Source organism: Labeo rohita, chromosome 5 (assembly GCF_022985175.1).
Source record: "Labeo rohita strain BAU-BD-2019 chromosome 5, IGBB_LRoh.1.0, whole genome shotgun sequence".
NCBI lineage: Eukaryota > Metazoa > Chordata > Actinopteri > Cypriniformes > Cyprinidae > Labeo > Labeo rohita.
Genome location: NC_066873.1, coordinates 19,100,312 through 19,225,086, shown reverse-complemented (window position 1 = coordinate 19,225,086; position 124,775 = coordinate 19,100,312). Strand labels below are relative to the sequence as shown.

General features: G+C 35.9%; 1 protein-coding gene and 1 long non-coding RNA gene across 2 annotated transcripts; one reads left to right on the top strand and one right to left on the bottom strand.

Moving 5' to 3' along the window:
* Positions 1-5,032: 5,032 nt before the first annotated feature.
* LOC127164694 (uncharacterized) lies at positions 5,033-41,689 on the bottom strand. Its single transcript, XR_007827691.1, has 4 exons — positions 41,188-41,689; positions 34,793-34,867; positions 29,342-29,451; positions 5,033-6,332 (listed from the first exon to the last, which is right to left on the bottom strand). It is a non-coding gene; the product is annotated as an uncharacterized LOC127164694 (long non-coding RNA).
* On the top strand, positions 40,271-107,404 carry smarca2 (SWI/SNF related, matrix associated, actin dependent regulator of chromatin, subfamily a, member 2). Its single transcript, XM_051108718.1, is given in 36 exon segments — positions 40,271-40,380; positions 43,161-43,400; positions 43,547-43,676; positions 46,074-46,406; positions 46,673-46,771; positions 49,151-49,418; positions 54,348-54,474; positions 55,479-55,652; positions 56,400-56,573; positions 59,301-59,471; positions 59,666-59,716; positions 59,861-59,991; positions 63,427-63,484; positions 63,720-63,820; positions 66,855-67,002; positions 67,495-67,658; positions 68,240-68,306; positions 68,419-68,529; positions 70,322-70,564; positions 70,668-70,781; positions 70,946-71,053; positions 71,136-71,222; positions 77,975-78,021; positions 78,200-78,366; positions 78,533-78,696; positions 79,763-79,990; positions 82,922-82,999; positions 83,194-83,412; positions 94,870-94,934; positions 94,936-95,085; positions 100,865-100,970; positions 101,326-101,427; positions 102,093-102,216; positions 105,363-105,499; positions 105,895-105,908; positions 106,223-107,404. Coding segments are annotated over 35 exon segments (4,737 nt in total). The 5' UTR covers positions 40,271-40,380; positions 43,161-43,175; the 3' UTR covers positions 106,275-107,404.
* Positions 107,405-124,775: the final 17,371 nt, after the last annotated feature.

Here is a 124,775-nt window from a genome sequence, read left to right as displayed (position 1 = left end):
TGAGCGTACAATACCAAAGGAATGCACAGAAAGCCATAAAAGACAAGCAGATCTGGATTCTAGATCGGAATATATAGAGGAGAGCATTAATCTCTGCTAGAGGTTTTCCTTTTGTTTCTGCAAGACTCTTTCCAGGCTGGACAATTCTGTCCTTCATCTGTCCACTGCCTCTTTTTTTCGTCAGGAGCTCTTTTCCACCTTTCAGCCTTTTGCAAAAAGATTTGGGAGGGAAGCAAATGTGTAACGGATGTGGGGCGATGTGATCTACCGAACTGATCTGTTCTTAGATACACTAACCTTTACGGATTAGAATAAATCAGAGGTGAAGCCTCAGTCTTCAACCCCCAGCCTTCTTCTTTTATTCTCTGTCTCTCTCTTTCTCTCTCTCTTTGTGCAATCCCACATGTGCTCAATATATCACTTAAAGTATATCACCTTATCCTTTTGTTTATCATCTCCTAGGATAACCGTGTGGAATCCTCATGCTCATGCGTTCCATGTCTATAGTATTTCCAAACGCATTTTACAAGAGATCAGTTACTGAGCTTAAAGCCTTGCAGAAGCAGTGCTGGTAGCGCACATGATATCTTAAATGTAACAATCAAAGAAGCATGCAAGATTTCGGTATTTCCGCTGGCCTACAGATGTGCCGATGATTCTCTCACCCCATCGTCAAAAAGCTGAAATGTCAGTTTTGGTATAGGAAAAAAAAACTTCAAACACACTAACATCTTATCTCCATGTGTCATGTGACGTTGCATACAGAGCTGATTTACTGTCGTCCTTTAAGGTATTTCTACTACTGTACCTCTGCTGGTGTGACATCATGGGCCAGATTTACTAACTGCGTACACCAATGCAAACCCTCTTTTGGTGATAAAAAAAAACTACAGTCAGGATTTACTGAAGACATGCAGTCTAATATTAGCAATATTTAGTCTTGGTGGAACATAGCAGTCAATATTTGAAGTGGATCAGAATCTTTTAAAGTTGTCCTAAAACCAAAACAATACCCGCTCTTGTCTTAGGACAACTTTGATAAACTTTGTCGATCCACTTCAAACGTTGACTACTGTAGATCTGCTACGCTGCTGAATTGGAACTTGCTAATGCCAGTACATACACCAATACACTGCTGTGAGTATTTAAGACATACTGCTGCCGCACAAGTAGTATATATAATAACCCATAGCAGATCTATACAGGTGGAGTTGGGGAGGTGGAGGGTTTCAGAGTAACTATGAAAGCGTGCTACAAAATGCTCTAGTGGATGCTAACCAGCCATTTAAATGTAAAGCAGTAAGCCCATTGGCTGTGTAACATGATCCAATCAGCTTGTGCCAAATAGTTTAACACTGTGAATATCATCAATTTGCATTAACGACCCATCCGCCTGTGCCATCTAGAGTTTCATGACAGAACGTTGCATTTGTTTGAGTTTTCCTTTTTAGAAGCAACATTTATGGGAGAAGAGTGTTTAAAAACATCATGCATGGTGATTTACTAAGGTTTATGCTGGTCAATTAACTGATATTTGTGCTGTTATTTAAAGCACAAAAGCATGTCTTAAAGGGACAGTTCATCCAAATATGAAAATTAGTCCATTATTTACTCACCATCCAGGCATATGTCTTCTTTCTTTCAGACATAACCAGTTGGAGTTATATTAAAAATTATCCTGTGGCTTCCAAGCTTTATAATGGAATGGGTTGGTGTTTCTCTTCATCAGTCCAAAACAAGTCCAATAAAGCACATCCATCCAATAAAAAGTGCCTTCCACAACTCCAGGGGGTGAATAAAGGCCTCCTGTAGCGAATCGATACATTTTTGTAAGAAAAATATCCACGTTTAAAACGTAATAATCACTTTAATCTAGCTTGCACCAACTAGTCGTACACGAAAGCCCTTTCAGGACGGATGATGTAGGACGTCGCCGTTGCTCATGTGCCTATGAGTCTCGCACAAACCAACGTTTGTTTACAGAAGCAAAGGAAGCATAGTTTCCGCACTTTAGCAAAAGAAAACCACTCTCCTCTTGGCTTATATAAAGAATCTCCGACATTTTTCTTTACAAATGCTCTAAAACATTCCGTACTATACATCATACTTTACATTCAATATAATATGAGATACTTTATTATGAGAAATTTATTTCCATACTGTTAGTCGTCCTGCTAATTTTCTTGCTGTTGTTTAAATAATGAAGCTACAATCAGTCAAGTTTAAATGTATGAGCTCACTCTAAAAAATGCTGGGTTAAAAACAACCAAAATGTTTAACCCAACTTCTGGTTAGTTTTATTTAACTCAGTTATTGCTTAAATATTACTATATGGCTGGCTTAACATAAACCCAAAATTAAAAATCAGACACATATTTACTAGACCCATCAGCAATGATGAAAAGGTGAACATTTAATAATAAGCAATTTAACAAGTGTTTATTACTAAATTATTATTTATTCAACTTAATAATAAATGTTAATATATTGAACATATTAAGAAATGTTACTTTCCAAATTTTATTTTGGGTTCATTTTGAGCAAGAAATATAGTCATTTTAAGCAATAGTTGAATAAAACTACCCAGAAGGCTGGGTTTGTCTATATTTCACCCAGCATTTTTTAGAGTGCTTGACCAAGGTATATTTTTTTTATTTACAGAATACATAACACATTACTAACACAAACATGTTCATTTTTCATTTCAATTTCTCACTCAGATTATATTATAATAATATCATGTATCATGACAAGTATTTCATTAAATTGAAAAGAATGAAATCTCAGGCTATTAGTCCTCACTGCACTTGTTGAAATGATCACCTTTTTAAGCTAAGTAGAAAATGAATGTGCATGTACATACTCATTACTCCTTATTCATTACTCATGCCATGTAAATCCGCAACGGAAATTATTAATCTCTAAGGATTATTAATGACCAGTGACCATTTGCTAAAATAGCATATTCTTGACATTTGAATGAATGAAGGCTTCCAGTGACTCACAAGCTGTATGTGCACGAACAGAGCCAAAGAAAATGAAAGAATAAAAAAAGGAGTGACACTGGAGATAAATGAGCTTGCTTTCTGCAGGCTGAGAAATGAATGTAGAGTCAGAGAGTAGTAGGACGTTCCATCCCACACGTCAGCCAATCAATGCCTTCACAGAGACACCGGCTCTGTCTGCTTCTGTACGGCTGGCTGATGGGACAAATGAGCTTTTGACTGATGACGAACAAGTGAAAGACACGTCCGCACTCAGTCGGCTCATAGCCAAACCGTACCAGTAGACGTCCGGTGACTGTCTAGTGACTTCATGAAATTGACCAAAGAGATTCACATTCACCTGGCCAGTGTTTAGATTTAGATTTTTATTCGGCTGAAAAACGTATTAGCAACTATAATATAGCTTAAAATATGCCAGTGCTCATATCATACAGTGTACTGCATAAAGGCACTTATGTACAAACAGAAGCTCAATCAGTATCAAATTTTAGTGTTTTAAGAACAGAATAAGGATTTTGTTTTACAACGCTTGTCCACATTTGTCCTATACTTGGTAACACACCTCTCGGAAAACATGTCTATCCATTTCCCTTAGAAAAAAAAAACATAAAAAGAGAACAAAAGTATTGTATCGAATAGACCAAAAGGTCAAGAGGAGGCAGTCAGATATGGTGTGTTAATGTGACCAGGAAAAGTGGAATTAGTTTTAATGTTTCACATGCTAATATTTTTATAGTCTCCCACAGTTTTGTATTACATGACACTATGGAGAAGGAGGGGGGCACCTTTCAGATATTGAAACCTTATGAACGCTGCTGTCAGTGTTCCAGCTCCATGTCTGCTTGAATGGAGATGCACAGGCAGCACTTTCTCTCTCTCTGTGTCTCTCTCTCTCTCCCTCTCTTTTTCTTGCTCTCCCAGAGTTTTTTTAATGTCCACATGCACCCGGGTGAAAATGTTAATATGTTTTTGAGAGCAGAAGGGATGAGGGTGCAAATATGTTTTAGGAAACAGAGTCTTGTTTGCAGAAAACAAAGAGGGTGTTTAAGTGCCGATAAGAACATGTGGCAGTATTAACAGAGAATAAGTTGTTCATATCGGAAATTTCCATGAACTGAAGAATGGGCTGGTCTGAGATGGAAAATGTTTGCTTTGTGTAGATGACAAACAGCAAGTGTGTGTATTGCACTAAAATATAATTTAATATATTATCACAAAAAACTCAGTGTCTACACCTGCCAATGAACTGAGATAATTTATGATCCAAAATATTTATATTACACTTTGCTATGAAAAAAAGATTGAATGACTCCAAAATGTAACACTTTACAATAAGTTGTCACTGGTTAACATTAATGTATTAACTAACATGAACAAACAATGAACAATACATTTATTACACTATTTGTGAACCTGGACCACAAAACCAGTCATAAGTAGCACGGGTATATTTGTATAGTATATTTGTATAGTGTGTTCTTGTAGTGGCTAAGAACTTCATTTGGACAACTTTAAAGGTGATTTTCTCAATATTTAGAATTTTTTGTACCCTCAGATATCAGATTTTCAAATAGTTGTATCTCAGCTAAATATTGTCCTATCCTAACAAACCATACATCAGTGGAAATATTATTTATTCTGCTTTCAGGTGAAAAGGTCTCAAAAAAATGGACCTTTATGACTGGTTTTGTGGTCCAGGGTCACATTTATTAATCTTTGTTAATGTTAATAAAAATACAGTTGTTCATTGTTAGTTCACATTTGTCCACAGTGCATTAGCTAATGTTAACAAATACAACTTGTGATTTTAATAACACATTAGTAAATTTTGAAATTAATGTTAACTAATATTACAAATTCTGTAGAAGCATTGCTCATTCTTAGTTCATGTTAACTAAAGTAGTTAACTAATAAACCTTATTGTAAAGTGCTACCAATTTACAAAGTAAATAAAAAATAAATAAAATAAAATAAAATAAAATAAAAAAATAAAATAAAATAAAATAAAATAAAATATGTTTCTCATATCTGGAAAAAAACATAAAGTCATTAGGTTATGTGATATAACCTTAAAGGTAGTTTACCCCAAAATAACAATTCTGTAAGCATTTTTGCACCCTCATGCTGTTCCAACCCTGTATTAATTTCTTTCTTCTGTTGGACACAAAAGAAAATTTTGACAAATGTTGGTAACTAAACCTGGTCCCCCTTGACTTCAATAGTATATATTTTTTCATATCATGAAAGTCAGTGTCTACTGTTTAATAACTATTTGGTTACCAACAAATCCTTAAAAAATGTCTTCTGCATTTAACAGAGAAGAAAGAAATTTTTTTCTGAAAAACGACAGTTTTCAATGGCAGAATTTTCATTTCTAAGCAGTTTTAATGCCTGGTCACATGATGACAAATTTTTATGGTATTGCTTTTTTTTCCTTTGCAGGATTTTTCATTTTTATTATTATTATTTTTTTAAATTTTAATATTTCTAAAACATAGCAGTGAAGCAGTTTTTGTTTTAAGACACAATATTGTTTTGCACTTCTGTTTTTCTCTGACCTTTATCTGGTGACCTATCAGGTGACCTTTGCTCTAAAGCATCTAATTGTATAAATATTCAAAGAGTTCAGGGACAGCTGATCTAACACAAGGCCTTCTGAACTGAGGGAAAGCTGCACAACAGCATGTGAAACAATGCAAAAAAAAAAAAAGAGAAAAAGAGCAAGTGGGAGAGAGCAGAAGATGGCCAGATAACTCATCTATCCTATTGTGGACCTCTTAATGCTCCTGCAGCTCAAGAAAGCAGTCGATCATATAAACAGATAGCTCTGCGTCAGTGAGAATTCATCTTCATGCATACCTTTCTCTGAGATAACACAGCAAAGCACAAGACAAGTCCTGTCTGTTAAGTATGATTTGTTTAGAGAAATACATGTAATATACTCTTAGTGAGGCTATTCATATTTAGGAATATTTTTCAGTGGAGGGCCAAAAAAACCAAACAGTCCTTCTCCAGAGCACAGAGCACATTAAACTCGCTTCATTATCGACCGTCACGATTTACACTGTGAATGAAAGCTTGTATCCACACTTAATTTTTGTTTTACAGCCCCGAGTCCTTAATTCAGAAAAGCTGATCCATGTTTGAAAGCTACAAAGCAGCTCCAGTTCACAAAACGCCGACCATCTGATTAGACACATGTTGAAGTCATTGCTGTTGACTTCCACTCCATCCAAGAGCTGCATCAAAGAGACGCTGACAGTCCTCATATAACATAATCCTTGGCAGGTGGAATAAAACAACAGATCTGGCTCAACTGCATGGATTCTGTGGTCAAAAAAGAAAGAAAGACAGGGAAAAAAAGAAAGAAACAGAGAGACAGTGAGAAAGAAATGACATATTAGCCCTTACAAACAGGCGTTAAATGAAAAAAATATCTGCACACACACACACACACACACACACACACACATATACAGAGGTTTCCATGTTTTATGGGGACATTATATCTATATCATCTATATCTATATCTATGAATCTAAAACGTCATTTAATTTTTGAAGAATGAGCTACGATTGAAGTCAAAAGTTTACATACACCTTGCAGAATCTGCAAAATGTTGATTATTTTACCAAAATAAGAGATATCATACAAAATGCATGTTCAAAAGTTTACACCCCTGGCTATTAATGCATAGTTTTTCCTTCTGGAGCATCAGTGAGCGTTTGAACCTTCTGTACTAGTTGCATATGAGTCACTCAGTTGTCCTCAGTGTAAAAAGATGGATCTCAAAATCATGCAATCATTGTTGGAAAGGGTATCATGGATGATCTTCACATTATAACAATTATGTTAAATTATTAAGATGATAAATGGGCTCTAATTTCTATATCAGAATATAAAGTAAATTATCAAAACAAAATATTTACTCAAAATGGTGACATTAATTAGCACACATTTATTGTGAATCTTTAACCATCGCATCACAAACAGAGATGAATTGCACAGTCGCAAATATGTCAGGCCCTCTTGTTTGTCAGCCACATGATAAAGAAGTAGGAAAACTAATCATGACTAAAGGAGTGAAAGGTTATGCTGAAGCAATTAGACCTTGGTGGTGGTCCATGAGTCAGGCCATAAAACAAAAGATCTAAACCAGACACACAAAGCAGGCAATGAGTTACAAAAGGAGGACGGACGAGTCAAATCATTTGTCACTGTTAAGAAGCATTAAGCTGAGGAGGTCTAAATCAGTTTTCACAATCTGCCAAAAAAAGTGTAGTACATTAGCTCTTTTTATAAAACTAAAAAAAAAAAAAATTCTGGTAATCGTTGAGCAATCCTGCCATGCTCCTTACTGAGTTTTTATTAGCTACAATGATAAAACAGAACATTATTGGCTTAAAACATGTCATGTGCACATGATTATGTGTTAGGGTTACAGTCTCTATGTTAGCGCCAGTTATCTAGCTTGTAATTTGAAAACCGTGTTCCTGAAGGAAGTGAATGATATCAAAGCAAACTGAACAAAACTACAAAATCAAGACCAAAATTACCTCATGGCACAGCCATATAAAATGTCACCATTTGGCAATATCAAAAATGTTTTATGACAAAATGGCGTACAGTATTTCAACAGGACTGAGGAGCCATAAAAGGTTTAATGTGTTCTTTCCTTTTTGCGGTTTCTCACAGACTTGATTTCGCATATGATGTACAGGAAAATTGCGACCCTGGGCTACAAAAATAGTCTTAAGTAGCACAGGTATATTTGTAGCAATAGCCAAAAAATGCATTGTATGGCTCAAAATTATCGATTTTTCTTTTATGCAAAAAATCATTAGGATGTTAAGTAAAGATCGTGTTCCATGGAGATATTTTGTACATTTTCTACCGTAAATATATCAAAACGTATTTTTTTATTAGTAATATGCATTGCTAAGAACTTTATTTGGACAATTTTAAAGGCGGTTTTCTCAATATTTCTTAATATTTTGTTTTTGCACCCTCAGATTCCAGATTTTCAAATAGTTGTATCTCCTTTCCTAACAAACTACAGTAAACCACATTTAAAGTGGATCAAAAAAGTTCATCAAAGTTGTCCTAAGACAAGAACAGGTATTGTTTTGGTTTAAGGACAACTTTGATAAAAGGTTTTGATCCACATCGACTAGTGTTTACTAGTGTTTCGGATTTCAGTTGTTCAGCTTTATTTATTCAGCTTTCAGCTTTCAAAAAATTGACCCTTATGACATTTATCAATTGGAAGTTATCTAGACAATAATATGATTGATTTTTAAAGATTTTTTTTTAATTTAAAAAAATAACCTTTCACATTCATGTGCTAACATGGGCAAAATTAAATAAAATAAAATAACAATAAAATAAATACATATAAACTACTGTTTAAAAGAAATTTATATTTTTATTCAGCAAGGATGCATTAAAATGACATTTTTAATGTTACAACATATTTATATTTTAAATAAATGTTGTTCTATGAACTTTATGTTAATCAAAGAATAATGAAAAAAATGTACAGTAAGTTTGCATAAAAAAAGCAGCAACTGTTTAACAATTGTTTCTGAGTAGCAAATCAGCATATTAGAATTATTTCTGAATAATCATGTGTCAGTGAATACTGGAGTAATGATTGTTGAAAAGTTAATGTTAAAATATGTTAAAATATATTAAAATATTAAAACAGGTTTTTAAAACAGTATTACTCTTTCACTGCATTTTTGATCAAATGTAGCTTTGGTGAGCAAAAAAAGACTTATTTCAAAAACATTCTTATCAACACCAAACTTTTAACAGTGTATAAAATGATTAAAAAATGGTCCCAGGAGAAAACAGTGCAGTTTTTTTATTTTGGGGTGAGTTTCCATACAATCCCTGTCAGTTTTACGGAATACAGTGAAAGAAAGAAATGCTAAGACTCGGATGCAGAAAGTCAGTGACTTGATCTCAATGGAAAACATTCCCCACCTCGATCCATTATATCCTTAATTTGGGTGTAAAACTGACAAAGGCACTTTGGAGATTTATGTGCTTCTTTGTACTGTTGACTCCCATGTGTGCAGCCTGTTAAGACGGTGACTGGACAGGCTAGCTAAGATTTTTTAACACAGACCACAGACACCTTTAATCTGCCTCACAAAAACCCCTCACACTTACTTGTTTGGATTAGATCTGGCCTCCACACATGGAGAAAGCATAGAGGGCAATTAAAAACACACTGTATCCCTGCCGGTGGCCTTTTGCACTGGCAATGGCTTCCACACTTTTGAGCGGGGCACGTCTGCTAAACAGATAAAGCGTCGTTTAGCTTCTGTTACACTTTGCCCGCCGTCAAGCAGAAGTTACACATCCGTCCACTTGAAGCCGCCCTCTGTTTATTTGCTTACACAGCTTGGTAGGAGGCCATTCGTTTGGTCGTTAAGACTTTGATTGCCACCTGCACCTGTCTCAGACAACACTGTTTGTTACAAAGTCTGCTACTTCATTCGGAGCTGCAGGGGAACATCTAATGGATGCGGAAGCCTGATGTGAGGGATGACTCTCTGCTTTTCACTCTCTCTTACCGGTCTGTTTGAATCCGCCTTTGTACAAAAGATGGAGTGAGTGGCCATAGGCTAATTCTATACCGCCTTTACCTCCAAATGAAGCAGCAGGATGAAGTGAGTCATTTGGTTCAGATAAACAAATTTGTGCAAACCTCAGCTCTGCCCGCCTCTGGCCTCAAATGTGTCTTACAATGCACCATAAGTACTTTAACACGAGATGACCGGAGGTAAACTACTGGTAGATAATACTGGTTCTAAGGGAGTGGTTTTACAGTGGAAGCAATTGAATCAAATTTTTAATGTGGGTGTCCACCAAAGTGCTTTTTCAATGGGAGCGTTGCGTTTTTAACAATGGAAAAAGCATTTTTCACGTCTCTTAACTACACGCGATGGGACAAGATTTCAGCGATAAGCAAGTATTTATGTCTTTACCAGATGGAATTACCTAAGGCTGTGTGTATACCAAAGCATTTTTAGCCAGCTAAAAACACCACGCGCTTCAGTTGAGACACTGTGTTCGCTATGGTACGTAATATCCACTGAAGTAATATGGTATAATACTCAACGTAATACTCTGTATTTATGTTATACTCAACATAAATACTCAGAGACAAGCAATATTAACTTCTCCATTGTTGTTCACAGTTGGTCGGTATTAGCCCCGCCCCTCCTCCACTGTGATTGGTTAGCTAACTAAAAAGTGACAGTGATAAAGGCTGCGTTTTATCCAAAGTTGAACATTCTTCAATTCTTGGTGCCGAGAACATCCGAACATTCAGTCCTCACCGTAAAAAAAAGACTAGCTACTAAAGTGCTAGCCACGCTCCTGGCATTTTTAAAAAATATGGCACTCCCATTGAAAACAATTTTAAAAATATGCTAGCCTCTGGAAAAAAACACTTTGGCGGACATGTGGCCTAAGCGCTGCGCGCTTGGTGCCGAGAGTTGAAGAATGTTCAGTTTTGGGTAAAACGCAGTGCTCATCACAGTCATTTTTTGTCAGCTAACCAATCACAGTGAAGGAGGGGCGGGACAAATTCGACCCCGACCAACCACCACATCCTCTTTGTACAACAGCAACAAATGACAGCAAGAAGCACAACAATGAGGCAGAATCATTTAAAACAATAACCAGAGCAAGTACTTTATATTGAAGTATGAATATAAACATTTTTATATTCATAAATAAACCATCTGCAAAATCAGATCACTAGTTACACTTCCGCAGTTATTCCATATCACAGCTGCCAAAGCGTCTCAACTGAAAAAAAAAAAAAAAAATCTCAAGCGCTCACAGCTAGGTATTTTCAGATGGGTTAAAAATGCTTTGGTGGACACATGGAATAGTTGTAAATCTTAATCATATTTTTAATCTTAGTCGTATTGACATATGGTTATATCACAACCATAATAACAAATGACAAGGATCTGGTCCATTTCATACAATTCTAAATTATTCCTCACCCCTTTTGTCTGTATAGCATTTAAATATATATATATATATATATATATATATATATAAAACGTAATAAACTACAATTGCAACTTTACATCTTGCATTGTTATTTTATATATCACAATTTTAACCTAATTTCTTGAAACTGCAACTTTATATGTCACAGTGTAACTTTTTTTATTCAATTACATGCTTCATTTTTTACTCTGAGAAAATGGGTTTCCATGTGACTGACAGCAAACATGCAAAGGGCCATTTTATATTAACCAAAATATTTATTGCAGCTGCAAAAAGTGGTTATTTTTCTGGCAACATCTTGTGATATGAAAGTGGAACGCACGTAAGAACAGGTCTGTTTTGTTTCGTTCATGGTAAGCCGCGCCATGCTATGCCTGAGTGCACAAATCATTTTAGTCTTCCATGAGAGCCCGGCTATCTAGTGTAGGAAGACGCTATAATGACATCTAAATCAGTGATTCTCAATGACTGCTGTTGTTTTAGCATTTGCCTTGCTTCTGTTTTACTGCCAGACCGCTTTTGGCTCTGGATTTTCCTCTTCAGAGGCCAACAACATGCACCAAATGTTTCACATTATCGGTGTGAAAATCCCCCAATTCTTTCGCTTTTTTTCCTTACAAGTCCATGCATCCGTGGAAACCTGATATTTCATATTTCATTCTGGTTTGCGGATGTCATCACGAGAGATGCTGGTTCACATGCAACCGGCCGCCCGAGTCCTTTGATCAGCCTGACCACGACTAATTACGAATGGAGAACAACTGAAAGAAATATCGAGAGATTTCATGGGAATTGGCACAATGGCCCGAGCTTCCTAATTCCAAACGGTCACTGAATGTTCATTGAAGAGTTAATGCGCCTTTTCAAACAATGTTACGGTGTAAAATATAAAAGAAACAACACCTCGGGTGATGTTCAAGTATTTGTCAATGGCTTGACACAACTATTAGATTCCGTTCTAAACAACGGGTTACAGAACAAAATCGAAAGTGATCGTACTACAAAGTTAATCTGTCGAATGTGACTATCTGAGCTTATAACTAAAACCATGTTGAAACTTTGAGCAGGAAAGGCGAACATATGTGATTCAGAGCATTCGAAATAAAGACCTGCAGCTCTGGAAAACAATATCCCTGAGCTGAGATATCAAGGGAAAGATGTAAAAGGAAATTTAAAGCAGCATAAATGTTCTGAGTGTTTAAGAGTGGTGCAAAGGTCCCAGGGGTCTCATCTGGCAAAGGCCTTTGTTCACAGGGCAGGATGTATCCAGCAAGATAGTTTCCTTTCCATAACATTCCTCGTCTCAGATGTGCTCCGTTATGTATGTTTGAGTTCCTTATCAGTTTACTGCAAAACTACAAACTACTTTACTTTAACACAGTTGGGATGCCAAGAATGTACCAAAAGTAAACTGGAAAACGAGCAGCTGAGATGGCATGTTAGTCCACATAGTTTCTGTGAGGCATTTCTAAATAGCTACAGATTTTTTTCCAGAAGAGATGCCAGGTCAAGCGTGGTCACAGCAGCAGGTGACTCAAGTGAGGTCATTATGTGGTCATTAGGGTGATTTGAAACCAGCGAGCAACTGCTGGGTTCGGAGGTGGGAGCTGTCACACATCCTGCAGGACTGTTTTTGTTTTCATTCAGCTTTCTTTTTTTTTCCAGGGATGCTGTCTCACACCAGGCTTTTGCTTTTTCCTAACTAGCGTGAAATGCGTGTGATCTTCAAAAATCAAAGAAATTAGTAAGACTCGGCTCTTCAGACGAGCGCTCGGTCTCTTATTGACAACAGTGATTTATGCCATTTCAAAAAAACCCTAAGGATTTTTCATAGACGTCTTAATCGACACAGCTACACTGCTGCTTTTGTCATCAGCGTTTCCGTAATAAATCTGAAAATTACAAATGCGTGTCGTACTTTTGTTTCAATTGTTCACACGGACAAATTCAAAGCTTTTATGGATCCGTGAAACCCATTCTCCCATGTTTTGGCTGACTTTCCCAGGCCATACTGTGATCTGCCTGGATTCATCTTACATCTCTTTCTCTCCTCTGTTTGCAACAGGTTCACTGCCATAGAAAGCAAACTGTTCCATATTAAATCCTCCCAACTACCTGTCTGATAGTATGCCAGCTATATCAAAGTCAGCCAGGCCTTCCCTGCAGCGCTGGAGAGCACAGAGAGCCTTGGCCTTCATTCAGCTCTATAATGACTCTGGAATACACTTGGGATGGTATTTAGGTATTTTACAAAACATAGGGAGTTATGTTATGTTAATGTTTGCTTTTATTGCTTCAATTGTCATACACAAATGATAATAAGTGTTAAAGTGATACCCAAAAATTCTATCATCATTTACTCACCCTCATGCCTTTCCAAAATCACATGATTTTCTTTTATGGATCACAAAATAATATATTTAAAGAATGTTTTATAAATAGCTTCAAGTCTTCTGAAGTGATATTATCACTTTGCATGATGAACAGATTTAAATTTAAGCGACTATTGACTAACTCATGTACATTATCTGTTCATTAAATGTTTGTGAAGAGTTTTTAAATGTTTTGAAATAAGTCTTTTATGCTCACCAAGGCTGCATTTATTTAATAAGAAATACGGTATAAACAGTAATATTGTGAAATATTATTACAATTTAAAATATCTTTTTTCTATGTTGATATACTTCAGTCTTCAGTGTCACATGATCCTTCAGAAATCATTCTAATATGATTCAGTATGACTTGGTGTTTAAAAAACATTTCTTCTTCTGCTTCCTCTTCTTATTATTATCAATATTTAACACAGCTGAGTACGTTTTTTCAGGATTCTTTGATGAATACAAAGATCCAAAGATCAGCTTTTATCTGAAATAAAAAGCTTTTGTAACATTATACACTATACAATTCAAAAGCTTAAATTCTGTATAATTTTTTATTTTTATTTCTTTGGGAAAGAAATTATATAAATTAATACTTTTATTAAGCAAGGGTGCTTTAAATTGATCAAAAGTGATGATAAAGGCATTTATATTGTTACAAAAGGTTTCTATTTCAGATAAATGCTGTTCCTCTGAACTTTTTATTCATCAAAGAATCCTGAAAAAAAAACTACTCAGTTGTTTTAAACATAATAATAATAATAATAATAATAAATGTTTTTTTGAGCAGCAAAACAGAATATTAGAATGATTTCTGAAGGATCATGTGACTGGAGTCATGATGCTATAAAATCAGCTTTGAAATCACAGGAATAAATTACACCTTAAAATATATTCAAATAGGAAAGAGTTATTTTAAATAGTAAAAATATTTCAAAATTTGACTGTTTTTGCTGTGCTTTGGATCAAATAAATGCAGGCTTGGTAATGGAAGGGGCTTCTTTTTAAAAAAATAAAAAAATTAAAAATTAAAATCTTGCTGTTCAAAAACTTTTGACTGCACTGCAAAAAAATGCTTTTCTTGTTTCCAGCCAAAATATCCAAAAATTCTTAAATCAAGAAGGATTTTCTAGACAAGCAAAAATTATTGTCTTGTTTTCAGAAAAAAAAAAAAAAACAAGTCAAAATTAAGCTAGTTTTTACTGGAAACAAGCAAAATAATCTGCCAATGGGGTAAGCAAAACTTCTTTTTGCTTGAAATAAGATTATTTTGCTTGTTCTAAGCAAAAACAAACTTTATTTTCACTTTTTCTGAAAACAAGACAATAATTTTTGCCTGTCTGGAAAATCCTTCTTGATTTAAGAAGTTTTAGATATTTTGGCTGGAAAGAAGACAAAATCTATATATTCCTTATATACCTATATATATACCTTTATTTAGTTGTATTTATGAAGAGTTCAGATGCAAATAGCCTCTAAATCCATCCGACGTATTTCTTTAAAATTAGCATTTCTTTCTGGCTACTTTGTATAGGTTTCTATGTAAGTACTGGTACTTTTGATTGGGCTGAGGCTGGAATTTAGCAAGTTTGAAGTAAAAGTATTTGATGGACGTATAATGTCGAGAGCATTCACTCAGTATCATTATCTCATTTTTGACCGAGATGGCTTTTAGCTGGTTTTGCATCTGAACTCTTCATATTCAAAGTATGTGGAAGTATAAGGAACCTTTCTGTGATGAACTACATCTGTGGTTACTCCGCTTGGACATGTGTGACCTTAAGGTAAACTGACTTCATTCTTTCACCAAAAATTGCCTGGACACCAGTGGGTTAAAAGTAACTACAAACATGTCTAAGAAAATCAAAGTTCATTTGCGAAATGCTCTATTTTGCTTGCAAAACTACTTAAAAATCCTCTTATCACATTACACAGTTCAAACAAAGTCTTATTTCGGGCGTGACCTGTATGTACATTCTTCGTTGTGTTATTTCCTGAGCATCAGCTACAGCTTCTTCTGTTTCCTGGACTTCTGAGAATGCCTCTTCAACAAGTGTAGCCGTCACATGCCACACAAGTATCTAACTACTGTAACCAAGTCAGAACACATGGGCCGATGAGAGCACACTGGATCTGACAATCGCAGAACGATGAAGTTTGTCATGCTGGAAGATTATCAGTTGGGGAGCAAAAACACATGTGAAGAAACAGAAGAAACAGAAATGTTGATCGATTTATAACACTGCACATGATTTATGAAATGGTAAATAACCCACAATGCCAAAACCATCTCTTTTATATCAATTCCTACACCAAGTAACGTATGTTACAGCACCCTTTCTTTCTCAAATACAGTTGTTGGGATAAAACGTGCTGTATAGGAGCAGAAATCATGCCAAGTTTTTCAGACAGAGGAGTGAAAAATGTGCATCTGTTGACAGTTCTGATTAAAAGTAGCCATGGTTTAAGGTAAAAAATGACTTGTGTTCAAATGGTCTCCAGAATTCCAGTCCAAAGACATGCAAACCGATTTAGTTCTTCACAGCGCGGCCATATAATGGTGAGCCACCTGGACTTGGCGCTTTTAATGTGGGAAATTTCAAACTAATTCCACTTCAGAACATCAGCTGGGGTTCCCAAGACAATGCACCTGATACTAAAAAGAAGTTCACAGGACTCTACAGAAAGACAAATCACTCCCTTGAGGATGATCCTCACTCTCCATCTCCAATCCACCGGCACCTCTTAGATTCTCACTTTGTCTCATCAAAGCTAGTGCAGCAGGTGAGTGTGAGTACAGACGGGTCTTCTCGGAGGTGTTGACCACCTGAGGATGAGGAAGACTAGTGTTTAGGGCACCTACGTGAGGTTGTTTATGTCCCAGCTCACACACGGCACTGTTTTGAATGTGGTTAGTAATGGAGAAATGGCTGTTGTATTCTCCACAGACCATGTAACTTGAGGAGGCCGCCGTTTCTGCCTGGAGACATGTTGGATCGAGGCCACAGGTTACTTGACTCTTTCAGAGTGAACCTGTAGGTTGCAGTCACCTCTTGGGTCCTTCAACCTCAAATGCGAACTCCATCAAAATATCATCTCTCTTGTGCCGGAGACACCGTGCTCATTTCGCCAACCCTTAACACCTATGAAACCAAACAGCCTGGATACCTCCACAGGCCTTTATTACTGCTCAGTTTTACAAAGATTTGACACAAAAGAGTCATAAAGATTACAAGATCCATACACTTTTCTATAAAAGGTGGCAACCAACCCAAATGTCAGTGCTATTATTTCAGCAGGTCTTTCTCATTCCTGGAGTAACATAACACTTCTTTTATTAACCTGGTTTTCAGAGCACCTGCTCTAAAGAATTTTTATTTTTACCATTCTGTATCAGTGCTGGGGAGTAACTAGAGAGACATTACTTACCCATCTAGCTGTTAAAATAAGCTAAGACACTGTTCAATGAGTAGTACTGCAAACAAAATGCTATATGCCTGTTTAAGTATCATATGTGACCACAAAAGCAGCCTCAGTGAAATCAGCTTTCCATTGATGTATGGTTTGTTATGATAGGACAATATTTGGCTGAGATACAACTATTTGAAAATCTGGAATCTGAGGGTGCAGAAAAACTAAATATTGAGAAAATCACCTTTAAAGTTGTCCAAATGAAGTTCTTAGCAATGCATATTACTAATCTAAAATTAAGCTTTGATATATTTATGGTAGGAAATTTACAAAATATCTTAATGGAACGTGATCTTTACCTAATATCCTAATTATTTTTTTGGATAAAAGAAAAATACAACATTTTGACCCATACAATGCATTTTTGGCTACTGCTACAAATGAAGAGTTCAGATGCAAAAGCCTCTAAATCCATCTGACGTATTTCTTTAAAATTAGCATTTCTTTCTGGCTACTTTGTATAGGTTCCTATGTAAGTACTCGCACTTCTGATTGGGCTGAGGCTGGAATTTAGCGAGTTTTAAGTAAAAGTATTTGATGGACGTATACTGTTTGTCAGGATTATCAGTATCATTGTCTCATTTTTGTCCGAGATGGCTTTTAGCTGGTTTTGCATGCTACTTAAGACTGGTTTTGTGGTCCAGGGTCACATATTGTATTGTGCATGTAGCTTTACAGCAGAGCAATCTAAAAGAATAATCCAACTTATTCTTCTAAATAGTTCTCAAATGTAACGTTGGAATGTCCGAATCATTATATGAATCAGTTCCTTCACATAGTTCTGTGAAAGGGCCTGTTCACACCTGTGGTCAATTCATGCGATTTCTCTGATCAGATATTTTTAAAAACTGTTCCATTTACACCTGACAAATGTGTGTCCGCAAAACGGATATATATCTGATCTTCAATTTCCGTGCTATATGCCAATTAACGAAGTTCACGTCAAGCAAAGCAGCAGATATGCGCTGCCTTTTAGTCATCATCTACTAATTTTAAGATCAAAGACCGCAACAGCCCTTGAAAGATAAGTCTTTCTACTTTTAATGAGGATGGTTGTGCGTTAAGAGTTTGCTACTTACTTTCAGTTTAATTTCGGCAGTTTGCGCGTCGGTTTGCTGAAGACTCAGCTTCTCATCCGCGACAATGTATGTTGCATTAGCGCTGTCATATCTGGCTAAAAAGTGACGTGTAACATATATCACGCTCTCACGTTTATTGTTTAACATTTTTGGAAATAAATTATGTAGTTTTATGTGTTTATACTTGTCCAGTTTCGTCTGGAATGCGGCCCAGACCACCTTGTTCAGGGGTTTGAGCGATCAGAGTTATCCGTCTCGAAAACGTTTTGGAGGACATTTACACCTGGTCTTTTCATAATCGGATAGCTATCCGATAAAAGAAAATGCATTAAGTGACCAGCTGTAAACAGGCCCATGAACTGGTGAAATGATTCATCGATTCGATAAGTGATCGATTCGACGATTCAATGGGAAAAAAATCACTAATTCGAATCACTGCACTGTAGCTTGTCTTATTATAGCAAAAAAGCAGTTCATAACTTTTTATGTATGTATTCTAGCTTTATTTAGTTGTATTTACAGTAAATTCCTCTATTTTCTGCTCAAATTTAAAGCTGTCATCCATAGTTCACCCAAATATCTCAAGTGTTTAGCTTTTTGTCAGTTGACATCACCTGATCTATTGGTAAGACCTGCCCCAATTAGTTACTGCTGCTCACTCGGACAAACAAATATATAAACGTTTTAAAAATAAATATGGTGTTTAACAAAATTAACTTGGAAGCAAGTGTTTACAGTTAACAATGCAAGCGGGAGAAACCTCATGTTACGCTCGTCATAATCACAGATGACAACAACCGATCAACACTGTTCAAGTACTTCAGTGTAAAATTAAATTATTTACATTTAACCAGTTTAATATGGAGAGGCACTGAAATGTAGACCTTTGTTAATATGTTTTTCACCTACACTGTACATGATGTGAGAACAGTTAACGGTTTAGGTTTGTATGTTAGCATGGACTCGCTAACTTTAGCCAGAGATACTTTGCTGAAGCACAAGATGACATTAACATTCTGCTTGAGCAGATGAAAACTGTAACTTGATGAAAGTATGACAAACAGAAAATGAATATGGAATAATAAAATAAATTCCGAATTCCATTGCCTATCCTCTTAGGATACATGGAATCAGTCTTACAAGTACCCCAGGCATCGTTTTACCATTTTTGTTGCATAAACACCATAAAACCGATGAAAGCTTCGGATCTTCCAGTGTTTCTCTATTGCGCTAAAACCTAAAGATGTCAGAGCTCCGGACTCCATGTAACTGATACTCAACTGCCACTGGCTCATCTGCGTTCAAGGGGAGGGCCTTACTGATATGTCAGTTGACTCTAATGTCTAACTCAGTTAATGATGACAGAATTTTCATTTTTGGGTGAACTATCCCTTCTAGGTAGCAACAGTGTAGTTAGCCTCTTCAAATTAAGCTAGCTTGTATGTGGTATAGCAAACTACACTCTTAAAAATAAAGGTGCTTCAAAAGGTTCTTCGCAGCGTTGCCGTAGAAGAACCATTTTTGGTTCCACAAAGTTCCATTCAGTCAAAGGTTCTTTAAAGAACCATCTCTTTCTTACCTTTTTATAATCTGAAGAACCTTCTTTCACCACGAAGAACCTTCTGTGAAACACAAAGGTTCTACAGATGTTAAAGGTTCTTTATGGAACCATTTAGACAAAAAGGTTCTTCTATGGCATCGTGAAGCACCTTTATTTTTAAGAGTGTACAGTTTGAAAGTAATGCACCCAACACTGATTTTCATGTCTCAGAACTTGGCAGAAAATCTATTAACAGTGACTGAAGAAAAAATTGAAAACTTCGAATTACTCAGTAATTCTGACAAGATGGGTGGGCTTAGGAGAAAGCTGCAAGTATGCATACTCATGACACATTGCTGAGGAAGGGGGAGAGGAGCCATCAAGCCATCAATAAAATGCAGATCCTTCACATGTAGAAAAACCAGACCATCCGTCACACAGCAGGTAGTCGAGACTCATGTGCACGTCCTCTAAACCAAATCACACAACCATACGGAACATGTGTTCTCAAAATGTGTGACATCTTACCCACACCGCACCTCAAAGTGCAGGATTTCAAAGGCCCACAGCGGCATTTATTGTGTCTACCTGGACAGTATATTTTTTCACTAAAGCAGTTTCGTTTTTTATCAGCTTGAGAAACAGTTTAGACTGGCCTAAACCACGTCACACATAAACTCTTTGTTTAAGCTGTAAACGGGTAGGCGTATGTGTCCCGTCACGTTACAGGTGCTCGTTGCAATGATGGTGTGATGATTTAAAGCAGTCAGACTGCCGAGATAACATCTTAAGTGAGTCAGTTGCAGTTGCCTCTGTATCTTTTGGAATCTCATCAACTACAGAATGTTATAAGCTACTAGATTGTTGGGAAAGATTGTGCAGAATTTCCCCAGATGACCACTACAAAGTCTAAATATACGGGCATTAACCCACATTGTATAACAGTGCAGATAAGAGTTGATAATATAGCAGAGAAACGATACAGAACAGAGATAATGTAATGCTAGATGGCCACTTTCATTGATCACACGCATCAAGGGTGACTGCAAAAATCATGTTTCCACTCACACTGCTAAAAACGCTCTTATAAGTGAAGTTTAAAATCAAAACGCCTCCATCTTGTTAACAGAGGCGTGAATTGTCATCCCTTACGGTCAGAATCATGCGTTCGATCAACAGTTTCTCAGGTAACTTCTCTGATGTGCCAAAATGCAGCAAACAACACCTGCATCCAAAAGTATTTTGCCATGCTTCATCGCTGTGACAGATACACCACCGCTGAAAGAATGCAGGGACTTTCTCAAGAAAGAAATGACCAATCAGACACAAGGAGGTGCACGGAGACCGACTCCATCTGTCAAGTCCATGGCCGAGTCATGAACCCTCCTCTTCCTTGTGCTTTGAGCGGTGAATGTGAGCTCTTGTAAAGGTACCTGCTGCACTGCAGCTCTGATTAATGCCTCCAGACGTCTGACAGGCTTTGAAGATCTCTACATCCATGCACACAGTGGGTCAGCGGTGCAGGCCGTGTGGTGCCGTGATGTAATTTTGTTTGTGGATGTTATAGCTGTCTACGTGTCCTGCGATTCTGTCTACTTTCGCGATTGCCCTCATAGTTGTTCTGGTACAGGTGCAAAATGTAATTCAAGACCAAAGCAGAATACACAACATAGAGATAAATACAGGTGGTGTTCTGTAGTGCTCAGTCAGCTGCTAGATAACACACATAAGAGGTTTAAAGGCAAAACACTGCATTTTGCGAAACCACAATCTCAGCGCTTTGTGGCAATTTCACTACTTAATTGAGTCGATAATGACTATGCTGTTTTTAAAGTAATAATAGCAGGCGGTTATGTATTATTAATAAAAAAAAAATAATAATCAATGCATGATTTGTGTAGCACGATAAGAAAATCTGGTCTTACTGATGGTATGAAAAATGTTAACAGAACATCAGCCATAAATGGGATACATATGCTAAAGTACTTTGGGAGTGATAGAACGTACTCTCTTTCCTCAATAGGAGCGCAGCCTCTGGGGAATTATTAAGACTTCATAGAGTTCATATTTGGGTTTGAAATGGTCTATAAAAGGCCAAATGATATCAAGCTGTGTTGAGGTATATTTTGTGGCGTTCATTTTTGGTTGAAATATACTTGTACATTACCGGTCAAAAGTTTTTGAACAGTAAGTTTTAATGTTTTTTTGAAGAATTTAGATTTTTTGTTTCTTTTTCTATTTGTATATATTTAAATATATTTTAAAATGTAATTTATTCCTGTGATCTCAAAGCTGAATTTTTAGCATCATTACTCCAGTCACATGATTCTTCAGAAATCATTCTAATATTCTGATTTGCTGCTCAAAAAACATTGAGAGTAGATTTTTTTCCGGTTTCTTTGATGAATAGAAAGTTCAGAAAAACACATTTATCTGACGTAGAAATCTTTTGTAACATTAAGGTCTTTATCATCATGTACAAATGTCAGCAAATCAGCATATTAGAATGATTTCTGAAAGACTGAAGACTGGAGTAATGATGCTAAAAATGTAGCTTTAATCACATGAATAAATTACATTTTAAAATATATTCAAATAGAAAACAGTTATTTTAAATAGTAAAAAATATTTCAAAATTTTACTGTTTTTGCTGCACTTTGGATCAAATTAATGCAGTCTTTGTGAGCAGAAAAGACTTTAAAAAACATTAAAAATCTTACTGTTCAACTTTTGACTGGTTAAAAACTATATTTTGGATATGTAACTATTTATATATTCAATATGTAAATACATTTAATATGGCATGGCTACAAGATATTATTTATATCATACTGCATTATGTGGTATACTACTGTATAGTACATTATTAAATAATTCTCACGTAGCTGATGACTATACAGTGGAAAAACTCCCACAAATGAGAGCAGTGCAGCACTGGAATCATCTTACCTGTTATGTGTTGTTTTGTCATCGGTTACAGTTTATCTTTGAAACAAGATTATAAAGTTTGTCTATACAAATACAGGCAGCCCTTGTTTATGTAACAGACCTTTTTAAGAGGTACATTTTCTTTATCAGAAATCACTGTTTACCAACAAACACTGCTTAGCTGTTCAGTTCATTGGTCGGCTATTAAGCTTTTTTTTCATAGCTGTGTAAAAACAAGGTCAAGGTGTCTAACACCTTTCTGAGAAATGTATTTTTACTCCACTGGTAGTTGCAGTAAACAAAAAATAAACAGTAAATATTAAGCATAAAATGAACCTGCTGTAACATAATCCTATTTTTTCTCTCTCTCTCTCTTTTTTAGCAACTGAGCAACTGTCAAGTAAAAAATTATACATATTTACCACATATTATACCAGTTACCAAAAAAAGCCTGCTTCTAATTTGAAAACTAATTCAAATTCAAACTATTCGAATTCGAGTTCTAATTAAGTTCTGCTGAAAAACATGGATTTGGTCAACAAATGAAGCCAGTTAACAATACTACAAATAATTAGATCAAAATAAATAAATTATGACATGATAAATTGCTAAATAAATTATACAAAAATTCTAAAAGCTGATTATGCATGCATTTTAAAAAAATTACATTTGTTTACTTCTAGAGACAGTTGTCAATAATGTGATAGTTTTCAAATATTTGAACATTTAATGGTTCAAAACAGCTCCAGTTCCATGTAATAGTAATTCGGTAACTGTCATCTTAGTGCCCTTGAGGGAAAGGCAAAGCGGGCCACGCAGTAAGTGTGCTTTAAGTCACTTTGGATGAAAAATGCCTGCTAAATGGCAACCAAAACAGTACACGTCATGTCAGTTATTTCAGGAAAAAGCATTTAGTGTGATGTTGTTGGTCTGCCTACGTATTTGCACTTTTCAAAAGGTCAACTTTCTACAGAATTACAGCATTGTCACTGTATCAGTTAAGAGACAGCTATAAAAATAGTAACAATAAAGAAACAGTACACATAAGGTGTAATCACATCAGGGTCAGAAATGAACTTTTCAATTAAGGGGTGATATTTACCCCTTGGAATTTATTTCCAGGGGCTTTTTTTTTTTACATTCTTGAGTGGATTTTATAAGCACCTTATTACTGTAATCATTATACTATATTGTCTTTAATGTCAAATACACTGTAAAAAAAAAAATAAAAATAAAAATAGTTGTTTAAACTTTAATATGTTACCCCGCTGCCTTAATTTTTTTTTTGTTTAGTCAACTAAAATATTCCAGTTGTCACTTAAATTAACATCAAGTAACTTAAATTTCAAATTGACTAAACTAAAAAAATTAAAAAAACAACAACAAAAAAAACTAAGGCCGTGGGGTAACAAATTATATTAAGTTGAAACAACTTTTTGTACTTGAATTTACCTAATTACTAACAATTATAAAATCAATATTTTAAATTGTTTTCAATAACTGTTTAAAATTGTAGCTTATCTAAATTATACATGTAAAAAAACAAACAAACAAACAAAAAAACAGGAGCTCTAGGACTGTAGAATTATGGCAAAAATCATTATTGTAGATTATTGATCTTTATATTGTCATAATGATTCAAAATGTCAATATAGAAAACAATATAAAAGGTTTTTGTTTGTGACAAACATATCGGCCCATGACGTTAGTCTAGTCTAGTGCACATTATGCAAAATGTTTTTACATTTTTTACATGTTTTATTTACCCCGAATCTGCACTGTGTTGTTTATGATGAGGGAATGTGTGCAATCAACAGCTCCAGCATTTTCAGCGCAGACTAATCTAAGTGCCTCTGATTGGTTGATGCATTCCTAAGTTAATCAGAAATTCGTTCGATTGGTTATAAGGCTCAACGCTGCACAAAACAGAGCATAAAAGCAATGTAATTCTGTTTTTTTTTATACATTTTCAAACTTACATTTACAATTTACATTTACCATTGTTAACCATTTACCACTCAATCGGAAATTCCATGTGAAGGACAAATTTCATCATACAGATTTCACAATGTGTTGAGAAAACAGAAAGCTGAGAATGTTTGCTGATCTTTTCTAATACTATTTGCAAGTTCAAAATAGCTCAAACACTAAATAAAATACACATTTTTTCTCAACATCCACCTCAGTTGTAGAAGTCTAGGTTCAAGGACGCTGAAGAGAAAAAAAAGCTCTTTATGCCTCTTCTGAAAGCAAACACATCCAACATATCTCAGATGTACGTTGTATAGAATTGCTGTTGACATGACAACTTATCTCTTTGGCAATGAGCTGAAGAGGCTTGTTACATGCTTCTGTGACACTTCCAATCAGCACTAGCACTAAAGTGATAGTGAAAGACAAGGAGGCAGAGGCCCAGCCCAGTCACTTTGCCTGGGCCCATTCATCACAGGAACCGCATCACGCTTTATTCCAATAAAGCCTTGTGAAACAAGAGCTGATTTCTTGCTAAATTCCAACATTAGTCACAGGTCCATATTTCAGGATTAGCAAAGTCTACGGGGAGTAATTGTTGCCCTAGGAATGAATGAGGCCTGCCTGGGTTACCGAACCACTCCATTTGAAGACATTTGTTTAGACATCGCTTTGTAAAAAAAAGTACTGTTATGCTACCGGATTAACTGCCACAAATTCCTGTCTTTGTAGCTGTCAGTGAAACCTTGTGAACGATGCCTGAGGGGCAAACAATAAAAGTAACTAAAAAAAAAAAAAAAAAAAAAAAAAATTAGGTAAAGAGGCTCCATCGTGTGTTGGAGTTGTCTAATGGTTACCTTGCAAGAGCTTAATTGTTACCCAAGTGCTTGAAAGATCCAATTTCACAAGTTTATATGAGGAGGATCAAGACGGGAGACCTTTCATCAGAAAAGCACTTAAGATCCATGCTGATATTTGATAGAACTTAATCACTGTTTAGAAAAAATGGCGCCTGTCTAAGTACTCTTGGATTGGGTTCCTTCATTTCCATGAGCGGATTGTGTTTTCTTGGGGGACTTGCATTGACTCGTATGTGTTCCCCAAACATTCCAGATCACTCGTTCATTCATTCGTTTTCAGCACTGTGCTAATGCTCAATGTGTCTCTTGAGACTGGCAATTCTTAGCAGTTCTACATTGGCATTTTAGGTCCATTCACACTGACATGCTAACATTCCCACAACATACTCTATATAGCTAACCATAATATTTAGTCAGCCCATCTTCTGTGGTTTAGCTGAAAGTCAACTCCTGTGACCCATGATTCCTTGGTTTTGCCAGAGCACTGTGAACTCTGTGTGAACTGAGAGTTAATGAATACAGCGCTAATACACTGTACGGGTATAATGTAAAGGTGACTGATTCTGGATCTTCTTATGTCACTCCATGCGCTACAAGAAAAATATAGGCTATATAAAAAAAGAAAAACAACACATAATGACTATTTTTCTCAAAAAACCAAGCACAGCTCATTTAACAAGATCTTGGCAGTCAGCATAAATTAGCCATAGTAGGATATATCATTAAACTTTGTATTTAACATCTGTTGGCTAAGCAAACATGTCATATTCTGCAGTTTTGGATGGGTATGTGAGCAAAATGTACAATCTGACCTCATGACGCAAACTTACCTGTGGGAACTTTTCGCAAGACGCAAAATACATACCGCCATGTACATTTCGTGACATACTCGATGCGAAAAGAGAGAGTTATTTTGCACAGAACAGATGAACGCACATATGCAGTGTTGGGAAGGTTACTTTGGAAATATAATAGGTTACAGATTACAAGTTACTTTATTTCAAATGTAATAAGTACTGTAACTTTTCAATTACTTAATTAAAGTAATGTAACTTATTACTTTTAATTACTTTTTGATTACTTTTCTAAATTTCTAATATTTTCAACTGTTAATGATTTTGAAACATTTAAACCAGGCAGAGTTAAACTTACAGTAGCGTTCAACACTGATTACTGTCAGACTTTTAAAATCCTTTATCACTTGAATTAAGATTATAATAAGTAAGGGATAATATACATTTTTATTCTGCGATATCAGCTGGACATTATGGACATTACCTCACTTATTACACAGCTGCTTGATAGATTATTAGATGTTTCGTGTCAAAATTATTAGACATGAAACACTTATCTAAGTTGAAATATTTCAACACAAAGCTTCCATGAAGAAATCAGTTTCTGGCAAATGGCAAGTTCAAACTAGACATTTTAGGAATACAGTGCAGTCATACCAGTTTTCTTACACAACATTTCACCATATAAATAAGTAGTAGTACTAGTTTGTTAGTTAACTTATAATTCATTACAGTGTACAAAGAAAAAAAAAATGGCAGCAGCTGCGTTTGTATGAAACAATAGAGCAAGTCCACGATACCAGGATGACAGAATTAAGAAATTGTCCACATAATATTGAATTAAGCTTTAATATTTTATTAGCTAACCAAACGCAAAGGTTCCGCCAAGAAAAATTATCAAGCATATAGCACTGACTTAAGTTGCTCCTAATGAGCCTGAGCTGTGTAATAATTTAATTTAAAGCACAGCCATCACAAATTCAGAATTTTTTTTTTTTGTACTTTTTTGGGGGGGCTTTTTATGCCTTTTATTGTGATAGGACAGTAAAGAGATGACAGGAAAAAGCTGGGAGGAGAGAGGGGCACGGGATCTGCGAAGGACCTCGAGACGGAATCGAACTCGGGTCACCGTGAGTGCAGTTGCGCTATATGTCATAACAAGATCATAACATAAATAACATCATAACAAGAAATAGTTTAATAGCTATGATACCGGGTTTGAAATCAAATGTTTGCATAGTTATGACAGAAAACACTAGCATCTAACAATGCCTTGGAAAAAACAATCTTAAAAAATGAAGTTTATGCATAAACCCAAATAGTAAATAAAACAGTTATCGAATAAGCATAAGCATAGGCATTTTGTGTCCTAAACTCCTGAAACATTGGTGTCTCATTTTAGAGCAGCCAATGCAATTTATGAAAGAGGTCAATTAAATCTGTAAGTGGGGGTGGGTGTGTGAAAAAATTCAGATGTAATCCCCTTTGTAATCACTGGCATTTTTCAAAAGTAACTGTAATTTAATTACAAATTTTTTCTCAGTAACTGTAACTAATTACAATTACATTTATTTGTAATTAAATTACGTAATTTCGTTACATGTAACTAGTTACTTCCCAACACTGCACGTTGGTTTTGTACGTGTCACCACAGTTCTGACTTGAAATGTCTGTTGAGTGGCGCTATAATTTTAAAGCTGCGTGACGTTTTAAAATAGCGTACCACCTGCACTACACCTAAACCTACCCGAAAGTATGAACAAAAGCTAATGTGATGTAAAAATGCAATTGGAAGAATGCCGTTTAGCTTGTTTTTCGATCTCTCATCTTTCAGATCTTTTTTTTGTGAGTCATGTTTTTGACGGGATTTGAACCCAAGGATTCCGCATCCAATTCCATGCCAGCTGAGCTACCGAGCAAGCTTGTTATGTCTGGAAAGAGAAACATATAGAGCTGCAATCATAACTGTGTACGAAAACGATTACAAGTGCTTGCCTCTAGTGTTCATTTCTGTTGGAAACTGCAGTGATATGTATTTATTGGTAAGTATTTTGCGTCTTGTGAAAAAGTTCCCACAGGTACGCATACGTCATGAGATCAGGTAGAAAATGAATGAATGAATGATTACAAATGAAAAAAAGAATAACATTGTCTTTAAACACAGCTTAAACATCCAAACAAATAACCCTAAACTAGACCTTAATGCTGTGTGCACCAAACGTGAAGTGAATATTCTCATTGCGTTATCGCTATAGATTACTCGTGGGATGTTTTCCGTGTCACTCGCGTGAATAAAACCAACGCATAATGCTTTTCTACATTTTCAGAATCAACCGGACATGTTAAACTGGATGTATCAATGGCTGCATCCGAAAACTGAAAAATGCTGCTTTCGTAAGACACATTTCAAGGTACGAATGCATCAAGACACGTTCGAATCCAGTGTTAGCTTCACTGCCTGCCTTCCTGTGATACCTTCATCATGTCGATTATTGAAGGCAGCATAGATGTATCCTTCGCTGCCTTTGATATTCCACAATCCCATGCATTCCATTCCATGATGGTTGAGCAAAAAAATAAAGAGGGCATCCGAAAGTTACATTTGGTGGTCAGTTTGTGTGTAAATGTATGTTTCCGATCAACTTTTTGCACTTTTGATGTTACTTCTAGCGAGAAATTCATATTATAGTAATAAAAAAAACATCCTGTGAGTAATCTAGAGCGAGTGTGTGCCTTTTTGCTTTGTGTTTGATGTGAACACACCATAACACCGTGGCTATGACGGACGCGAGCGCGCGAAACGATGCGGCAAAAGACAATTTTATAATCAGTGATGCTGTCTACACTGGATGCGGACAAATAAAATGATGATTAATTCTATTTATGATGTACTGACACGAAGTTCAAAAGATTTGCAACGGTTGCTTTGTCATTTCCAGTGTAAGCCTGTAGTAAGTACATGTTGTTAATTAATATTATTCAGTACTTCTTTGCATAATAAGACTTAACAGGAACACTTTAAAATAAAGTGTAACAAAACTTTATAAATGAGTTACTTGGATCAGTGACTGGGAAACAACAAGTCAGCGCAACCCTGCATTTGTAGCCTGTAATAACTTGTGATGGATGAGAAATAAAAGTAATGTGTGTGACAGGGTCGATATGATTAATGATAACATCTTGACAGCCTAAACTTTGAATCAGACATCTGTGGAGAGCAGATCTGTTGTTATCAGACAATCAGGGGAAGTTTCTCTCTGTTTGTGCACACTTACCAGGTAAAGTTGAGACTTGTAGAGCGCCACGGCCATTGAAAGGCAAAAGAAAAGCTCATGACGACTGTTTGGAGTTTGGACACATGAGATCTGGCTGCGAGGGGATGTTGCTGCTTGGTAAAAGGAGAGGAAAAGATAATCAGCTTGAGCAGAATGGGGGTGCACTGTGTTTGGTTTGTGACTTCATGGATTTGACCTTGACCAGCACATGGGTCAACCGTTTTAAAGAAGCTTATGCGAGGTAAAAAGCTGCATAGTTTACACTTACAACAGATCATTAAATACTACACAAAAATAAACTGATATTAAGACAGATGATATTTGATAATAATACATTTTATAACAGTACTGAAACAAGAACCCTTGTTAACACTTTAGTTTTGTGACCAATAGTTGCTTATTAGCATGCATATTACTAGCATGAATTAGTATTTAATTAGTACTTATAATAACCCAATACCTAAACTTAACAACTACCTTACTAAGTAGTAATTAGGAGTTGATTGAGGCAAAAGTCAGAGTTAATAGTTAATTAATAGCGAGAATTTGATCTTAAAATAAAGTGTGATCTAGTAAATCACTAGCCATTTACATTATTATGCCACAATGCAGTGCAAATATTTAGTAATATGTGCTGTAATAGAAAAAAACTAAACACACCAAAAAATTGGTGTAGAAACAACTTTACTCAGAAATTAAATTAAATTAAACATTAAATTAAACAGTGTATGTGCAAGTATCAATAAAATAGCAACTGAGCATAAAGAATTTTAAATCTCCAAACATTCAAAATAACCCATTATTGTGTTCAAGCAATCAACCGCAGAAAAGCATATTTTGGATTCGGCAGATAAAACACTAATGATAAACTACACAGGTGCACCCACAGCTTGCATTTAGGTCAACAAATGAAGCACAGAATGTGAACTCTATTCAAGTGTGTCAATCAGCAGAATGTGGTAGAAAGAGTATTAACTTTGCAACACCTTCCATTGAGAAACACAAATCAGTCATATCAGTCAAATGCCAAATTTGTTTCAAGTGGGTGTTGTTGTTTCAACAGCATGGAAACACTCCTCTCTTGTGAAGGGTGGGCAAGTTACCACTAGCTAGCACATAATTCTCTTTTTATGTTTTGTTAAAAAAAAAATCACAATGAACTGAATACCAGCACTTAACACTATATATAGCCTGCATAGAAACAACTCGCCAATCCAGTGCGGGTTGTTACAAATATTATGCTTGAGCCAATCCGACTTGAAAATGTGCTCAGATGTTATTCTGAAATATGTCTACAAATGAAAACTGTCTCAATTTCTTCAAATAATTGAATTGTATTTCATGTCACATGTGAGTAAATGTCAGCTGCATTTGTTTTCTACTTGCAATGCATTGGCCCATAGTAAACGCGAGTTTTTTTCCTAAAAGGGCTAGCCATATCTCACCATGCCTGAACTCTGTCAGAATCTCCCATGCATTTATGATGAAGAGTATATGATTACCTTTTGTGCCAGAACGGTTTTATTATTTTGCACAAGTTGGAGACCCGACCACTTGTTTCATTGAAAACAGGTGTCAACTTTTACCGTTAGTTTCCATCGAGGGGCAGCTGCCCTGGAAATACCGTTCATCTTACAGATTTAGAACATTCACGTGTTTGATTTATCGACAAAAATCCGACAGACAACGGGAAATAGCATTGTGAACCGATTACAGAAAAGGTCTGACTCCAGCGCATGATTACACTAACAGCTAAGCATTTTTATTTTTAAAGAAAAGACAAAACGAAGGTTGTAGAATATTAATTTTGATTATGAATAATATGTTAACGCATATTCATTAGCTGAGGAAGCTGAAAACACATTTCTGAGCTAACACAGAATGTTCTCAGAACTAACGTTCAAGGTTCTCTCAATTTTATAAACAAATGTTCTTCCAGTAACATTAATAGAATGCTTGTTTAACCCTTTAACTGTCTACCCCATTTTTGAACATTGACGTTAAAATGCACTATCCCTAATCAATTGTTATAATTCATGAACAAATACATTTTGTAATACAATTTTGAAGCACCATTTCCATGGTCCGATTTTAAAATGAGTTTCAGAGGATGAATTTTGAGGTTTTTACCTTTCAGTTAATATATTGATAGGGAAAAAGCCAACGAAAAAAGACTTTTGGTGACAAAGGTCAGAACTCCTGTTATGATATAGAATTTTGGGGTGCACTCTTGTCATAAATTAATCTATTACTGTTTCTACATAATTTTAACAAACATCAGTGGTAAAATATCTATTTGAGTCTTATATAGTTATATATATATAGTTTGTCATGATTAGATTAGGATTTAATTGTAATATAGTGAAGTAAACTTCTCTGTAAACCCTCTGAGGGGACGGGTGACAGTTATATGGTTACAGTCATGGTCTTTAACAATATTCTCAATATGTTAGCACAAAAAAAAATATTTATACATAGCTGGTGGAACTTTTTTTTTCTAAAACATTTTAAATGTTCGTCATTTTTCAGTTGGACGTTATAATTTTTTAAATGGAGGAAAAAAGTTTCCATTTGGAAAAATCACCAGTAAATTTCACAATTATTACAAAGAATCACCAAGTAACCCATTCAGTTAAACATGGAATTTTGAAGTAGAAAGACTGAAAAAGTATTTTGTTGTAATAAATACCCCATAAATCGACCCCGTGACTGGGTTGTTTTGACCCAGTTAAATGTTTAACCCAAACTTTTGGGTAGTTTTATTTAACTCAACAAACTATATGGCTTAAAATGGACCCAAACTAGCTTGTAAATTAAAAATCAGACACATGGCATACATTACCAGACACATCAGCAATAATTGAAAGTTTAACATGTAAAATGTTTATTAATTAACCATTTTAAATTATTTAAATTATTTATTTAACTTATTAATAAATGTTTATTTGTTGAACATATTAATAAATGTTAATTTTTACATTCATTTTAAACAGGAAATACAGTCATTGTTAAGCAGTAGTATAGGGGGGTAATTAAAACTACCCAGAAGATTGGGTAGTTTTAACTGCTGGGTCAAAATAACCCAGTCACTGGATTTTTCCATATATCACCCAGTGCTGGGTTGCTTTTAACCCAGCATTTTTAGAGTGTACATATGTTTTTATATTGGACTTATATATTTTTTTTAAAAACCTGCATGTAATTACATTTGTAATAATTCCTGATATTACATTTATAATTACAATGTTGACCCATCCCTTACACCTACCCATACTACCATACCTGTCTCTAACCTTACCCATATCCCACCTCAATAGCAGCAAATGTGTTTTGCAATAAAATATGGACACAATAAGTACACTGTACTTATTCTTTTGATGTAAGTACATGGTAGTTAAGGCCACCTAATATAAAGTGGGACCAGTTTTTTGTTTTTTAACAGTAAATTACTTTCAGAATATTCAGAGAACATTCAAAAGTAGCATTCCTGTAATGTTTGCAAAATGATAAAATGCAACATTCCTTATTGTGTTCTCTATTGTTTTCATAACTAAAAACAAAAAAATAAAAAATTGACATCTTGAGCGTTATTCATAAATAAATTTTTCATAATTTAATGTGAACTGTAGCAAAACGTTCTTAGAGCATGTTTGTTAGCAGGTTTTAGTTCATATCCGCAATATCATTTAGTTCATATCCGCAATATGTAGTTTGTAACTGAATGTAAAGCAGTATCAAGGGTCATAGTGAACTTTACCTGAATGAATCTGATGAGAAAAGAAGCTCTGTCATATACTAGTTGTTGCAGGTGAGTGTTTGCTAAGGCCTTATGTCAAATGCCATTCACCTGATGACTTCTCTTCCCGCAACAAGTCATCACGAGCATAAAACAAGGTGAAAAAGTTACATACACACCCGTCCTACACAGCAAAAACCCCTTCATTGTGTTTCCAATGCTGAAAAATGAAAACAAAGATTTGCCTTCTGAATGCTAACGTGAGAGGGCAAGGACGTACGCAATGATGTCTATGTACATAGGAATCAGAAATTAATTACAGATGGGGCAACTGTCATTCTGCCAGTGGCAGCTCAACAAAGCTGAGCAGAATACCTGAACCGTGAGTTTAGAGGGGTAAACACTTAACTTATTCACTACGCCTTCACATGGCATCCGAGCTTCTGTCAGAAAAAGACAAGCGCTGTTATGTCTACAGTCAATTGAGAGGCAATTACGTGGGACTAATCTGTCATTACTGCGAAAACGAACTAAGCCCAGAGACATTGTATCAAATCACACGCGTCTGACAAAGCATGCCTGTCAGATAAGCCCGTTGCATACCGATGAGCGCAGCGCTTGTGTACTCATGCATAGCATTAAGAGGGAAAAGGTCAATGTTTACTGTATGTGGCATGCAAAGGGGCGACCAGCTCAAGTTGTCGATGATACGACAGATCTGCCTTCTTCGGAGTGGTTTTGGTTTACTCAACGCCAGGGCGCGATCGTTTCTTAATTGTCTTTTACTGCCATCCATTTGGTGCCTTGATGATTCAGTAGGCTCCTTTATGGCCGTCAGCGTTTGGCCCCTGAGAATATGAGACTGACAAATTAAGATAGAAAGTCAGGCCAAAACAGTTTCTCACATACCACAAGCTTCATGTCATGCTAAAGTGTTTTGAAAACCTGAGATCTCCACTGATATGACTAGCTAATGCATGAAACGCCTCCTCTACGGCCTGTATTCATTACATGCTTCAGAACGGCCAAAGACACTGACCGGTCTTGCGCTGTCTTACTCTCTGAAAACAATATCTTAATCCGGCAGAAGTCCTCAGAGGGCCGGACAGGATGTGCAATTGCTTTTATTCATACGTGCATGGCGTGTGTATGTATGGACACTGCAGATGTTCAAGATATCAAGATATTGCACAGATTTACGTTTTAATTTCTATAGCGTGTGTGTTGACGCTTCAACATTACTGTCTCTCTCACACACATACACAAACACACACACACACTTGACACTAAGGGTAGCTCTAACTACTCCCAGATGCTAGTAGGTCGTTGGTGGTAGTCAGGTATTTTGCTGACATCATCCCTCAGGAGTTTAAAGTATTCAGTGTGACAACTTAAAAACACATTGCGAGCTTAAATTGCCAAGCTCATCGTGATTTGAAGCAAGACAGTAAAACCAACACACTCTTTTCAGGGCTCCAGACTAAGAAAGCCAGTGACTCATAAAATTCAATGGAATTAATGAACATTTTAGTTGACAAATTATAGAAAGTTGTTGAGAAGTGATTTAGTTCTTGAGGCTGCCATTGTAGTTTATCCTGACCGTATCTGTGCTGTATAAATATCCATTGTACAATAGATTAAGCATAACAACTGAACCTCACTATGTTAAAGGATTAGTTCACTCTAAAATTAAAAATTCCTGATAATTTACTCACCCCCATGTTATCAGAGATGTTCATGTCTTTCTTTCTTCAGTCGAAAAGAAATTAAGGTTTTTAACCTCCTGAGACCTTGGAAAAGAATTTAGTACAAAATTAGTGTTTTTCACATTACATTGTTTAGAGCATTAATAAAATGTAATAATAATAATAATAATTAAATGATATTTCATTCATAAGTTACGCTATATCCTCGGTAGAGGACATCAGGGCTCAATAAAAAAAATAAATAAATAAATAAAAAGACATAAATGGAAAGAACATGCATAGGCAAAAACAATTGATTTTTAAATCACCAATACATTTTAGTTTTCAGGATTTTTTTTTAAACCAGACCTTGTAAAAAATAAGTCTCAACTATGTTATAACAGAATTATTTTATATACCATTTTTTTTTTATGCAAAATGTGTGTAAAATGACCATAAATGGATTTACTCATTATATACATTATATATCTATAAACTAAATCAGTGTTTATAGATAGAAATTGGATCCGTGTTTAGTCTTCTTAACAACTATCTGCCAAACCTCTAATTCGGTCAATTCTCTGTATTTTTAGTGCAGAGTCTCTTCCTTGATAGTAATGTGTCTTAGTTTAGCAGATGTCACGCAGGTAAAGATGATGAATAGACAGCAGAGGATAATAGTGAGTGGCAGAACACCTGCAACAAAGGCAACTACAAAGAGGCCTCACTGACAGCGCTTCCTTCCCCCCAGCCTATATCTTGACCCCTCTGGAATCCCGCACCATCTTGGAAAAAGATTTCCAGCGCTGCTCTTTATCAGATGCCGGTCCCAGGAGGCAGTTAAAAATCCCGGGGTTTGCAAATCGAGTACCGGAGCGGCGAAATTAAAGAGTCAAGTGATGGAAGGTGTCCCACACCTGCGGACAAATCTGGCTGAGGTCCACTTTCAATGGGATGACAGAAGGGCAAATAAACACTGGCCAGAGTGTGTGAGATGAAAAGAAAAGGAAGTGGCCAATTGGCCAAGAGGGATCTTTAAGAAACCGTTTATTGCCATGGATGGACAAAATGGACAATGCTTAGATTGAAGAAGTCAGATTTAGAGGTGCTTGACAGGTTCATTTGTATCTCTGGATGTTTTATTTCCACAAGAACAGACATATATAGTGTCTGCAGGATGATAAAAATAACTCCAGTTCATTAGGCCACAACTTATCCCTGAAAAACAAAAAGGCCTGGAGCCAGCAAGTGTCGTGCATTGAAACATGACACGAGTATATTCAAACATTTAAGTATCCTCCACAAACTGATATTTGTTTTAGGCATATTGGGTGTCAATAATACAAAATTCAAAAGTGCGATGGCTCACGACAGACCCCTTTGCCGCGTGGCTTCATTTAAATACGAAAGGCTTAATAAGGAAAGTTATCCACCTGGGACGCTCAGAATACCAACAGCACCACGTACAAAACAAACAAGCCCCCGAAACAGATGTCACATGTAAAACTAAATATAACGTGCCTTTGGTCGGGTCACACCTGGAAAACACAGGCAATTAGCCAAATCAGCCCATGAAAGCCGCTCCAATCTACAATATATATATTTAGCTGTGGCCGCTGTGCAAACACAGAGCGTGGTGAATGCCGATACTGCCGTGGGCGACTAATAACCGATGTGTTCATATGACGCCCACAAGAAGCTAAAATTGTCTATTTGTAAAAACACTCAGCCCTGTTGTAATGCACATGGGATTGTTATTGTAAGGCCCATTTCCATAAAGCTAAAAGCCTATATGTGATTACACTGTTGTGCTCATTTGAGCTGGTAGTTAGAAGGTGTATTGTGATTTAATCACTTGGCATTAAGCTGCTAAGTGTCATTTAACATATTTGACTAATTCAAATATGTATAGTGACTGATCACCTGGCTATAGGATGAGTACAGGTTAGGCGACTACGCACACCCTAATTTGGACGGTGGGCAAATTTCATGGTGGGCAGCCTGAGGAGGTAATGGTTTTAAGGCAAATTGATTTTGAAACCACTGTCCACTGGTCATTTTCCATGTCAAATGAATGCTGGTTTGGCCTTTCCTGACCAGTGAATCTGAAGTGGAGGCACTAACCATTCAGGTTATTTGGTGGCTTTATTTGGATGAATTTACATTCAGGAACCTTGCACACATCCTTTTTTTGAAAATGGCAAGAAAATAAAGGATTACTGAGGAAAGGAAGCAGAGACAGAGCCAAAACCATATACTTTGTTTACCTGTCCAAAGGCTATTCAAATACAACCTTTAGTTCGTGCCTTGCAGTCCAACACGATTTAATTTGATTCATTTAACATATCTGCCTACTGTTGATAAAAAAAAACAGAATACACAACAATATTAGTGGACAGTGCATAGTAATTCTAATGCTTTGCCTAGTATGACTATTTTTACATTTTATATTAAACTTGAATATCAACCTGTATATAATTCACAGTATCGTTTGAAGTTTTAGTTCTCTTTCTCTCTCTCTTTGTTGTTTGTTAAAAACCCTGAACCATGTTCTGTGTGAACAGTGGACATAAAATCACCACCTGTGTGACAAAAAGTCATTTATTTTAACATGCGGCTGGAATTGACTTGATACGATAAACAACCACAAGAATACAATCTGTCATTCCAGCACTGAGGTCACATTCAACAACATGTCTATCTCACCTGATAGCATCAGCCAGGTGTCAGCGAAAGCTGATGGGCGATAAGGTTACACTGCAACCCAAATTACGTTTTGTTAGGGCTGCTGTTACAATTTGTAAATACATGATTACTATCCAAAAGGCAAATGTATCAATTCAATATGTTTTAGATATTTTAATTCATTGTAGAATTGAACTCAATTTCAGTTATTTTATATAAAAAAACATATTTTTTAAATAAATCAGGTTAATCTTGGCTTTGTATAAATGTTAAGGATTCCAGATTACAATGTTAATGGCATCATAACTAAAACCTGTTAGAAATGCTCCTCTGCAAACAAGATATGATCAGCATCAACGTTTTACTACTTTCTATACCTAATGCATTTAACTTACAGCAGAAACAACACAACAGAAATGCAATAAACCAGAGAGCTCACTCAGTATTCAAAGCCAGATTAACCATAGCAATAAAATCATATTCCTCCATTAAAGATTAAGAACTATTTCCATTCAGAACAATAGAATGCAAACTGATTTGCATAAGTTCCTGAGGTACAGCTGAAGGCCAATCGGACATTGGCAAATTGTCTTGTCTTACTTGTATTGTTTGGTTTGAATACAACAATAGAAGAATGCCTATTTGTTTTAGTTTTTTTTTAAATTACCCATTGTTAAACAACAACAAAATTATTATTTTTGCTATCATTTTTTCTCAAGCAGAACATTGGTTCTGAAAAATGAATGAATGAATAAACAAATAAATAAGTATACAATATGTAAGCAGCTCTCTCATTTTGCTAAACAGCAGTGTAGGACTATGACAGCACTATACTGTTGTTTTTAGAGCTTTGTGGTTTAACCTTCATCTCTCAAGCACTCAACACCACTATCTGCACCGGTACTTTTTTTTTAATGACATCTGAGGTTTATTCAGCTCTTGATTCCTCTCCTATACCCGTACAGTGTGCTTTATTTCAGAAAACATTTGCTAAGAACATGAATAAAAATGTATAGTAATATTTATAATCTCAGCTGAAATCAACTATTTGAAAGCACAATTGCTATGTCTAATGACATTACAGCAAATCTGAAAACTATTGCATTAAATGACAACTATATGAACTATTTTTATTTTATTATTATATTTATTTTTAATAGGTGATTTCGTTTGTATATTTGTGTGCACTATTGCATAGTAATAATCAATGATGGCTGGCAAATTAGATTATTAATTAACAATGTATTCGTGACAACACATGAATTACCCTCTAAACACCATGAACTGACTTTTGACCGACTCGTAGCTGTATTTGCATATAGGCCTAGATTGCGCTTGAATCTCATTGAATGCTTGAACACTGCCTCCCTCGTGTGGTTACATTATAAACTGCCGTTTTATAACTTTTATTTTACACCAAAAAGATCTGATATTTACCCGTTAAACCGTACACATTAAACAGTCTATTAAGTCGTAGGCTATTCATTAAACACCCTATGATAGGCATTTAAGATCATTTTACCATAAAAATGTAATATTTTTAATCATTCTAAAAAAAGTAACATCCAAAAGAAACCATTTTGGCCGACTAACAATAAACTGTAGCCTATAAATAGCTAAACATGACAACTTGCCTGATAAGCTGACATTTATGAACATTACCCAACCTTGTTAGAAAACCGTTTAACATTTTGTTAGACATTCTTGTTACTCTTTAGATGTCATATGTAAGAATTTTTTTTTTTTTTTAAATTAGGATTTATAGAATAAATATATATGAATAAATAAGCTTTCCACTAATGAATGCTTTGTTATAATAGGACAATATTTGGCCGAGATACAACTATTTGAAAATCTGAAATCTGAGGGTGCAAAAAATTTAAATATTGAGAAAATCGCCTTTAAAATTGGCCAAATGAAGTTTTTAGCAATGCATATTACTAATAAAAATAATAATAATAATAAGTTTTGATATATTATCGATAGAAATATTACAAAATATCTTCATGGAACATGATATTTACTTAATAATGCCTTAATGATTTTTGGCATAATAGTAAGATAGATCATTTTGACCCGAATGTATTTTTGACTATTTCTGCAAATATACCCGTGCTACTTATGACTGGTTTTGTGGTCCACATATGCAAAAATATGGTGATATTGGAATTGTAGTTCGGATTTACTGTATGTTCTAATTAAGAAGCCTTTGACGTTAAAATATTTATGATTAGGTGTGATGGTGGGCTGTAGAGATAGGAACCAATCAGGTACAGCCCCCCAAGTGTATAAACCAATCAGAAGCAGAGGAGTTATTATTATTATTTTTTTCATGCGGAGTAAATTTTCGGTCCAACAATTGGTTAATTATTGTTACCACTTGAAAAATAATTCTCAAGTATGAAATACATGTTCATATATCACATTTCTTTTACAGGGGAAATAAAATGCATTGTTCACCAAAACGACAACAACAACATGCTTATGCAACCTATGAATATGCAATGCACGGAACCTGTGTCATTTCTTCCGTAGTGCAGTGACAGGAAAAAACGCCTTAAATAGGTAGGAACCGATGCAGGCGTGAACACAACACATTCGGTCCTGTACGTGTGAAAACGTGAAGATTTTGAAGCGTGTGTCCCCAAACGCCCTGAGTTCCAGCACGTTCGGTGCTGTGAAGTGAAAGTGTACTTGAAAGGTCCCGCCCCTAAATAGACCACGAGGTGATCGATGTATTCCTCAGCCAATCACAGCAGAGAGACGACTGTATTTCCTGCGCTCTCAGCGAATCAGAAACGACAAAACACTAAAAAACGCGAACTTCAACTTGTCAGCAAAACAGAGGGGGAGGGGACCAACATATGGCAGTCATATTTTTGAAGCTGAAATAATGTGCTAGACCTTTTATTGTGTTGTTTACCTCGCAGAAGGTAATTGAGTTTAAATACTCTTTGCTTGGACATTTATACTAATGTATATATGTCAGCGGGCAGCATTGTTGGCATTTTTGTGCTGATAAAATGTAGCGGGCTAGCATGCTAACATAACTGTACAGACGGTTAGCGAGCTGCTGCTCAATTATATTAGACAGGGGGCTTTACTGCTTGCTTGCTTTTAACTTTGACAACATGAAAGCAGGTGAATAAACTGCTCCTAGAACAATGCAAATATGTTTGTAATGGCGGGAAAATGAAAAGCTGTTAATAAACCTGTATTGGTAGTGCGCTGTGGGGGGAAGGTCCCAGAAAGTTTGAGATTTCAGGAAACTGCAATGGCGTGAGGGGGAGACAGTCATGACAGCAGGTCGAGGAAGCCATGATCCGATCAGATCAACTCTCCAAATTAAAGCTCTGCGCCGCACTATATGTGCACTTATTAATGAATTGTTATGATTCTTCTATGTTAACATATATATATTTAAATTCGCTTTTTGTATTATAATATTACGGGTGACGTTTTCACTTCTAATTACTAGTTGTTTCTTTTAAAGTTTTCGTCATTCTGCTTTGGACAGTAAACATAGGCCTGCATGAGCGCATTTGTGCATTCAACAACGGATTGATTGTTTATTCCTAGTTTTGCGTCAATGAACTTAACTCGTTCATAGATACGCGAATAATTACTGTAATTTTCAATAGAGTGTGTAATTAAATGTTAACGTGTCGTTACGTGATAAAAGAGTACCGCTATCTCACCCTGTGCATGTTTTTTTTTGTTTGTTTTTTTTAAACTCTTACCGTCATTATTGGCGTCTTGTGATCCTGTACATTTTCAGAAGCGCTGCTCGGGTGGGCGTGTCAGAGTTCAACGCGTGTCATTGTTATGCAAATAACACTGGAAAAGTTTGCTTAAATTTCAAACAACTCTATTTCAATCCTCTCTGTTTGTATGTTTCCCTTTATATGAGCGGGAGACTGTTCTTATACTTTTCCCCTCTTCTTCTTCTTAATAACAACAGTAACAATAATAATAATAAAGTAATATAACAGTAATATTATTTAGTTTAATAATGTTATTAATATTAATTGTTTTCTTAAAATATTAATTATAAAAATAATACATTTTTTTAAAGTGTCCTAGTCACAGTGTAATTATCAATTAAGTACTGAGTAATATTAACTACATTACTATATGGTTAGGGTTTGGGTTAGGGTTTCTTGCATGTAATTATGCATAATTAATTGTTTTTATAATAGTAAGTATGTGTAACGTGTAACAAGGACACCTTAAAATAAAATGTTACCATGCAATGTATTTAATAAATATTGTTTGTATTTTTTCCTGTTGGTACTACTTCATATAATAAATATCAGAGTTCCCACAGTCATGTAAAATTCAGGAAACTATAAAATGTTGTTTTCCAGCCCTGGAAAAATTCATTACTCAAAATGTGGATCCTGAAATATCATCATACTGCTGCATATATTTCCTTATTATGTCAGAACTTGGTTTCAGGTTATTTATATATAATGATGCAAATAGCCACAAGAGACTGAAACGCATGACATCTCGTGGCTTATTTATTTTCATGATAAAACATCAGATGTTAGGGTTAGGTAGATAGTTTCATATAGTAATCAGAATTTGATGAACAATGTAGCAACTTGCCACATACTTATATAATTCATGGTAACACTTCAATAAGGTTTATTAGCTAACTACATTAGTTAACATAACCTAAGAAAGAACAAAACTTAAAATTTATTAATCTTAGTTAATGTTATTTTCAGCATTTACTAATGCATTATTAAAATCACGAGTTGTGTTTGTAGATTAATTAACATTAGTTAATGCACTGTGAACTAAAATGAACAAACAATGAATGACTGTATTTTTATTATCTAACATTAACAAAGATTAAGAAATGTTTTGTTCATTGGTCGTTCATGTTAGATAATAGATTAACTAATGTTAACAAACGACACCTTATTGTAAAGTGTTACCTAATTTGTTAATATTAAGTTTAATAGCAAATTTTATAGTTGATTTCGACCTTTTTTTTTTTTTTTTTAAATCTATCTGACTTATATATACAGTATATTTAACTTTTTACTGTTTTGCTTATTTTGAGAGTAGCAAATTAAAAACACTGATTTGGGAGTCAAACGATGTTTAGTATATGGACAGTAGTCATTTACAGTAGGTTCCCCAAATGAAAAATAAATGTACTAAAATGTATTTAAAATACATTTATTTCGTGCTAAGTATACTACAAATACATGTACATATTATGTACGTAATAAAAATACCATGCAGTTGTACTTTTAGTATACTAAACTGGTATGTTTAAAGTTTGCCAAATTGGAACAACTAATTTTGTACTTAATGCACTTTAATTTTGTGGAAGTAGTGCTGAAGTCCAACTAAAGATATGCTTAACTATATTTGATTGTGCTAAAGTGTAACTTCTGCAAGTATACTTTATGTACACTTTAAATATTTTGCATTTAAACACTGATATTATTCAAAGATCATTCAATCCTTAGCAATAGTGACATTAAAGCATATTTTAGGCTTAATATTAAGAAATGTGCATTGTGCACAAGTAGTACAAGTAGTAAGAAATTTTTATAATTTTTATATCCGTAAGTCTCAAGCGATATGTCAGTAAATGTGTTAATAGACTTGAACTACACTTAGTATAAAATAAAGGCATTTTAAATCTATTACTTTTTTACTAGGGTCAAGCTTTTGTTGCTCTCTCCCACAGATTCTCAGCCAATAGATGTCCACTCCCAACGAGCCGCCGGTTGGGATGTCCCATGCTGGTCCTTCACCAGGTGCTGGCCTCTCTCCGGGGCCCATCCTAGGGCCCAGCCCTGGACCCGGCCCCTCTCCTGGCTCTGTACACAGCATGATGGGCCCCAGCCCAGGGCCTCCAAGTGTCCCGCATGCTCTGCAAGGTCAAGGGGCTGGAGACTATTCACAAGACATGCACCCAATGCATAAGGTAGAGGATAGCTTTTAACACTGATTATACTGAAATAGATCAAAAGTTGTCTAGTAGATGCAAAAGTGGAAAATGCTTTAAATAAATGTGTTTGAAGTTGCCAGTATGCCTGCAGCATGTATGACTAATCTCCTGACTCTTTTCAGCCTATGGAGGGAATGCATGAGAAGGGGTTAGGAGACGATATGCACTATGGCCAGATGAAGGGGGTTGGCATGAGATCCCTGCATAGCGGCATGGGTCCTCCACAAAGCCCTATGGATCAACACAGTCAAGGTACAATTGCATATTGGCCACAATATAATAACAAAGCACTCAGTTGTTTATAATTTTAACCATAATTATAGTTTACCAAAAGAGGCTTTTGTTCTTCCTCCACTGAAGGAGGTAAGTCTACAAAGGCCTCTGAGGTAATGACGGCTATTATCTGACATTTATTTATTTATTTTTGGCACACTTATCTTTGGGGCTGCCTTTATGTTACACTAATTATCCTTATATGCTCATACATAAGATCTTTTGTACTTAGCTTTCTTCCATGCCAAACTTTTCTCTGATCTGTACCTTTTACAGTCCTAAATATAGCTTTAAATGCTCATAATTAAAAATTCTGCAATTAACAGTAATGGATTGTTTATACTAAAATATAGTGTAAAAGTTTACTAAATTGTTGATGGCAGTCTAAAGATGCAGACCAGTGTTAATTTTGACAGCAAATTTAGATTTAGTTTTAGTCATGGTCTTTGGATTGAAATGCAATTTAGTTTTAGTCATATTTTAGTCATCTAAAGTGTTTTAGTTTTAGTCTAGTTTTAGTCGACTACAATCTAATGGGTTTAGTTACAACCATTAATTAAGCATTTAATATTTCTCTAAAATGACCAAACTCACAGTATAGGTTTGATATTAAGGTTTTATTGTGATAGACACAGATTTAACTGTTGTGACACGCAGCATGCGTTTATATTAAAATTAAATAAAACCACTTCTCATAAAGAAACAAGAACATGTTTTTTTTTTTTTTCTATGAAATGCCAATGGTTATATAGGCTAATTATGCATTTTTTATGACAACTTGTATACCACATTCTTCATTCTTTCAAGTAGACATTTTTATTTATATAAATACATTTTGATTAATCTTTATTGGGGCTACTGAAGTAGTGAGTAATTTTCTGTCTGTCTTTTGTTGCTTGATTAACATCAGTGCCACAGGCAATAGCAACTAAGTTAGCTGCTGTTTGTTTAAAACTGAAAGCACTGATGCAATGTACGGAATCTGATACATGTCTGATATTCTCCCAACTGTTTACGTTCACTTGAAACATAACTGAGTGTGCTTACTTGAATACTCTTCAAAACGGACAATTCAGTATAAGTTTGTTTATTTCTTCGTTCTTGAGACACGAAAGAGTACTCGTGTCCTGTGTGAGAGGCGCTGCTTCAGTGTCCGCGCTCAGAAGACCGGACCGAATTGAGCTTTTGTGTCATCAAATTTATGCATATGCCTACTCTTCTCTTACTCCCAGATTACAAATCATCCCTCCCTACCATTTTCGTCTCATTTTTATTCGTAGATGAAAATGTCAATAGATTTTCGGCATAGTTTTTGTCATTCAAAACAAGTGTTTGTTTTGTTATCGTCTCGTTTTCGTCTGTGAAAAAATCATTAACAAAATTAACACTGATGCGGACAGTGAAATTTGTTTGACCCTTTTGCAACTCCCAAAAATGTGGATTCTCATAGAAACAGAGCAGAAGTAAATGTGGTGACACCGCAATTTTTGCTAAATAAAGGTATTGGATGCCCATTTTCCACAAGTTAGTATGATTCTTTAAGGTCTTCATGAGATAAGCAAAATACTTTGGTTGAAATTCCTCAATGGTCTTGTAAAACAACCCCCTTTTTACCCTGTCAGAAACAGCTCTGTTTGCAGCGACCCTTTTCATCGCATGTCTCTTTAAATGATAATGAGCTACTGCTGCCTCCAACCCTCACTTCCGTTTTGTGTGTATTCGGTGGCGTGTTAGCATCAAAAACAAAACTAATCCACTGCATCCTCAGTGGCTGCCATGTTGGGAGAAAATGAAGACACATCCAACTATAAAACATTGCTTATGAGCGATAGTTGTTGCTACAGCTGCTCAAGCGTGGAGAAAATAGACAGCGTACAGCTGGCTGAGGGTGGAAATATGCTAACACGGGACAGTCTGTCAGCAGCTGTGGCCGAAGCATGAGCAATATGAACTCAGAAATTCAAAACAGCTTGATAATTGAGACTATATAGGTTTTTGGGAATTTAAAAAAAGTGATTGGATTTTTATCATTGTAGTGTGGTTGTGTCACACACTGTTAAAACATTTATATGCAAACACCATATAAAAGTGAATTTTGCATTCAATATCCCCTTTTTAAAATTGTACACATAAAAGAAATAACCAGTACTTTTGGGAAATATTATTAGAATTTTAATTCACTTTGTATGAGAACTCCATTCATACCAGTTTTGTTTTTTGTTTTTTTTTTTTTGAAAAAGCTAGTTTATTCTACAAAAAGAAAAATACAAAATATCAAAGAAAAACTTTAGTATGGTGGCGATTACCAAGTGCACTTTTAAATGACATTTTTGACAAAAATAAATGTTAGAAATCTTGTCTTTTTTTGGTTCTTAGGCTACATGTCCCCTCATCCCTCGCCAATGGGCCAGGTGCCGGAGCATGTGCCCAGCCCTATGTCAGGAGGAGGGCCGACCCCACCGCAAATGTCTCAGGGTCAGTCACCCATGATGCCCATGGATCCGCAGGGGATGGGACAGCAGGCCAGGGGTCAGTCTGCCTTCAGCCCAGTCCAGCTACAGCAACTCAGGGCTCAGATCCTGGCGTACAAGATCCTGGGCCGTGGTCAGCCTCTGCCTGAGAATCTACAATTAGCTGTGCAGGGCAAGAGGAGCCTCCCCACCATGCAGCAGCAGCCCATCAACACTGGCCCCTACAACAGACCTCCAGGTGAATATGCTTTTGGTCATTTTGATGTTAGTCGGTAATGGAAGTGAGGAACATCCGAGTTGAAATGTCCCTCTTCAAATCTCAGTGAGTTCAGTCATCACCACATCACATTAACATATTGACCTCATGGTGTTGCCATGACACAATGAGAGCATTTCCATTTGTTTTACATTGTTTTAAAGCCTTAATGCAACTGATGATATTCTGTACATATTTGGTAATGTTAATTTTCCGAAATATTATTCAATCTTGCGCTGTTTTGCTAGGTATGCCAATGCCTCACGGAGGGCCTGCAACAGGCCCGTGTCCCTCTCCAGCCATGCAGACTCATACCCAGAGTGCTGGGCCAAAACCATGGCCCGAAGGTGAGTGTGGAATGTGTATATTCTTAAAGGGGTCATTGGATGCAAAGTTCACTTTTACATGTTGTTTGAACATTAATGTGTGTTGGCAGTGTGTGTACAGATCTACCCTATAGTGATAAAAATCCATGCAGTGGTTTTTAATTAATCTGTAAAAATAATATCCCCTTTTTCAAATCGAGCCATTCTCAGATGCCTGTCAGTGTGGCGTCACACCGATAGAAGCTGCTCCCATGATGGTTGATTACCTCAGACCTCAGAAAAGGGTGTTGTTTTACACTACCATTGAGAATTTTTAACCAAAGTATATTATAGACTTTTCATTAATATGCAATTAAATTTAAGCTTAAAAATCCAGCAGCAACCCTGATTCTTGTAGCTTAAGGTTGAACCACTGATGTCACATGGACTATTTTAATAATGTCCTTACTACCTTTCTAGACCTTAAACCTGGTAGTTGTGTTGCAGTCTGTGCAGAGTGAGAAAGCTCTCGGATTTCATCAAAAATATCTTAATTTTGTTCCGAAGATGAACAAAGTTCTTACATGAAAGTCAGTAAGTATTGAGTAATTCATGACAAAATTGCCATTTTTGGGTGAATTATCTCTTTAAGATGAAGTAACAATTTAAATATTTTAAGATTAAGAGTTATGTACTATCATAGTATTACTTAATATATTAAATGTATTTTATATTTTAATTTTAGTTTCATTTTTAGTAATTTTGCTGTGCTTTTATCATTTTTATTAGTTTTTTTAATATTTATTTTTATTTTTTATTTATTTTTGTTTAAATTTTAGTTTCAGTTATTTTTTTGCTTCAACTTTTTTTCAGTTAGTTACCAAGGCAGCATTAAAAATCTTGTTTTTTATGTTTTTCCATCCATTCTCCAAACCTGTGCTCTGTAGGGCTGTGGAGATGCTGGAGCTTATGCCAGCATCTTAAACCAGATGGCTTTACCTTTTTTTTATCTAATGTTTATATTTTATTTTAGACAGAAATGATAATTATAATAAATAAATAACAGAAAATATGGTTTTATACACAGCGTTCCAGTCCTAGAGGTTTTCATGCAGTCTGTCTTCCAATTCAAGGGTATTCTGGTCAAGTCTAAAAAAGATGTTTGCATGATATTAGAATGTTACTGTATACTGTACATGGTAATCAGCATATTTTGAGTAACATTCACGACAACTTTAAGACAGTCATGCACATGGTAGTACTGCTGCGTTAATCTGCTCAGTCTTGATTTATTATGCTGCATGTGGTAATTATGGTGAACACCTGTCCCGCTTTGCGTTGTACTGCACAGCATTTTCACTGCTTGTCCTGCACGTTGCATATTGAGAAAATGTCCCGCATTTTCATCAGTCTGTTGGTTTTGTTAGTTCATCAGTCCGTTTGATGTGGTTTCTATGCTGTTATTTTAATGACGAATGTCTAGAGCGCATTATTGTAATGCGTGAGCGCAAATATGTGCAAATTCAGACTGATATATAATATTCTTGAGCACGTAAACATGGTTAAAACGCTCCAAATAAATTAAACTTGGAAAATGATGAAAAACTTTTAAAGAAAATGCCAAGTGGCAGCCTTACTAAGGTTAAACCCCTTTGCTAACATGCTTTCAAATGACAGTGAATTAATTCATGGATTGCTAGGTCTTTTTTGAAAAGTTGCTGAAGTTCACACACATTAAAGATCATTGTTCATCTTTTCTATTCAAGTGAACTTGATTGGTGAGTCAGTGGTTTAATTGTAATACTCTGCTTATTGGCTGTACTTGTGGAAGATAATGTGCACCACGTCAGGTCAGTGGACGTTTTCACTGCGTTTTTGCTCGATATGAAATGACTGGGGACGTTGCATGCCCTCGTGGCAGGTTCAGCAACTGATTGATTGCGCCCAGCCAGAAATAAAGATCCAGAACCTTTTTCTTCTGAACATTTATTTTGTATCATCTCTTGTGTTTATGTTTTCATTTAGGGATTGCATGCCCTTTATAAAGTTTCTTTAAGGGGTTCACTTTAGAGTTTCTTTAAACTCGCCTTGAAACAAGTCAAATGAGTCCTTGTAAAGATTTTTCGTTTCAGAGGTGGACGTCAGTTCACACTGTGCTTTGAACTGTCTTAAAACCTTCAACAACAGCTTTGATGAACTCTTTGAGTATGATCAAACATTCTAACGACAATAGGCTTCTGAAATATAAATGGCATTACTTATGCCGTTTCATAATGGTGCGTTATATCGATCGTACTGACAACAGCATAATGGATCACTGGATACTTAATGCCCTTTGCATTCAGGAGCATTTCTTTGACAGACATGACATTTTGCTAAATCTCACAAGATGTTCACAAAGAGCATCACCTTTATTTTCAGGTCAGGGCTCAGAGACCCCCAGTGCTCCACAGAAGCTCACAGTCCCGGCTCCCAGCGGCAGACCCTCTCCTGCTCCCCCGCTGGCCCCCACCAGCACACAACCTGTGCCCAGCACCTCCCTCACCGCCCAACCCCAACCTCAGCCACTGCCAGGACCAGGCCAGCCCTCCCTGATTATCCAGCTTCAGCAGAAACAGAATCGCATCACACCGATTCAGAAGCCTCAGGGTCTAGACCCTGTTGAACTCTTGCAAGAGAGGGAATACCGGTATGTAATGAGTAATTAAATTCAGCTGAATCTACACTAAGCAATCTGCACTGCCCTAAGGGGCCTGTGAATTGCATTTTTTATTTTTTGATGTTTCCTCAAGTGCACTTATAATATCTTTGTCCTCTGATTTAAACACTGGAGTTAAAGAGGCATGTCTCTAAGACTTCAATGTTAACAACTTTATACATTACACAAGAGGTCTTCCAAATGTGGATGCATACCAAATTAAATTAACAGCTTTATATTTTTTTCACTGGCAAAATTACTGCCACATGAGCAATAGGGAAAATTGCGTACTGGCGTACACAGCCTGTTAGGAGTTATAAGTACTATTAAAGGAGAAGTCCACTTCCAGAACAACAATTTTCAAATAATTTACTCACCCCCTTGTCATTCACGATGTTCATGTCTTTCTTTCTTCAGTCGTAAAGAATTGTGTTTTTTGAGGAAAACATTTCAGGATTTTTCTCCATATAATGGACTGATATGGTGCCCCGATTTTGAACTTCCAAAATGCGGCTTCAAATGATCCCAAATGTGGTTGTAACCGATTCCAGCCGAGGAAGAAGGGTCTTATCTATTGTAACAATCGGTTATATTAATAAAAATAATACAATTTATGTACTTTTTAATGCCAAACGCTCGTCTCGTCTTACTCTGCCTGGACTGTTTTTGTTCCTGTTCATGACAGTTAGGGTATGTCGAAAAACTCCCATCCCATGTTCTCCCTCAACTTCAAAATCGCCCTATATCGCTATTGTACCTTTTTTGTTAAGGGTGTTTGATCTTTTTTGTATGTGCATTTTGCAAAAACTGGGTCGGAACTTCTGCAGCGGTGTAGGATGATTTTTAAATGATTTTTGAAGTTGAGGGAGAAAATACGGTCAGAGTTTTTCGACATACCCTAACTGTCTTGAACCAGAATAAACAGAGTTCAAGGACTGCAAGATGAGCGTTTGAGAATAAAAAGTATTTAAATTGTATTATTTTTATGTAAATAACCGATCGTTTCGCTAGATAAGACCCTTCCTCGCTTCCTCGGCTGGGATCGTTTACAACCACATTTGGGATCGTTTGAAGCTGCATTTAAACTGCATTTTGGAAGTTCAAAATCGGGGCACCATAACAGTCCATTATATGGAGAAAAATGCTGAAATGTTTTCCTTAAAAAACATAATTTCTTTACGACTGAAGAAAGAAAGACATGAACGTCATGGATGACAAGGGGGTGAGTAACTTATTTATAAATTGTTCTGGAAGTGGACTTCTCCTTTAAAGTGTGCTGGTCTACAGATGCACGTGGCACGAGACGCTTCAGATCGATGCTGCACTGTGCTTTCACCAGTGATAGAAGCTTCAAAACCTTTGCGAATCACCAGCGTTTGGTGTTTCAAACGCCTCAAAACAGTAAATCATGTTGGTTCAACTGAGGCTAGTTTCTGATTACTAACTTTCACATACAGTTGAGGTCAAAGGTTTACATACACCTTGCAGAATCTGCAAAATGTTAATTATTTTACCAAAATAAGAGGGATCATACAAAATGCACAATTTTTTTTTATTTAGTACTGACCTGAATATGAAATTTCAGGTCACAAGAGAAAATAATAGTTAACTTTTTAAAAATTACCCTGTTCAAAAGTTTACATACACTTCATCCTTAATACTATGTTGTTGCCTGAGTGATCCACAGCTGTGTTTTTGTTTTGTGATAGTTGTTCATGAGTCCCTTGTCTGTCCTGAACAGTTAAACTGCCTGTTGTTCTTCAGAAAAATCCTTCAGGTCCCACAAATTCTTTAGTTTGTCAGCATTTTTGTGTATTTGACCCCTTTTCAACAATGACTGTATGATTTTGAAATCCATATTTTTTTCACACTGAGGACAACTGAGGGAATCATACGCAACTATTACAGAAGGTTCAAATGCGTACTGATGCTCCAGAAGGCAAAATTATGCATTAAGTAAACTTTTGAATAGAATACATTTTTCTTATTTTGCCTAAATATGCCCTTTGAAGCTACAGCAGATATTTACGTTTCAAATTCAAAAAGTTTTGACCTCCCGGCTCTTAAAGGATAAGTTCACTTCCAGAACAAAAAAATTACATTTAATTTACTCAGCCTCTTGTCATCCAAGATGTTCATGTGTTTCTTTCTTTAGTCATAAAATATTTCAGGATTTCTTTCCATATAGTGGATTTCTATGGTGCCCATGAGTTTGAACTTCCAAAATGCAGTTTAAATGCAGCTTCAAAGAGCTCTAAATGATCCCAGCTAAGGAATAAGGGACTTATCTAGCAAAATGACCGGTTATTTTCTAAAAAAATTGACATTTTTTTTTAACCTTTTTAACATTGTCTAGCTCTTCGTGAACTCTCTGTATTCCGGTTCAAGAAAGTTCGAAAAACTCCCATCACATTTTCTCCTCCAACTTCAAAATCAAAGTGATTTACGAAGTGAATGTGCAAAGACACCCTATCAAACACCCCTTACTAAAAAAGGTACTAAATAAAAATAAAAATAAAAAATATAAAAAATAAAATACATTTAGTACGATCCCTCTTATTTTGGTAAAATCAATTAACAGGTATATATAAACTTTTGACCTCAACTGTAGGTTAAGTCCGTTTAGCTTCACTCACGCTACGCAATTGAGTGTAGTAGTAAATAAATTATAAATAAATGCTGGTTATTTTTAAGTCAAATCATGTTTTGTAGGGTGATACTGTAAATATGTTATTCAAAGTCTAATTTTCACATTAAAATAAACTTTTAGGATTTTGAAAAGTTTAGAAAACAATTTAGGAAAAAAACAAATACAGCCTTTTATATGAACATTCAAAAATATCGCTTACTGGCACAGTGGTTAATAAGAAAAAAATTTAAAATGGCACTTTATGCCCAGAAGGTTGCCATACACTGTAAAAAAAAAATCTTGCCACACTGAAACATCCTGTAAAATGCTTGTGTAACAGAGGTCAGCAAGTAAGAGCTGTGTGGTTAAACCTCACTCCCCTGATCTCAAGAGACGGACTATCAACTTATGCTACAGGCTGCAGTCGTTAGCGTCCTTGTTAGTGCGCCTTTCTCCTGTTTTCGAGATGCCGGTTCGAGTTCGCTCAGGGCAAGTGAAACTAGAGGGGATACACTTGCAAAGGTTCTGCACAAACCTGTTCGTTCATCATTAGTATGGCAAAATTGATGTCGTTATTAACAGGGTTGCCAACTTTTAAGTTCCGCTTGGAGTGAGAATTTTTTTTTGTTTGTTTTGGAGTGGGGGGGTTGGGTTGGGGGGAGGATGTGGCGATCTCGATTCCATATCTATTTATATGTATGTACTGTACATATAAGGGGATAAAAATGCAGCTGAATGCTTTTTTAACACCATTTTAAACTTGGTTTAAAGTCAGTATTTGCTTGCATTCATTGTGTGTACTTATACGAGTATCATTAAAAAGGATGTAAGTTATTCACTTTTTAAATTTCACATTTAAAAAATATAGTGTTTAATCATTCCTAAATATTTATTCAACTGAAAAACTTAAAAATAAGTAAGCAGGTATGACTAATATATATATATTTTTAAAGTCTATATTATATATTAATATATAATAGTATATATTAATGGACCATAATTATTGGACAAATAGTATTTAGTACTAAATGATCTGCTTAAAATATTAAATAAATATTATTGGACTAAAATATAGAACATTTATTTAACTGAAAAATAGTTAAGCTGTATGGTCACATTATAAGTAAGAAATGCCTGAGGGTTAAATACAAGAAAACCATGTTTAATTTTCGTAAGGGTTGCCTCTCCATCACTCTCCAGAATACAATTATACTGTAAATGTCATCGACGTAAAAATCAATGCGTAATATGCTGTAATGTTTACCAAAAATTGTTGCAAATACCTGTATAGTGAAGCTGTCGTCTCTATCCTACTTAAACACATTCAAATGTACTGTCAGTGTTGGTTTGTTTTGAGAGCTCTGTGAATCACGTGACACGCGATGAATATATATTTCTAAAAGCCTTAAGTGATAAATATTTTTGTCAGAACCACTAGTAAATTATGTTATTTTGTTTAGTTTTTTTAAAATCTTTTTTCTTAAAAAAAAAAAATTATCCCGAGTCATGAAGCTTTACAAGTTTACATGTTGTTTATTACTGCATATAATTCCTTAAAATGAAAGTTTAATTTCATAAAGTAGAAGTTCATTGCAAAATGCACCTACATTTTTTTGCATTTTGTGTTTTTCAGTTGAATAAAAGACTATTTTTCCCTGTATTTTTCATCGAGATTTCTTTTTAAAAAAGTCTGAAATTCTCGTCTCTTCTTGTCTCGTTCTCATGAACCCAGTCTCGTGTCTTGTGGGATAAGTGCCTCGTCACACCCCTACAATCACAACAAAATTTGTGTGTGGATTAAAGCAAAACAACCTGTCTTCCATTGCTCCTATGTCTCTAAAATATCACCAGAACTATGGCTGTTGTTTTGTGGGGCTTTCTGAGCTGTAATAAATGTTAGGAACCCTCTGAGGTTTCTGAAAGTTCCTCAGAACTTGGTGATTACACCGGCTCGCACTGTCGGAAACAGCAGAAATGTGTTGATTGTTTGATGTACCTTAAGGTCACCAGGACACAGTTTTTTTTTTGCCGTCTGTACTATCTATTTTTTACGGAGTGAACAGTTCAGATCATTGCAGGTGATGTTTTTACTTTTGGAGAATTCTAAGGTAACTAGAAATTATTAATACCTAGAATGTTCAACTTTCGAGACATCTCTGTTCAACAATAAATCTCATGATCTGTGCTTGAGTGACAGCTTTTGCTCTCACATTTAAACTTAATGACCAAATTAATGTAAATCTGATATTCTTCTGAAAAAGTACAACTGTCTTTTTCATTTCTGTTCAAAGTCTTCAGGCCAGGATTGCACACAGAATTCAGGAGCTGGAGAATCTGCCAGGATCGCTGCCACCTGATCTGCGAACTAAAGCTACTGTGGAGCTAAAGGCCTTAAGATTGCTTAACTTTCAGCGGCAGGTAGGTTATTGACATGGCACTCAGTTTTGTCATATTTATTCATTTATGTTTATTAAACAATGACTTGAGTGCACCTCTTCTATGATGAGGATGTTTTTAATTTATAAACATTTATAATTCATAATTCTATATAAAAAATGTTATTTAATAGAGTGTTACAAACATTTAATAATAAATATTTTTAATCTTATTTTTTGGTGGGTTCATAGCATTGTGATGCAACTGTCCTGATATCATAATGAAGACTAAATCAATTCTTAGAAAACTTTTTAAAGTAATTTAGCATAATTTGTAAACTCCTCCATTGCTCATTAATATTATTGTCAGTATGCGTCTTAATAATATTTATGAAATAATAATTTATGAAATCTTAATAAATATGTTTTACCTTAAAAAGCTTTTTTGAAAATAATTAAGATATTTAAGATTAAAAATGTTTTTTATTTATTGATGGTTACACTACGTGACATTTTTAAATTTTATTATTTAATAATAAAGTGCTCAGATAATACACATTTACACTGGTCCACATAACTGTGATACAATTTTCGCAAAGCCATATTTGCAATAATTTAATACTCATAAATCAAACATAAATCTGGAGACACTTCTAATGAAAATCACTTACGTTTGCCATTTCTTTACAATAAATTGAATAATTTACAATAAGCCAAGCTGCTCAAAATGCATATGCTCATGCATATTTTCGGGTTCCATTGAGCTTTGTCTTGTTCACATTGTGTGGATGGTGATGGTGTGTGAAGTTATGCTATCAATATTTAACTTATGCCGTTCAGTGGAACTCACCATTAGAGGGCGCCCTTGTTGTATTTGTAGCACACAGTGTCCTCACAATTCACGGCCTTGTTCTGGTGTAATTAGCAACAATTATGAACAAAATATGTGTGAAATGTATCAGAATATGATTATCATTTGATGAAGCTCATTAGCTTAATGCATTTTGCTGCAGATGACTATGACTGATTTTCTTTTTCCTTTCTCAGCTGAGGCTCGATGTTGTAGCCTGCATGCGCCGAGACACAACTCTGGAGACGGCCCTCAACTCCAAAGCCTACAAGCGCAGCAAGAGACAGACGCTGAGAGAAGCTCGCATGACAGAGAAACTAGAGAAGCAGCAGAAGATCGAGCAGGAGAGGAAGCGTCGCCAGAAACACCAGGTGATCAATGAATGATCATTGTACTAATTGTAATCAATTCAATTGATTAAGCAAACTCAGTATACTGATAAAAACAACAGACAAGCTCCCACAGCAAAATGCTCATATACACGATTTATGTGCTTACATATTGACTAAGTGATAAAGATGTTTTAGAGGGGTCATATCATTAGAAATCAAATTTCCTTGGCCTGCACAGTCACGGTGTGGTAATAACGAGGAAGTACGATAGTGTTGTTATTCCCGTAACACAAGAAAAACTGAAAAATGTTCCTCCTGGCAGTGTGTAATGCCTGACACTTTGCCTGACCTTCTGAGGCTTCCTCGAGTTTGAAACAAGTAACTAAAGTTTTTTTTGAAGATGTCTAAGTATTTAACCTTTTGTGCAGTTAAAACTCTGAGCACAGAATGTTTTTTTTTTTTAACTCACGAAGGCGGCATTCGCACATGCTGTTCTTTTAAACTTTCTATTCAGTAAAGAATTTGGAAAAACAAATGTAGCAGCTGTTGAAACAGTGATATAAGTGATATAAGAAATAATTCTTAAGCACCAACTTAACATATTAGAATGATTTCGTAATAATAAATTGAATTGTAAAAATATTTTACAGTAGTGTAGTTGATCAAATAAATACAGCTTTGGTAAGCTTAAACGACTGTGTTGAAAAACATTAAAACATTTAGCCAAACTCAAATTCCAGACTTTTTCTCTTTGATTCATGCTGTGTTGTTCTTTTCTTGTTGTAGGAGTATCTCAACAGCATTCTGCAACATGCAAAAGATTTCAAGGAATATCACAGATCCATCTCTGGAAAAATCCAGAAGCTGTCTAAAGCCATCGCGACATGGCACACCAACACAGAGAGAGAGCAGAAGAAGGAGACGGAAAGAATCGAGAAAGAGAGGATGAGGAGACTGATGGTATAAAATACACTGTTTCCAGCATCATATATTGTATAATCTGTATAATTCCGTTGTCCTTGCTGACTTCATTCCAAAATTAGCATAAAGCACATCATACAGTCTAATTCAAGGCTATTTAATTAGCTTAATTTGAGGGACGGATTATCAAATTAAAAATATGAAGGGGGCATAGGGGTTGGGGGACTGTCCCGATCTTTTTCCGGGGGGCCTATAAAATAGAAAATAGAAAGTTAAAATGCATATTCAGCAGTAAAATGAACTAATATTACCAGTACTAGTATCTATAAAAGATTAACACTAGTGCTGTCTCTCAATGGATTAAAAAAATTCAACTAATTAATCACATTTTTCTGTAATTAATCGTGATTAATTGCATATGAATGTATTTATATTGTCATAATTTCATATTGAGCCTCCAAATTAATGTAGAAACATTGTAAATATGGTATATTTTAAATGTTTTTTTCTAAGTAGTTTTAATCTTTTTTTTTTTTTAAGTTTTCATCTTTTTAGTAAGTAGCCTATTATTAATGAAGACCAGTATTATTGATACCAATAATTCTAATGCTCTCTTAATACATTCTCCCCTCAATTTTAGCCATTATAGCCATTCAACATTATAGTATAATTGAAAGGCATTATTTAATTGGCTCTGAAAAATATAACAGCTTTTAATGTAATTAAAACAATCTTCACATAAAGTTTAAATTGTATATGGATAAATGATATAGATTAATCTTTATTCAGGCTACAAAAATTAATCAGTGACTGGAGCAGTCTAGTGATTTCTCTGTTTTTTTGTTCTTTGATTTATGTCAAGGACAGACTTCATCAGATTTCAATTTAAAAGCAGTGCTGTTTCTTTAAACACTGATGCACATGACGCTGACACACATCTGCTTTTCTCCCAGCTCGTGGTCATTTAAAGTGCCTTACGAAAGTATTCATACCCCTTCATTTTTTTCACGTTTTGTTATGTTTGCTTTAAATAACTTTTTTCCCTACATCAATTTATTTAAAAATAAAATACTGAAATAAGTACATTGCATAAGTATTCATACCCTTAACTCAGTACTTAGTTGAAGCACCTTTTCAGCCTCAAGACTTATAATGCAACAAGCTTTGTACATCTTATTCTCACCTCTTCACCTCTCAAGCTCTGTCAGCTTGGATGGGGGCTGGCAGACATTTTTTAGGTTTCTCCAGAAATATCTGATTGGGTTCAAGCCCAGGTTGTGGCTGGGCCACTCAAGGACATTCACAGAGTTGTCTATAAGCCACTCTTGCTGTGTGCTTAGGGTCATTGTCCTGTTGGAAGGTGAATCTTCTGCCCAGTCTGAGGTTCTGAATGCTCTGGACTGGGTTTTCATTCAGGCTATCTCAATATTTTGGTGCATTAAGCTTTTCTTCTACTCTGACGAGTGTCTCAGTCCCTGCAGCTGCTACCAGCACACTTTACTGTTGGAATTATACTCTGCAGGTAATGAGCAGTGCTTGTTTTTTTCCATACATATTGCTTGGAACTAAGCTTAATCAGACCAGAGAATCTTGTTTCTCACAGTCTGGGAATTCTTTAGGTGTTTTTTTTTGCAAATTCCAAGTTGGTTTTTCATTTGTCTTCACTGAGCAGAGATTTGAATTTGGCCACACCGCCATAAAGAGCAGTGATGTTTATCCTTCTGTAAGTTTCTCCTATCTGCATATATGATCATGGAGCTCAACTAGAGTGACCATCAGCATCTTGGTCACCAGTATAACAAAGTCCCTTCTCCATCAATTGCTCAGTTTGACCAGGAGGCCAGCTCTAGGAAGAGTCCTAGTTGTTCCAAGCTTCTTCCATTATAGATAAGACATGCTTCTGTGAACCTTCAGCACAGCAGAATTTTTTCTGAATTCTTCCCCAGATCGGTGCCTTGACGCAAGCCTGTTTCTGAGGTCTACAGACAGTTATTTTGACCTCAGGGCTCAGGGTTTTTGCTCTGATATGCCTTTTCAGCTGTTAGACCTTTTCTGAAAGGTGTGTGGCTTTCCAAATCATACTCGTTCAAATGAATTTGCCACAGTTTAACTCTACTCGAAGTGTAGTAACATCTACAAACGATATGAGTGCTTCTAAACTAAATTTCAATTGTCCCAGAAAAGGGTATGAATACTTATGCAATGGAATCATTTCAGTGTTTTATTTCTAATAAATCTGCAAAGTTGTTTGTGCTTTGTCATAATGGTGTATGGAGTGTATATTGATGTGGAAAAAAATGTAAAGCCATTTATTATAAGGCTGCAACATAACAAAACATGAAAAAAGAAGGGATATGAATACTTTCTCAAGGCACTGTAGGACTTTCTAATTCATTTAAGACTATGTTTACGAGGTCTCTCGCCAAAACTGCACATTTTGACATAATTGTGTGTGTTTTTGTCTATTAAAGCGATACTGGCATTCCGTCTGACGTGGCTCAGCGTATGCGTAGAGCTAAATATGCAGACTTTTAAACTATATTTGATAGTAAGCTTTGTCCAGTGTTTGCACTATTTCTCTCCAGAAGTTATGACTTATAACACTGTCTTTATATTCGTTTAACCTAGAGTTACATTTTTTAGCGTTACATGATTTATAACTAGAGATCTAACAATTTGGAGGGGACAAAAACAAAATGTTTTAAAGCTCATAAGGAAGAGGCGTTCTTTAAAGGTTCTCACAGGTTCTCCATCTGTTTTCCCTAGGCTGAAGATGAAGAAGGTTACAGGAAGCTAATTGATCAGAAGAAGGACAAGCGTCTGGCCTACCTTCTTCAACAGACAGATGAATACGTGGCCAACCTGACTGAGCTTGTCTATGAGCACAAGGCTGCTCAAGCTGCCAAGGAGAAGAAGAGGAAGAGAAAGAAGAAAAAGGTGTGAAATGACAAGACTACAGAAAAGAAACTATAAAATCACTTATTACTTCAGATGTGTTTCATTTGATTCAGTCCCTTACAGTGTATCCCACTGTGGTTTTGTAAATCTCGACTCCAATCAGTAGCTTTAGGACATTTCTACCAACATCAAACACTCAATACTTGTTTATTTCTTTCATGTTTAACCTTCAGAAGGAAGCTGGTGATGCTGAAGGAATGGGAGCCATCGGCCCTGATGGAGAGGTAAGAAAATTGCTATGAAAACGAAAGCGGAGTAGACGTGAATAACCGTCTGATGTGTGTCCCTCTAGTAAATTCACTCTGTCAAACTTAATCTAACATAGCTTGTCACAGAAAACCTGCTTTTATGTTTACTTATTCATGCAGCTTATAGATGAGAACAGCCAGATGAGTGAGCTGCCAGTCAAAGTCATTCAGACAGAGACGGGGAAAGTGCTTCAGGGGACAGATGCCCCCAAGTCCAGTCAGTTAGAGGCCTGGCTCGAGATGAACCCTGGGTAAGCTGTCCTTACATTGCATCCTCTGTGTGTCTGGTAATTGAAAACATTTATACAAAAATATGATCAGTCGCTTGCATTGAGATGTGAAGATGCGGTGAGCCGTGTGTTTACAGCAGTGAGTGATAAAGGCAATGATGAAAGGGATGCACTGACATTTTGCTCACCGAAAGAAAAAAAGAAAATGTGCTACTCGGCTACTAATAAATGAATATATAATTAAAGGAGAACTCCACTTTCAGAACAACAATTTACAGATATATTACTCAACCCCTTGTCATCCAAGATGTTCATGTCTTTCTGTCTTCAGTCGTGAAGAAATTATGGTTTTTGAGGAAAGCATTTCAGGATTTCTTCAAAGGGCTCTAAACGATCCCAGCCGAAGAAGAAGAGTCTTATCTAGCAAAATGATCGATCATTTTTATCGAAAAATAAAAATTTATATACTTTTTAAGCTCGTGTAGCACAGGCTCTGGGATGCGCGTCCACAATGCTACGAATTAGTAATGAGTCGTTCTTGAACGATTCTTTCATTTTGAACGAATCTTTAATGTGATTCGGGAAGAACGAGTCGTCTCGGGGAGTGATTCGTTCAGTCGCGTATGCGCAACATCCTCTTAGGTTCTGTATTGGAATTAGTTCACCTGTTTAGAGTCTTCGGGTTTTTCGAGTTGTTCGTTCATCTTATGGGGCTGTCACGTGACGAACGAAGGACTCAAACCCGAAAACTTGTCAGATTAGAGGTGAGGTGAACTAATCATAGACTAAAGACCCAGGTAAACAATGAATTAATCTTTTCTGTTTTTTATAGCATTATAGTTTTGTCTTGTCTGTAGTGTGATCAACGTTTGTGTAAGCAGTAGATGTGTTAGGGAAGTGACACGTAACATTTTAATTATATTTTGCTAAAATGAACGAAATAACTTGAAAAAAGATTAGTTTAGACCTTTTTATGAGACTCAAAGGTCAGAGTCGGTAAAATGATCCGAACTTCCCACCACTACTATGAATTACATGTAAGTTCATTGTCTGTGTACTGAGTATGGCGAAAAACTCCATCTTATTTTCTCCTACAACTTGAGAGGAGGACATTGTTGTACCTTTTTGTACTTTCTCAGTACTTACTTGCACTTTCTTAGTCTTTGCGCGTTCGCTTTGTAAACACTGGGTCCCAGAGCCTGTGCTACATGAGCTTTTTGTGCTTAAAAAGTATAAAAAAAATTTTTTTCCAAAAAAGCCCATAAGACACGTCTTCCTCGGCTGGGATTGTTTAGAGACCTTTGAAGCTGCATTTAAACTACATTTTGGACGTTTGAAATCAGGGCACCAATGAAGTCCATTATATGGAGAAAAATCCTGAAATGCTTTCCTCAAAAACTATAATTTTTTTTCAACTGAAGAAAGAAAGACATGAACATCTTGAATGACATGGGGGTGTCAATTAGAAAACATTTATTCTAAAAAGTGAACTAATCTTTTAAGATCACAATGAAATGGAAGTAGTGACAGATCTTTTCTTCTGTATTGTGATGTACATCTGAGTGTAACAGATTATAGAAAAAGAAAATTGTAGGGGGAACTGGTTCTAGCCATCAACTTGTTTGGATTTTGAGACCAATATTTTTCTTAGCAGAAGCTTTAAAAGAGCAGTTCACTTCCAGAACAAAAATTTCCTGATAATTTACTCACCCCTATGTCATCCAAAGCTGTTCGTGTCTTTCTTTCATCAGTTGAAAAAAAGAAGATTCCAGGATTTTTACTCAATATAGTGGACTTCAATGGGGATTAACAGGTTGAAGGTCCAAATTGCAGTTTCAGTGCAGCTTCAAAGGGCTCTACACCATCCCAGCTGAGGATTAAGGGTCTTATCTAGCGAAACAATCTGCAATTTTCTAAAAAACAATAAGTAAGCAGTCACGTTGGAAGATTCACGTGATGCAGACGGAAGTACCTTTCAAGTGTTTACAAAGCAAACATGCAAAGAAAGTCAAACAGCCTTTACAAAAAAAGGTACAACAACGATGTCGGACGATTTTGAATTTGGAGGAGAAAATGAGATGGAGTTTTTCGTCATACCCTAACTTTTGGAACTGGAGTACACAGACAAAAAACTAACCACGCATGACCTATCCAATGTGATTACCGAAAAGCTAAAGTAAGACAGAAATTCGTGGTCAAAAAGTATATATATATATATATATATATATATATATATATTTTTTTTTTTTAAGAAAATGAGCGATCGTTTCACTAGATAAGACCCTTATTGTTTGGCTAGGATCATGTAGCGTCCTTTGAAGCTGCACTGAAACTGCAATTTGGACCTTTAACCCACTGATCACCAATGAAGTCCACTATAGAGAAAAGTCCTGTAATGTTTTCTTCAGAAACATTAATTTCTTTTTGACTGAAAAAAGAAAGACATGAACATCTTGAATGACATGGGTAAATTAACAGGACATTTTTATTCTGGAAGTGAACTAATCCTTTACGGTCACAATGAAATGGAAGTAGTGACAGATCTATTTTTTGTATTGTGATGTACATTTGAGTGTAACATATTATAGAAAAAAAAAACTGTAGGGGAAACTGGTTCTATCCATCAACTTGTTTGGAGACCAATATTTTCCTTAGCAGAAGCTTTAAGATGATATTCAGGTACAGTAATTTTTATTTAAATTACATTTAATGTCCCTGTATTTAAAGGAGAAGTCCACTTCCAGAACAACAATTTACAAATGATTTACTCACCCCCTTGTCATCAAGATGTTCATGTCTTTCTGTCTTCAGTCGTGAAGAAATTAATGTTTCTGTGGAAAACATTACAGGATTTTTCTCTATAGTGGACTTCAATGGGAATCAGTGGGTTAAAGGTCCAAATTGCAGTTTCAGTGCAGCTTCAAAGGACTAGCCAAAGAATATGGGTCTTATCTAGTAAAACGATCGCTCAATTTCCAAAAAAATAAAAAATAAATAAAAATATATAAACTTTTTGACCACAAATTCCTGTCTTGCACTAGCTCTTAGGTAATCACGGTGGAAAGGTCACCCGCAAAACTACAGATCGTTTCTCTAGGTAAGGCCCTTATTCCTCGGCTGGGATCGTGTAGAGCCCTTTGAAGCTGCACTGCAATTTGGACCTTCAACCTGTTGATCCCCACTGAAGTCCACTATATGGTGAAAAATCCTGGAATCTTTTCCTCAAGAACTAACCACAAGGCTATTGGCGCCGACATTTAAGTGCATTATTAGATGAAAGTGATAGAAAGAGACCTATCCAACAGAGACTGCAGCTTTGTGCATGCCTCTTTTGTAGCATATTTTTAATTATGTGGGGGGGGGCTTTGACAACAAGCACCTTTTTTGAGCTTGTGTTGTCTATAAACCATTCTTAGGCTTTGAGTGTTTACTAGTTCATTATGCCTTTTAAAACAGCTATGAAGTTGCCCCACGGTCAGACAGTGAAGAGAGTGGCTCGGAATTTGAAGAGGAGGTGAGTATCCTCTTTTTTTCTGCTCATTAAGCATTGAGAGCTCCTTGGTGTGGAGTGAGTCATACATAAGTACACAAACTCACACACACTATTATCCTTTTCACCCATAAAGCATCTCCCATACGCCTTGTAGCATCTGCCTTAGTAGCTTCTTTTCTATTTATGCCGCTATATTGTGTAAGTCAAGCAATCACTGTGCGTTAAATGAGTGTAATCCGCTAATACTCCCTTTTAGGATGATGAAGAGGTGGTCTCCAGAGCTGAATCGGAAGAAAAGAAAGTCATCGATCCCAACAGTGATGAAGTATCTGAAACGGCAGCCAAGCACATCATAGAGTACGTTGCTTGTTTTCACTTTAAAAGCAAAAAATGCCTTGTTGAGCTGGAGCGCAAGATTCAGGTGTTGATAGCTGTTATGTGTTTTTCTTTTTTTTTGACTTTTGTCAGCATCTGCCTCAGCTTGAGATCGCTTTTTGCTGGACAGTATATATACTATGCACAGTGGGGTTCAAAATCCAGTTTTGCACGTTTCCAATTTTATACTTTTTTTCTTTGAAAAATATTTTATCAACTTAAGAATTTGAGCAAAAGTCAGTTTTCACTTTGTGTTTTCACTTTAAAAACAGCAGCAGTTGAGCTGCAGGAACTCACTTACAGACTTGATAGTCATGATTTGAGACTATTCAAAACAGGGTTATTATAGTTGACTAAAACTAAAAGCATAAACATGTTTTGTTGCTTGAATAAAATAAATGTTAACTTAAAGATAAATGACTCAAGCTTATTTATATCATCTAGTTCCCAAGGCAGCGTTTTTCATTGTAGCTGAACTTCTTTGTCATAGTGTTTAGTTTCATTTATTTGTCATAAAGTTTATTGTTTATTTCCACATTTAAATTGGATTAAATTTCTCAGACTTTTGAACCTCACTGCAAATGCTATAATTATCAGAGCTGTCAAAGGGTAAAAAATAATTAATCTCAATTAACAGTAGACTTTTTGTAGTTAACACAATTGCAATTAGCTAAAGTTTTCCTCTAAATACACGCAGCAAGCACTTCATTAACTGCACATTCACACTGCTCTATAATCAAACTTCTAATTAGCCAGTTTTAATGCCGACTCACTGCATGAAAACATGCACACATGGTCAAGAGGTTCAAACATCAGAAATAGCCAAGAAATGTCACTTAGACCGTGAAGTGATTGTAGGTGCCAGATGGGGTTGCAGTGTCTGGGGAAGTGCTGATCTCCTGGGATTTTCACACACAACGGTCTCTAGAGTTTCCAGAAAGTGGTGTGAAATCTAAAAAGCACCAAGTGAGCGGCCAGTTCTCTGGGTGAAAAGTCCTTGTCAATGAGAGGTCGGAGGAGAATGGGCACACTGGTTCAAGCTGACAGGAAGATAAAGTAACTGAAATAACCACACGTTACAACAGTGCTGTGCAGACGAGAACGTTTGAATGCACAGCACGTTCACCCTTGAACTGGATGGGCTATAACAACAGAGGAGCACATCAGGTTTCACAACATAAATCCATAGATCCGTTTTGCCTAGTGTCAGTGGATCAGGCTGATGGAAAAGTTTTAATACAAACTGAGCATTGTTTGAACGGCACAGCCTACTTGCGTGTTGCTGCCAGTCAGCACCGCCTCTGATCGAATTGTGTTTTCTGTAGAAGCTATTTTTTAAATGCATGTGTGAGTTCAAAGCTCGTTCAATGAACGTGTCCACCAGTTTCTAACAGTAAGTAGATCTCCATAGGTGGAGATCTTGTCAGAAAATGACTATAATCTTAATAGATTGCATCCAGCACCTTGCTGAATCCTTGCTTTGAAGAATTCAGGTATTTAAGTTGGTGAATTCTGCAAATGCTGAATAGCCAATGTTATATTGCATGCTATGCATTATATCAGTACATGTGTTCCCTGGGAATTGGAACTGCTTATTTTGCATTGATAGCGCCATGCTGACCAGTGCATTTACAGGAATTAATGAGGTGGCCACAGACTAAATATAGAGTGTACTGTATATTTCTAAAGTGTTTTGCATCCAGTTTACTGCATGTATTTTATATATTAGGCATTACATTTACATTTAGTCATTTAACAGATGCTTTTATCCAAAGCGACGTAAAAATGAGGACAATGGAAGCAATCAAAATCAACAAAAGAGCAATGATATGCAAGTTCTATGACAAGTCTCAGTTAGCTTAACGCAGTACACGTAGCAAGGTTTTTTTTTTAAAGGGGTGGTTGACTGGGTTTTTTCTATGCTTGATTGTGTGCAGTCTAATAAATAAAAAGAAAGCAGATTAGAAAAAGATTAGAGAAGCTAGTGTTAGTTGTTTTTAAAGAAAACAACTAGTTAGTAATAGAGTGCAAGTCTAAAAGGGGTAATTTTTTTTTAAAGAATATAATTACAACAGGTCAAATAAAGATGGAAGAGATGTGTTTTTAGCAGATTTATTTTTTGGCATTTTGCCTTTATTACATACAGGACAGATCAGAAAGGCTATTGACGCCGACACAAAGCACATTTTAATGCCTTATTCTGCATGACCGTATTTCAGATCCCTTAAAGGATTAGTTCACTTCCAGAATAAACATTTCCTGATAATTTACTCACCCCCATGTCATCAAAGATGTTAATGTCTTTCTTTCTTCAATCAAAAAGAAATTAAGGTTTTTGAGGAAAACATTACAGGATTTTTCTCCTTATGGTGGACATCAGTGGTGGTCAACGGGTTGAAAGTCCAAATTGCGGAAAACTCTTTCTCATTTTCTCCTGCGTTTCACAATTGTGCGTTTGACTTTTTCCATGTTCACTTTGAAAACACTGGGTCAGTACTTCCACCTACATCACGTGTGACCTTTCCAACATGACTGCGTAATATGTGAAGTTGAGCCAGTGCAAGACAAGCATTTGTGCTTAAAGTATATACATTTTATTTTTTTAAGTAAATGACAGATAGTTGTTCCTCTGCTGGGATCGTGTGGATCCCTTTGAAGCTCCATTAAAACTGCAATTTGGACCTTCAACCCATTGATGTTCACTATATGGAGAAAAATCCTGGAATGTTTTCCTCAAAAATCTTTTTTTTCGACTGAAGAAAGAAAGACATGAACATTTTGGATGACATGGGGGTGAGTAAAGTCTTCCAAGTCTTCTGAAGACACATTATTGCTGTTTGTGGTGAATGCATGTGCTTGGACTTTTAATGGATAGACAAAAATAATGAAAGAATATCTTCATTCGTGTTTAGAAGAGGAACAAAAGTCTTCTGGGCTTGGAAAAACATGAGGATGAGTAAATGATGACCAATTTTTGGATAAACTATCCCTTTTAATGTTGGGCCCTGTGTTGCAGGTCTGCTAAGCAGGATGTGGATGATGAATACAGTGTTCAGGCGGGACAGACCAGCTCCCAGTCTTACTATGGAGTGGCCCATGCAGTCATAGAGAGGGTGGATAAACAGTCCACCCTGCTGATCAATGGGACCCTCAAACAGTACCAGGTAAAGCAAACTCTGACTTGACACCTCTACAGATACATTGTGCTCAGAATCCATCTTCTCTGAAGAAAGCTGGGTGGGTTTAAATGATATTTCAAGGGATTATACTCTAGAAGTGGAAGAGGCTGCTGGAAATCACACAGAGAGGAAATATCAAAAATTGAGTGGTTTGTATTGAATCTGTTATCCCCTTTGGGCAGTAATGGATTTCAAAAGGAGAAAACAGGCCTCTTATCTTCTAATTTTCTTTTCTTCCCCACCTGATTGCTGGAGTGTTTTAAAGAAAACTTCAGGGAGACTGTTTATACTTTGAAAGGACTAAGTGAGCGCTAGGATTCTTGCTTTGATTCCACTCGGCTGCTGTGAACCACCAATTGGGTCCATATTGTACGATGAACAATTGTGGAATCTGCGTGTCATGCGTCTGCTCGGTTGTCAGTTTGTGATGATTTTATATGATATTACCGCCATTATAAACACAAGTCTTTTGTTCAGATCCAGGGTCTGGAATGGATGGTGTCTCTGTACAACAACAACCTGAATGGTATTCTGGCTGATGAGATGGGTCTGGGGAAGACCATTCAGACTATCGCACTTATCACTTATCTGATGGAACACAAGAGGCTCAACGGGCCGTACCTCATCATTGTACCGCTCTCGTAAGTCCAGCAAACAAGCTGTGAATAACGTGATAAGGGGTGTAATGAGGTGATCTTCCTAAGAGGATTTACAGCATAATGGCTTCATTAAGTAGCTAAACACTGTTACACGTAGTTCAGTTGACCTCGAATGACTGAAACGGCATAGTGATTCATGATAGTGATTCATGATGTTGCGTTTAGGCAACATATGGCAGCACTACAGTTCACTGAACAGTCATCATATTGAGCATGGTTGATTGGTTTTTTGTAACATTATTCGTGTGGTCGGGGGTGTTTTATTTTCTCAATAGTAAACACCACTAATGCCACAGAGACTTCCTGTCTGTAAAAGCCTCTGTGGGACACAGTGAAAATGACCATCAGCACTGTTTTAGCTTAAGTTATTGTGATTGATTGTGTGCAAGGCCCAGAAATGTCCTGAAACCGCCTCACCTCACATCCATCATTTACTCTGTTCCAAGATCGCATCTTCACATATCATTTAGAGATGTGACTTCATTTAGAGGTAAAACGTTTATTCCATATCAGTGGCTTCTATAAAAAATGACAGTATTGATTTTTGTTCCTCTTTTTTACAGGACGTTGTCCAACTGGGTTTATGAGCTTGACAAGTGGGCTCCAAGTATTGTGAAAATTGCCTACAAGGTAGCCAGTGATTTTTATTAACACACTTTTGTTACTGTGGACGATATAATTTTATGATGTAATATCGCATAAAAGTAATAAAATGAGAGGTTTCTGTTTTAATTTGTCTAAGGGCACACCATCAATGCGGAGGTCTCTGGTGCCGCAGCTCCGCAGTGGGAAGTTTAATGTCCTTATAACCACCTACGAGTACATCATCAAAGACAAGCACATTCTCGCCAAGGTAAAGGCCACATATTTACATTTATGCATTTGCAGACACTTTTAGCCAAAGTGACTCATTCTAAACATAAACTTCTGTTCAAAAGTTTGGGGTTGGTAAGATTTTTTTTAACTCTTTCCCAGCCAAACACAGAATTTTCTGTTACTTATGAGACAACGCTTCCCCTTCTAACACAGAAATTATTATTGCTATTAATAACGCATCTCCTGAATGAGTCCAGAATCTCCCAATCAAAAGCACAGGCAGGGAAGACGCAGAAATGGTTGATCTCCTGTGCAAGCAGATGCATGTGAAAAATAATGCGATCATCAACAATAAACAGCATATAAATGAAAACTGCCTAATGTTACAGAGTAAAATGTTGAGGAAGTGGTAAAGGGCTGTGCAAGCTTTGGGGGTGCTGATGGAAGCGATCTACTAGATGTAGTCTTTGATAAAAATGTGATGTTGCTTTTTTGTTAAACTTACCTTATGTTGCTTTTTTTTTTATGAATCTTACCTTATTCAGCTTTTTTCAAAAACGCTGACAGGAAAAGTGTTAACGGAGAAGTTCACTTCCAGAACAAAAATTTACAGATAATGTACTCATCCCCTTGTCATCCAAGATTTTCATGTCTTTCTTTCTTCAGTCGTAAAGAAATTATGTTTTTTGAGGAAAACATATCAGGATTTCTTTCCATATAGTGGACTTCAGTGGTGGCGTGAGTTTGAACTTTAAAAATGCAGTTTGTGTATTCCAGTTCAAGACAGTTAGGGTCCAACTTCAAAAACGTCCTACATAACTGTTATGCCTTTTTTGTAAAGGGCATTTGATCTTCTTTGCATGTTCACTTTGTAAACACTGGGTCGGTACTTCTGCAGCGATGTAAGATGATTTTGAATTTGGAGGGGAAATTAGATTTTTTGATGTACCCTAACTGTATTGAACTGGAATACACAGAGTGCACGCAGAGCTAGACAAGACGAGCATTTGAGCTTAAAAACTGTATAAATTATCAATTTGTTTAGAAAATGCCACATCGTTTCACTAGATAAGACCCTTCTTTCTTGGCTGGGATCGTTTAGAGCCGAAATGTTAAAATCCTGAAATGTTTTCCTCAAAAAACATAATTTCTTATCGACTGAAATATTGTGAAATTTTCCATTTTGGTATATTTTAAAATGTAATCATTACTCCAGTCTTCAGTGTCACAGTATCCTTTAGAAATCATACTAATAAGGTGTTTTGGTGCTCCAGAAACATTTTTTATTATCAGTGTTAAAAGCAGTTTTCTGTTTAATATTTTTGTAGAAACCGTGTTACTTTTTAAGTGTTTTTTTAGCTTTTTTACGTTAAAAAGAGCAGCATTTATTTTTAAAATAAAACTATTTTGTAACAATCTAAAAGTCTTTACTGTCCCTTTTGATCGGTTGTGACTAGAAGTGGCCGGGAAGTAACAATAAATTAAATTTACTACCTGTTAGATTGTGTTTTATTAACGTCTACACCTACCACTTACAATAATGGAAATACAGTAATTATTTTTGTTCAGCGTGACAAAAATTACACAGTATTGATGTGCGCATACCCAGTATGTCCCATCTAGCCTTAATCCTTTTGACCAGTTAAATGCTGTATTAATTTGTTTAAAAAAAATATTGCTGACTCCAGACTTTGAAAACAGTAGTGTACTTTGTATATGTTCATGCATTCCCTGAGACTCAAGCCCATGACTTAGAAGTGACTTGAGCAAATGCAAACCACGTTTTTAGAAAAATGTGCTCTAATCATTGCATCTTTTCCAATTCCCAGATTCGCTGGAAGTATATGATAGTGGACGAGGGCCACCGCATGAAGAACCATCACTGCAAGCTCACACAGGTGTTGAACACTCACTACGTTGCTCCCAGAAGGCTGTTACTCACTGGAACACCTCTGCAGAACAAATTACCTGAGCTCTGGGCCCTGCTCAACTTCCTGTTGCCAACCATCTTCAAAAGCTGCAGCACCTTTGAGCAGTGGTTCAATGCTCCTTTTGCAATGACAGGAGAGAGGGTAAACTGTTATATTTCACCCTTGTAGAATTAAATGGCTGTTTTACACGTTACACTGTAGCTTAATGAGGTTTCTCTCTGTTATGGATTGCACTGTTTGTTAGGTGGATCTAAATGAAGAGGAGACCATCCTTATCATCCGTCGTTTGCATAAGGTGTTACGTCCCTTCCTTCTGCGCAGACTAAAGAAAGAGGTGGAGTCTCAGCTACCTGAGAAGGTAAGCAGCCACTCTGTCACTTTTTTAAAATATGAATGGAAGAAGGTGTTTTTAATTCTGTAAGTGTCAGTGGGAGGTTTTAAAACTTTGAATGACGTTTGAATGAAGTCTGTATGCCATGTGATTTAGGCTGTGTTGATGTATTGGCTTTTCATTTGTCACAGGTGGAATATGTCATCAAATGTGACATGTCAGCCATCCAGAAGGTTCTGTACAGGCACATGCAGGGCAAAGGCATCCTGCTCACTGATGGCTCAGAGAAAGACAAGAAGGTAAAAAGAGGCTGTATGCTACTCACTGTTACACTGCTGTGCAGACTGAGCAGGTTTTCACTTTGATGTGTTTCATCCACAGGGTAAAGGAGGAGCCAAGACCTTAATGAACACCATAATGCAGCTGAAGAAGATCTGTAACCATCCCTACATGTTTCAGCACATTGAGGTATCACAATATGTTGTAGTACACTGAAGTGTCCTTCAGGACAGGGCACTTTTTATTTCCAATGAGTTAAAATGTATGACACGTCCACATTAATCCGGACAAATTTGAAAATGCATCTTTTTCTTTTTTTTTTTACACTGAGACATACTTTTAGCCCAGCTTTGAATTTTTCACATTACAGTGTTCGAAAATGATGATGCATGTTTGGTCATGTTACACATAATTTACCCTTATTAAAGGTCACAAGTGTCCAGTCTTGCTCCTGGGAATCCAACATCCTGCAGAGCTTAGCTCCAACACACTTGCATGGACGTTTCTAGTTAGTATGAAGACCTTGATCAGCTGATTCAGGTGTTAAAAGATTAAAATTCTGTAATTAATTACCCACCCTCATGTTGTTTCAAAACCCATAAGACCTTCATTCATCTTTGGAACACTAATTACAATATTTTTGATAAAATCCGAGAGCTTTCTGACCCTGAATAGACAGCAACGCAACTGACACGTTCAAGACCCAGAACGAAAATCATTAAAATAGTCCATGTGACATCAGTGGTTCAACTGTAATTTTATGAAGCTACGAGAATATTTTTGTTTTCTTCACGCACAAAAAGTAAAGACTTTAACAATTTCTTCTCTCGAGAAGATGGGGAATACTTGCTGCCATAGTTCCTGGGGCAGCTGTGGGGAGTTCATGTGTTTTTGTTTGTTTTTTTTGTTTTTTTTTTCTTGTTTTATGCTGCACCAGATAAGGTTTATTTATGCTATGATAACTACTGACTTTATATTTTTGATGACACTGTATGAGTGGCATTACTACTAATAGTTATAACAATGGAGTGAATATTACATTTGTTAGTTGGAATGTGAGAGGAATGGGGCACCCAATTAAGAGGGGAAAAGTGTTTACACATTTAAAGTCGTTGTCGGCTGATATTATTTTCCTTCAGGAAACCCATATTAGACCCAATGAACAAATGCGGCTGAGGGCAAATTGGATTTCACAAGTTTATCAAGCCACTTTTTCCTCTAAAGCTAGAGGTGTGGCTATACTTTTAAAAAAATCTATTCCTTTCCGAATGCACTCTGTGGTACCTGACCCGGCGGGAAGATATATTATTGTGTCTGGATTTATTAATAATTTACGTGTGTTAACGTGTACGGACCAAATATAGCTGATCCGGGGTTTTTCGAATATTATCCAGGCTTATTCCAGACACGAACTCAACTAACTTAATAATTAGGGGAAACTTTAATTGCTATTCGTCAATCTTCACAAGCTCCTCCTTCTATTCAGTCTGTAGGTGTTTTAAATAATTGAATAAAATCCATGAATCTTGTGGATGTATGGAGATTACTCAACCCGACTGCTCGTGATTATTCTTTTTTTTCTTGTGTTCATAAATCGTATACACGTATTGACTACTTTATCATTGACTCGAAACTCATTCATGGGGTGACCTATTCTACATATCATAATATTCTCATTTCTGATCATTGCCCTATTTCTATGGCTTTGAAAATTTCGCTAACAAAGGCACAGTATTGCTGGCGTTTTAATCCTCAATTATTAATGGATAAACAATTTCAATCTTACATAACTGAGTGTTTAGGCCAGTTTGTGAAGACCAGTGACAAGGGGGACGTTTCAGACTCTTGTCTTTGGGAAACCTGTAAAGTAGTGCTAAGGGGTCACATTATTGCATATGAATCCTCGTTGAGGAGGGAGAAGCGCAGGCGTCTGTCTGAGATAGAATCTATATTGCCGTCCTTAGAACAAGCATTTCGTGCATCTAAATCTCAGACTGACCTTAACGCTATTCTTAAGTTGAAATATGAATATAACTCTATTTTAAATGATCAGGTTTCTAATTTGTTAATTAAACTTAAACAGAAACAGTTCGAACTGGGAGATGAGGCAGATAAACTTCTTGCCAGGCAGTTAAGAGGTGTGCAGGCTAGCAGGGCGATACATCAAACTAAATCTCAGAATGGAACTTTGTTAACACATCCTAAAGAAATTAATAATCGTTTTGCTGAATTTTATAAACATCTTTATTCTTCCAGCTGTTTAGAGCTGAATGATATAGGGTGCCAATTTCTTGATGTGGTAGACTTTCCTAAACTTAATGAAAGTGCCAGAGAGGAATTAGAGGAACCGTTCTCTCTCTGTGAAATTTTGGAGGCGATAAATTCCTTTTCAAATGGGAAAGCCACAGGCCCTGATGGGTTCAGTGTGGAATTTTATAAGGCTAATGCAAATGCAATCGCCCCCTTGATGCTTAGAATGATAAATCATTCGATTGAGAAGGAAAAATTTCCAGATTCTTTGTATGAGGCACATATATCATTCTGAAGAAAAAAGATAGAGATGTTACAGAGCCCTCTAGTTATAGGCCTATAAGTCTTCTTAACTTTGATCAAAAAGTGATTGCCAAGATTTTGGCTACTCGTTTGAATAAACATGTGGCTTCGTTAATTCACCCAGATCAAACTGGCTTTGTCCCAGGAAGATTTTCATTTTTTAATTCACATCGTCTGTTAAATATTTTGTACAATTATCAGAGTAAGAGTTCTAAGGCAGCTGTTCTTTCTATAGACGCTGAAAAGGCTTTTGACCGAATTGAATATAGCTATATGTTTTCTGTGTTAGATCGGTTTGGTTTTGGTGAGAATTTTAAACTATTGATAAAAATGCTCTATTCTTCCCCTAAATCTGCAATACTTACTAATTGGGATAAGTCTGCTTTTTTTCCTCTTCAGCGTGGCACACGTCAGGGATGCTGTTTAAGCCCACTGTTATTTGATTTAGCCCTAAAACCCCTGGCTATACATCTTCGTAATCATTCTGAGATAAGGGGTATTACATGTGGTCATTCTGAGGTTAAGGTGTCTTTATATGCGGATGATTTACTTTTATATTTAGATGATCCTTCTTCTTCCTTGCCATTTTTAATGGAATCACTTGAGGTTTTTGGCTCTTTCTCAGGTTATTCTGTCAATTGGGAGAAAAGTGTATTCATGCCTTTGGGTGAGGGGCTGGATGCTCAGTTCCTGAGGTCATTACCTTTTAGAATTTCAGAGGATCACTTTACTTATCTGGGGTTAGTCATTCCTAAACACTGTAAACATATTTTTAGTTTAAATTTCACAGAAGCCATTAATAAGTTAAAATTATCCATTGATAAATGGAGGGTTCTTCCGTTATCTTTAATCGGTCGGGTCAATGCCATTAAAATGGTCTCTCTGCCTCGCTTTGTTTATCTCTTTCAGAATTTGCCTGTGTATCTGCCACATTCTTTTTTAAAACAATTAGATTCTGTCATTTTCCCATTTATCTGGGGATACAAAGCACATAGAATTTCTAAGGTCCATTTGCAGAAGCCGAAAGAGTTAGGTGGTCTAGCGCTACCAGTGTTCCGCCATTATTACTGGGCCACTAATGCCAGGGCTATGATGTTTTGGCAGATGAGTGATCAAGCGGCTGACAGTTTGATAGACTCGCTACCCAAGTGGTTGTATATGGAGGCTCGGTCAGTTGTTGGTAGCTCTTTAGCCACTATTCTTTTCTCTAAAACTGCATTGTTAAATAAGTCACAATGTAAAAACTTTGTTGTGCTCAACTCCATTAGAATTCTGAATCAAATTAAGACTGCTTTGAATATTACATGTCCCTCAGTACACCTGCCTATTTGTGATAATAATAATTTTTTGCCTGGTAAGTCGGACAAGGTATTCTCACTGTGGAGAGGCAAAGGACTGGCCACAGTTAAGGACTTTTATATAGATGGAAAATTTGCCACTTTTGAACACTTATATAAACTCTTTGATCTTTCCCAGTCACAATTTTTTCGATATCTACAGGTGCGTCATTTTATAAAAAATTATTTTACTGAGTTTCAGGAGCTACCGCAAGATCATGATTTGTATAATTTTTTGGGGCAATCTCCCATGGCCAAACATTTGGTGACACAGTTTGTTTCTTTGTTTGTCTCCCATTTTGCAGTGTCTTCAGATCACCTTAAAGTAGCTTGGGAAAGTGACACTGGACTCAATATTTCAAAGGAGATTTGGGAGGAGGGACTGAAATGAATTCATTCCTGCTCTATTAATGCAAGATTACAACTTATACAGTTTAAAGTGCTGCATAGGTTACATTACACTAAATCTAAACTCAGTAAAATTTACCCTTCAGTTTCCCCACTATGTGATAGATGTAGGAGTTTGGATGGGACGCATGCTCATACTTTTTGGTTTTGTCCTGAGATTTCTGAGTTTTGGAAGAATATTTTTCAGTGGTTTTCAAATGTCTTTTGGAGAAGATATCAGTCCAGATCTTGAATTAGCTTTGTTTGGATGTTCTGACCACACACTAGGTTTGACACATTTTTAGCAATTGTCTCTTATGTTTGGTATGGTGGTTGCTAAAAGGGTGATTTTGATGCATTGGAAGTCTGCTTTACCACCCACTTTTCATAGATGGTTGCTGCTCTCAAGCTTGAAAAGATTCGATTCTCTAAGATTGACGCTTATAAAAAATTTGATAAAATTTGGGGCTCCTTCCTCACTTATCTTTTTAGGAGTTGAAATTTATGTTATTTGTTTATTTCACTCCATGTTTAATATTTTGTTTAAGTCTGTGACTTTGTTTTAGGTGTGTATCTTTCACTGTATCTGGTGCATGTTCCGGTATATGTTGTTGTTTTTTTTTTTGTTTGTTTTTTTTTGTTTTTTAATTTTTATATATACAGTTTGTGGGATTCTGGTTTGTTTTGTATTTTCAGAAAAACTGTTTGAAAATCTGTCATAAATAAAATATATATATAAAAAAAAAAAGGTTTAAATGAACAGGCAGCTCAGCAAGAAAAAAAAAAGAAGAAAAAAAATTCTTGCCTAAATATATGCTGTAAAAAGCAGAGATGAGGAAATCTATTGAAAATTGAAAATAAATAAACGAATAAATAAATTAATAAATAAACAAACAAATAAACCTTCAAAAAAAAAAAACAAAAAAACAATTTCTTCTCTTTTGTGTCAGCATTAGAACATTACAGTTGAACCGCTGATGAAGTGCTAGACTCACAGTGGACAGTGGCCTTCCAGGAACATGCTTGGCCACCCCCTATTTAAAAAGGAAAATATGTAATAAAGTATATTTAATTTCATTTAAGCTTGTACTGACATTGTACCTGCTATTCATTTTCATAGTGTTGCTAAAAGATAAATGTTAATCTGCACAATGTTCACATAAAAATCTCAGAGTATTTACTCACAGTGATGACATTTGTGTTTTAGACGATACATGGAATGGCAATTTTGAGTGCGACCTGGGATAGTAGCGGAAGAATAGATTGAGAAGTTTAGTATGTCTGTTTTCTGTGTATCAGTGAGCATTTATCATGTTTTACACATGTGATTTAAGCATTTTCAGACATGTCAGTGTGGATGAGAAATTTTTGGAAAACACTTAATGACACTAATGTGGACAGAGAGTGTTTTAAAACACTGTTTTTAAAAAATCAGGTTAATGTGGACATAGCCTTAAAGGTTCACCCAAAAAATGAAAGTTCTGCCTCTGTATTACTATCCTTCTACTGTAGAACACATGAAAAGATATTATGAAGAGCATTTAAACTGTCAAATAATATTAGACCCTACTGAATTTATTGTTATTAATCCCACCTAACATTAAAGTTTTAAATATACTTTTATATTGCAATAATTTCACATTCAATCTTCAAATTAATGTACAAATAACATAAAGACAGTAAACATTTTTTATGACTGAAGGTGAGTATCACTGATACCAATATTACTGATGCCTCTAGGAAATTGTTCTTTATTTCCTAGTATTTAACCATTCACTATAGCCATTCAACATTGCAGTATAATTGAGAGCTATCAATTTTAACATTTATTAGATTTTAAAAAATAACTTCTAATTTAAGTGAATTTAAAACAGTATTCAAATAAACACAATTATTTACCTGTGCCCTTTAGCAAGTAGGAAATATACAGAAAAGTTATCAAACACTAAATGCTAAATATAGATGAATCCTTAAAGCTACAAAAGTTGTTGATTTCCTCTTTTTTTTCTACAGCAGTTGGGTTAATAGGTTATTTGGTGGCTATTACTTTAAGAGCTGCCGCTGCTGAACGTGATGCGGATCTGACACGCATACTCGTGCTTTCATTTGTGATTTAATATGAAATGATACAGGCTATAGTGTGTGCTCCAGCAGTTGTGTTTGTGTAACTGAAGTGTGTGTGCAAGCACAGAATAACAGCTGACAGGACAGGAAAATGTTTACTGACATATGGCCTGACTCATTTGACTACAGTTTACTGTTGTTCTACTGAAGCCCCCTCATCACCTGTATGTTTCTCACTCTTGTCTCACGCCTGGTGCGAAGAGTCTGAAGAGTCCTCCGTTTGATGTGGGCGTAAAGACGTTCTGCGACTAAATAAATGCAAAAGAGAAACAAGCAGAAGTTGTGAGTGGGGTGGCCAACTCTAGCCTAGCCCCTGCATTAATTGTGTTAAATATTTTTACTGCCATTGAACTGGAAAAATTAATCCCCTGCATTAACATGTTCATTTTGACAACACTAATGAATATAAAATATCTTCTATAATGCCTATAACTACTTCATAGCTATGGTGTTAGACCTTAAAACATCTGTCAGCAATCAAAATTAAGCATTTGGCAATGCTGTGGTATGTCTGAAAGTGTCTATTTTGTACCTGTTTAGGAGTCCTTTGCTGAGCACTTGGGATATCCAAATGGCATTATCAATGGGTGAGTACGGCTCAATCGAGCGTTGCTTAACCTTAAGACTTACCATGATGCGTTCATTCATGTCAAATACGGATCATTAAACACACCGCAGGCCCCCTGCGCTCGTGACCTAGACAGCGGAGGTGCACCAAGATGAAGGCATTGACATTATAGACATGCTTTTTTCTTGTCCACCTAGCCCTGACCTGTACCGCGCCTCTGGCAAGTTTGAATTACTGGACCGGATCCTGCCCAAGCTGAAGGCCACCAATCACAGAGTGCTTCTCTTCTGTCAGATGACCTCCCTCATGACCATCATGGAGGATTATTTTGCCTACCGTAACTTCCTCTATCTGCGTCTGGATGGTCAGTAATCAGTGCATTCCTGCTTTAATGTTTTCCTGCCCTTTGGGAAGTCAATTCTGGGGATTTCCAATTTGTGTTCCACCACTTTTTTAATGAGTGTGATCACACAAATAGGCTGCCCTTTCTCTTTCATTAACATGTGTTTGCTGCTGGTTGTGTCCTCCAGGAACTACGAAGTCTGAGGATCGTGCCTTGCTTTTAAAGAAATTCAATGAGGAAGGCTCACAGTATTTCATCTTCCTGCTGAGCACCAGGGCAGGAGGTCTGGGCCTCAACTTGCAAGCTGCAGACACCGTTGTGATCTTTGACAGCGACTGGAACCCCCACCAGGTTTGTGTGAATCACTGCTGTGATTAAAGAGAAACGAGACAGTAGCATCGCTAGCTTACAGCTCTGTAGTGATCTGTCATCTCTAGATCAGACGTAGAAAAATCTCATAGTAGATGTGATTCACCTTGGCTGACGTAGTTCTGAAAGTTGGATTTTCATCTAAACGAAATAAAAAGATAATTGTGTAATACTGAAGAATTATTGATACAAAATTGATCGAAATGAAGGTATTTGTAATGTTTCAAAATATTTCTTTTTTAAATAAATTCTGTTCTTCTGAGCTTAAATTTATCAAAGAATTCTGAAACAAAATGCTTTGCCTTTACAGCTTTGCCATGACAAAAAAAAAAATATTAAACAGAAAACAATTTTTAAATTGTAATAATATTTCACAATATTACAGTTTTTACTGTATTTTTGATCAAATAAATGGAGCCTTGGTGGCGAGCAAGACATTTATTTTCAAAATTAAAAAAAAATCTTACCAAACTAAGCATACTTCTGATTTTCTTTATTTTTTAAAATGGTACTGCGTGTAGAAAAAATAATTGTTAAGTTGTAATATTTCATGTAGTCTCTCAATTAATATGAAGCAAAAAGCTACATGCAAAATAATTAGAAAAAAGCTGCTGCAATACTTTTGAAGAATAGCATCTAACACCACAGCACTTTTTCATGTCAGCTAACCACAAACAAGTCTAACTTCTGAATTAGTGTTTGAAATCTATGTATCTTTTGCTCCATTTAGCTCATTTTTTCATTTATCTATTTTCATTTGTTCTGAGGTGGTATTGGTTGATTAGATGAATTGTATTTTATGCAGTAGCATGGAGTTGGAGTCTTTACCCCACGCATTTTCAGTAGAAAAAGCTAAAATTACCACGCGTCCGCCTCCACACATGGCACAACACAGGATTGATCTTCAGCCAATTTAAAATGTTTATTTTTCCTTCTCTAAAGAATGAGTCAGAAAGAGTATGCTATGCCTTCTCTTAATAGCATTCTCTCACTGTGATTGTAATTGATGTAACTATTAATGACACATGACTGTGATTTCAATCACCAGGACTTGCAGGCGCAGGACCGAGCCCATCGTATCGGCCAGCAGAACGAAGTACGCGTGCTGCGTCTGTGCACTGTTAATAGTGTGGAGGAGAAAATTCTAGCAGCGGCCAAGTATAAACTGAACGTTGATCAGAAAGTCATTCAGGCAGGCATGTTTGATCAGAAATCCTCCAGCCATGAGCGCAGAGCCTTCCTGCAGGCTATTCTGGAGCACGAGGAACAGAATGAGGTGAGTCACTTTATCAAGCACAGATGGCCATAAAGTTTCACTCTGACGGAATTAGACTGGCTAATTGTATCTAGTGATGCACTGAAGTGAAAATTATTGGAAAAAAGGGCCAATAACAAAGTGCCAGATTTTTTTTTTTATTTAGAAGCCAGTTTGAAAGAGTGTATTATGTGAATATATTTTTGGGCCAATTTATACTTAGTCACATGATCGATCAAATTGCTATCCAATTGTGCATTACGATTACTCTTTGCCACATAATTGTGTCTTCGTAAAATGGATGTAATGTAAATCCAATCTGCTGTTGCCGGAAATATATAAATATGCAAATATAGCGGAGTTCATTTCCGAGATGATGCCAATACTGATGCTCTCATCGACCCACATAGCAATTAGTGTTTGAGTTTCACGGTTTCTCCATCCATGTGTCTCATCCATGATTGCTCACTCATGCGTGAAATGTGGAGCTCTCAAACTTGTGTTTTGTAAGATTTGTAAAACAAAATAGTGTAAGACGGTTACTTGAAATAATGTGGAAATAGTAGCATTACCAAACATACAGATACTCTTGAAAATGGAAATATGAAAAATTTTCATCATTTACTCAGCCTCATATCTAGCAATTTCTTTTTCATGTGCAACAGGTTTGTAAAATTTTGTAAAAATTTTCTTTGTGTTCCACTGAGGAAAGTAAGTATATTCAGGTTTGAGTGACATGAGCGAGAGTAATGGTGAGAGAATTTTAATTTGTGGGTGAACTATCCCACTTTATATTTAATGTTTACAGATAAATAACAAGATATTTTAACCCATAAATCTCGAATACTATATAATTATATCCATTTCCATTTTATGCAAGGTGTCTGTTAATAATATTTTGTGGGCAGAATATTATAACATGTCACCTGAGTTATAATTAATGAGTAAAACACTAAACTAAACAACTAAACAGAGATCTTCCTGCAGTTGTCTGTCAAAATAAATCCCCAAGGTCTAACACATAATTATGGAATAATTCAGGCAGATATATGTTTCTAATACAAATAGTAGTATGTTATGTTATTATTTGTATTCCCAAATAAAAGTAATGTAATGTAAAATATAATTTTTCTTCTTTTAATTATATTTTCTATGGTGTGTATATATATATATATATATATATGTTCGAACTGAAAACATAAATCTAGGCTATCTGTTCTGTTTTCAAAGCACAATGCAAAACATTTAACCTGGCAGTGCATATACTTACTTGCCGTTAACCCGCCAATATAAAGCTGGCTGATTTTTAGTTTGGAAATTATGAAAATCCATATAAAAATGTAGATATTAGGATTTTATTTTTAAGTTTGCTAAAAAAAAAAAAAGAATTCATATTTTTCATATTTAATACTTTCTCATTTTTATTTAACAGTATTATCACACATTATTTTGTTTATTATTTAATAAAAAAAAAATGAAGTGCATTAATATTATTATCACTGTTATATATATATATATATATACATATATATATATACACTACCGTTCAAAAGTTTGGGGTCAGTACATTTTTATTGTTTCTTTTATTTATTTATTTTTTTTAAGAAATTAATACTTTTATTCACCAAGGATGTATTAAGTTAATAATTAAAAGTTTATTAAAAGTTAATAATACATAATTTACATTGTTATTAAATATTTATATTTTGAATAAACACTGTACTTTTTAAACTTGTTATTCATGAAAGAATCCTGAAAAAAAAAAATCACAGGTTCCAAAAAATATTTGGCAGCACAACTGTTGATATTATCCAACATTGATCATTCTAATAATAAATCCGCATATTAGAATGATTTCTGAAGGATCATGTGACACTTAAGACTGGAGTAACAGCTGATAAAAATTCAGGTTTTCATCACAGGAATAAATTCTATTTTAAAGTATGTTAAAATAAAAAACATTATTTTATATTGTAAAAACATTTTGCAATATTACTGTTTTTTTCTATATTTTTAATCAAATAAATGCAGCCTTGATGAGCATAAGAGACTTCTTTAAAGACTATTACAAGTCTTACTGACCCCAAACTTTTGAACGGTAGTGTATATATAAAGCACTGCTGTGAGAGTGTTTCTAATACAGCTGCTGAGGGAGTAATGGTAAATTTGACATCATTTTCTCTTCTGACTGCTGTAATTCATATATCTCTATATTTCTTTCACTGTTGGAAAGTCTTTGAAAGGCAATATTGGATTTTTTTCTTTCACCTTTTTGTGATTCTGGTTTTTATGAGCTAACTGCCTCTATTTCAACTTTTCAGTAGTTTAAAAAGAAAACTTTAAATGGCAAACTAAGTTATTGTGAGCATCACAATTACTACATACGTACCCATTACAAACACCAAAAGTCCTTTTACGGCTGCTTTAAAAAATGTCATAATTGTTATATGTCAGCATTAAGTATTTTTACACAATTGCAAAGAATAAAATGGCGAATTGTAGATAAATTGATTTTCTTTCCGTGGCTCAGTTTATCATACATGGCCTGTCTCGTTATAATGCCACTGCCATTTATTCAACAAGTGCAGTTTATCACCAACATAAATTATTATGCTTTGACCCATAAGAGAATGCAGTTCAGCTAAGACCAAAGTCTGTGTTTCTATTGATTTTCACTGTGACAAAGGCTGAAGGAAAGGCATGCAATTTTGGTAGACTAGCCGGAGTGCAGTTAAGTTGATCTGAATTGCTTACAGGAACAGTACAAAGCATTTCATAGGTGTCTGATAGTGCCAGTTCTGCTGCTATTACGATTGAAAAAGCAAAATTGTCTAAGGCACCCATGCGGGATGGTAAATTAAAAATCCACTTGGCCAGGTATGAAACTGCTAGTTACTCGCAAAATAAATGTGTCCTGATTAAATTTGTTGGCATATGTGTGTGTGATACCAGGAGGAAGATGAAGTTCCAGATGATGAAACTCTCAATCAAATGATTGCTCGTAATGAGGACGAATTTGAGCTTTTCATGGTAAGACTGAAATTGCACAAAATTTGCTACTTGCACAGATAGTCCCCTGCATGATGATTCACAGTAATTGTTGTTTCTTTGAAAAGAAAGCCACGTGTTTTTACGAATTTGTGCATTTTGAATCCATTTTGTAGTAGAACAGGAAACATACCGGTTACTTTCAAACTTACGTAATCAATTAATGGCTCTTTCAGCGCATGGATTTAGACCGCCGTCGGGAGGATGCACGCAACCCTAAACGCAAACCTCGGCTAATGGAAGAGGATGAGCTGCCATCGTGGATCCTGAAGGATGATGCTGAGGTGGAGCGGCTTACCTGCGAGGAGGAGGAGGAAAAGATTTTTGGCCGTGGATCCCGTCACCGCAGAGATGTCGACTACAGTGACACGTTGACAGAAAAGCAGTGGCTGAGGGTATGCTGCTTGTGTTATATTCAGTTCATTATAGTTCATGACAAACATATAGAATGACACATGGCATAAACATAGTCCCATCCACATGTTGAGAGCTCTTGTTACCATAGCAACAGGTAGTTTTCGGCTCTTTCTAATAGTCTCTTTTTATGCTGAATGAAGTTGCACAGTAATTACATTACAAATTTACTCCTCATTATGAACATTCCTAATTTGTTATCTTCAAGTTGTCAAGTTACTTCACTTAAGGTTTAGCGCTGATCTGTGATGTTTTAGTATTATTTATATACTAGAATAGTGTTCGTTAATATTTTGAATTAGCTTTATTTGTTATATTAAGCTTTTATTTCAGTTTTGGATTGTTATTTTAGTAAATTCAGCATATTTCTTTTAGTTAGTTGCTAAAGCAACATTTCTCATTTTTGTTTAAGCTTCTTCATCTACTATTTATATTGTGTTTATTTTTAGCTTTATTTCAAGTACAGAATTTTTTTTATTAGTTTTAGTTAACAGTAACCACACTGGTACAAATAGAACTTCAAAATCATTTAAAATGAAAGAACTAACTTGACCTCAAAAACTGAAATTAAGCCATCCTTCGTGAAGTGTAGACAGTGATCATACAATTCTAGAGCGAAATCTAGACGCTCAACAGCTTTCTGCAAAATTAGATCATTTTTAGATAATGTTGCTAATTTGATAACACTATCAGCTACCAGTAAGAGAGTAGTGATCTTCCGCATGAGCCTAAATATGTTCCAAAGGTTTGAGGAGCTAGAGAACCAGACGGAGTTATAGCAGCGATCACCCCCCCGATCTCATCCAAGATATTCATGTCTGTCTTTCTTCAGTTGCAAAGAATTTTTTCTCCATATAATGGACTTCAATGGTGCTCAGTGGATTGAAGGTTAAAAATGCAGTTTCGATGTAGCTTCAAAGGTCTCTAAACGATCCCAGCCAAGAAAGTTAAAGTAGATAAATTGTACTTTTTTAGACAATAATCAGTCATTTCGCTAGATAAGACCCTTCTTCCTGGGCTGGGATCATTTAGAGCCCTTTGAAGCTGCACTGAAACCACATTTTCAACCTTCAATTCGTTGAGCACCATTGAAGTCCACTATATGGAGAACAATCCTGGAACATTTTCCTCAAAAAACATCATTTCTTTGCGACTGAAGAAAGAAAGACATGAACATCTTGGATGACATGGGGGTGAGTACATTATCAGGAAATTTTTTGTTTTGGAAGTGGAGTAATCCTTTAATTACTCACCCTCATGTTGTTCCAAGCCTGAGATTTTTGATGAAATTTAAGAGCTAACTGACCCTGAACGCAACTACCACGTTCAAGGCTTGGAAAGGTAAGGACATTGGTAAAATAGTCTGTGTGACATCAGTGGGTCAACTGTAATTGTCATGAAATTACTGTTAAACCACTGATGTCACATGGACTGTGTTATTGATGTCCTTACTACCTTTCTGGGCCTTAAACGTGGTAGTAGCGTTGCTGTCTGTGCGGGCTTAGAAAACTTTCGGATTTCATCAAAATTATCTTAATTTGTGTTCCGAAGATTAACAAATCTTACCAGATTGGAATTATTGGCAGAACTATCCCTTTAAGTTAGAAATGTGTTATTTAAATCTGCATTGATGTAGAAAGATACAGTATGGCAACATAAACATAAAAAAGAACTAATCAAAATCAAAACTGCTAAAGAAAAACATCAAAATTTCACAAAGTAATGAGTACATCTTAAGAAACACATTTCACTACTTCTAATGATTGCACATTGTATAACCACAAGATTCCTCTCCAAGTTTTTAATGATCTGTAGAGGAGTTTGGTTGCATTCTGTAAATAAAGTATTAAGTGGGTTGGAAAAGGTTTGAAACGTAGCAAATAGTGCCTATTATGTTCTTAGTCTGCTCGTCTTTCTACCACAACATATCCTTACCACAGCGTGATTGATAAAACAACAACACAACAGCCAAGACAAATACAGCTCTCATCTCTGTGTAACAGTTCAACTCGATCAATGAACCCAGTTCATTACACTGAATCTCCCAAACCCAAATAGCTCATTTTCGTATTCTCCATCCAGACACAAATTGACTGTCCCTCTCTCTAACAAGCTTTTTCTTCTGTCATTTTCTCACACAAACCAGTCTCAGTACAGTCCTCCTAAACAATTTCAAAGCTACCCAGTGGATTGTTCCGGTCGATAATGAGTGCCGAAACCGTTTCCATAGGGCATCGTGGCTGTTCTTTGGTGAGGGTTCGTCTGCTGTAGGGTTGGGCTGGAAGGTAACAAGAGCAAAACTGTATTTGAGCACAGAGGCTGAAGGTGTAAAGCAGCAAGGGACGTAATTATATGTGGAGCCAGTTCCTGGTAAACAGAGAGCCACTGAGGAGTAAAAGTGTACTGAAAGAGGAAGGAAGTTCGACACACGGCAATCAGATCTTTTGGAGCAACAATGTGGGGTCTGTGAGTTTTTATAGGGTGGAAAAAGAGCACTTTGATTAAAGCTATCTGAACCACCTCGCTTTTATTGCGACTTGACAGGCGATTTCGACCTTGGAAGTAATCTTATTTAGTGTCTCGCTGTTTTTTGCCTTTTTGCTGTTTTAGTAAAACACACCATGAATGTGTGAGTAAATGTTTACTGTGCGATACTCTCCACACACAAAAATGGTTTCTTTTGTAACTTATGCTTGAAGTCATTCTCCAAGATTGCTTTTACACAGGAAATTATGACAGAGCATCTCCCCATCGGCACAGCTCAATGGCTCAACAAATTGATTTTGACGCTTGGCTGCACAGAGTTTAGCAAACAGTCAGCTGTGTAGGGGAAATCAAGTCTGTTGCGAGGTGTGAGAGAATACGGCTCAGTCTTGGGTGATTAAATACTCTGCCCATTTTCCGTCTGCCGTCAACCTAAAATCTGCTCTTGCGTTGTGCTATATAGCATCTAAATGGGGTATACGCGTGTACATTAGGTGTGTTTCAAGAGAGGTCAGTCACCCATGATGAAAAGAGACAGAAGTCATTTGATTTCAGTGTGAATTGGCCATTTGAGGCGACATTAAGATGGCATGTGGGCGTCTCCAGTGACTCCACAAAGTTGAGAAAAGATAACTTCATGATAATAAGCACTCTGACACAGCTACCAATGGAAAGATACCAACTGGAACTCATGTAATGCGTCTCCTGTGAGACACTATAGCCAAGTGTGGGCAAGTCAAAGGAGAAGTGCATGTTACTTTGAGCGATTTCACTGTTCTCTATGTTTTGTCCTTACCACATACAGGGATATAATTGATGCATAAAAAAGTGTTAGAAGCTATAAATCTTTTGAGTGATTCTGATATGATGCATTACACACTACTCAGCTTTATATACAGTATAAAAATCTTTCCTGTCCAGAATGTTAATATTTGTGGCAAGATTTTGAAGGGATAGTTCACTCAAAAATGAATATTCTGTCATTAATTACTCAGCCTCATGTCATTCCAAACCCGCAAGAGCTTTGTTCATCTTCAGGACACAAATTAAGATATTTTTGATGAAATCCGAGAGCTTTCGGACCCTGCATAGACAGCAACGCAACTACCATGTTCAAGGTCCAGAAAGGTAGTAAGGACATTGTTAAAATAGTCCATGTGACAGCGGTAGTTTAACCGTAATTTTATAAAGCTACTAGAATACTGTTTGTGAACAAAGAAAACAAAAATAATGACTTTATTCAACGATTTCTTCTCTTCCGTGTCAGTCTTCACACAGTGCATCGTGGTACTCGTGAACGCATCTCAAAGACCAACAGAGAAGTTCTGTTTTAGTTACGTTGCTGCCTATGCAGGGTCAGGATTGGATTTCATCCAAAAATGTCTTAAGTGTCCCTATTATAGATTATGAAAGGTTCATATTTTGGTTTTGGGAGTCCCCAACAACAGGTTGACATGCATGCAAGGTTAAAGGAGAAGTCCACTTCCAGAACTACAATTTACAGATAATGTACTCACCCCCTTGTCATCCAAGATGTTCATGTCTTTCTTTCTTCAGTCGTAAAGAAATTATGTTTTTTGAGGAAAACATTTCAGGATTTTTCTCCATATAATGGACTGCTATGGTGCCCTGAGTTTGAACTTCAAAATGCAGTTTTAATGCAGCTTCAAACGATCCCAAATGCGGCTGTAAACGATCCCAGCCAAGGAAGATGGTCTTATCTAGCAAAACGATAGGTTATTTTCATAAAAGTAATACAATTTATATCGTTTTTAATGTCAAACGCTCGTCTTGCTCAGGGCAGTTAGGGTGTGTCGAAAAACTCAGATCATATTTTTTCCCTCAACTTCAAAATTGTCCTATATCGCTGTTTTACCTTTTTTGTTAAGGGTTTTTGATCTTCTTTGCATGTTCACTTTGCAAAGACTGGGTCGGTACTTCTGCAGTGATGTAGGATGATTTTAAAATGATTTTTGAAGTTGAGGAAGAAAGTAAGATCAGAGTTTTTCCGACATACTCTAACTGTCTTGAGCCAGAATACAGAGAGTTCAGGGAGAGCAAGACAAGATGAGTATTTGAGATTAAAAACTGTTTAAATGGTATTTTTTAAATGAAAATAACCGATCGTTTCGCTAGATAAGACCCTTCTTCCTCGGGTGGGATCGTTTACAGCCGCATTTGGGATCATTTGAAGTCGCATTTAAACTGCATTTTGGAAGTTCAAACATTATATGGAGAAAAATCCTGAAACGTTTTCCTCAAAAAACGTTTCTTTACAACTGAAGAAAGAAAGACATGAACAGCTTGGAGGACAAGGGGGTGAGTACATTATCTGTAAATTGCTGTTCTGGAATTGGACTTCTCCTATAAAAAACACTTTCATTATCTTATAATACGCATTTATTTTTACCTTATTTGCTGAATGACCCCCAAACGGTTTGCTCAACATTTAATTTCCTCCTTTGCATTAAGCTAATCTGCAGTGATTGGTCCGATGACCCAATCTGTTGTGATTGATGCATTCCAAAATGCGCTGCATGCAACAGATCAATTGATGATTGATCTGTTGCATGCAGCGCATTTTGGAAATGAAACACCCATTACTTAGCCCACAGCTCGGTGGTAAATACCCAAACAGCCATGGTATATGCATTAGCCCAACGCAGAAACGTATTGATAAAGCACTGCAGATTGTACACCAATGTATTGCTCCATTCTTTATCAAAACTCCAAGTAATAACAACAAAAACCATCCACTATTCACTGACACATTTTTAGACAATTGCGAGCGAACAGATATTCCTGTTAGCCAGTTAGCCAGAGATGTGGAGCAAACACAACACACAGCTATACGTATTTTCATGCTACAGAGTACATGAGAGCAATTTTTAAAGGATTACTCCACTTTCGGAATAAAAATGTCCTGATAATTTACTCACCCCCAATCCATCCAAGATGTTCATGTCTTTCTTTCTTCAGTCGCAAAGAAATTACGTTTTTTGAGGAAAACATTTCAGGTTTTTTTTTTAATTTAGTGGACTTCAGTGGTGCTTAATGGATTGAATGTTAAAAATGCAGAATACTTTTAGATTTACAACAATGAAGGATGTTTTTGCAGCTTCAAAAGGCTCTAAACGATCCCAGCCGAGAAATAAGGGTCTTATCTAGCGAAACGATTTGTTATTTTCTTAAAATGAATATTTATACACATTTTAACCACAAATGCCTTGTCTAGCTCAGCTCCACACTCCAGTTCTCCCATCTCTTTTTCTCCTCCAATTTTAAAATTGCCTTACGTCGCTGTTTTTCACCCCTTTTTTTGTAAAGGGTGTTTGACCCTCCTTGTATATTTACTTTGTAAACACAGGGTTAGTACTTCTGCAGCGATGTAGGGCGATTTTGAAGTTGGAGGAGGAAATGTGATGGGAGTTTATCGATATACCCTAACTGTACCTTAACGGATTTACCCTCACAGTGCAGCGTCTTCCGACATGATGCTATAAAAGAATCTGCTGTGTTTGAGGAATAGAATCTTTCTTTTGAAAGACAATAACTTTATACACAGAACACTTTTAGATTTACAACATTGAAGGATGTTTTTATTCACTCAGAGCTGTGTTACACACTACATGAAAGGTAATTAAAAAAAAAAAAAACATAATAGGGGCACTTTAATTTGTGTTCTGAAGATGAATGAAGGTCTTATGGGTTTGGAACAACATGAGGGTGAGTAATTAATGACAATGATCAATTTTCATTTTTGGGTGAACTATACCTTTTAACCAGTGCCAGTGCAGTTTAAAATCTTGCCACTAAATAACAAGTTCATTTCCAAATGGTCATGAAAATGTGAGATATTTCCAGAATAGCAAACATTTGGAGAAAAAAAGAGAGAGAAGGAACATGAGACACATGTAAGCACCACAAGGCCTGGTGGACAGGTGCATGCTTATTTTAGTCATAAATGAGTCACATCATTTGGCTCAACCTGGTATTCAGTGTTACCCAACCTCCTGTGATTCACCTACCATCATAAAGTTGCCATTTTTTTTGAAAGACTAATACTTTTATTCAGCAAGGACACATTAAATTGATCAAAAGACATTTAAGGCAATAAAGACATCTATAATTGTACAAAACTTTTCCATCCATTTCAAATAACTTTTTTATCTATTTCAAATAAATGCTGTTCTTTTGAATTTTCTGTTCATCAAGAATCCTGAAAAAAAGTGTTAGAATTTGGACGGAAATATTAAGCAACACAACTTTTTTTTCTACATTGATAATAATAAAAAAGTTTCTTGGCCAACAAATCAGTATATCAGAATGATTTCCAAAGGATCATGTGACACTGAAGACCTAAGTAATGGCTGCTGAAATATAAATATTTCTAAATTACAATTGTAAATATAAATGTTATTTTAATTGTAACTGTTTCACAATAATACAGTTTTACTGTATTTTTTATCCAATAAATGTATGTATATTTCTCTGTCTTGTTTTGACAACCCATAGACTATACACTAAAAAATGCTGGGTTAAAAACAAACATTGCTGGGTTATTTGGCAACCCAGCACCGGTTAAATATTGATAAGAACACATGCCAGGGTTATTTTGACCCACCTGGTTGGGTTAAATGTTTTTACACAACATGCTGAGTTGTTTGTTTCATTTAAAATGAGCTGAAATCACACAGAATTACTAAAGACAACAGCAATAATCAAAAGATGAACATTTAATAATAAGCATGAACATGCATGGACAACAATATAAGATTGAATTATTACAATTAATGGTAAAATGAATGTTTGGAAATGTAAACGGGTGTTTCCTACTGACACACTGCAGCAAAAGATAGAAATAACTGACTTAAACCCATTTTTTTAGCTGCTGAAAATACTAGTGTTCTAAACATTTTGGCCACCACGTCAGAGGGAGGGGGAGGGGTGTATAGTTTCAGCTGTCAGTGAGATTGACCCAGCCTTTAACCCAACAGCTTGGTAACACAAAAACTACCCAACACTGGAAACAACAACCTAACATATGACCCAACCCGCTCAACCCAGCGGTTGGTTAGAAAAAATAACCCAGTGTTTTTTTAGAGTGTACCCACACAGCCCATAACACTAATGTCTGCACCTCCAGTATCACATGACTTTAGAGCAGACTTCCTTTCACAGGTGCTGCTGAGCTCCTTTTTCCCTCAGATTAGTTCAGTACCCACAGGTGCGACCTCACCATGACAACGGTTGAGGTGATGGAGGAGAGGTTATCCATTATTGGCTCAACATTACTAAAACAGCCAGAGGCGTCTCTGCAGACAGCCAGTATTTGAACTCAGGATCTCAGCCATGGGATGCATCATCTGAGTGCTTCGGACACAGCGTTTAAAAGGATGATGTGTACTCCCTGTGCTGACCTGATGGATAATGCACAAAATTGATGTGTCTGCTAAAAAGCATACATAATGTTTTTCTTTGTAATTACATAAATGTCAAAATGAATGGCATTAATTTTTGTACACTACTGCTCAAAAGATTGTGGTCAAATTAAGTCTCTTATACTCACAAGGCTGTATTCATTGGACCAAAAATACAATAAGAACAGCAATATTGTGAAATAGTATTACAATTTAAAAGAACTATTTTCTATTTTAATATATTATAAAATGTCATTTATTCCTGTAATGCAAAACTGAATTTTCAGCAGTCATTATTTTAGACAGTGATTCTTCAGACATTCTAATATGCTGATTATCAAGAAACAGTTATTATTAATATTATTATTAATGTTGAATACAGTTGTGTTTCTCAATATTTTTGTAGATATTTTTTCATGTTTCTTAAGAATGGAAAGTTCAAAAGAACAGCATATGCTACCAGTCAAAAGTTTTTTAACAGTAAGATTTTTAATGTTTTTTTAAAAAAAGGTCTCTTCTGTTCACCAAGCATGCGTTGATCCAAAGTACAGCAAAAACATTAAAATTTGAAATATTACCATTTAAAATAACTGTTTTCTATTGGAATATATTTTAAAATGTAATTTATTCCTGTGATTTCAAAGCTGAATTTTTAGCATCATTACTCCAGTCACATGATCCTTCATTAATCATTCTAATATTCTAATTTGCTGCTCAAAAACATTTATTATTATTATTATGTTGAAAACAGCTGAGTAGAGATTTTTCAGGTTTCTTTAATGAATAGAAAGTTCAGAAGAACAGGATTTATCTGAAACAGAAATCTTTTGTAACATTATAAATGTCTTTATCATCACTTTTGATCAAAAGTATCCTTGCTAAATAAAAGTATTAATTTCTATAATTTCTTTCCCCCCAAAAATTATACTGACTCCACGTTTTTGAATGGTATAGTGTATAATGTTACAAAAGCTTTTTATTTCAGATAAATGTTAATCTTAGGATCTTTCTATTCATAAAAGAATCCTGAAAAAAAATGCTCAAATGTTTTAAATATTGATAATAATAATATTATTAATAAATGTTTCCATCTACAGCAAATCAGCATTAGAATGATTTCTGAAGCATCGTGTGACTGCAGTAATGATGCTGAAAATTTTGCTTTGATCACAGGAATAAATTACATTTTAAAACATATTTAAATGGAAAACAGTTATTTTAAATATTTCATAATTTTACTGTTTTTGCTGTACTTTGGATCAAATAAATGCAGGCTTGGTGAGCAGAAGAGACATTACAAATCCTACTGTTCAAAACTGGCAGTGTCTTTTGTAACATTATAAATGTATTACTGTCACTCTAAGTCAGGTATATGTATCTTTGCTAAATAGAAGTGTTCATTTCTTTACTTAAAAAAAGAAAAAGAAAAAGAAAAAGAAGAATGAATATCTTATAGGCCATAAAGTTTTAAATGGTATGGTACATTTGATTATATTTCAAATGTGAAATAAACTGTAAGTGAATAATACTGTAAGTAGATGAAGGCATTGTTTATGTCTCCTAAAACTGAACATTAACATTTGAATTTGCTTGCAATGGCAAGTACAAACTCATGACTGATTGTTTTACTTATTTCATTTAGGAATTCATCCAAAACATGCTGTTACATAGGATACAGGCCTGGACCCTATTTCATAACATCTTGGTAGAGAGTCAAAATTATAACTGCACCACTGAAACTCTCACATTAATTTGTTTTCATATTCGAGTTTTGGTTTCAAAAGCAGATGCTTTTTAAGGTCTGTTTGTTTGCTCATTGTTCATTTCTGGCTCTGTGCATCACATTATGCTCAAATGAGGGCTCTGGCTCAGCTGCATAACAGGTGTGTTGATTTACTTTGCTCTGAGGATCAAGCCTTCAATGTTATGATGACCGACCTTTGAGTTTTACAGCAAATCTCACAGAAGAGCAAAAAACAAAGACATATAGATGTTTCTTGCTTTTCAAAGAGAGTGGATTCGTCTCTGGAAGTTGTTGGATTTACGGTGGATTTTCAAAGTCGCGCTCATTCGGTAGTGGAATTACAAATGTTTTTGGGCATATGCGGAGATTTAAAGTCCTACTGTGCAGACATAACCCAGCAGGATCACTTCTGGTTTACAACAGGGGCAGGCATTAGGCCTGATTCAACAGCACAAATGCAATGAACCATACTGTACGTTCGCTGAAGGCGAATGACTCATTCTCTGTAAATATTCATGCCAAATGTGTGTTCAGAGGAGACTGAAAGACGAGAGAATACCTCTATATCCATCTGGGTAACAAAAGGAAGGGCAGGATGGAAAAGAGATGCCAGACAGATGGATTTAATTAAGAGCAGTTCTGCACAAATGCTGATCTCAATTATTAGAGATTGTGAGACTGATGAAAGTCCAGAAGGCTCCATAATCAGAGCCCAGAGTCAGTTTCTCTGTAGTCTATAGTTTCTTTCACTTTCAGATGTAGTTTAAGGTGCCTATAGGGAGATGAAGTCCTCAAATCAAATGTTCACTGTCATACATAGCCTAATCTGGGAAATTTGCATTTGTAGAATCACATTTTTCTGTTTGGCATGTATTTGATGTAGCTTGTGAATTAGATGAAGAGACTTCAGTCCCAAGTGCTGTACGTGCCTGGCCAAATTTTCTTTGGTGGATCAAATATAGATTGAAATCATCATGTACATCTAATTGCAAATTGCCGGTGGACCATATATATAATCTAACGTTCAACTGTTGTATCTTGTTTACTTTTCATTTCATAGTTTCTCTTGAAAATGTGTCTTTACCCAATGTGACCTTAAAGGATTAGTTCACTTCCGTAGTAAAAATTTCCTGATAATTTACTCACCCCTATGTCGTCCAAGATGTTCATGTCTTTCTTTCTTCAGTCGAAAAGAAATTATGGTTTTTGAGGAAAACATTCCATGATTTTTCTCCATATAGTGGACTTCAGTGGTTGCCAACGGATTGAAGGTCCAAATTGCAGTTTCAGTGGAGCTTCAAAAGGCTCTACACAATCCCCACCAAGAAATAAGGATCTTGTCTAGTGAAATGAATAGACATTTTCTCCTCCATCTTCAAAATCATCCAACATCGTCATTTTACCTTTTTTGTATAGGGTGTTTGACTTTCTTTGCATGTTCGCTTTGTAAACTCTGGGTTGGTGACCTATGTCACACATGCGTGATTACATAATGCGTGAGGTTGCGCTAGTGCAAGATGAGCATTTGTGGTTAAAAAAGTATATACATTTTAATTCTGTTTGTAGAAAATGACTGATTGTTTCGCTAGATTAGACCCTTATTCCTCAGATGGGATTGTGTAGAGCCCTTTGAAGCTGGATTGAGACTGCAATTCAGACCTTCAACCCGTTGATCCGCATTGAAGTCCACTATATGGAGAAAAATCCTGAAATGTTTTCTCAAAAACCTTCATTTCTTTTTGTTCTGGAACTGAACTAATTCTTTAACTCTTGAACTTGATGTCTGGCAGGCTATAGAGGATGGCAACCTAGAGGAAATCGAGGAGGAAATACGGCTGAAGAGGCGTAAGCGTAGGGCACGTGGACAAAGACATAAGGCGTGAGGATGCAGACAAGGCCAAGAAAAGAAGAGGACGTCCTCCAGCAGAGAAGCTGTCCCCAAATCCTCCCAAACTCACGAAGCAGATGAATGCCATCGTTGATACAGTCATCAATTACAGAGATGCGTAAGTGCTGTAAAATTTCCACGAATGCCTAATATTGCCAGCCCATTTCTCACCTCACTGTATTGTTGCAGGAAACTCTTTGAATTGGCCGTCCATGTGTAGTATGAGTGACCTGGAATAGCTGGAATGTAATTATGTACCATTCAACTCTCAGTGGCTTTGTGCTGAACATGCTGTTCTCAACTTTTCCATGAATTCGCAATGTGGAGATAGACAAATAGTATGTTGACAGACACTGTTACTGTATCCAAGACTATTCCATGTGGAATGATTCCTGACTGGGGTAACAACCAGAAGTAATGTAAGGTGAAGTCATGAAAAATGTAAGCATTGTAAAATCTAATGGCAGCAGGCTAAAAATACTTCATGGTGTTTTACAGTTATAATGGTCCATTCAGTTGATGTGTTCACTGAACATAACTGTTAACCATTGAAAATTAAAGAAATAGTTGACCCACAAATAAAATCCTGTTAGTAATTACTCATCCCCATGTCATCCAAACCCATAAGACCCATAAGAAGCTCATATTCGGAGCACAAATAAGGATATTTTTGCACCCTGCATAGACAGCAATGCAACTACCACATTCAAGGTCCAGAAAGATAGTAAGGACATAATTTCATCAAAAATATCTTTATTTGTTTTCTGAAGATGAGGTCTTATGGAGTTTGAAACGACATGAGGGTGAGTACATAATGACAGAATTGTCATTTTTGGGTGAACTATCCCTTTAATGTATTTCAGTTTTCAAGAATGCCCATAACCAATTTTCATTTCAGATGAATGTTAAAATTCCAAAATGTATGTTGAGAATTTAAAGGGATCATGTGATGTTGCTAAAAAGAACATTATTTTTTGTATTTGGTGTAATGCGATGTGTTTACACAGTTTAAGGTTCAAAAACCACATTATTTTCCACATACTGTACATTATTGTTGCTCCTCTCTGTCCCACCTTTCTGAAACGCATTGTTTTTTACAAAGCTCATCATTCTGAAAAGTGTGGTGTGCTCTGATTAGCCAGCTATTCAGTGCATTGTGATTGGCCGAATACCTCAAGCGCGTGATGGAAAGGTTACGCTCCTTACCATGTTGTGATGCTATGTCCTGGCGCAACAAGACAAAAACAGTAAAACCCATTATAAGTGAGCCATTTGTTGCATCCAGTGAGGACATAATTACTGATTATAATGACTCATAATTTTTATGCGTTGTGTTGCGTTGCATCGCAGCGCGGCATGTCTGCATTTGTGATCGTAGAAATGACACATAACAAGCATTACTCTACTCTGCTCAAAACTTGTGTTTGAAGAGTCAGCAGCAAATTCTTTAAATATAAAAATGTACTTACAGGCTGTGAGTCAGAAGTGCCAGACTGTCCTTGCAAAGTTGGAATTGCCCCACTTTATAGAACAGCCTTGTAGGCTACTCTCCCAGGTTCAGTAAACAATCCTCCTTAAAACGTGTTCTAGTACAGTGTTGTAAATATAACTTAACCACTGATGACTGCGGCTGCAACAATACTACAGCGAGAATAAAAGTTACGCCTTCTTTCTTTGCGTATACATGGGGGTGTTTGAATGAGCCGTTTTATGAAGCCGTGGCTGAGTTTTAACTTTTATAAAGAATATCGCTTTGAGTTTGAGACTTTAATCTTTGCAACTTTACAGATCTTATATATACACAAACAGCTTGTAACACTCCAAATACAAAGGAAAACATGAAATCATATCATATGACCCCTTTAAAATCAAATTCACAGAGCTATTCATAATCTACAAATTTAAATAATATACTTGAAAAAGTGATGGTATTTTCCACTATTAATACTGTTTATGTACACTATCTTTCAAAAGTTTAAGGTCAGTAAGACTTTTAAAATGTTTTTGAAAGACGTCTTATGCTTACCATAGGCATAATTTATTTGATAAAAAATACAGTAAAACAGTAATATTGTAAAATAGGTATTACAGTTCATAAAAACTGTTTTCTATTTTTAGATATTTTTAAATGTAATTTATTCCTGTGATGGCAAAGCTGATTTTTTAGCAGTTTTCAGTCACAGTGTTACATGATCCTTTAGAAATAATTCTAACATGCTGATTTGGTGCTGATTTTTATTAGTATCAGTGTTGAAAATACTTCTTTGAATTTTTTTTTTTAAATAGACATCTTTTGTAACATTATAAATATCCATCAAATGGCTAAATATCTATGCATATCTATTAGAAACAAATCTCTTTATAAAATAAAAACTTATAGCAAACATTTGAACAGTAGTGTCAGTGCAATGACATTATGTGTAATGGCAGATTTTCTTTAGGACAAATTTTTTATCATATTTTAATTTAGTGTTTAATGAGTTAACATCAAAAACCATATGTATGAAAATGTATTATTGCAATAATGATAATATACAGTATGTACTTTGTTAAATAATTTTTATAGGTGGTAGGGGTGTGAATAATAATTATATGCTTAAAATTACAGTACATAGTGTTTGTTCAGCATACAGTACAGTATAGTGCTTACATTAGTTTACAATTACATTGGTCACGGTTATATGTCAGTAATAGACATCATACATCAGACCCTGTCAGTGAGACTGAAGGATGGTCATTGGTCACTGTTGTACTTTAACACACAGTCACAGGTTTTCCAACCACCATAAAAATTATTTATAGAACAACGCTCCATAAGAGTCCATCGAGTCCACGTTTTTATAAGCCGAGGGTGCGTGAATCATTTGTGGTCTGCATGCATGTGCAGCAGTGTCGGGTGTGACATGATGGGCAGTTTACATTTTACAGCAATTTACAGCTCTAGCTTGTTCTCCCTCATCGCTCAGATGATAAACTGAACACATCAGCAGTAAACTGATTCATTGACAATTAATAAGCTTAATTTAATTAAATGATTAGGTTGATTAATCAGTGTTCTTATCTGGCTGGCTGAATGTCACACTTGTAATGCACTGGGATGTTGGGATAATGCTATATTGACTGTCCCGCTCCTCTGAGAATTTCAGATCAGCTTCAGTGACATTCAAACTGTGATGCAGCTGAGCATGTCTTGTCACACTCACCATGGCTTGATTTCAGCTGAGTGGAGGTTTTGGAATAGCAATTCCTCTTGTCAGGAAAAAAACCCATAGCTTGATGTGTCACCCAATTAAGCTCCAATCCCACAAATTGAAGGTAATTCGTCAGATTGATATGCTGGATGTCTCTCTCGGTGGTCCCCATGACAACCTCCTAGTTAACAGCACATGCTGTCTGAACATGGCAGCAATTTTACATGATGGACAAATCTCTCTAATCTAACCCATATTTAAACCAAGACATCTAGAAATGCCAGTTAGGTAGTATTTAAGCATCTCAGAAACCGACGTTTTTGGCAATTATTTCAAATTTATGACGCTGTGGAACTTGATGAGTCACATAATGTGAAAACTGAGCACAGCTGCATTTGTCCTGAGATTACAAGAAACCCAGTCTCAGTGCCACACTCTCACGACTAATCCCAAACGAGAGCATTAAATGCTTTCAGCTGGTATTTTTTTAAGTCGAAGTGTGTAATTTCTGTCACTAGAGCAGCAATGACTGTTTTCAGACAGGTTTTATGAATCAAGGGTTAAGACAGTTGGCAGGCAGATAGTACTTAAAGTACTTAAAATTCACCCAAAAATAAAAATTAGCTGAAAATGAACGCACTCTCAGGCCATTCAAAATGTAGATGAGTTTGTTTCTTCATTGGAACAGATTTTGAGAAATTAAGCATTACGTCACCTGTTTACTAATGGATCCTCTGCAGCGAATGGATGCCATCAGAATGAGAGTCTAAACAGCTGATAAAATACACGACTACAGTCCATCAATTAACATTTTGTGAAGTGAAAAGCTGTGTGTTTGTAATAAACTATTTCTTTAAGCCATTGGTTGATCACAACAGAGCTAGCACTAGTATTGGTTATTGGCCAATATTGGTTATATATTTTAATTCATCTGTGTCAAATTGCATATTTAATTCTGCATGCTCATGTCCTCTGTTTTACATTTAGATGAACTTTGGCATCATATAATGTTCACTTAAGTTAATCTTAAAAAAAAACCCACCAATAATTCAATAAAACTGTTAAAATAATCTTTAGCAAATCTCAAAAATGATTATTGATTTGCAAAATTAACATTAGAATGTTATGATTATTTGGACAAAATAGTATACATTTTAATACTTGGTTTAAAAAAAAAATCTGATAACGTGTTTTGTCGGATTTTAATATTGGTACATAAGATGACTTGCTTGTAGTTCTCTTTGCATATTAAAGGATTAGTTTACTTCTGTATTAAAATTTCCTGATTTATTTACTCACTCCCATGTCATGCAAGATTTGAATGTCTTTCTTTCAGTTGAGGAGAAATTAAGGTTTTTGAGGAAAACATTCCAGGATTTTTCTCCATATAGTGAACTTTAGCGGGAGCCAGTGAGTTGAAGGTCCAAACTGCAGTTTCAATGCAGCAGGAAAAAAAAAGCTTTTTAACCACAAATGTTGTCATGCACTAGCTCTGCAACACGCATCTATGACTTCACACATTACGTAATCACATTGGAAAGGTCAGGCGTTGTTGGTTCTTCGTCTCAAAAAAGGTAGGGTAGGGCAAAAAACTCCATTTAATTTTCTCCTCCAACTGAAATAATTATAACATCCTTGTTTTGCCTTTTTATTTTTGAAAAGGTCTTTTGACTTTCTTTGCACATTCGCTTTGTAAACACTGGGTTGGTACTTCCAAAATGCATGAGGTCAAAGATGCAGAGCTAGTGCAAGACAAGCCTTTTTTTTTTTTTTTTTTTTTTAGAAAATGCCCGCTAAATAAGACCCTTGTTCCTTGGCTGGGATTGTGTAGAGCCCTTTGAAGCTCCACTGAAACTGCAATTTGAATTTTCAACCCGCTGATCCCTATTGAAGTCCACTATATGGAGAGAAATTCTGGAACATTTTCCCTTATAAAACCTTATTTTCTTTTCGACGAAAGAAAGAAAGATATCTTGAACATCTTGGATGACATAGGGGTAAGAAAATGTTTAATATTCACAAAAAAATTCACACATTAATTATAACTAGTCCTATAACCGCATTCAGTAGAATTTCTCCAACTAATTTTGCAGCATTTTTTTTTTGCCTTATATGTCATTGTAATAATGACATAGTTGTCATGCTGAGCCGCCAGTTTAGAAAAGTTATACTGAGCTAAATGTTATAAGTTGGTGCTTCGTTGCAAGCTGTTTAGCATTGTGCTGCAGTCTGAACCCCGAGACTAACACTAAACATGCATCTGCAGCAAAAACTATAAATTGAGGTGTGTATGAAGGTCGGCACACCATAATTGCACCGATTTGAGCCCTGATTTAATCACTGAATGTGTAATGAATCATCTTCGCTGTGTCATGAATATTTAGAGCAACTGTTACAGACAGATATGACAGATACAGGGTCCTGTGAGATAGAAAAAAAACACTCCTTGTGGCCAAAATGTCTCAAGAAATATTGCCTCTGGAGATCTTTATACCATTTCCTGTTGTCCTGGATATAGACTTGGACTGTCTTCTGTTAGCTTGGGGTGAGCTTGAGGGTTAATGGTCAGTAGAGTGCCAGTATGATGATAATGTAAACCAGTTGGACATTATTCCACCAATCCACCCAGGCTGATCGCATGGTTAAACTCTCAGTGTGCACTCAGGGGAAATCAGGATAACCCTCAATGTCTGCTTCTGATCACAGATCAGGCCGTCAGCTCAGCGAGGTCTTTGTGCAGCTGCCCTCCAGGAAAGAGCTCCCTGAATACTACGAACTGATAAGGAAGCCAGTGGACTTTAAAAAGATCAAGGTAAGTGAGTTACAGTACGTCTTTTATTCAGTGTGACCCTTAAGCCTACACACATCTGAACGTCACAGGTTGTATGTTCTGCCGTGACATATTATCGTACAATCCGGACTGGCACGCTCATTACTCCAGCTGGATGATAACGGGATTACCCTGCCGCAGAGAATTGGTTTTTGATGCAAGACCAGATAAACTGATGTCTTTGCACTTATTATGGGCCGCTTTACTCACCTTGTGTTTTTCGTATTAATTTGATGATATCGGTGTTGCAACTCTAATTGGCAATTTCCTCAGTTGTTAAAGTTGAACCGTACAGGTGAAGGACGTTTCGGTGTTAGAGGTGTTCTTGTTCTTGCAGGAGCGTGTGCGCAACCACAAGTACAGGAGTGTGAGCGATCTGGAGAAAGACGTCATGCTTCTTTGTCACAACGCTCAGACTTATAATCTGGAGGGCTCTCAGGTGAGTGGATAAATGGTTGAACGCCCTCCATTAAGTATGAGTTGCCTAGTAGCACTCCACCACCATTTTGCTGTGATTATATGTTACATGAATTCCATGAAATGCCTGTCATACATGGAAATACTAAGCATGTTATTATTGTACAAAGACCTGAATGGTCACTGATGTGTTTGAAGAATAGCTATAAAATTTGGATTTTGGGTTTTTCCTAACTATTCCCAGATGTAATTAGTTTATTAATGTAATGCTTTATAAGAACTGCACATTATGTTTTAGATGTTTATGCTGATCTCTTTACACAGTGTTTTCATGGTGGATTTTGTATTGTGTATTTTTGACAGGATTACTGGATTACTGACCAGATTTTGTCTGTGTCTGAAATCAATATTTCATCTTTTCTGAAATGAGCTCAATCTGGAGACAGAGTCCAGACCGCTGCAAAAATATAATAAACTTTTTATCCTGTCGCTTTAAACAGTTCTTAGCATCACTCTTTGTTTGAAAGGAGTGCTGACAATAGGCTACACTTTTATTATTCTTTTTGCTTCAGGTTTCAAAAAATGTTCAGCAACGTATTGACATGCAGATTACTGACTTATTTCTTCATTTGTTACTGTTTTGTTTGTTCAGGTTATTGCTTTTAAATCACCCTTTGTTTTTTGTAGATCTATGAGGACTCCATTGTTCTCCAGTCAGTATTCAAGAGTGCAAGACAAAAGATTGCAAGGGAGGAGAGTGACGATGACAGTAACGATGATGACGATGAAGAGGAGGAATCAGAGGAAGAGTGTAAGATTTTTCATTAACAAAAGACCAGTATACTAATACTGATGAAACTAAAGCTCTGAATGCTCCTTAAAATAGCTTAAGAAGTGCAGTTTTTTGTTCTTTGTTAAAGTAGGATGTTTTGGTGGCACATATCAAAGGCCAAAAGCCCTTTTTTTTAAATAGTCCTAAAGCCTCTGTAAGACCTTCGTTCATCTTCGGGATACAAATGAAGATTTTTTGGATGAAATCCAAAAGCTTTTTGACTCTGCATAGCAACACAACTGACACGTTCAAGGCCCAGAAAGGTAGTAAGGACATTGTTAAAATAGTCCATGTAACATCAGTGGTTCAACTGTAATGTTATGAAGCTACGAGAATATTTTTGTGCACAAAGAAAACAAAAATAGCAACTTCATTCAACATTTTCTTCTCTTCCGTGTCAGTCTTCGACGTGCATTTGCGAGAGTACACGACGTACAATGTTTTAACGATGTCTTTACTACCATTATGGGCCTTGAACGTGGTAGTTGTGTTTAGGGCTGAAACGATTAGTTGATATTATCGACAGCGTAGACAATAAAAAATTTTGAACAAATATATTTGATCTTTTACTCCAGTAATGTCCAGTCACGTTTATTTATATAGTACTTCATGCAATAGATAGCCTTAAATCAAGCAGCTTTACAGTATTAAACATGAAGAATGAAAGTCAGTAGCTATGCTTCCATGAAGTTCGATGAGTGATGGAAATGCCAAATTTTATAAAAGTTTTTACGCTCGCTTGAGGAGGCTTTTTGACTTGTGCGAAAAAGGGTTAATGCGAAAAATGGGAGATGGAAATGCATTTGCCGAATAAATTCCTCCATACGCTTTAAAAAAAAAGTCATGTGACTTCGAGCTATGGGACGGCAAAGCCTGTCCAACCAGTAAACCGATCTCATTCCACATCATCTGAAATGTTGTTATGGTCATTCTGAAATGCCTGACTCTGTCGTCAAAGTACTTTCATCTGTATAATTGCCTTCCAGAAATGTCTTAAATGACTGCGTTTCCAAACAGCAGGATTCCACCTCAGAAAGAAATGATCACATTTATTGTGTTTCGTCTGTTCGCTCTGAGGCGCAAGTAATTTATTATATATGAAAATTACTATATGCAGTGGGTGCTCCTACTTTTCTTAGTAATATATAGTGTCAGTTTATCAGGAAGTGACGATTTTGTTCTCTTTGACTTGTTGGATGGAAATGGTGCTTATTCGCAAATGTTTTATGTGATATTCCAAGTTAAATTCGCAATTTTAGATGGAAACCCGGTGAGTGTCTCTTTCAGTTAAAATTACAACTTGATTTTTTGTTATAAAGCAGCTCTCCAGTGTGGAGCTAGCTAATGATAAAATCTTTTTATTAGTGGGGAAAAAATTCATTTAAGTGATTTGCAGAGATCAAAACTTCTCATAACCCTATAAGGTATTTTAAGAGAGATTGTGTTGTAAATAAAATAGTTTATCCAAAAATAAACCATCTTATCACTTACCTATTTAGTTTCTTATCCATATGACTTAAAAGGAGATGTTAGGCAGAATGATGTGTCATTCAATTACTTTTCCATATAGCTAGCTAATTATATGGTGAATAAGAGTTTCTCTCTGTCATCTCATTTTGTGTGCCAAATATATCTGTTTGTATAAATTAATTGTATAGTAATTGTAGTTACTAGAGCTGTCAGTCGATTAAAATTTTGAATCTAATTAATTACATGATGTTTCACTTAATCTAATTAATCGCAAAATAATTTTGACTGTGAAAATACCCACAGAGGATTCTTTAAAGCTATTTTTGTGGTAAATGAGAAAGTACCAAGTAGACATTACAAATTGTAGCTTTAGAAAAAAAATATTTTATTTGATTCAACATAGAATTTATTACACATAAACCTTTAGGCTGCAGCGGCCTAACATAAACTGTGGAACATAAAAGAAGATCATCTGAGAAACATCTCTATTTTTTGTTCATACGATGAAAGTCATTGGTAACCAAAACAGCTTTGTTACCAACAATTGTTACCAATCATGTTCCACAAAAGAAAGGTTTGAAATGACACGATGAGTAAATGATGACAGAATTCTTTTTTTTTTTTTTTTTGGTGAATCTGATTTTTTTGAACCAATATCTTGAATTTTAGAGTTTAACTGCATTTAAGGAGTTGTTGCCCTGCATCATATTTGTCAACAGTCAGCTATATGAAATATAAGATGATGTACAGACCTGCAGACAAGGTCGTCTGCTTTAAAATATTTTAATTGTGCCGTTTTTTTTAATTAATTAAGTTTTTAAACTGACAGCCCTAGTAATTACATAATATGATTTTCTAAACACCGAAGTGACTTTTATTTATTAGTTAGAATTCAGTATTTTACCAAACTGTGAAAGCTGAATAATCAGTCTACTGATTAATCAGTGAAATAATCAATGATTAGTCGATTAATCATTATAATAATCGCTAGATTAACTGATTATCAAAATAATCGATTGTTGCAGCCCTAGTTGCGTAGCTCTCTGTACAAAGTCAGAAAGCTCTCAGATTTGATATAAAAATATCTTAATTTGTGTTCTGAAGATGAATGAAGGTCTTACAGGTTTGGAACGACATGAGGGTGAGTAATTAATGACAGAATATTAATTTTTGTGCAAACTATCCTTTTAAGGGTTTAGTTACATCCGTCAACATGATTTCTACTTGCTAGTCAATTGCAAGTGGTATTAGCAGAAAGGATATTCTCAATCAAGAGAGTCTTGCAACACAAAATGACAACATTTGTTTTATGTATATGTACTAAAGGTGAATTTTGTCTTTTTTTATTGAGTACACTGGCATATTCATGATAGGATTTCATGAAGTCTTTAATGTTTAGTATTCAGTTTACATTTGAGCAACCAAACAGGTTAACAGCAAAGTGCTTTGAGAATAAAAAAGATGTGGGTGGCATTTGAAAAGATGGGCTTTTAATAGATCTTAGTGAAATGTAAACAATATGGGTACTCATAATGTTATCCTGTTAAAATGACTCTTTCTATAAGCTGATTTGTTTTTCTGTCTCTACTTTGTTGTTGAGCTGTGTTGTTTTGTTTTAATGATCTTTTATTACGTTTATTTTTTTTCAATCCAAGCTAAATCAGTGAAGGTGAAAATTAAGCTGAGTAAGCGGGACGAGAGATGTCAGGACAAAGGCAAGAAGAGACCGAGTCGTGGAAAGGCCAAGCCCGTGGTCAGTGACGATGACAGCGAGGACGATCAGGATGACAACGTAAGTCCACTATTCCTATCATCAATTAAGACCCGTCATTGATACAGTCGGTTTAGCCAGTTGACATTTAGCTTAATTAGATGTCTTGTAATCAAAAACCTCAGGTGCATACATTGACATTTTGATTGAATATGCTTGAGGAGGATATTATCGCCAAAAAAAAAGCAGGCTTTGATGAAGCGCTTATGGGATGGCTAACCAGAGGTGCTTACCCACAAACAATCTGTGAAAACAAAGAGAATTATAGATGCTTAGCCACATGTCCTTATCTTTGATCTTCTAAGAGGTGTTTGAGATGTTATGCAGTTCCCAGAGGAAATCGTTTAGCGGAAAAAGGATATACTGTGCCCTTAAACGTAGCTTTAATACCTCTCTCTTTATCCCATCTGCTGCAGTTCAAGAGGAGAACGTAAGTCTGAATGTTCCTCTCGCTTTCACACACGCTTTCTTTCCATTGTGTGATCGCTTCATGTCAAAACATCAATCCTCATATAAGTCCGTGTGAATATGTCAGAATCGTGCAACCAAGGCCCAAGAGCCAGTGTCTCATTATCCAGAAATAAGGAGGTGCATTCAGTAACCAGCTCAGTCCGCAAATAATGAGCCTCTGCGGACCAGCGATCAGTCAGGTGTGGCAGGGGGTGGCGCGGGTCGCTGGAGCTCTGCCGCGGGGCGCTCTGTGCTCCGCATGTGCGTGTAATGTCGTCGTGTGTTTGTTTTCAGGAGCAGTCAGAGGGGAGCCACAGCGACGATGAGTGAGGAGGAGATGAGCTGATCATCAGCATTCCCTTCACACGTTTATTTGCTTCTTTTTATTGTCTTTCCTCACCCAGCTCACCAATTATTCTGTGCTTCACTTGAGGCTTGCTAACAGATTGATTGTTTTTTTCCTTTTCTGTTTTATTTTATAATACGTTTAAACACTTTCTCTTGCTCTATTGTTCTGTTTTGGATGCAGCCGACTGGAGCGAGGAAACATCTTTTTTGCACCTTCAATAGCTTACAGTTAGTCTGAAATGTCCCTACATGTAGTGAGGTATTTTAGAGATGATTTCTGTATGCTTGTACATAATTTACATTTATGCAATGTTTAAGAAACAATCAAAATATGTTGCATCAAAGAACGTCATTTATAAGCTATTCAAACGTTTTTTTTAAACCTAACCCTTGGTTAAAGCATTTACATAGCGTATCAAAAAGTATTCAAGTGTTACTTGAAGTGAAGTCCTCATTTCATGAGCGTTTTGTATCGTCTAGAGTAGATCAAATATTATAGCGACGTCTATATTGTATTGCATGCAGCACAAAAGCCAGCAGAGATTATAAATGAGTTTGAGATGGAAGCGCTGATCAGTCCTGTACCCTTTTAAATGGTATGAGAAATAAGAATTTGATTAGCTTTTATATCATATTCATAGATGTGGTGATTTCTTCTTAGCCGCTTCCTTCTGTCTATCATTTATTGATTTTATACTTCATAGTCTGACTTGCTTGTTCCAAGGACAAATGCAGATTTGTTGGTTGCAGTGTCAAAAAGAAGCTCAAATTGGCTACATTTTTCATCTATGGATATTTTTTTATTTTCATTAAAAAACAACAACAGTGTTATTACGGAATGTTTTTAAAAATGATTCTTTGCTCCTACCGTATTGGTAGAAATATGTATTACTTTTTTTTTTAAATGAATGTTATTGCTTTAAAATGTACTCATCAACAAACTTGCATTATTGTCAATGAGAAATCTTGTTGATCTGTTCTCCTGTGTGCCATTGGTCATTTCTGACATCTCTTTTGTAAGTGCTTGTGCTTGGTAACTCCTCTAAAGTGTCATAATCTTTATTCTCCTTGCACACTTTGTCTTTGTGGTTGTAGCTCATAGCCCCAAGTAAACATTGCCAATGATAACCTTTGCTTGTTGGTCTGTTTCTCTTTTTTTTTTTTTTTTGCGTAATGTCACGTCTTGATAAAATAATTGACTTGATTGATATATTTGAATGAACTCTCTGTTACTAAGATATTAATTAAAGGAATAGTTCACTAAAAAATTTAAATTACCCCATGATTTACACACCATCAAGCCATCCTAGGTGTATATGACTTTCTTTTTTCAGACAAATACAATCAGTTATATTAATAAATGTCCTGGCTCTTTTTAAGCTTTATAATGGCAGTGAATGGCTGCTGATTTTTTGAAGTCCAAAAAAGTGCATCCGTCCATCACAAAAAGTACTCCACGCGGCTCCAGGGGATTAATAAAGGCCTTCTGAAGCGAATCGATGCATTTGGAAGGGAAAGGAAAAAACATGACGTGGCTGAGTATGGTGACCCATACTCAGAATTTGTGCTCTGCATTTAACCCATCCAAGTGAACACACAGACGGAGCAGTGGGCGGCCAATGCTGCAGCGCCCGGGGAGCAGTTGGGGGTTCGGTGCCTTCGCTATGCCTCACGAGAATAGCGAATTCTCACTGGAGCTTACGCTATGTCTACATCCTACGCCATCCGCCAGAGCATTACTATCTCATGAACGTGCGTAAAACAGTTAGCAAACACTAGATTATTGTTTATCAAGTTTTAAATGTGACCCTGGACCTGAATAAATAAGCCTTCTATTGATGTATGGTTTTGGTGGGATAGGACAATATTTGGCTTAGATACAACTATTTGAAAATCTGGAATGAAAAATCTAAATACTGAGAAAATCGCCTTTAAAGTTGTACAAATGAAGTTCTTAGCAATGCATATTACTAAACAAACATTAAGTTTTGATATATTTATGGTAGCAAGTTAATAAAATATCTTTACTTAACATCCTAATGATTTTTGGCATAAAAGAAAAATCAATCATTTTGACCCATACAATGTATTGTTGCCAATTGTTACAAATACACCCATGCTACTTACGACATTTTTTGTGGTCCAGGGTCACAAATATGGATATTTCTCTTACATTAACATATCAATTCACTTCAGAAGGCCTTTATTAACCCCCAGAGCCGTATGGAGTACTTTTTATGATGAATGACGCACGTTATTGGACTTTAAAGGGGTCATCAGATGTCCATACTTGTTCCACAAGTTGATATAATTCTATAGGGTCTTAATGAGAAGCCTATAACAAACTTTGGTTTTAATTCCTCAGTGGTAGTGTTAAAAAACACCTTTTTTACATTGTAAAAATCAGTTCTTTTCAAAGCGAGCTGTTTTAGTGCATTTATCTTTAAATGCTAATGAGCTCTGCTCACCCCGCCCCTCTCTTCCATGGAGTGACAAGACGTAATGTTTACTTAGGCATGAAACTTGCTAACTAGCGCATTATTAAGAAAGCTGATTTTGCAAAGATGCATAAAAACCCTTATACTCACTTCTGCTGTAGGTGAAGCTGCAACACGAATGATTCACGTGAACAAAGATGCATTTATGTAGATCACCAGGTGCATTTCTTTCAAAAATGAAAGTAACGTTAATCCTTCAGTGGCTCAGATGTCGGAAGAAAATGATGACTGCTATGTTCATTATTACATCCAACAACAGAACACCTCAGCTGCTCAATCAAAGACATTCTTGTCTTCCCCTGCACTGGAGTAGACACAATGGCGGTTGGAGTCGGACAAGTTTACAGCTCACTCAGCTCATTTAGTGTGGGTCTAAGGTAAAACAGCTGTGTCAGTCAACTGTCATGGGAATGTCCTTGGTCAGTGTGATGTCACACCTGCAAGAAGCTGAGAATGGCCTGATTTGAAAAAGGGGATATTACTTATTAAAGGAGAAGTCCACTTTCAGAACAAAAATTTACAGAAGATTTACTTAAACTCTTGTCATCCAAGATGTTCATGTCTTTCTTTCTTCAGTCGATAAGAAATTATTTCTTGAGGAAAACATTACAGAATTTTTTCCCATATAGTGGACTTCAATGGTGCTCCCAAGATTGAACTTCCAAAACGTAGTTTAAATGCGGCTTCAAATGGCTCTAAACGATCCCAGCTGAGGAAGAAGGGTCTTATCTAGTGAAACGATCTGTCATTTTTTTAAAACAAATTGACAATTTATTCACTTTTGAACCTCAAACGCTAGTCTTGTCTCATCTCTGCGATGTGCATGTGTAGTGTGTGTAATCTGGGTCAATACAGTTATGTCGAAAAACTTGTCGCGTTTTATTCTTCAATGTCAAAATCGTCCTGCATCGCTGTTTTACCTTTTTTGTAAAGGGCGTTTGATCTTCTCTGCATGTTCACTTTGTAAACACTGGGTTGGTACTTCTGCAGCAATGTAGAACGATTTTGAAGTTGGGAAAGAAAACGAGATGGAAGTTTTTCAACATACCTTAACTGTCATGAACCAGAATACACAGAGTTCGCATGAGCATCGCAGAGCTAGACAAGAGTCCACTACATGGAGAAAAATCCTGATTGATCGCATTAAACCGGAAAAAAAGTTCTTTCACAATGTGTTGTCTTTATTTCACGCTTCATATTTTTTATACAGCAAAAATAAGTTTAATACATTAATTCATGAGTTTGTTGAGTATATTAAAATGATTTCTGAAGGATCATGTGACACTAATGACTGGAGTATTTTTTTTAAACCAGACTTTTAAATGTATATATGTGTGGAAGAGGTCATCATTTTTCAGGGTCCTTGACATACAAAAGTTTGATGAGACACTTGGCTTTTAGGATGCCATCACTCCTATAGCTCAGCACGTTTATGTGTGATTTACGACGTTGCACTGACTTCAAGAACATACACCAGGTCAATTGTACATTGTTCAGTCCCCTTATCCAGCAGAAATGACACAATCCACCTTTAAAGCAAATCCCATCTTAAGTGTCCTACCTCATACGAGCACTGAGAGGCAGTGGAGAGGTCCTTCGCAGGTTTAGCGCGGTTCTTTTTTCTTTCCTCAGAGATCAAAAACACCTTTTCTTTCAGCGCTCCAGCCATTTAAAAGGAGTTCTGCTAAGCTTATTCTGTCCGAGAGTACACAGTCCATTTCTGCCCTGTTTGTCTTGCACTTTGAAGTGGCAAGCTGTTTAGATAGCGGTAAGCCTCAGAAGAAAGAGATAAATTGGACAGTAATCCTTGTCTCTGTGCCAGAGATGTCAGCTGGAAATAGTCAGGTGCCAATGCAATCCCCGCTATTCCTCTGTAGCCTTTGTGAGCTCTTTTCCGATCATCCGAGTGCCCGATGTGGTGATAACTAAGGCCGTTTCTCAAACAATCTCTCTCAGAAGTGCATAGAAATTAGTCATGTATGACTGAATAAAAGGACCAGGTGCTCCCTATTATTAGAAGTTCTGCTGCTAATCACACTTTATATCACATATCTAAGGTCTCAGGCCTATGAATGCCCAAAATGCGTCACTTAAAAGGGCTCGGAGAGAATGCATTGATCCCTCTGGCATTCCAGAGTTCGTGATCGGTTAACTGCATGACTGAGGAAGCCTCCCCGTCCCCTCCTGCTGAATCGAATGAAATCTTACCGTATATATCAGCTTCACCATAATCTGACCGCTGAACCAGCATTTATGTAACTTGACTGAAGCATTTCCACCTCTGGAGGGCAAGATCAAAGCCGCGGTCAGCAAAATTTCCGTCGTACAATCGTGAAATACAGTACTGGTGTTGAATGAACTTTATCGACTTTTTTGCTAAAGGCAGATTAAGGCAAACCCAAGATTAAAAGGTGCTTTACACAGAAATCTATAATGTAATTTATTCCATGATCAGGCCTTATCTGGCTCCGGTATATCTAATTTGCTTAGATAAAGGATTCTTGGATATCACTAGCTCGGTTCAATATCATCTCAAATGGAGAGTGTTTAAAAAATGAAAAAGAGCAGAGTAACGAAAACTTAAAATCAATCATACAAGAACATTCGCACATTTGAATGAGATAAAAACCATGCCAGGGGACCTGCCAAAATCTACTGCCTTTTTACTCTCCCATATGTCTAAAACCAACAGAAAAACGCTTTATTCAGATGCACCCATACCAGAATAGAGGATGAGATACTAGCTAAGCCATCACATCTTCGTTCAGAGGTTGCCATACAAAGGAACGCTTGAAGTGGCTTATTTGGAGCGCTCATGAGGATTGCATATCAACTATGAGCCGTATGGTGCGCACATGCTAAAGTCTGCTCTTAACCATGACACAGGATTTCATGTTCTCAAAGTGTAAAAATCATACACACAAACATGTCCATGATGAGGTGTGTCACTGAATTATTTTGTAGATCATTTGCATATTTATGTACTTACTAAAAAAATGGCCTGCTATTGTACTTCTGGTATATTAAACTGATATGCTTAAAGGTGCCACATCAAGAAAATTTTGTGACTTTTTCCACATTTGAGTACTGCAGTCGGATCCCCAGTGCATCTAACCAACCCAGAAAACATAAAAAAGGACAACCCAGTAACTGTGTTTTGGTAAGCCTTTTTGTGCAAGCATGTTAAAAAAAAACTAGTGTGTCAGATTTAATTTCAACCCCCCTATAATATTACCACCACTTAATCTGCATGATTCCAGCCATGGCGCCATTATTTCGTTTTCACAAGTGACAACAGTGTACCAGTTCTATCGCTATGCCAAAAGATCGAGCAAAGCATGCTAACTGTTCTGTTGTTGGCTGCACAGACGAGCACAGAACAAGATTTAGATCCAAGCCTTAGAGAAGACAAGAGAGCAGTGGATTTATTGAGTTATTTACTTTATATTACGCTATAAAAACGTGATTTCTCGCTAAAGCTGTTTACCTTCACAGACATGAACCGTTTTTGTAACTCGTGTGTGTTAAATATAAACTTGTCTGTGTTTGACAGTTTAAGCGCAATAAGACATGAAAGTTTAGTTAGAACTTAGTTTAGTACTTACATGCTGTGTGACAGCTGCTTTCTGTGCGTGTGCTTCAGATGTGTGCGCTCAGAAAAATGTATATCAGAAGTTTAAACTAATATGGTTTAAAACGCCTGATTTAAGTGCGACAGACATGATAATCAAAACCAAACAGATGTTTTTGGACAGAGTATCTGAGGTATGAGCTGTAAAAGCACAGCCCTATTTTAGAAATAGGGGCGGGGAGCAGCAGCTCATTTGCATTTAAAGAGACATGTACGAAAACAGCTTCTACTCAAAATTGGCATTTTCAGAATGATATAATAAATGTTCTGTGGGGTCTTTTGAACTGAAACTTTACAAACACATTCTGTGGACACCTGAGACTTATATTACATCTTGTAAAAAGGGGCATAATAGGTCTCCTTTAAAGTCTGCTAAATTGGAACAAAGTTCGTACTTAATGCACTTTAATTGTGCGGAAGTAGTGCTGTTGTTCAGTTAAAGCAATTAAAGATACACTTAAGTGTATTTGATTGAGAAGTGGAACTTCTTCAGTTACACTTCAAATATCTTGCATTTAAAGACTGATATTATTCAAAGATCATACATTCCTTATCAGTAGTGATATTAAAACACATTTTAGACTTAATATTAAGAAATGTGCATTGTGCACAAGTAATGCTCCAAATAAAGTTTCATTGTACACTGTAAGAAATAGAAAACACAATTTGTTGAGTCAGCTTAAAATAATTTGTTACCCTGCTTTAAATTTTAGTTCAGTCAACTAAAATAAGTTTATTCAACTTGAAATGTTATGTTTTTTTACAGTGTAATCGTAATCAGTAAATCTCGATATGTCAGTAAATATGAAAGCTGCCAAGTCAAGAACCACTTTTTCAGGGGGTATCAGTCTGCTTCCATCTAAACGCACCAAATGCAGTCTCTTGCCATAGGAGTCATTTTGCTGGAAGCGTCAACTCCTTGCAGCAGATCTTCATGTGTGTGTGCAACAGAGAAGTTTCTGGCGCAGTTTTGACACTGATGTCATATATAGTGAATGCATACATGTAAAAGACTCCTGTACTCAGTAACTTACAATAACTGTGCACTGGACCAGTAGATTATGAATTAAATAAAGTCCTGGTTTTCTTTAAGGTTGTGTGAATTCAAATGTCCATTGTCCAAAACAACATTGTCTCAGTGTTACTCAACTTTTATCAATTGTAGAAGTGTGCAGTGTAAACAATAAGCGATTTTCACAATAAATAGGTTTTGATAGAGCATTTGCGACTTCAGAGCCACTGAGATGTGGACCTGTTTATTTCAGCTACAACAATGTAAATCATCGGTTTACACCTGGGTAAGTAAGTAACAAGAGCACACGTCAACAAAGGAACATACCTGTGCAAACTTTATTATGACAGTTAATGTAAGAAACCAACTGTTTGCACTTCTAGAATCACAGAATATATATAAATGGCATAAGTGACATGCATTTATGCATTTAACAAGCAATTTTAAATTGAGTACAATCAAATTATCTGCATGTGAAGTACTGTAGTGTGATGTCACCCTCACTGTTTCCAGGCCCAAATGCTCTAAATTAAAAGGATACAACATACACTATAATATACTCTCACAATGTGCTGTAGTATTACTGGAAAAATATGATCCTAACCTTAATCTCATACCAAAATCTCAGCTGGCCAGACAGTGATTCATCTTTTCTGAATCTTTCAAACTGGTGTTCAGGGCGCTGTGAGTTTTTTAAAAGTTTAGCTTAAAGATGTGCTATGAATGAATGGTGGTCTTAAACAGCTGCTTATATTGTATTCTTACTCAAAACAGTGTAGAAACTTGGCCATGGAAACCTTAGTACTTCTTAAAAAGGAGGTACATTTTAAATTTACGAACTTGGAACTGGTAGAACCATGCTGTACCAGCTTAGCAGTTGAAATATCTGAAAGCTGTGGTTTAATTTCAAATGATCAAGTTAGTTGTAGTAGTAGGTTATCACAATACCTATGAACATGTTCCACTGACGTTAGACAACCAGAAAGTGTCCAAATACTATTTCATGTTGTATACTATACATGATCATTTTAAACCTACCAAAACTTTTTGTGAAATGTTTTTTTTACAATATATCTTTCAAATAAATGCCATTAGTTGTTTAATGCGGGGCCATTAAGACATTTACAAGCGTGTCATTAGTGTATATACAGAAAGTGAATTTAAGTTGAAATCAGTGTGTGTTCCTCTTTGGAGCAGCTGTGCTGACATGGCTGACTGCCGACAGTGCTGGAAGGCCCTGGGACGTGAGTTCACTTTGGGTAATGTTGAAGTATGGCATGCGGAGGGGTGCCACGGCAGGAGTCAACCCTCTGCTTGATGTGCTGCAGAGGAATTTAAGTCTGAAAGAGGGGGTGGATTAAAAGCAACAGTCCCGGCAGGTGGTTTTATTGTATGGAGGTTGAGGGAATATGTGAGGTCTGTACTCCTCCCTCTCATTCTCTCTTTTTGTCTGCCGTTCGTTTGTGTTGTTCCTGTTCACACTTTCTCTTCTCTTGCACTTTTTTTCTTTGTATGTTTTCACCTCCTTTTACTGAAAATGCTTTGCTGAACACACAAAGTAGTTTGAAATTGAAGAACATAAGGATTTGAAGAACAGATATTTAAATGCATTATTTTTCACACTCTTTCCTAATCCATCCATTTACCAATCTGCCTCTCTTACAGAAGGTTACAGTGTCTTTGGCTGTAAGCTTGAAAATACCCTTGAGAGATGGCCAAGGTTACTTTGGAAATGTAATAGGTTACAGATTACAAGTTACTCTATTTAAAATGTAATAAGTAGTGTAACTTTTCAATTACTTTATTAATGTAAATTATTACATTTGATTACTTTTTGATTGCTTTTCTAAATTTCTAATATTTTCAACTGTTAATCATTTTGAAACATTTAAACTAAGCAGAATTAACCTTACAATAGCACTCAACACTGATTACTGTCAGGCTTTCAAAATCCTTTATCACTTGATTAAAGATTCTAATAAGTAGGGGATAATATACATTTTTATTTTGCGATAACAACTGGTTGGATGTAGATTATCCCACTTATTATTATTATAATACAGCTGCTTGCCACAAAAGTAAATAATTAGACACAAAACACTGATCTGAGTTGAAATATTTGAATGCAAAGCTTCCATGAAGAAAACAGTTGCTAGCAAGTGACAAGTTGACAGAATTTAGAAAGTGTACACATAATATTGAATTGAGTTTTAATATTTTATTAGCTAACCAAACGCAAAGCTTCCACCAAGAAAAGCGGTCAAGCGTATAGCGCTGACTTAAGTTGTCCGGATGAGTCTGTGTTATTAGCTTTTACCAGTTGTTATCGGGATATAACATACATTGGAATGTCATGACTGACCAATCAGAATCAGGCATTCCACAGAGCCGTGTAATAATTTCATTTAAAGCACAGTCACCACAAATTCAGAAATAACACCTCCTATTTACTTATTCTGTGCTGTATTCTGAAGTTCTGAGGTTAAATACAGATTTGAAATCATAACAAGATATAGTTTAATAGCTGGTTTTGAAATCAAATGTTTGCATAGTTATGACAGGAAACACTGGCGCCTAACAGTGCCTTGGAAAAAACAATTAATCTTAAAAAATAAAGTATATGCATAAACCCATAGAGGAAATAAAAGAGTAAGCATCGAATAAGCATGTGTCATATTCTGTGTCCTAAAACAATGGTGTCTCATTTTAGATCAGTCAATGCAATTTATGAAAGAAGTCTATTATATCTGTATGTGAGTGTATGTGTGAAAAAATTCAGATGTAACCCCCTTTGTAATCATTAACATTTTCAAAAGTAACTAATTTAATTACACATTTTTTCTCAGTAACTGTAACTAATTACAATTGAGGAGTTCAGATGCAAAAGCCTCTAAATCCATCTGAAGTATTTCTTTAAAATTAGCATTTTTTTCTGGCTACTTTGTATAGGTTTCTGTGTAAGTACTGGTACTTCTGATTGGGCTGAGGGTGGAATTTAGCGAATTTGAAGTAAAAGTATTTGATGGACTATGCATCAGGAGCATTCACTCAGTATCATTATCTTGACCGAGATGGCTTTTAGCTGGTTTTGCATCTGAACTCTTTAATTTATTTTGTAATTAAATTATGTAATTCTGTTACATGTAACTAGTTACTTCCCAAAACTGCTCCCTACTAGCTAAACCTCACACAGTACGAAATTCTGGGTGGTTTTTAAATATTTAATTACCCTGGTGTGCACTGTTTTTAAGTAAATAATAGGTCATTTTTCTTTCAATTTTTAGTAATAAGCCACCCAGATAGCACACATACGTCTGCAAGATGTCTGTTAAAGATCTCTTGATCTGCAGTGTACAAACGTCTGGCAGACGACTGTAAGATGTCAGTTTTACATACATTCTAAATCATAAACATCTAAGACATCTAATAGACGTCTATTTAACATCTGATAGGAAACGTCCAATAGACGTATTGCAGATGCGCAAACTACGTCTTGCAGATGTGAATGCAGACGTCAAATAGATGTCTCCGAAATGTATGTGTGCTATAAGGGCATTGCTGTTTTAACTTTACCTCATGAAAAACAATACTTCAGTTGAACTAATGCTATTGAGATCATAATTGTAGTAGTAAGTAACCATAATCGCATTATACTATGTGGCCAGTTGACCAGCAACATGACCAGCATAAACCAGCAAAGGACCAGCATAAACCAGCTAAGGACCAGCTTAAAACCAGCATCAAAACATACCTAACCAGCATATGCTGTTTTTTTAACCAGGGTAAGTCCTTCTCTATATGATTTAGCAGCTTTCACACATTTCTTTTCTTTCGCTGTGGTTAGACAGCATAAATAAAAAAAAAACAATGTATTCAGTAGTACATTAACCTTACAAACCAAGCTGTTGTTTATCTCCAATATGGCCACGCATCTGGGTAACTGACCAAATAGTGACGTAAGTGCAAACCCTCTATAATCATCCCATTCATGTGTTGAGCATTTAAAGTAAGTAAGCCACACATCTACTGAATGTGAGCTCATCATTGATGCTGTACACAGTATGTGAATGATGGCAGTAAAAATGATGGCATTTCTTACACTAAAAAAATTGTATTGGGTTGTTGTTAATATTTTACCCAGGTACTGGGAAGTTTTTCTGTAACTAAGTTGCTCTGTCATTTTTAATGCTGGGTTATTTTTCTCTACCCAACTGCTGAGTTGAGCCTGTCTCTGACGAAACAACCCAGCTGCTGAGTAACAGTCAGAGCGCGGGCTTTTTGAGTCCTCTACAGGAGAGAGCGATTCTCACCGCAGCCAGTTTGGTGCACTTCTTCAGTGAAATAAAGGTTTGTATACATTTTATTTAATTTGCAAAGTCTTTACTGTGCTGTAGATTATTTTACGTAACGCAACATACAAGTACGAGATGTCAGTCAGTAGCGATCACTTGCATGATGGAAACGCCTTTTGCCTTGCATAAAATAAATGGATTTTATTTGTTATAGTACTGAGTTTAATTTAATTTGATGTTAAAATATGTTTTCTAATGTCAGTACTGTTTGTTTATGGGAAGGTTTTGGAGTCAGTCATGGCATCTTTCAGCTACGAGTGAAATGCAAGGCCGCGGTCTGAAGTTTGCAGTTAACCTGGCGAACAGCAGCCCTTCACTGGCTCAGATTTCAGAATTAGTGCTATTTCAGTAAAAAGCGATTACAGAGAACCTGACATTGAGCACGTTGTCAAAAGTTAAACTTGACTAAATTTGAAATAATATAGAATTGGTACGAGTAGCTTGCTAGGATGCTATTCTAAATTAAGCACTTCTTTGAGTTGAAAAGTTGTTGTAACACAGTGATCATAAGTGAGTACAAAGACATCAATCTAGCACATGGCTACATAGAAAAACAAATTCAACACACTGAAATGAAAAACACATTCTCCTGAACCGCAGAAATGTTCTTGCACTCTCTGATAGTAGATTACTCTTTTCTCTGGCATTGGTTTTCACCACCTTAAGTTGCAGTCACATTTATTTCCGTTGTTTTGTTTGGTATTATTAGGAATCCAGGCTCTCAGAGATTTTGTGCCAGGACAAAAAAATTTCCACAAAGATTTCGCATCAGGTTCAAATTGGTTCAGCCAAGTTAAAACAGTCTTCTGTGTACATGGCTATATGTGACCCTGTACCACAAAACAAGTCTTAAGTAGCACGGGTATATTTGTAGCAATGGCCAACAATACATTGTATTGGTCAAAATTATCGATTTTTCTTTTATCTCAAAAATCATTAGGATATTAAGTAAAAATCACGTTCCATGAAGATACTTTGTAAATTTCCTACCATAAATATATAAAAACGTAATTTTTGATTAGTAATATGCATTGCTAAGAACTTCATTTGGACAACTTTAGAGACCATTTTCTCAATATTTAGATTTTTTGCACCCTCAGATTTTCTAATAGTTGTATCTCGACTAAATGTCCTATCCTAACAAAATATTGAAAATATTGACCCTTATTAAAATATTGACCCTTTTGACTGGTTTTGTGGTCCAGGGTCACATATAATGAATGTGTGTAAACATTACTTACATGAGAATGACAGAAAGCAGTGATGCATTTTTCCTTCTGTGTGCTTTTTCTTTTCCAACATCTAGAAATTGTCTCGCCAATGTAAACCGAGGGCACTTTCAAGGAACTATCTTCTCTGTCATTCAAATTCAAAAATCCCTTTGGGAAAATGTGTATTCAGATAACTTTGTTGTGATGGTGGCACAGCTCTAAGACACTCAGACTGCACATTTGCTACTGACATTAAAGTCAAATACACCAGTAATGCAGCATTGAATTTTACTGAACATAATCACAGACCTATCTGTGCTTTGCAGTCTATTAAATTACTCTTGGGCGAGAGACAGTCTCTGGCAGGATGCAGCAGGGAATTGCATTTCCAAACCATCTCACACTGAAAGATTTTCATCTGTGGTTAATGGTGTGCTTTTGCTCTTATAGGGATAAGATATGTAAATGGGCAGACTCTTTCAGATAGCTAGTGTGTGCAGGTATTTGTATTTCATGGGGGGGAAACAAATCACTAGATGAAAACAAATTGGTGGGTGGGACTTTTCAAATTGAAATTTATCTTCACATCTGTTGGCCATGTTGCACTCAAGTAATCAAGCACAGTGCAGCAGATTTAATAAGCGACTTTCTTTTTCTTTTTTTTCATTCTTTTTGCTTGAACCACCTTTACCTTATTTTGATCGGCAGTTGATGATAAAACTCAAGTGATCATTAGCCTCAATGCACTGGAGCACAATCAGAATCGTGTTCCTTTTCAAGGACCATTGTCACAATTATTTGGCTCATTTAGCTTTGACTTCTGAGGAAAAATAATTATCTGCCTAATGACATCTCTGAAGACATCTGCTAGAAGAGCTGTTAGAAAAAACAGTTCCCTCAATTTTGTTCAAGCTGTTTACATTTAACTTTTGACTTAATTCAACATTGTTTCACTGTACAAACAACTGAAACAAATGAAGGCATATAATCACAAGGCCATTTGTGATTAAACACGGAGGCTGGCGAGCTGCCCTGTTTCACTACAATGGTTATGACGCCCCATGTTGTTCTGAGGGACTCTTCTCATATGAAAAATGTCAATGTGCTTTCTGAGATATGAGGCAGATGACAATGTCTGGGGAAATGTAGACTGAACAATAATGTACCTCTGTGTTGATTAGAAACGTTTCTTGTACAAAGCTGTTATGCCATCTCCAAGAAAAAACAATGATTGTTGCCGGTCATGACTGTAGCAGTTGTTCTTCGTTAGAGAGGGGGACTGAACAAAGCATTAAAAATAATACATTTTTTTTTTAAAAATCGTCGATGGACTCTTTTCACACTGTGATGATGTGTTTCAATGGTCATCATCATAAATCCTTGAAAGTTTTTCATGTTTTTTTTTTTTTTAAAATATGTTCATTAGAAACGTTTCTTGTACAAAGCTGTTACACCATCTCCAAGAAAAAACAAAGCACACAAAGTGTTCAAATCGAGTCACGAATCTTGACTTAAAAAGCAATAAAAAATCCTTGATGGACGTTTTTCACAAGACTGCGTTTCAACAGTCGTCATCATCATAAATCCTTGAAAGTTTTTCATGTTTTGATTAAAAAAATAAGTTAATTTATAACACTATACTTCGTATTATACCACATTTTCTTAAAGTTACAGAAAAACTAATTAACGCTAATGCAAGGGTGTTTCTAATGCATATGGGAGGTAAATTTGACATCCTTCTCTCTTCTGGCTGCCAATATCAGTCTTTCTCCATTTTTTTCCTTTGATTGAAAGTCGTGAAAACACTATCGTGGAGTTTTTCTTTTGCTATTTGACCAAGTGGGAATGCAAAAAATATATTTGTGATACTCTTCCATTCACTGCTCTCAGATTTTACCCAACTATGACGACTTCCGCTGTGAAAAACCCGGAGATGTGAGAAAGGTCCAAAATGCCAGAAGTGGCGTATTCCACGGACGAGAAACGCATTATTAGACCGTTTTCCAAGGCTGCATGATATATTAAACCCATTTAAAATTATAGTATAGCATAATGCTATTGTGAATTCACAAACTGTACGATTCAATTAAATAAATATATGCGATGCAGATTTAATATGCACGCTTTAATTATGTACATGCTTGTAGGTTACATATGTTCATCTCAGAGCGGCTCTGTTCACAGTGAATGCTGTTTCACACAAACTGTTATCATTTACGTGTATGGTAGGGCTGTTCCATTCCGAAAATTTTGGAATCGAGTCCGATTCCGATTCCTGGTTCTGGAATCAATGAGATTCGATTCCAAGAATCGATTCCTCACTGTTGTTTTCGATTATTTTTTGATTCTTTTTTTTTTTTTTTTTTTTTTTTTTTTAGAGTGGAGGAACCTAATTTCAGTCTATTTTTATTACCACAAAAAATTAATTCTAATTATCTTATCACTCAATTAATCATCAGAATAATTGACAGATTACTCGATTACCAAAATAATCATTAGTGACAGCCCTACAGAGATACTCACTTTGTTTCTTCATGTTCTGCATGTTAAGCTTTAAGCCGGCCTATATAGGAAGGATATTTCCTGTGTGAGATGTAGACCAGGACTCTTCAGATGCTGATATCAGCTGTTGAGCAGACAGTTGAATCCTTGGTTTTTGCCTGGCAGCTGTAATTGTACGGTTTAAAATAGCAATTACATTTTATGCAGCATAAGGAACTGTGAGTCATGATATTGAGAAACGTGGTGTACTTTGAATCTATATAAAAATATATATAACAATATTCCACCAGATGTTGTCCCCAGAACAAACAGTTCCTTATTGAACAATGTTGGGTGAGTTCCCAGCAGGCTTTGCAGCAGTAATAATTATGTGGTTATTGATATGTTTATTGTCTGCTGTTTGTATGCTATTGAATTTTGCTGTCGCTTACTTTTGTGTGGTGGTGATATGAGCTCATCTTTAATCACATTTGTTAATTGTCAGTGTTCTTGGTGTGCGTTAACTGCTGAGGTGCATGTGCTTCTATAAAACTCTTACACACGGTATATCTTAGCAGTTTGCATCATATTATGAAGCCATTTATGGGTCAGTCCTTATCAAGCAGTCCAATGGAGATTTTGCCATTTTTTATTTGATCATTTTGTGATTACCTCATGATTTTGACTATTATTGGTATTGCAAAACCAGCAGTTTTCTATTTTTACTTTACTTTACCTACAGCGCCCGTCCTTGTTTTATTGGCCATAATATATTTTGGTTATGGATTTTACAGTGTGCATGCAGAACATTATTTATGGGTATGAAAGTGCAATTAAGGACTTTTTTACAATTCAGTTTTTGCAATTTTTGGACCACTTGGGATGGAATGACCCATATAAAAATTCATTATTAATTTCCTGAACAGGAAAACTGTAATTGCCAATCTGTATTCGACAAGTTATAAAAGCAAATTTAAAATGAATAATTATTGTTTCTAATTATTTTAATAGTGCATTATATTACTTTTTTTAATTTATTTGAATAGTTTATTGGCATGCAATTGTTGCGCATGTGTTGGACAGAGAAGAAAAGCCAAAATGGAGGATAAAAATGAATGTTAAATGCTACTTTATAGATTTTTCAATCAATTATTGACAAGACTATTGTTGTTTTGAGGTTCCTTGTCAGCACTAACCTGAAATCAATATTTTTCTATTTTTCTGTTTTTGCAACTGTAAACAAATACACAAGAAAACATGAAACCGTTGGATATTCTGAAAAGGTTTAGCAAGTATGGATTTTCTGTCATGTTTTGTGTGACTACTGTGTGAGTGAATTTGAGGCAGATCAGCAGTGCATCCTAAGTATGTCGGCCGAGGATTGCTGTTATATCACTTACATTTTTATTTTCTTTTGTCCTCCACTCACCTTGACTAATGACTGGAGTTAAAAGAGTGTTTGAGTGCAAGACTGTTTTTATTTTTTTTTCTATAAAAATCCTCGTGGTTTTCTGTTCATTGATCAAAACATCTTTCCATCATTAGCTGGGCTGTTAATTAAATGTCTGGCAGCAGTGAGTGTTTTGAATCAAAATAATTTAAATGAGTCTGCAGGGCTCACGTTCGGTCTCATCTGTCAGTAGACTCTATGCATGTCCTAAATTGATTGAAAATGTTTTGATATTTAATGACACTGAGTATTTGACAACTTACAGACATCATAAACATAACCTTTGGCTCAATCATTTAAAATGAATAGACAAAAAGAACAAACAAAGCAGTTATGTATAATTTATTAGTGTGAATAACATCTTTATTTGATAAATGAGACGTGCATGTCTTTATAGCAAATTAAATGTATGTCCACCTCAAGCAAACATTCCATTTTTATGCACATCTCATTTACACATTTAATTTTGGATCCAGCATTTATTTTGCAATACTCCAAAATTAGCTTTTTCATGCATGATGTATTTCAGGGAAAATCCCCAATAGTGACCTTTTCATTATTATTGATAATTTTCAGTAATTGTCTTAATATGACAGACTACAAGGCCATTCACACCAAGGATGATAACTGTTATGGTAACTATAAACTTAAAAATTGTTCTAATTTAATGAGAATACACAGAAAAACTATTAATTGAATCAATTTCAAAATTGTATTTTTTTTTTGAGAGACAATCAGAATATACTCAACACTTATTGAGCACTGGTGCAGACACTCATATAGTTATTATTATAGTCTTTAGTTATTGTTCTTAGTGTGTTGTAAGGATGAATACACACCATTATACTATAATTGCAAGTTTTTTTGACATTGACTTGCTGCTCTGGGAAGCAACGCAAAACTGAATTTAGTTGACCTGGAATCCACTAACCCATATTCCACATCTCACCCCAGTGAAAGGTCTAGTGTATTGCATAACCCAAGCAGGCAGCTCTTGCTCTGCACTACATTTATAAAAATTGCACTCCCATTCACAACAAATGGCACGTCTGAGCTGGTCTGTGGCAAAGTCTGCCACAGAATTTTCTCCGTCTGGTTGTCAACTCTTCAACAAAGCTGACCCTCTTAGCCATAATGCAGCAAACCAGCAGTGAAAAGTTCAAATATTGGACTTTCCTGTGGGGCTAAGGCTCCGTGATAGCATGTTCATGCCAACATCAACAGGGTGGGATGGTGTCAGAGAGCATGTCTGTCTCGTCTGCGGCAAGTGGCTGAAGTGCCATGTGTTTGAGCGGGAAAGAATACCACCCCATCTTTTGTTTTAAAAGGCAGAATGGACACGTTCCCATTTTCATTCTACTCAAATCTCCTAATTGTACATGTAAGAAAAAAAAAAAAGTATATATATAGATCAGTGGTGTGCGGTGGTGTTCTGAAATGAGGAAGCAAAGTTCTCAAAGTTTTTTTAATCAAATGTAAATTCATATCCCAGCCTCATTTTCTTGGTTAAATAAACATTACTTACACTATCAGAAAAATAAAAATATATATCTTGTATATTTTTACATTAAAAACGTAATCATTATTCTATTTATTAAAGTCAATTATGAATCCTGTCAAGTTAGTGTTTTTAAGCATTTTAAATGTATTCCAAAGTAATAACTCAAGACAGTAACAATAAAACAGTGTATCTTATTTGTGAACTTAAGTTCAGCTAATCTTTTCAATAATTAGCTTTCAGCTATTTTTGAATTTTTCAGATTATCAGTCATCAAAGCTCAGTAAATATTCGTCACAGACATAGAGATTTAATTTAAATTTCACCAAGCTGATTACTCACTAAACACTCCCACAGATCATGTTT